Source organism: Dermacentor albipictus, unplaced genomic scaffold, assembly GCF_038994185.2.
Source record: "Dermacentor albipictus isolate Rhodes 1998 colony unplaced genomic scaffold, USDA_Dalb.pri_finalv2 scaffold_15, whole genome shotgun sequence".
In the NCBI taxonomy this organism is placed as follows: domain Eukaryota; kingdom Metazoa; phylum Arthropoda; class Arachnida; order Ixodida; family Ixodidae; genus Dermacentor; species Dermacentor albipictus.
In genome coordinates this window covers 14,755,464-14,899,642 of record NW_027225569.1, presented here as the reverse complement: position 1 = coordinate 14,899,642, position 144,179 = coordinate 14,755,464, and the positions used below count along the sequence as shown (strand labels likewise).

General features: G+C 47.2%; 2 protein-coding genes and 3 non-coding genes across 7 annotated transcripts in view; 4 read left to right on the top strand and 1 right to left on the bottom strand.

Annotated features, from left to right (window-relative positions):
* Positions 1–5,138, bottom strand: part of LOC139051847 (uncharacterized) — a 14,454-nt gene extending 9,316 nt beyond the window's left edge. The window contains exons 1-4 of the mRNA XM_070528865.1: positions 5,121–5,138; positions 4,264–4,312; positions 3,233–3,597; positions 1,958–2,046 (exon numbers count right to left, since the gene is read on the bottom strand). Coding sequence (XP_070384966.1) covers positions 1,958–2,046; positions 3,233–3,597; positions 4,264–4,312; positions 5,121–5,138 — 521 coding nt within the window. The remainder of the gene's footprint in view (positions 1–1,957; positions 2,047–3,232; positions 3,598–4,263; positions 4,313–5,120) is intronic.
* Positions 5,139–31,972: 26,834 nt separating this feature from the next.
* On the top strand, positions 31,973–109,029 carry LOC139051828 (uncharacterized). Of its 3 annotated transcripts, XM_070528847.1 has the most exons (20): positions 31,973–32,128; positions 36,553–36,719; positions 37,369–37,518; positions 40,024–40,320; positions 41,128–41,301; positions 54,688–54,843; positions 60,337–60,463; positions 61,470–63,784; positions 67,609–67,763; positions 69,963–70,168; positions 70,491–70,542; positions 71,743–71,862; positions 73,530–73,649; positions 75,301–75,384; positions 76,847–76,930; positions 88,359–88,419; positions 90,560–90,722; positions 92,223–92,390; positions 105,984–106,118; positions 107,655–109,029. In XM_070528847.1, exons 1-19 carry the CDS (start codon positions 32,095–32,097, stop codon positions 106,088–106,090), a joined length of 4,740 nt encoding a protein of 1,579 aa, XP_070384948.1. In that variant the 5' UTR covers positions 31,973–32,094; the 3' UTR covers positions 106,091–106,118; positions 107,655–109,029. The 3 variants fall into 3 exon arrangements, with proteins under 3 accessions (XP_070384948.1, XP_070384947.1, XP_070384946.1); XM_070528846.1 differs by lacking the exon at positions 88,359–88,419 and having other exon boundaries at positions 73,530–73,628; XM_070528845.1 differs by lacking the exon at positions 88,359–88,419 and having other exon boundaries at positions 107,655–109,028.
* Positions 109,030–120,213: 11,184 nt separating this feature from the next.
* TRNAR-UCG (transfer RNA arginine (anticodon UCG)) lies at positions 120,214–120,286 on the top strand. The gene has a single exon. It is a non-coding gene; the product is annotated as a tRNA-Arg (tRNA).
* A 711-nt stretch (positions 120,287–120,997) lies between these two features.
* TRNAR-UCG (transfer RNA arginine (anticodon UCG)) lies at positions 120,998–121,070 on the top strand. The gene has a single exon. It is a non-coding gene; the product is annotated as a tRNA-Arg (tRNA).
* A 1,838-nt stretch (positions 121,071–122,908) lies between these two features.
* On the top strand, positions 122,909–122,981 carry TRNAR-UCG (transfer RNA arginine (anticodon UCG)). Its single transcript has one exon. It is a non-coding gene; the product is annotated as a tRNA-Arg (tRNA).
* The last annotated feature ends 21,198 nt before the right edge of the window (positions 122,982–144,179 follow it).

The following is a 144,179-nucleotide window of genomic DNA, read 5'->3' as shown; positions in this document are numbered from 1 at the left end:
ATGTGTATTATTTTAAGCAATATCCTTTTTTTTTCACCGTTCCTCAAAGCATCGCAACAACACCGTCGTCCGTTTTACTGTCTAGATGCGGCACACTGCGGCTCCTTCATGAGCGTCACGGTAAAAAGGGACATGGCTCTGACATGGAACACGGTGTGTTTAAAACATTGGAGGCGATCTTGAAGTAGACGTTAAAAGATGGCTTCACTCATGTTAACTATAGCCTTGGTAGAAGTGGCAGTTACGTGTGCATTTAACTTTCTGGGGAACGCACAAAAGGAATAAAAGTGCTCGTGAATAATTTTCAGAAATTAAGGATTCCAAGCTCTGGTATTTATCGAGCAACAATCGTATGTAGGGTACGGAAAAAGACCACGATATTACTGCAACGTCTTCTCTAATTACGGTTTGTTTTCACAAGATGGCCATGCAAATCTCTCTTCACCCCTTTCCTTTGGCGCTGTACTTTAAACGCTAAGGTACATTTTCGAAAAAAATGAAGCTCTCTCTGCGCCACTTTACTGGGGCGCTAGCTGCTGTTTTGCCACGGATACAACCAGCTGGTTGTATCCTTGGCTGTGGCAATGTGCTCAGTGTGTGTACGTAAATGTACAACTTGGTACACTGGGCATATGCAACTGGCCCTGCGTAGCTAGGTACATGCGAACATTCTCGTCCTATCCACAAGCATAGCTATGAAACCCTGAATCAACAGGTGCCCGAATATGCAGGGTGATCCAAATTAATTTAACGTTTTTCTTAAAGGTAGGCGCTGGGTGGTACAGTGGAGCGAGCAAAAGTTTGCAGATCACGGCATCAGCAAAAAATTCAAATGTATTCATGCGCGACTCCGCGGCCTGCAATCTGTTTATTACATTGTATTAGTCAAACACGTGCCCGTGGGCATGCACTCTTGATTTGAGCCGGAATGCTTAGTCTGCGAAAAAGAAAAGAAAATCGGTGCACCTTTGGTCCCCATGCAAGCTTTTGCTCGCGACTGTACGTGAAGCTCACCTATGCAAGTAAGCTATGCGGCCAAGGGAACACAAAGTGAGATGTTAATTATCGCTATCTGCCGGCCAATTAACTAAAATTGAACAATTAACTTTGTACCAACCGCAGTGAGCGGGCATGTTTGTATTGAAAAGTTTGAGGCAGTTGCACACAGTTCCAATTGGCAGAGTTCTTCTCGCATGCCCGTGTTGTGAGGTATCCGGCTGCAAAGTTTAGTTTCCGTTAGCATAATTGTGTATGCAATCGCATAGAATACAGTGAGCATCGGCGCAAAGCCTCTACCTGATGTGACGCGACTGTTGCGTGTGGCGTTTAGTCTGAAAACGGGGCGGAGGCATAGGCCAAGATGATAACTGTTCCCTTTTTACTCGGCTGCGTGGATCTAATACGGGGATCCTAACCCCCAACAAAATGTTACGTGCGGAAAGACATAGGCAAAGGAGACTATTTACACTGTATATATAGGAGCAGCGCAGCCAGAGAGCAAATATGAAAACCTAACTCGTGTCAAACCCAGATGTTCGCCTTCGTCTTGATTTGCGCCATGTCTCTCGAGCGTCTCTTCTATCGACACAATATTAAAATTGGAATTACTACTCTTTATGTAGATAATGAAATTCGCGCATCGCCTTTATCGACCACACTGGCATAAAAGTGCCCGGAAAAGTACACGCGCATATATCTGACAAGTGCACTCGTTGTATGCCTCACTGTGAACACGCCCAGCAGACACTGTGCTTTCAATCGTGACTTGATGAATGGTTGTATACCATCTATAGAGCACTCGTATACAAGAGAAGCATGCCGGAGCTATAGAGCCATGGCACATATATAGCGGTTAACGAGACAGATGGCGACGTCCAAAGATTATAAATGTGGTTCGCAGCTTTGGTAGCTATCCTCATGGGGTTCCACGCTTGACTAGGCACTGATGCACACATACCTTCTTGCACTGACGGAAAGCGGTCGGGCGCCGCTCGTCCAAGCTCTCGAAGCCGACCTCAGCAAGCTCCTCCGTATCGTTGTCTCTTCCTGCACACAAGAAATAAGCACAGTTGGACGATGATACAAACTACAGCGCGGGTAAACGCTGTCCAGAGCGCTGAGAAACAAAGATGGAGCAACATGACAACTCTACGCATGCACTCTCGAAATTCTAACAGCTGCCAAGTCCTTCCACATGTAAAGAAGGGACTGCGACACATTGCGCCAACTATGTGTGCGTCATCGCGACGTAAGAACACATTTCAATCACTTCGACGGGAAGACAGCACGAACACCAGAGAAACCAGCTGCATTTCTTTCACTTCTAACTACACATGCTTTGACAACTCTGCCTTATTATTTGCGTCCGACGGCTCCACGGTGGGCTATGACGCAGGCCGTTGTATATGACTCCGATTTAATATTGGCCCCTTGGTGTTCTTTACCAAACGCCTAAACCTTACTGCACGAGTACAGCATACTAAGAGTATAGGATAGCATCCTATGTAGGTCCTACGTACGGGGTGATGATATTTAAGCTTTGCGGAAACTTTAAAAATTGTCTGTTGCACGCAACAATTCTACTCCATCAGCTGCATTATTCAGAGAGGCGGGCATTACTTGCTAGACAAATAGAAACACATTGTCAGCTAATTAACCAAAATTGGACGAAAAATCGAAATACATATATGATGAACAAACATTCAGTGAGTTTTCGGATTAATTACCTTGCGGCACTTATTAAAATTTACAAATTGTAGCCAGGAAGTTCGCAAGGCGAATCCACTTGGAACGAATCGTCAGGATGGCTCCTGCTTCGATGTATTAATTCCAGAACTATGCTAAAATGACATCGGCGGTCCGTTACTTTTGTGCTTCAATGCATTAAATGGCGTTTCATTCAAAAAGTGCAGTGACCATGCATCTTTACCGCAGGTTTGATGGCGCATCTATATCTCTAAAATGGTGTCATCTACTGAATTCTTTTCAAGTGGATATGACTTGCAGTCACCCCGGCAACGTTTTGTAAATTGCAATATGTGCCCTAATGTACTTATGTGATGTTGTTAGGATCGTCACGTTGCAAAGCGTGTGACGCGAAGAAGATGGAGGAGACGGTGCATGATTAGCAAACACACGACAATTATATTACACGGCACATAATCACGAAGAATACCTTCAACTAGAACCACGCATGTCAGGCTGTTCGTAAACAAGACAAATATAGTCTCACGAGGTTGTGGTTGAAGTCCGGAGTGTGGTGAGACGTTGAGTCCTTGCGGTGGAGCACTCGCTGGTATGATGAGGACCGGCGTGGTAGAGCAGACGCAGCAGCATGGGGCAGGAAAAGGTGGACGGCCCACAGCTCCGCAGACGAGAACAGGCCACTCGGTCGCCCGGTCACCCGAACCTCGCGCGTAGAAGGTAGTTCCAAGATGCTGGCAGGCCGACCTGAGGCCTCGTGCAAGGCAACGACCCGAGGCGCTCCTCGTCTCGGCGGCGGACGCTCGCTCTCCCGAACCTCGCGCGTAGATGCGGGTTCGAGGCTGCAGCAGGCCGTTCCGGGGTCTCGTGCCGTGCAACGACCCGAGGCGTTCCCTGTCCCGAAGACGGACGCTCGGTCAGGTGAACCTCACCGGTAGATGTGGGATCCGGAGGCCCGGCGGCCCTAGTCGTGCCGGCGTTCCAACGATTTCCGTTGCACGAGACCCTTTGTCATGCGCTGCACGAGCCTCCCTCGTCTTTATTTTCCTCTTGTTGAGGACGGCCGCAATGTCGTCTGCTCTTGCGCTCGCTACTTTGTGTGTACTTCTTCACAACTTAGTTAACGAGTGAGTGAATCTACCTAATCAATTGCACCTTTCGAGTTCTTGTTCAAGTAATATCCGCCTCTTCGAGGATACCTGATCAGGGACTAAAATGCAGCCATAGGCGATATTTAAAAATTACTTAATGTGTTCGCAGAAACACCTGATAGATATCATACCAGCATAGCATACACACGAGTAGCATGTCTAAGCCTACCGACTTCACCGGTTTTTTAACTCTGTGTTATTAAGCTTTAGGCTCGTCGTGAGGGTGTCATGTTATCAGGCTCGGAAGGGCTGCAACGACCATATTCGTTCGCTCATTTACCCGCTCAGGCAAGTAAAAGACGTAGTATCCGCGATTTCCTCGCCTTCAAGGGTTTAGAACGGGGGAGCAAAGGAAGGAACAATTGAAGACACCTTACGTTATTGAGGGAAAACCCGTCGTTCAGCTCACCTCGCAGGAGCTCGCAGTTGTCTTCAGCACTGGAGCGTAACCAAGGCTGCTATTTATCGGCGCCAGCCATGGCTTGGTGTTTGTTCTCTGACAGAGCGTGCGTGTTGATGATGGCTTGACAAACTTCCAAATGCACTCTTCCAAGAGGAAGAAGAATGTAGTGGCGGCGGCGGTGGTGGTGGTGGTGATGATGATGATGATGATAATGATGATGATGATGATGATGTGCGTGGCGCAGACCCACTCAAGGGGATCGGCCAAGAGTCGGGCACATCCTACATACGTGTTAAGGTGATAAATTTAAAATCTATAATTTTGATGAATAAATTAAAGCGAGCAAAGTTCAAAACGATTCAGTAAATAGTCATTCAAGAAAAAAGTATATGTATAATATGAATAAGGCAATAAAGGTGGAAGGAAATGAATAATATGGTTAACAATGAAATCGGTTTGATTCAATAATAAAATTTTCTATGGCGATCCGTACATTCCTGAGTGATTTCCCAAGCACAGACACTCCGAAAGACAGCAGTACCGGAGTGTTCAATGGCAGGCCGAGCTGTCACACTGTAATTTCCAATGTCCTTTTCTCAAGGAAAAGAAATTCTGGCATTCCAGTAAATAGTGTTGAATCGTTTCAAATGAGTTCTAAAAATGGCACAAAGGGAAAATTTCCAGACCAGATAAGTGCATGTATAAATTTAGGGGTGGGACTCGACAACGCAGTCTCGTTAATGTCACTTCCCTCTGTCTGGTTTTGCAAAATTTTCTGCTCCAGGAGAATTGGAAGTGGTGTAGTTCCGAGGATGATGTTAGATTTGATTTTGATCTTAAAAGGATGTATTTTCAAACCTGACAGACGTGATGAAACCCATCGTTGGAAGAAGGGTAAGCACAGGGTCGCTGATAGAAGCCTTGGCCAAGCTGTCTGTCACTTCATTCATAAATATGGCTTTGTGCCAAGGTACCCATAATAATCGTAAAGTCCACAAATGACTTGTAGTGAGTGAGTACAAAGTATTAATTATATGCAACTCGCCGGGAGCAGTAAGTGAGTTACACAGCGATGAATAGTCTGTGATTGTTACCGCGGTCATCCTGGAAGCTTGTAGCTTACGCTAAACTAGGACAGCTAAGAATTTGGCTAGGAATATAGTAATGAAGTCGGGAAGCCTAACAGAAAAAGACCAATCCAGTGATTATGAAAAAAATGCAACTACGGCCTTTTCCCCACTCTGCGAAGCACCTGTTGCTATAATTACGTTTGTGTGGAGCTCATTCAAGTTATTTTGGAGTAAGCCGCTAAGAATATGCGAGGGAAGCTGCTTTGATGTGTTTGGGTATATGTCAGCATAAGTAATAACCAATGAATTTAAGATACTGTATAAAGTGACTCCACCATTTACGTGTACATCTAATGGACTCAATAACGGTTGTGTTAAAATCAATTGTGGCGTGGGAAATCGAGGCCATGAGACGCCAAGAAAATGGGGCTGGTTGAGTGATAAAGATTGACTGGGACCTTCTTAGTAGGGATTCATAGAGCCTTATGAATGTTTCAACGGTGAGTATATTAAATGTCATTTCAAGGGAAGGTATTCGTGATTCCTTCTAAAGCACAGAGTTTGCTACAAACAGTGGTAGCGCCAGAAATAAGCGAAGCTCTTGCTGTTCCAGCAAAACTAGTGGACGTAGCTTATAAGCAGAGACGCCGGAGAATAACACACAGCCGAACTCCAGTATAGGTCGAACATGCATGCGGTAAATCCTTATGAGTGTGTCTCTGCGCATGCCCCATCGATTATTGCTTATCCTTCTAATAATCCCCATTGCTCGGGAAGCTTCTGAAGTTATATGTTCAATATGATGACGCCAGTTAAGTTTTCCATCGTATTTCCAAGGTACTTGACTTTTTCCACTTGTGGAATAGTATAATGGCAGTATGAAAGGGATATAACAACTGCGTCTTGTGGAGGAAAGACAAGAACGGCACTGTTGTTTGCATTAAGGAACAAGCGGATACTATCCAGCCATGATTCTAGCTCGCAGAAGTATTCCCGTAAGCACTCGTACAGTGACTGAATATCACTTGCCAAAGCAAATAACGCTACATCAACAGCGTAAACGTCATCTTCATCATCAGCCTGGTTGAGCCCACTGCAGGGCAAAGGCCTCTCCCATACTTCTCCAACAACCCCGGTCATGTACTAATTGTGGCCATGCCGTCCCTGCAAACTTCTTAATCTCATCCGCCCACCTAACTTTCTGCCGCCCCCTGCTACGCTTCCCTTCCCTTGGGATCCAGTCCGTAACCCTTAATGACCATCGGTTATCTTCCCTCCTCATTACATTTCCTGCCCATGCCCATTTCTTTTTCTTGATTTCAACTAAGATGTCATTAACTCGCGTTTGTTCCCCCACCCAATCTGCTCTTTTCTTATCCGTTAACGTTACACCTATCATTCTTCTTTCCATAGCTCGTTGCGTCGTCCTCAATTTGAGTAGAACCCTTTTCGTAAGCCTCCACGTTTCTGCCCCGTAGGTGAGTACTGGTAAGACACAGCTATTATATACTTTTCTCTTGAGCGTAAACGTATGTGCTTATATTTTGATAACAAGGAATGGAGCTGAGTAAGATGTTAAAAACAACAGCTGGGATAAAAGTGCGCCTTGGGGAACCCCGCGCGTTTGTCTGAACTTTCCCGATGAAATTCCACCTTGTGCACAGCAAAACACCTGCCTGATCGTCGTCTTCTTATGTACTGGTGATTATGATGACGATGTCTCATTTAACGGCACAAACCCAATATGTGGGATAGACCACGAACTGGGTGGTGATATAATTTAGAAAAATACAGGAATATAAATGAGTAATCGAAGATGAGAAAGAAAGCGATATTAATGAAATAAAGTGGTGCTAGTACAGTTATTCCAAAATCTTCTTTGTATGTTTTTTTCCTTTTACATTGCGTTTCTCACTTTGAAATAAGACTTTTCTTTAGATACCAACTGCCGCCCGATTCTTGGCTTATGCCTCTTAGTGGGTAAAAGCCATGATAGAGGTTCATTATCATCATCATCATAGTGTATAATAAGTTAGTCCTCCTTGCACAGACAGGAATAGCAACATGAACTTAACATTCAAGATACCGCATGCAGAGGGTACACGTAAAAAATGAGTAAGTTACAGTCTGAATAACTATAATAATAATATTAAAACTGTGACTTTGTTTTATTCCTATTTGAATTTTGCGAATTGATTATTTATTGAAGGAGAAATAAATCAATCACAGAAAATGAGAAATCATTAAGTCAATCTTTTTGTGTCAACGAAGAAATCATAAATGACTCGGCAAACATTCCTTATTACGTCACCGACGCGCATCTGCGTTGTCAGCTATACGCCTTTTATCAGTGACTTGCGAACGTGGAACTTGTCGGCAAAAGTTGAATGTTCATGATACCCGCCCTCCTTATGAAAGCGTGAAACATAAAAAGTGACACATTGACGTATATAATTTTACTTTTTGTTTTGTTCTACGAAACAATGAAATGTGTGTACTAACGCAATTATGAGAGGAAGATGAAAATACGTTCGTGTAGGCAATGAAGAACTCTGCAATCTGCCCTCATGGGTACGTGCGAGAAATTGAAAGAAGAAGAAGAGCCCTGGAATTATTAGCAATTGTCTTAGCTTTACCCGAATTACCACCCTCTCTGTCATCAGCCATAATCTTAACTTGTCTTTCTGTCTGTTCTTCACTAACCACACCCAAATTGTCCGATTAATTAAAACTTTGTATTCTCTCCTCCCAAGACACTTACGTCTCGTTCGTTTAGTGTAGGTGCCAGGTCACAAAGGCCTAGCCTTAAACGAATATGCAGATAAACTCGCAGTAGCGTCCGCACGATGGTCCTATAATCCACATTTTACCTTCGTTAGCTTTCATCACGGCGGCGAGATTTTGAAAATATACTGGTTCAAATAAGTACGCGCAATCATCATTGGCGACATCTGATTTCCCGCATCTCAGTTTTCCTTGGAACAACAAATGGTGCTCCTCTGGAAAAATTGAAGTAACGATAACGAGACTGGAGAGGAAGAAGAAGAAGAGCACGGAGCAGATACGTCTCTCACATCGGCTCCGTCTTTTTCGATGTTCCGCTGGCCAATTTTTCGAGGTACGGCGATTTCAAGCACATCATCAGATTCGTGAAGTTGCCCAGACTCGACTGATACGAAGTTTCGAGGTGGGAACCAATTTTTGACAATTTTATTGGACTTTCTCTGTTCACCCCACTACGTGCGGAGCTAACCCTAGCGAGGAGCAGGGCCCATTAGGCCTTGCCGGCCTACGCGCCAGGAGAACTGTAGTGTTGGCCAGCAGAAGAATGAGACAGATGTCAACCCATATCACACCAGACGCAACACCCTTTATTCATGCGAGCACCCATATATATACCCGGGCAACAGTGGTGCCATCTCTTTATGGATTTCATAGTTATGCAACTGAGGGCACCTAGTGTCGCCCTACGACACTACATCTACCCCTTCCTTAATACAGACATATTCACAAGCCAGTCAATGTTTATATCCAAGCACATAGTCCTGCAACCTTGCCGGTGGTCTTCTGTCTCTTGTGGACCGACGAAACGCTGGCGGCTCGCCAGCAGTTTCGATGACAACGGAAGCACTGTCACCATCTTCTGAAGCAAGGCTTGCACGTACTGGACCCTGTGGCTTTGATTGATCTGAAGATATCGACGGGGATAGCTCCAACTGCCCAGAGGTTCTGGCAGGTGTCCGTGGACTTGGCAGCGAAGAGGCTTGTGCTCCATGTAGCGGCGCAGTTTGGTAGTCGTCATCCCATCGTACCGCACGTTGTGGCGATGCTCCCGTTGGGACTGCAGTCAGCTGTGACGCATTCCAAGTTCGCCCGTCCTCCAGGCAGAAGGACCAACGCCCGATGCGCTTAAGGATCTTCATTGGAGGTCCAAAGCTGGGAGTACCTTTCGGACCAGGAGTTGGTTTCTTAATGCGCACATACTTCCCAACTTGGAACTGCGGTACTCGGGCTGCTCTTCGTCGGTCAGCGTACACTTTGTTCTTGCGCTGGTGCTCTTTCACCCTCTTCCGAAGTGAGGACATCTCCAGAGCGGGGTCCGTGAAGAAGCTAGAGGTGGGATGTCCGATGATGTCCAAGGATGTCCGGATGTGCCGGCCATGCAGAAGCACTGCAGGAGAAAAGCCAGTGGTACTGTGAGGAGTAACTCTGAAGATCCCCAAGTACTCTGTAACGGTGTTCTTCACTGGTCGCTGCTCTAGCAAGGCCAACTGAATATAAGATTTGAGCACACGGTTGAACCTTTCCACCTGTCCATTTGCCTGTGGGTGATACACAGCCGAGAAGCTGTGCTTGATGCCCCTGTCTTGAAGAAAGGACTCGAATTCTCGGGATGTAAATTGTGGTCCATGATCCGAGACCAGTTCGTCGGGGTAGCCTTCTCGTGCAAATATTGACAGGAGGAAGTCCATCACTTTAGTGGTAGACACATCCCTGCAGAAAGCAACTTCTGGCCATTTGGAAAAATAATCAACAACCGATATAACGAAACGGCAGTCGGCTGGTGCACGCTCAAATGGGCCCACAATATCAATAGCTATCTTGCTCCAAGGTTTATCTGGAAGGGCCACTGGCTGTAGTGGAGTGGAATAGCTCTTAGCACTTTTGTCTGCCGACTGACAGACCGTGCAGTTTCGGATGGCAGTCTCTACTTGTTTGTCCAGACCTGGCCACCAGTACTTTTCACGAAGACGTTGCTTGGTCTTCACAATTCCCGGGTGCGATTCATGGGCAAGCTGAATAAACGTAGCAGTGAGCTTGGCTGGAACCACAATACGCTCCGAGCGCATAAGCAGACCATCTGCTATCGACAATTCCTCCCGGACCTCATAGTAAGGAGTCAGTTCAGCAGTCAAATATTTCTTCGCTGGCCATGATGTCTGAACAAAATGAACAACCTCCTGGAGTTTGCAATCCTCGGCTGTAGCAAGTCGAAGGTCATTGACATGAACTGAAGATGTGACCAGAGACACAACTTCCTCTTCAATCTGAAGGCCATCTTCTGTGTCTGGAACAGGCAGCCGGGACAAAGCGTCTGCTACCTTGTTGTATTCTCCACGTCTGTACTGAACTGTGAAATTGTAACGAAGCAAACGAGCGGTCCACCTTGTGATGCGAAGTGGTCGCTGTCCTGTGCTTTGTGTCGAAAGTAGAGATACTAGAGCTTGATGGTCCGTTACCAACGTGAATGGTCGTCCCCAGAGATAAGTGTGCCATTTTTCGCATGCCCACAGACACGCCAGGGCCTCCCGCTCTCCCGCTGAGTACTTCCGCTCCGTTTCTGTCAGAGTTCGGGATGCGAATGCAACAGTCCGAGTGTGTGGGCCATGAGCCTGTTGTAGTACTGCTCCCAGGCCATAAGCAGACGCATCTGTGGCCACAATAACAGGGAGAGTCGGATCGAACATTTGCAGTATCTTGTGCGATGATAGCAGCTTCTTCACCCTGGCAAAGCTCTTTTCGGCAGCGTCATCCCATTCAAAATGTACATCCTTACGAAGCAACCTACGCATAGGTTCTACTTCTTCAGCCAGGTGGGGAATAAACTTAGCATAGTACTCAACCAAGCCCAAAAATGAACGCAGCATGCTTGTGTCTGTGGGGGTGGCAGCGTGAACAATGGCATCAACCTTGGCTTGAAGGGGAGCTATTCCTTCCGAGCTGACGCGATGCCCAAGAAATGGTAACTCCGATGCATTAAACACGCATTTATCATTGAGCTTAAGTCCAGCTTCAGCGATACGTTGAAGAACTTGCTCCAGATTTCTCAAATGCTCTTTTTCAGTCCTGCCAAAGATAATGATGTCGTCTAGGTAGCACAGTACCCCTTTGCAGCCTCGCAGGACCGTTGTCATGAGTTGTTGAAACGCAGCTGGGGCTGATGCCAGTCCGAAACACACCCTTTTGAAACGAAAAAGGCCATCGTGCGTAATGAAAGCAGTGAGGTCTCTGCTATCTGGGTGAAGCAGCACCTGGTAATAGGCAGAAGCTAAATCGAGCTTTGAAAAGTGGCGTGCTCCATTCAGAGAGTGTAGAAGCTCTTCCGTATGGGGCAAGGGAAAGCTGTCGACGACAATCGCTTTGTTAGGCTCTCTTAAGTCAACGCAGAGGCGGATACTGTCGTCCTTCTTGCGGACTACAACGATAGGAGAAACCCACTCGGAAGCGTTAACCCTTTCAATGACATCATCAGAAAGAAGACGCTCAAGCTGGTCGCTAACCGGCTTGCGCAGAGAAAGTGGCAAACGTCTGAGCTTTTGCACGACTGGAGAGGCTGACGACTTTATCTTGACCTTGTGCTGAATGCCCTTGGCAAGTCCAAGGCCTGGTGAGTACAAATGGCAAAATTTTGCCCATAGCAAAGCTGGCATGCCGAACTTTGGTGGACTTAGCGGGCTGTGCTGTTCCTGTGCCGTTTTGGCTGCTCCGTCCAGCATGGCACCTGAAGCTTCTTCGGCAGCCGTGTGCAGGCAACGTAGCTGTGCACCCACAATATGTAGCTCTAGAGCTTGCACAGCGTCCAGACCAAGAAGAGAAGTCCCTCCGGGTGCGACATGAATTGCTATAACGGCTGTTTTTTCCTTGTACGAGATTCCAGCTTTAAATTGTCCCAGCACAGGAATCTTCCGGCGTTGGAAGTCCAACAAAGTAAGCTTAGAGCTGGTCAATTGTATGCTGTCTTCGAACACGCTTCGGAATTCTTGTTCCCGTATAATTGACACAGCGGATCCAGTGTCGACCAAGAACTTCACAACGCGCGGTTGCGATTTGGAGTTGATTGGCGTGAGTGCCACTTCAATGTAGACACCCGTGGGCTTATCTTCGTAAACAGTGAGAATGCTGATGGCGTCTGACGTGTCCTGTTCAGAAACTACTTCGCGGACGCGAGCCGGGCGTCGTCCTCGTGCGCTGCGGCTGCTACGGCAGACTCGCATGAAGTGGCCACGGCGGCCGCATGCGAAGCAGGTCTTACCGCGAGCGGGGCACACAGACGGCTCGCAACCTGCTGTGCCGCAATTACCGCAGACACCTGAATTTCCGCTGTACGGAACAATGGCGGTGGCCGCGTCTGAAGTTGGCGGGAGAGCATGACGAACGCGGGCTTGACTTGGGACGCGCGTGCCATTGTCGCTGAAAGGCCGGTTATCTTGTCTGGCCATTCCAAAAGCATCACGTTGGCGTGGCTGTTGTATGATGCGCTGAATGGGGTTAGCAAAGGCTTCAGACTCGAGCTGAGCTCGCTCACGAAGTAGCGCAATTTCGACGGCACGATCGAAAGTCAGTGCGTCTCCTTCCAATAACAATCGTGAACGTAACTGCGGAGATGCAACGCCAGTGATGAACTGATCGCACATGTTTTCGTTTGCTTGCTCGCCGAAATTGCAAGAGGCAGCCAGTTCTCGAAGCGCGAGGGCGAAGTCAGAGATGCACTCACCGTGTAGCTGACGGCGTTCGCGGAAGTGGTTGCGTTCCAGCCGAACGTTGCGCGTGTCGGCGAAATGTCGAGCCAGCGTCTCGCGGGCCACGTCGTATGTGTCTGGGGAACTAGTCGCTGTGGCGTCTCGCTCGGAGAGCGCGGCTGAAGCAGCTTCGTTCGGCGCAGTTGGCGATGGGAGTGCATCGAAGATGCGTTGTCCTTCCGGCCCCAAGCAGTGTAGCAAAAGAGCTCGGCGGCGGGACGCAGGCAGGTCGGCAGCTCCAGACGCGAGAAGGAAGTTCTCGAAGAGGCGTATCCAGCGGGGCCATGGAATGGCTGGAGTGCCCGGGGTAGCGAGGAATAGCGGCGGCGGCGAAAGTGCAGCGGATCCCATCCTCGTCGCCAAATTGTAGTGTTGGCCAGCAGAAGAATGAGACAGATGTCAACCCATATCACACCAGACGCAAGACCCTTTATTCATGCGAGCACCCATATATATACCCGGGCAACAGTGGTGCCATCTCTTTATGGATTTCATAGTTATGCAACTGAGGGCACCTAGTGTCGCCCTACGACACTACAAGAACATGGCAGACTCCCGTATGGAAGACGAAGAGGACAACAACGAGGAAGATTTCGGTTGGCAAGTGGCTACCGGACGACGATCCCGTGCTGGAAAGAAGAGCAGCAACGCGTCGAACGCGACGCCAAGTACTTCGCAAGCGTCCGGCGACAGCAAGGGACCCGCCACCAACACCGGCTCGATCAAGTACCGTATAGTAAAGGCGTCAAGGATGCCCCAACTGCCCGAGGAGCATCGGAAAATTATAATCAGGCCACGAGGAGGACTAAATTTGAGCAAAGTAAGTACCACCGCTATTGGAACTGCAGTGATCGAGGCTTCAGGCCTAACGGCAGAGCAAGCAAGTGAAGACATGGTGTGCCCCAACTTCACGCAAAATATCGTGGTGGTGAGCACGCCTGACCCAGACCATGCGGCAAGGTACGTGAGAATGAAGTCCTTCAAAATCGTGGCCACGGAGTACGAGGTCAATGCGTACGAGACGGCCCCGCACGCCACGTGCAAAGGGGTGATTAGACAAGTCGACATCAGGGACTCCCAGTCTACTATCACAAGGAATATCTTGCATGAGCGCAACCCGCTCGCTTTGGCCGCCAAGCGCATAAAGACGTCAGGCTCAGTCATCGTCCTCTTCGATGGACTGAAAGTGCCAAACTTTGTGCGCTACGGGCCGACCTTGTTAAGATGTTATCTCTACAGGAAACAATTTGATGTGTGCTTCACTTGTGGTAGGGTAGGACACCGCTCGGACGTGTGCCCCACGAGGGACTCTGTTCAGTGTAGAGGGTGTGGAGCCCCCAACCCACGAGCGGACCACGTTTGCACGCCCAAGTGCAAGTTCTGTGGAGGAGACCATCCCACCGGAGACAAGGTGTGCAAGCAGAGATTTCAAACACCCTATGTGGTACGAGCTCGCCGAAGGGAACGCGCCCGGTCACGATCGGCCACGAGGGAGAAAAGCCGCTCCAAGTCGGGAGGATCGCAGGTGCAAAGGGAACGCGCCCGGTCGCGATCGGCCGCGAGGGAGAGAAGCCGCTCCAAGTCGGGAGGAGCCCAGGCGCTCTTAGAAGATGGAACACCCGGTGCCAAGCCGACAGTTGGGACCGCCTGGGCGGATAAAGTCAAAGGTACGGTGAGAATCGTTGGTGGCGCCACTACGCCGGCGGTGACTGAAAGCAATGATGCCAGAATAGAACAGTTGATTAGGGAGGTAAACTCTTTGCGTAAAGCTAATGCAGAGCTGACCAAACAGGTAGCAGAACTGAAAAAGAAGGCACAGCCGAGCCCTGCCAGCGTAGCAGTAGCCAGACCAGTAGGTCAAAGCAACGAACCAGGCGAGGGAGATAACTCCCCCGCCCCGAAAAAAAGAGCAGTAAGCCCCGAAACTGACTCGGTTTTCGAAGTCCTTAGCGAGCTGAAAGAGGTAATCAAAGAAATTAGAGAAACGACGGAAAGGACTAACTTTAAAGTGGATAAACTATGGAAATGGAGGTTAACGGCCGAACAGCGATTCAAGAAACTCGAATCGAAATGCGACGACGACGAATTCTTGCCGTCAGAATCAGAAAGCGTAAAATCGCTCTCCGGAACGTCAGGGGGCGCTCCAAAGAGATCGATCGCGGGTAACAGCAAAATTAACCCATTCAATAATCATGGATAGCGCCCACAGTTTTAGTGTGTGGCAGTGGAATTGTCGCGGATTCCACAACAAAAAGGCATCGCTGCGCCAATTAATTAGATCGATGGTGGTCAAACCAAAAGTACTTATGCTGCAGGAAACTTTAGCGGACGAAGTAAAGCTAACCGGGTACAAATCGGTATGTAGAGAAAAAGATTCTGGAAGAGGATTGGCCACCCTCATTGACAAAAAGCTACCCTTTATCGAACACGATATCCATCTCGGACTGAGTAAAATCGAGTATATCCTAGTAGAAGTCGTACTCAAAAGGCACAAGGGCAGGGCGCAGAGTATCTTCTGCCTGAACATTTATAGCAGTCCCACCCACAAGAAACAAAGCTTTAGGGCACTTTTCAACAAGGCACTCGCAGTCGCAAAGAGCTCTCCGCTCATCATCGGAGGGGTCTTTAATGCCCCCTACCAAGCGTGGGGATACGCTTGGAATACAAAGAAAGGTGAGGGGTTATGGAACCTTGCCACGGACCTGGGACTGTGCCTGATCACAGATCCGACTTTCCCCACCCGCTGTGGCACGTCCACGTGCAGGGACTCTACGCCCGACCTAACTTTTGTTAACAACTCGAAACAAGCTAGTTGGGAAAACTCGGGCACCGATCTAGGCAGCGACCACTATATCATACATATAGGTATAGGTATGCCGAAACAAGAGACTAGAACCTTTCAGTGCACGGACTGGGACCTTTTTAGGAAAGTTAGAGCGAAGAGACTAGAATCGGAACCGATAGAAGCGGGCAGACAGTCCTTCCAGACCTGGATCAAGCAGCTCGAAGAGGACCTCAGGGAGGCCACTAAAGAAATTAAGACAGAAGAAAACATAGAGAGCATGGACAGTAGGCTCGCGCATCTGATCGAGGCCAAACAATCCATTCTGCAAAGATGGAAAACGCAAAGACTGAACCGAAAGCTCAGGAAAAAGATAGCGTTGCTAAACAGACAGATCGAGGAGCATTCGAGAACGCTCGTGAAACAGCAGTGGGACGAAGTTTGCCACTTGGCAGACGACAGAATCAAACATGGAGGCAGTTGGAACATCCTCAAACATCTATTGAATGAGAGCGACACTAAGTCAAACAAGAGAACAGCAATTACAAAACTGGTACATCAAGTCAGCCAGTGCATGACTCAGGAGGTAGTCATGAGACAGCTCGCGGACAAATATCTCCCGCACGAACAACCGGGCGATAGCGACGAACGCGTGGAGTACATGGGAGGACCGTGCGAGGAAATGGACCGCGATTTCACCGAGGGTGAGGTACGGGCCGCCCTCCATGGTTTATCTAGTAGATCGGCAGCCGGACCCGACGGTATTACTAATAAACTCTTAATGAATCTAGACGATAAGTCGATCACTTTCCTGACGGATCATTTCACCGAGCTGTGGAGAAAGGGAGACTATCCGGAGGAATGGAAGATAGCTAACACCATCCTCATACCGAAACCGGGCAAACCACTCCATCTGGATAACCTACGTCCAATATCGCTTACATCGTGCATAGGTAAAGCTATGGAACACGTTATTCTTAACAGACTCACTAGATATGTCGAGCAAAATGACATACTCCCGTATAACATGATCGGTTTCCGCCCCGGACTATCGACTCAGGACGCCATGCTCCTGATCAAACACCAGCTCATACACGTTAGCCCGGTGCACGCGAGAGCGATTCTGGGACTAGACGTCGAAAAAGCTTTCGATCGCATAGAGCACAAGGCCATCCTCGAGGTCCTGTCCGAGCTGGGGTTGGGCGAGAGGCTATACAGTGTAGTCAAGGCGTTTCTGGGCGGTAGGCAAGCGAGCCTCACGCTAGGTGAACTAAAATCAAAGGTGATGAACCTAGGAAACAGGGGCACCCCGCAAGGACCCGTACTTTCGCCCATGCTATTTAATCTAGCAATGACCAGAGTCGCGAGGAAACTGGAGAGCATAGAAGGTATACACTTTGCAATATACGCCGATGATATAACCATATGGAGCGCCAACGGTAACGTAGGCCAAACGCAGACCAGACTGCAAGAGAGCATACACGCCGTGGAAAGCACGCTAGGCGAGATGGGACTCAACTGTTCGGCGGCAAAGTCGGAGCTTTTGGTCCTAAAACATCGACGCAGGGGTCGAAGACCCAGGGGCTACGTCCCCGGGGAGGAACCCAAGATTATGTTACGCTGTCACGACGGATCCGCGATCAGGCAGGTGGAAAATATTAAAGTTTTAGGCTTCCACATAGCAGCGGGAGGTACAAACCTGAATGCCATTCAGCACATTTCCAACAAGACGGACCAAGTCATCAGATTACTAAGGAGAATCAGCAACAGACACAGAGGCCTGGGTGAGGACAGCGCTCTAAGGCTAGTGCATGCCTTCGCTCTCTGTCACTTCACCTACGTGGCAGGTCTCTTTAAATGGTCGCAGGCCGAGCTGAACAAGCTAAACACTCTGATCAGAAAGTTAGTGAAGGCTACCCTAGGTATACCCATCAGCACCTCGAACGTGAAGCTCATGAACCTAGGCGTGCACAATACGATAGAAGAGATGGCGGAAGCGCAACAGATGGCGCAGCAGGAAAGACTGACGAAAACGCGAGCGGGCAGGCTTATACTCAAAGCGATAGGGACAGACCCAAATAGATCAATGAACCCGAAGGAATCCGAGGTAGAATTGAGCGCGAAACTTAGAGACGCGATCAGAACCACCCCCTCCCGAGAAATATGCACCCGGAACACAATGTTAGCAGGAGAAAAGCGAGAGCGAAAGCTTTGTTGAAAGAAATTGAACAGCTAGGACAACAGGCGGCCCTTGTAGACGCTGCCTGGGTCAAAGGCAAAGAGGCCTACACCGCCGTGGTTGTCGACAGCCGGGGCGAGCTACGGGACGCCATCACCATCTTCACTAAGGATTTCACGGTGGCGGAGCAAGCCGCGATTGCTCTAGCCATCAGGAACCGTAAATGGTCTTTCATCTATAGCGATTCCAAAGCAGCAATTAAGAGCTTTGACAAAGGCTATGTAGCTGGGACTGCGGCTAAAATTATCGACAAGGTCGAAACTATCAAAACTGAAATCCGATGGTTTCCTGCACATATGGGACAAGTGGACGAGACTCGGCCCAACCTCAACGAGGTGACGAACGACCTGGCACGAGGACTTGCTTGCCGTGCCGGTCAGAACCGAACCGACGCCCACTACCATTCCGGGGAACATAAAGATCACTTACTAACCTATAACGACATAACTAAATATTACTACTTGGGGCGTAGGCAATTCCCTCTGCCACACGTAAAATTGAACAGGGCTCAGGCAGTGACGCTACGTTTACTGCAAACCGGGACGTACCCCACTCCGTATTTCATAAATAAAATTCACCCAGAAAGAGAAATTAGGACAGAATGTAACGTGTGCGATGGCATCATTGACATCAGACACATGCTGGCGGGCTGTCCCGCGACTCTCGCCGACCCCGATGAAAAATGGCTTTACTGGCACAAGTTCATAACAAGCTCTTCATATCAAGATCAGCTACGGGCTGTCCAGAGGGTCCACGATGACGCCATAAGGCTCGGCCTGGCGGTGCCGACGTGGACGCTGCCCGCCTCGGTCTGAAAAGACCGGGCTTCAGGACGCTAATAAAGTTTTGTGAATGAATGATAACGAGACTACGGTGCCGAGTCCCCCCCACTGAACTCCGCAGGTCTGGTCTGCCTATATCGCCCTTGCGCCCTTTGTGCAATGAGAGTGAATATCTGGAACATTTCTTTTTGACACGCCACCGCTTCATTATTCACCGGAAAAGATTTTTAGAACCCTTCCAAAAGCTTGGCTTCAATTTGACTCTTCCAATAACCCTTTCCTTTGGGGCTACCGTACTGGGTTACAGCCACAGGGACGTTTGTGAAGCCCTTTCTGCGTGTGAAAAAAACGAAATTCACGTTAAAATTCTTCAAAATTCTTATAATGTTCACATAGTTCACCAAAATATCTAATTAATTGATTGTTGGTACCTGTAACCAGCAGACACTTTAAATCCCAATTTCAAGAGACTTATTTCATTTCGACCTAATTTATTCAAAAAAGAAATGCTAGCAGTTTCTTCACCGCCCGATTCACGGCCGATCCCCCAGAGTGGGTTGCGCCATTTTACTAGGGAACAAGAACAAGCTCGTCTTAGGTACGATATGCAAACGAGTTGCCCAAAAACTGTTTCGTGAAGGGCTGTTTGCAGCCTCTGCCTTGATTGGTGCATTCTGGTGCCGACTCCGGCACCTCGCTTCTGCCACGGCTGACCGAACCGGGTCGGCTCACCGACAGGGCCGTGGCGTCTTACAAGGCGCGTATATGAGCCCGACAAAAGCGCGTCGAGTCGGCTTGTCAGGCTGAAATTGGCCTGTCGGGTTCATGTAAATGCTGGCTGGTCAGGCTCAATGAGCATCGAGTCGGGGTGGGCAAGCCCGAATGCATCGGGTAGGTTGAACCAGCCCGGCCTGTTTTCAGCGCGCATGTAAACGCGGACAGGTCGGACCAGCCAGCGCTGAGTCTTATCGCGGAACCACTGAAACGTAACAGTATACGCGCTGGCAGCGGGATTGGTATGGCAGCGGGAAAAACAAGCACTTGTGCAGAGCAACCTGTTTGCAACAGTAAGACCCATGCAGTGGAACTGTTGCAGACGGACTGCTGGAATGCGTTCATGTCTCGGCTCGACGCTGCGTGCCGCCGTTGTCGAGACTCGTCAGAAGCGAGTTCATATAAACGCGGTCACGTCAGGCTCGGTCAGCCCCATTTCTGACTCGACCCGAACTACAGAGTTGTCACGTCTATGCCCCTTTGCTTCTGCTTCTTCGGCTCGAACCAATGAGTCATCGTATCAAACCTTTGCCGTGCTTCTTATGTAGAACGACAGGTTAGTTAGCCTTAGCGTTAGGTCCCATCTGTTGATTCCACTCACGCGTTCGTACATTGCCACCCACTCATCTTTGTCGGTGCCATCGGTCCAGCAGAAAGTTCCCGGATCCTTGGGATGCACAATGACAACCAAAGATGACAGCGATGTAGCCGGCGACGGTGACGTTGGAGGAGGCAACGACGTTGATCCCCCGTGCTCACCGTCATTCATGGTGCGGACGGTGAAGCGACGTCCACTGCGTAGCTCCGTTTCCAGCCGTGGTACCCCGCATCTCTCACCAATATGTTACGGGGATGTTGCGGGGATATATATACACAAATAAATAAATAAATAAATAAATAAATAAATAAATAAATAAATAAATAAATAAATAAATCTATATATATATATATATATATATATATATATATATATATATATATATATATATATACAGTAAAAGCTCGTTAATTCGAACCGCAAGGGGAAGCCGCTTCAGTTCGAATTAACGAAAGTTCGAACTAACGAAAGTGAAGAAGAGCAAAAGTACACAGCGATTTGGAAGCAGTAGGGCATGTCAGAAATTTGGCATGCCAAAAAGTGACGGCGTGTGCCGCGGGCACACGCCATCTTCAAGTCGAAGCTCTGGGTCCGACTGTGCCACACCACCGATGTCCACCAAAACGAACGTTAGCCGAGGCTTAACACCATCACCACGAATCGCGACGGCCGATACCTCCTAAGCTGAAAACAGGTGCACAACCGATGAAGACTGCCGAGACAAAGACGCTCAACATGTGAAGGTGGCGAAGGCCCTGATTCGTTGGTTCTTGATTGCAAGCGCAGCTGCGACGTACTTGGTTCGCTGTGTTTTGGTGCTTGCCATGCCATCTCCGCACAACATTAGCAGCTGTACAAGATTTGCAAAGCGTCCGAGATTCGCAACGGGCAGGAAGTCTCGGAGGTTACGTAGGACGGAGAGGCGGCAGCCGCCGCTGCCTTGTGGCTGACCCCGCGTCGTTTAGATTTTTTTTCCGATTTTGCCTTCTCTCGCCGTTCTCTCCGTTTCGGAGGCAATACAGCCTTGTGCGTAGGCAGTAGGCGCGTTTCTCTGGCCGTGTGCCAGGCGAGCGTAGTTCGAATTATCCGTGAGGGAACCTTCTCGCGTTCGAATTAACGGACTTTTTTATACATAGACCTCTGTGGGGCTTGGCCGGACCAAATCGTACAGTTCGAATTATCCATAAATTCGAATTATTGAAGTTCGAATTAACGAGCTTTCACTGTATATATATATATAAACACGGAAAGCACTCAACATCGAAGAGTAGCGGTCAACCCTCCTAGGTTGTTTCAGTCTGCCGGAATCCGTGCGTGTAGGCCAGGCGATCTGGTGGTCTTCGCGGTCTGGTAGATCACCTTAGTGAATCTGGGATGTTAGGTGGGCCGGATGTGCCTGCTGGTGGTCGATCCGGTGCGGCCTGCGAAGGTTCAGGCGGCTGCTGCGAGGCTGCGCTCGAAGATGAGTCAGGGGTGTCGTCGCAGTCGTCCGCCTGGTAATGGATGGCTCGATGGAATGCTTCTGATGTTTTGCGAAGGTGCTGTCTATTTCGACGGAAAACTCGGCCATCCTCTGTCAGAACGGTGTACGACCTTAGGGCCACGAATCTTGGACTTGCGCCTTGATTTCCCATCTACCATTTCCGAGGATGCGGACGATGTCTCCCTTCTGTAGTGGAGTTAGTGTTCTTCCTGTGGTCCTTGCTTGGACATGTTTTTGGACGGGACCTGATGATAACGCTGAAAAATCTGGAAGTAGCGTTCTGAGACTTCGTTCCATTAGCAGTTCCGATGGTGATCGGCCATCCTCGAGAGGACACACCCTGTATTTGAGAAGGCCCAAATAGAAGTCCTGTTTCTTGCTCTCACTCTTGCGAAGAACCCTCTTGACCACTTGTACGCCCTTCTCGGCGAGTCCATTGGACCTGGAAAAATAGGGACTGGAAATCGTATCCACAAAGTCATAACGAGCCACAAAATCTTCAAACTCCTTTGACGTGAACTGCGGGCCGCCATAACTGCAAACATCTAGTGGTAATCCATGCCTTGCAAAGATCCGACGTAGTTTATGGATGACAGTCGTTGCAGAGGTATCCTTAAGATGCTCGACTTCTGGAAAATTAGAGTAGGCGTCATAGACAACTAAATAATGCTTTCCGGTGTGCTGAAAAAGATCTGTACCAACCCTCACCCATGGCATGTCTGGAACGGTGCGTTGGCACAGGGGCTCGTCAGGCTGTCGATATGCAAACTTCTTGCAAACGTCACACCTGTCAATGAAGTGGGCAATATCTGTTGACATTCCTGGCCAATACATCAACTTGCGAGCCCTCGATTTGCATTTTCCTAAGCCGAGATGCCCTTGGTGCACTCGTCACAGCATCTCTGTTCGCATGCTTGCAGGTACGACTACTTTAGTTCCCTTGAGGAGTACTTCGTTGACTACAGAAAGTTCTTGTGCGAAGGACTTTAGCTCACCTTCTACAGCTATTGATCACTGCAGGCTGGAAATGACGTCTTGCGCCGTTGCATCACTGGCCGTTGCTGCCTGCAGACGAGATAGGGTGGCTGGTCCAACAACGGCAGTCAGAACGCCCACGGCATGAATTTCAACGTCCGTTGAGCCTTTTTCTGGTTGTTTCTGCGATGGGATTCGTGACAGGGTGTCGGCAACAACCAATTTGCTGCCTGGAACATACTGCAACTCAAACTCGTACTTCAGCAGTCGAAGAAATAGTCGTTGCAGACGGGGTGGCATGTCGCCTATTACTTTCTTTGAAACAGCCAATAATGGGTTGCGGTCGGTTTCGATAACGACATGTCTTGCAATAACATAATCATTACGCTTTTCACAGCCGAATGTTATGCCCAGGCCCTCTTTTTCTATTTGGGCGTGCCTTCGCTCAGTTTCTGTGAGTGCTCGCGATGCGTAGCCTACCGGGCGCCAGTCTTTTCCATGTTGTTGGAAAAGCACTGCTCCGAGTGCAAATGCTGACGCATCCGTCGACAGTTTCGTGGAAAGCTCGGGATTAAAGATAGCCAGGATGGGTGCTTCCGTCAGCATCTTTTTGAGCAGCACCCACTCACGCTCATGAACATGCGTCCACTCGAAAAGTGTGTCGTTTCTAATCAGGCTGCGCAGGGCCTCAGTGTGGGCTGACAACAGTGGCAAGTATTTCCCGAAATAGTTCACGGTGCCAAGCAAGCGTTGAACATCTTTCTTGGTCGTTGGCGGAGGGTGGTTTAAAAGGCACTTTATCAGGTCGGGATTTGGCTCAACACCTTTGGAACTATTCTTATCACCCAAGAAGTTGATTTCAGTACGTCCAAAAATGCATTTTTCTGTATTCAAAGTTAGGCCCTCTGCCTGTGCCCTTTCCAGCGCTTTGTACAGGCGTTCATCGTGCTCCTTTCGCGTAGAACCCCACACTAGCACATCGTCAATGTACACACGTGTTCCCGGGAGGTCGTCGAATATCTGGCTCATTGTACGCTAGAAAACTTCGGGTGAACGGCAAATTGAACGAGTGGTTCTCTTTGTTTGCGACACATATGTTACCTGTTTAGTTGCGTACGCGTCTTCTCATTTGGTCCTTTACCACGGTGTATTTTTGTTTACAGACTCGTATTTCACGCAAAAGGACAAAATTCATCCAGTTCGGTACTATCACTCCATAAGGCGTCGTTGTTTGCAAGCAAGCAAAACGCAAAATAAATTATAACACAAGACAAAGATTAACGTATGTTTAGCAAAAGAGGTGGTCAATGCGACATTTTCCGCAGCTTTTTGTTTTTTCTTCCGAGGTTACCAGAAATGTGTCAATGTGCGAAAGTATGCACAGTTCAGTTTTTCTAATATTTTCTTTCTTCTTGTTTTTCGATATGCATATGTTTACTTCTTGCTCACATATCTATACCTGTGCTTAATGCACTATATTTTTTTTCGTTTTGCTTGTGTCCATTGTGTTTCTTCTTATAATTTCTACGTCAGCTGCTTTAGAGTTACCCGTCCTAATACCAACCAATGCTACATACATAGAAGATCCCCCTGATAGTTTTCACCTTGGGACCTCCTTGTATAGCACTTATATACAAAGAATAAACGGGCTTACTTTTGTCTTAGTATTAACATTGTGCGTCCTAATATCCTGTGACGCGACGTCTTCGTAATCAACAACAATAAGGACAAGTATGCAGTTGACAAAGTGATACTTCACCCTTTCGAAAAAACAGGCAGCCTGTCTGTGACGCTTTACCTTGTTTAACGGGAGTCCTAGAGATTTCCGATTAAAATCTGATAGAGATAAATCTGGCTTTAGAGTCTACGGAAGCTACGAGCACCTGGGTTCAGCCAGTATAGGAAAGATGGTTAGTAGATGCAGTTGCCTCTAACTTCGTTTTTCTGCCTTTAAAAGATTTTATGACTTTGCAAATCGTTCATTCTTGACAAAGTCATCATCATCATCATCATCAGCTTCGTTACGCCCACTGCAGGGCAAAGGCCTCTCCCATACTTCTCCAACAACCCCGGTCATGTACTAATTGTGGCCATGCCATCCCTGCAAACTTCTTTATCTCATCCGCCCACCTAACTTTCTGCCACCCCCAGCTACGCTTCCCTTACCTTGGGATCCAGTCCGTAACCCTTTATGACCATCGGTTATCTTCCCTCCTCATTACATGTCCTGCCCATGCCCATTTCTTTTTCTTGATTTCAACTAAGATGTCATTAACTCGCGTTTGTTCCCTCACCCAATCTGCTCTTTTCTTATCCCTTAACATTACACCTATCATTCTTCTTTCCATAGCTCGTTGCGTCGTCCTCAATTTAAGTAGAACCCTTTTCGTAAGCCTCCAGGTTTCTGTCCCGTAGGTGAGTACTGGTAAGACACAGCTATTATATACTTTTCTCTTGAGGGATTATGGCAACCTGCTGTTCATGATCTGAGAATGCCTGCCAAACGCACCCCAGCCCATTCTTATTCTTCTGATTATTTCAGTCTCATGATCCGGATCCGCGCTCACTACCTGCCCTATGTAGGTGTATTCCCTTACCACTTCCAGCTACCTATCGTAAAGTGCTGTTCTCTTCCGAGACTGTTTAACGTTACTTCAGTTTTCTGCAGAATAATTTTTAGACCCACCCTTCGGCTTTGTCTCTCCAGGTAAGTGAGCTTGCAGTGCAGTTGGTCCCCTGAGTTACTAAGCAAGGCAATATCATCAGCAAATCGCAAGTTACTAAGCTATTCTCCGTTAACTCTGATCCCCAATTCTTCCCAATCTAGGTCTGTGAATACCTCCTGTAAACACGTTGTGAATAGCATTGGAGAGATCGCATCTCCCTGCCTGGCGCAATTCTGCAATGGGATTTTGTTGCTTTCTTTATGGACGACTACGGTGGCTGTGGAGCCGCTATAGACATCTTTCAGTATTTTTACATGCGGCTCGTCTACACCCTGATTCCATAATGCCTCCATGAGTGCTGAGGTTTCGACTGAAGCAAACGCTTTCTCGTAATCAATGAAAGCTATATATAAGGGTTGGTTATATTCCGCACATTCCTCTATCACCTGATTGATAGAGCGAATATAGTCTATTGTTGAGTAGCCTTTACGGAATCCTGCCTGGCCCTTTGGTTGACGGAAGTCTAAGGTGTTCCTGATTGTATTTGCAATTACCTCAATAAATACTTTGTAGGCAACAGACAGTAAGCTGATCGGTCTATAACATTTCACGTCTTTGGCGTCCCCTTTCTTATGGATTAGGATTATGTTGGCGTTCTTCAAGGACTCCGGTACGCTCGAAGTCATGAGGCATTGTGATACAGGCTGGCCAGTTTTTCTAGAACAAACTGCCCACCATCCTTCAACAAATCTGATATTACCTGATCCTCCCCTGCTGCCTTCCCCCTTTGCATAGCTCCCAAGGCTTTCTTTACTTCTTCCAGCGGTATTGTGGGATTTGAAATTCCTCTATACTACTCTCTTCCATTATCGTCGTAGGGGCCACGACGATAATGGAAGAGATCATGGAACAAAGTACACTAAATTAAAGGCTCAGCCACGTTTGAAGCCCAAAGTACGATAATCAGGCAAGTCCTTGTAATAACCATCAAACATCATGCAGGCTGAATGGTTGCAATGACAGAATTCCGTCTAGAAATTTTTCTATGATACTTTATGGCAGCAACATCTCATTATACCATCCTTCATACATACCGCATGGACCAATACATGTTACCCTCGTAGAGCCGTTCAGAGCAAACACACTTAATCCTGCAGCCACCATGTTAACCCCCAGGTCTATCATTACAGGGTTAACCTCGTAATGCCCATTGTATCATATGCGCTACGTTGAGTCGCCAACGACACCCAGAGGCCAGCTGCACGGTGCACCCCACGCTGAGATGCCGATGTGTTGATTGAGCAGCGGACGACAAAGCCACGGAGAGTGAGCGCTGGCGGCAAGCATGCGATAAGAACAGGCTGAGGATTACAGTTCTTTCGATCTCCCTGGAAGTTTCTGCAAATTTTTTGTTTTATTTTGTGTTAGCGATAGACAGTACATGTGTTTTCAAGCATACATTCGATAAGAAGTTCATGCTTGACCCACACCTTCATTGCACTGCTGAAGCGCTTTTTATAAAATAATAAGAATTAAAAATATATTCGAAATAATCTACTTAGGTAGCTTGAGAAACTATGTAGGTTACACAAAGTGGTATCTCATGGCCCTGCCGTAACGGTTGGCTCCAAGTACAAGCCCGCACGTAGACCTCGCCTGAACAGTTCAGTTTAGAATAAATATATGAACGTTCTTCATTGCGAAAAGAAGTATATGAACTCTCCAAGTGAATTTTAGAGCTCAGCCATAGAGAAAGGATTCCACAAAAGCGGACACTCGCATATATTCGAAATAATCTACTTAGGTAGCTTGAGAAACTATGTAGGTTACACAAAGTGGTATCTCATAGCCCTGCCGTAGCGGTTGGCTCCAATTACAAGCCCAAACCTAGACCTCGCCTGAATAGTTCAGTTTAGAATAAATATATGAACGTGCTTCATTGCGAAAAGAAGTATATGAACTCTCCAAGTGAATTTTAGAGCTCAGCCATAGAGAAAGGATTCCACAAGAGCGGACACTCGCATAGAGCCTAGCTGCCGAATTAACTGCAGCGCACCAAGCCGCCGACATTAATGCTTGAACCACACTTCCGATTTCGGTTTTGGGTGCGCGCGTTTTGAACGCTAGCTGGAACGCATTGCACCGGCTGCGCTTATCAGGGCTGCATTTTTTTTTCTGCTTCTAATGCTTAACCGCATGTGGTCATTGTGCGGAATTGTTTTATTGCTAAATAAAAATGATTGCAAAAGATTTTTACAAGCCTCGATTGAATATGTGCCTCGTGCAATCTGACAAGGACGACGCAAGATGTCGTGTGAAATGAGTACATCTTTATTTTACCCCTTTTTGTGCATTTATCCAATTTTCACCAGGCAAGCAGCAGTAGTTCCCGTACGAAGCTCCATCGGAAGAGGGCAGCTCCAAAAAGTTAATTACAAGCATGTGTCATTTTGGTATTAACACGTTATAGGAATAATGCGTGTAGAGTCAAAACGTGCGGAAGTGGTGAATCCGCGGCATTACAAACAAAAGCAATTCGCTTTTCCAGACATAGAGTGTAAACTACCCGACTCATCTAAGACAATACTCTACATACCATACATGCCACGAAAACATGTGATTTCCAAGCAATACCCCGTTTTTAGGCCTTATTTCTTGCAATTTAAGAGCACAGGTACACGGGTGACTACATGTTTGCAAAATAACTGGGTTTCTACCGACGCGGTAGTAGGCTACGTAGGCACAGAGGTGGCCACAACATAGGCCCTCAACCAAATCTTGCTATACTCTCGCAGAATGCCCTCTACTGGGACTCAAGTCAAACCCCTGCTTGGAAAGCCGGTTTTCAGTCATTCAGAAGACAGAATTTTCCATTTCTTGGTTTTGAGTGCTTTAACGAAATTGATTAATTAAATAATGAAATTATTTACAATAATGCTCGGGGTCAAAGAAAATATCAGGAATTTGTCCCAGTAAGGTTCTGTACACGTGCAACTGCGTCACTCAGCCGAGCTGCTTTTCGCTAACTGCGTCACAACACCAGGCGCGGCGCCTGCTCTAATTTGTAAACTTACCCATGCCTGCAATAGTTCCTCTGCTATCGCCTCCTAGCTTTTTTTTTTCATCAATACTCTAAACTTATCTGGCTTATCTTGACCGCTGACTAGTTAATGCTGCCATCTGCTTCGAACGCCAGCGCTTTTGGAAGGCGGACGTTGCGTGCGGTTTCGGCTAATTGGATGAATCGCTTGGTATTCCATTACAATGTGCTGAGCCGTATGTGTATTTTGTCTGCACCAGGCACATCCCTCCCACTGTAGCGAATATTGACTCCCACATGTTTTTTTGTGCTCGGGCAGTTAACATCGACCTCAAAAGGCCGTTTGCTGCACTTTGTGCTGAATAAAAGCTAGAAGCTTTGGCGGCCATCGGGTGGATGAAAATCGAACCACTTCCGCAGAAAAAGTGCAGTATAGGTGCAGCGTCAAAACAGATGGTTAATCTTAGTAATAACTGAACTGTAAAGCGTTGCTACTAAGTAAAATTAGCTTTGCTAATCTGGTTTTACGCTTTAATTTATGCTGTCGTGACGAACGGCACATAGCAAAGGCGAATTGGAATCTTACTTCTTTTAATCCTTCGTTTAGGATGCCACGCCCCATAACGCCGCAATGAAATTATAAACCGTCATGTGGGCCATATAAATCGGAATCGAAACTGGAGACCTGGGCCCCGCCACGTTCTGACATTACCTGCGCATCGCTATGCGAAGATTTCGTTACCAAATACAAAAGGTGGCCTGCAAACATAACCAGGTGCGCAAAATTAAGCCCTATTGCATGGTAACTGATCCATTGGAAGGTCACGCCTTCACCGATTGGCTCAACACACAGAACGGAGTCTAGACAGAGCATACATGCGTTCCGCGCGTGCGTATCATGCGCTGTTCCCCTCTGCCTTTAATTTTTGCCGCAAGGCGTGAAGAGGGAGAGGCCGGGGGATGAGTACGTTGTACACGGCCGTAATGGGCTGTATGCTTCGCCGAAGTTATTCAAAGTTTATTTGACATGACACGCACGCAACATGCACATAACGTGACATAAGAAATATATCATTGAAGAATGGTTGGCCTGCGCACCCAAGAAAAAAAATAAATACATTTGCGCTTACATAGATGATGAATACAAATCTATAAATATTTATTTCCTTCAACAAAGTCAGTATCTGGTTTCTGATTATACAAAGCAAGACACTACAATACGTTGTACAATAGGCGAATGCCGAAAGAAATAAACAATATGTCTCCATGAGATATAATCAAAATACACGTTTGAAAAAAATTTGTACAGGGTACAAACTGCGCAACAAAAGAAGAATTCCGTTTCACAAGTCGAGGACACATTGACCTACGAAGCAATGGCAATGCGTATGTAATTCCGCCCTCGTAGTAGATTGTTTCTAGCCAGTCGACGTCGTGAATCGTTTCGACAGTGCATGCAACTAGTCAGCTTACACTTCTTACTTCTATCAGGGCACATTTCGGAGAGAGAGATATATAGAAAAGGCGGGAAGGCCTAGGTGGGCCCACAACTGGCCTGTGCAATCTACGCAGGGTGAACTGTGGTGGGACAAGTAGGAGCCAAGAAATGTACAACAGCAGGAACTGCGTGCGCTACTAGCACGGATTATGTCGCACTTCAAGTATTTTCATAGCGCTGAAAAGATGGGACACGAGTACTGCGAAGACAGCAACCTGACACCAGGAGAGACGAAAAGCACGCTTGTATTTTTGCAGTGATAAAAGAATCCTTAGGAAAAGAAAGACTCAGCGAGTACGTTTCCGTGTTTCTTCGGTACGTCGAATAGGTTTTGTGGTGGTATCTTCAAAAGAGAACTTTTCATTGCGCCTTCCCCTCGCTTTCCTGGTGCTGCTGTTCTGCCAAGTAAACAACCTCCTGGACAACTGGCAGTGTGTCACGTGGTATGTGGAGGCACGGAAAGCTAGCTGCTGTCTTTCTGAGTAAACAAGGGTCACTGGGTTTGCGTACGGTTGACAGCTTGGGGCATAACCACTGGGTAGGTGTCCAATGCTACGGCTTGAGAAAATGGGCATGTATCACTGGAAATGTGCCAATTCTTAGCCGATTGCGTAGAATGGGTGCGTACCGCTGTGACACAAGACGCACGGAAGCTTTAGAAGTGCGTCGAACTTCTTTGTCGGTACACCACTGATCAACACTTATTCCTGAAATTAAACGAAAAGGATAAAGTAAGGAGTGTTATCGAACAATCACATGCAGATAATATGATCTCCATTTCCCAATTAAGAGAAACTGAAAAACGCAAACAGATATGAATCTACTAAACCGAGACAGGGTAACAACCAAGTGGGAGAACAATAGAGTAACAGTTTAGTCGGTGAAAATTACAAATGAGCTTTTCTATGGAACCGCATACATTCCTGCTCGATAGTCGAATCTTCCAAACGGTGACGTTGCATTAATATTTAAGGACAGTCCAAAGTGGCGCAGAGTAATTTCCAATGCACTCCCTCTCAAGGACGAGAAGCGCCTACAAACCAGCAAAAGATGGTTGTATCGAATTGGTTACAAAGAGACATGACGAAAAGAGTGCCAAACAGCGACATCTGTGAATCTAAAAATTTATTAATGTACTGTGCACAGAAGTATATATACCCTGTGAAAAAGAAGTACAAGATTAGACACAATTTCTTCATTTTAGAGCGCAGCTCTTTGGCGTCCGTTCCTGGGTTTCGCGTCGTCGTCGTCGGCGTTGTCGTCGGCCTCGTAACCAGCTCGCCGACGAATCTGCTGCTCTGCCGCCGCGCATGCGCGCTGTCGGCTCTCCGGGCGAGGGAGGATGATGGAAGGGAGGAGGAGAGACTGTGGAGGAGGGCTGGCTACACAAATGGCTCTTTGGCGTCCGTTCCTGGGTTTCGCGTCGTCGTCGGCGTCGTCGTCGGCGTTGTCGTCGGCCTCGTAACCAGCTCGCCGACGAATCTGCTCCGCCGCCGCGCGTGCGCGCTGTCGGCTCTCCGGGCGAGGGAGGATGATGGAAGGGAGGAGGAGAGACTGTGGAGGAGGGCTGGCTACACAAATGGCTCTTTGGCGTCCGTTCCTGGGTTTCGCGTCGTCGTCGGCGTTATCGTCGGCCTCGTAACCAGCTCCGCCCCCCTTTCATCCCCCCAGCGCTAGCAGCGACCGACTGATACCACTTTCGTGAGTCCGCTACCGCACTCACGAAAGACGTCGTGCACTTCCTGCAACTCGCATTAACCGTCCATCGATCCACACCGATGTTAGTAGTGGGGGACTTTAATGTTGACATAAAGACAAACAGCAATTTCCTAACACTTATGCGGGAGAACATCCCGTTCCTCTCGCTCGTAACGCGTCCCACGGCTGTGACAACCTCGCGAGGCACTTGTATAGATCTCGTCTTTGAGAATCAAGCATTGGTGTACCAAGTCGAACATATATCAGTCTATTTCTCCGACCACAAAGCTTCCTTCATGACTGTCACGAACTGTTAGTGGAGTCTTTGTTAAAGGAATACGTGTGAAAAAAAAAAATTCTGTGATAGCGCATACATGTGTTGCTCCATTTCTTTGCATCAATCTATCGAAAAGGTGAAACAGCTTATTTGCTGCGCTCAAATTTCGCATTAGGAAGTAACGTAATCGTCGGTAATTTTTTTTTGCATTTCTTCATTTTTTTCTTACATTCTCTAAGTTAATCTTCCGATTCCCCAATGTAGGTATGTGCCATTCGTACAGAGGATCATCATCATCGTCTTAATCGTCGTCATCGTCATCCCGTGCACTCGCGGGGTCGTGCGTGACCTTCTACATCTACCTTCAGCGCCTCGTTCTACGGACTCCGTAGTCTTTCTCTCGCGTCTAGTCCTGGACCACGACAACGTGTCTTCATGGACGAAGAAAATCGGCCTCGCAGGGAGGAAGGTAAGCAACTCACTGTGCAAGGCGTTTGGTAGAACGCCTTCAGACACGAATTTCACGATCGACTGTCGATGAATGTGCCTCACTTAAATAATATGCTTTTAAGGCAATGCAGGCTCTCCCAAGTGACGTCAAAGCAGTAGGATAACTTCCGAATAGTGTTTACCTGAGCTCGTTGGTTTCACATAGCACAATTGGTTTCCAGCAGAACATTCTGACACGGAGAGGAAGAGACGACGACACACGCCGACACACGCTGGTCACAACGTTCTGCTCGAAACCAATTGTGCTGTAGGGTAACGCTTTCGGTCAATGGCCATGCACGTTGTGAATTGACCATGCGCTCCATCATAGTACGCCTGGTGTCTTGATAGGCTTGTAGCAGGAGGCATGCACCTTAAGAGGAGCGGTGAATTTTCTTACGCGAAATCGTAGAATGTGCGACTGATAAGTGTTTTCTCCGCACCATATATGATGACGCTGCTTTTGGAATGCGACGTTTAGGCCCTCGTTGCCCCTGTCGATGTCGACGATGGCACTTTTGATCGCGATCGAGGCCAACGAGGATGAAACTTCTGACCGCAACTTAATCCTTTCCTGAAGCTCGCACAAGGGAGCTCACGGGGCTCACAAACTTCACTCGCTTTCGGTTTGAACGATATTTAAATGTGTGCGCGTGACGGGGGTTTTGTTATTGGCTGCTGTAGCCTTACGGGACACGTCCATTGGTATCGCATTGAGCGATGCGGCGTGCTGTTGAAAATGGGCGTCGCCTTGTTTCCTCACGGTGAACCGTTACATCATGTGGTTCTAATTAACCGCCGGCTCGTGTTACCACCACCGACCAAAAGACAAAACAGAATATAGCTAGGTCTAACGCACTCGCGGTTCAAGATTATCCGCACTTCGTGAGTCCGTTTTGCCTCACGGTGAGCCGTTCTGACATCCATCTGCCGGTAGCAGCTGCATCCGCCTCCGACTAAGAGGCATACGGATTATAGCCGGTTTTCTACACAAATTGCTATAGTGGGACCTCTGGCTCGGCATTCAGTCAGTCAGCAATATAAATGACGTTTAGTGCATATATACTTGTCCAATATTCGTGCTTAGGACTTCAGAAGCTCTTGTGCCTTTGTTTGCTATGCGTGATCTGCCGTATCATATACTGGCACAAATCATGAAGCAACCCATTGTTTTTCGAAACGCATATGCCACATGCATAATCACATGAGATTATGGCATTTGAAAGGGAAAATTTCTTTCCAAATGATCACTATGCGAACTGACAACGCCGTTCGAAGCCACATAAAGTCGATAGGGAAATGCACGCCGATGAATCTCGTGCTATCTGAGCCTCCTTGCTTGCAGCTCTCCTACACACCATATCGCTAGATTTCCTTCTAGTGTTTCTTTAGAGCGCAGCCCTTAGGCGCCCGTTCCTGCGGCGAGCGTCGGCGTTGTTCCTCGTCCCGGAGCGAACGAGTGCAGCGAAGAGTGAAAGCGAACGCGGAGCGCAGCGGCAGATGAAAGACGCCGATAGCGAGGAGAGCGCGAGCCGGAAATCGGAGGAGGCGGGTATGGTGAAAGCGTGAGAAGAAAAGGATAGTCCTGCGCAAGGCGGATTTTGCGGAGACGAAGGCTACGAGATGGCGCCAGGGTAGCGCGCTTCGTCTGTATGGAAACAAAGCGCTGCTCGAGCGGAGGTCTGCTTTCGGTGGTTGCCGTGTATCACGCCCACGCTAAAGGCTAAACCCCATGAGCGTCATTCTGCGCGCGACAGCGACGAGCGATGGCTTCAAGCGACGAATCAGGCCGTCGCTTGAACAGATCGCTCGGTCTTGTCGCGCGATCGCTCGGTTCTCCAAACCTAGTATTCGTCGCTCGCCGCCCGGAAGTGCTATTAGCGACTTGCCAATAGTAGGCCACCGGAACGGGATGTATATCAGTGATGTACTACTAGTTTGCGCACATACGCGCTTCACAGCATACAAACGGAACGAGCAGAACAAGCGAACTACCGAATTTTTATATGTAAACGAAAACGGAACCTACTGCTGGACCCTAAGAAATACTTTATGTTGCTTTGTGCAGCCAAACAAATCAACTTAGATTAATGCAGCGAGTGCAACGCCAGGTTTGGCGCTAACTCAATCCCCTCATACCGGTAACACTGGAGAGCCATCGCGCGAAGCGGTGGCTTCCTTGGAGCTTGACTTCTGGGCGACGAGCGAACGCGACAGCCATCTCCATCGCGTCGCTTGTCACTGTCGCGCAAAAAATCACTTGCATGGAGTTTATACTTATAGCTCCCTGATGATTCGAAAGTAGTGGCACCCTCCTCCCCACGGCACTTTCCTCCGTTATTCTCCTCGCCCGCCAGTCTCGCGCGCTGCGCACGGCACGTTTTTTCTCCTGAGCTCCTGCGGACGGACCGCAGCATTCTATGGAGGCGTGTTATTTTGGGCCAGTTGCGCGCCCCACTGGTGCTGAAAATTTGGAGATATGCTGATAACAGTATCGATAATGCTGAAGGCAACATTTATTAGGAGATTGGTTTTTTTCGTAAAGGCGTATGAACGGGGCATGCTGATGTAAAAGGACGTTTGTGAGTTCTATACTCCAGAGATTTTTTCTGCCACATGTTGAGATGATTTACTTTGTGCGTCTGATCTAGCATTGCTTGTGAGACATCCCTCTGGGTGTGGCTTATTAAGCGAAAGCCTTATATCTGTTTCAAGGTCGTCTTGTGAGGTATAGAAAATACCACGTGACAAAAGAAAGGCCGGAAGAGAAATCAGAGTGTCCTGCAGTATATATGAGATGATTACTCAGTAGCAAAGGTAATAAAGATCGATTAGTGATTATATTAAGATAGAGTAACATGTATTAGGGAGGATTATTGTGTATTAAGGTGGATTAAGGTGCTTGCATAAGGAGGGTCAATGTAGGTAAAGGAGGATGAAGGTGGATTAAGGTGAAATACGTCACAATGCTCAGGGTTCTTGCCTGCATAATATTATCTGCATTACTACATAATGACCACAATCATTATTGATTGCTCAACATGCGTAATCAAAGCGCATTGATGCATTGATTTCGGCTCGTGTTAAACCAATGGCAAAAGTTTCCCGACCGAAAAAAACAGCAGAAAGTTGTTTTAAAACATTCGCTAATAAAGCGAAGATTCCTTCCCTCCACCTAGATGTCACTATCAACAGCAAGCGTGCGCGATCATGTGAATACCCCGTGCACATTGCTTGTAACCGTGAGAAAACCAGATAAGTAAAATAAGTTATCGCCTAAGAGACGCCAATGCGAAAGCCTAGTAAAGCGTACTGTAATTCACCTTAAGTCACCTCCATCAACTCTAATTCAGCTAAATATTCTCTAATCCATCTTAATCCACATTAATCCACTTTAATCCTCCTTCATCAATCCGAATTCACCTTAATTCACACTAATCGATCTTAATCCTCCTTTACCGCATTAATCCTCCCTAATCCTCCTTAATGCGCCTTTTTACTTGTTCATGCCACCTTAAAACTCCCTTATACACTGTAATCATCATTAATTCTCTTAGACCACCCTAAATCCCCCTAATCCACCTTAATCCAGCCTAACACTTCTTTCTCCACGGCCCTCACTTCCTAAGGGGCGTGGAGAAACCGAGGAGGTTGCGCGGCGGTTGCAGAATTCATAGAGTGGCGGTACTTTCAAATTATCAAGGGACTTTAGCCCATCCGTCACCGGCGCACTGCCTCGCGCGATCTCCCAATCCCCGAGGCTGTCGGGCCATACTTCACTCGGTTTATAACGCGTGGCACCAGATTCTCCGCGCCGGCAAATATATCGCGAAATGAAGACACGTCTTTAGCTGCGCTGCAATTTCGCATAAGGGAGTACCGTAATCATCTATGAATATGTCATCCGATGAATACCTAAAATGTGGGCAAATTAATAAAAGAATCAAATAAGCACTTCATACGAGTCTAATGCAAAAATGAAATCGTTACGGATCGGCGGCGGATGCTGGTAGCGACTGGCTGGCCTTTATTTTATTTTCTATTAGCGATAGACGGTAGATGTCTATTTTTTTTTCGTTTCTTTTTTTTTCTCACGCGGAAGTTAGAGAAACAGTTTATGCAAGGTATACAAGTGCATCGCGCCACATATACCCATTCTAAAGAAAAATTAAGATACAGCTGATATTTTAAAACAATCAGCGTAAGAGCCTAGAGAAACTGTTTAGGTTATAAAAAATCCTATCTTGTAGACCTGCCGTAACGGCTGCCTCCAAGGACCCTGCAGCAATGGAAATTTTGTCTCACCTGCACTCAAATTTCGCGTTAAGAAGTACCTAAGTCAGGGATGAATGTTCTGTTCACAACTCCGTTTAATGCCAACTACTTCGCTGGCTGTACGCGCAGGCTATCCCCGTGGCCCGGAGTCGGAAGTGCTTCGTCATCAATCCACGTACTCGCTGCGGGCACCATCCGTGGCGGCGGGTGGAGAGCGCCTGCGCTGTCGACGACTGTGGCCTCTTGGCGTCTTCATGCCGCTCTTCCTGCTGCCGCTGTTCTTCTTTGGAGCGAAAGTGAGTCACCAAGCCGCTGGTTGGAGAGCGTTTGCCCCGCTCGGTTTTCCTTGCGCGCGTCGTGCTAGGCAGCTGAATGTGTATTTGACGTCAAAATCGGCAGCAGGGCATCGAAGCAGAGGGACGTATACAAGTGCACTGTACTGGGCCGAGTCCAGACGGGCTTTTCTTTCGTGAAGATGCAGATAACATTGACCTGCTGTTTCCAATAGTAATATATTCGCTATCACGATTAGACAGAACCTGATCATAAACGATGCTTGAGCTATATGATCTCCTCTATGAATACAAACGCAGCGCCCATCTTCACGAAGAGCATTTAACATTTGGCAACAGCAGATCTAGCACCCTGTCGTAATGGTGTATACGTATTATTACCGAAGGCAGCCAACCAATTTCAAATTACACTTGGAGACAATAACGTGTGCGATTTCGGGTCCTGTTTCTCGGACTATTAGAAACAAGTTTTGTTCTTTTTTTTGTAAACTCCAATAAAATTAGTACCCTCTACATCCTCAATACCGAACACCAAATGAATGAAAATAAGCGAGAGGAAGAGAGGAAAAGATATTGAGATTATCCGGCATCCTGCAACGGCTAGTTGTCCTGTGATGGGGTAAGGCAGTCGAAAATCTTCGAAAACTTGCAGTACGGTGGCTGCCTGTACTGCCTGCTGCTCCCGCTGATTCTGTGCGCCTTCAGCGTGGTGCCCAAGCCAGCTACCGCGCTCGTACACCTGGTCACCGTACCGCTTCTGGGACTGCTGGAACCGGAGCTCATCGCCGGCCAGTACCTAGGCGTACGTATATACTTACATGCTCTCTCTTCAAGCACGCGAGCGCGCGTGTTTGCGTTGGTATGCCAGCTAGCAAGTGTATGTGCGGGGTGGCAGAGGTGTTGGAATCCTGAATCTCTACCAAATGCGGATGTACAATTTGCCAGGACGACATGGTACACGAATAAAAAGCTACATGTGGTTTCGACCAATCAGGAACGCGGTCACGCCAACACGGGCGCGCCCGAGCACCCCGTGTGTACCCTTTACATAAGAGCACCACCTCCTCAAACTCTTGCTATCTCGCGCACCTTGCCGAGGACACCTGCTTTGTTCGGCGCTAAACGCGGGAAACGTGTATATCGCCAGCCTGTGAGCACCCCCTTACAATGCTGACCACTTTACTGAGAACTGCCACCTGTCGCCCATAGTGGAGTCTATTAGGCCACACTCTCCCTCATTTCTCTATAATCTTGCACTTCCCACTCCCTCTCCCCTGACAACTCTTCACCATACTCCCTCGCACCTGCAGAGTAAAGCGCCTTTCCTTTCTTGAGATCACTATCATCACTATCACCGGGTAAAAAAAAGCGCGTTGTCAGCGCTGCCAAACACTCAGTGCTGTTCTTTGTTTCTCCTGCAGCAAATTTTGTTTCCGTAAAATCCCTGCGTACATCCTGTCGCCGATGTCCGCCCAGAGGTGATCGGTATCTATCTGCTCCCTTATCTCAGAGCGACGCGATCACAGGCATCAGTTGTCAGCAAAATCAAACCAGGTCTCAACTCGCCACGTTAGGTTTATTTATAGTGAAGCTAACCTTGCCTGCGGTGGAGGGAGTGCCTGTGAACATCGTCGATACGCCCGCGCCGGTGGGCCAAAGACCATTGAACATTATTGCTCGCTTTATTTTTTTTCTTTCATTGGAGACCCAATCCATTCTTTGTAGAAAATGCATGCGGTTTGTCACAATAACGTTACCTGCTGAAGCAGAGCCGGCTATGTTAACGCCACACAGATAAGGAGACAGCTTCTTCGAGTATCCCAGATGATACGTTCAACCAGACTCACCAAATAGGACCCATTATGCACAAACACACCTTTGACACAGCATAGGGAGTGGTCCTACAGGGGGTATTATAGCAATTTGCCGTCGCCCCTCATTTGTAGCAACCCATAGCAGCCCGTGTGAACAGTGGCGAGAAAGAGAAAAAGTTGGAGAAAGCGGTCAGAGTTGGCAAACAAGTACAGGACCTTATGAAGTGGAACTGCCTAAAGGAACAACAACAACCACAACCATGAAGGCTTAGAAAAAAGAAAAGCAAGAATCCACGATAGGATATTTGAACGATAGCACAAACGTAATATATCGATATCTGAGGCTCGAGCTAGACAACTACCTGAGAACAAATACATAGATAATGAAGACAGGATTTGCCGCTAATATGCTGCATCAAAAGTCCGAAGACGACTCGACACATCTTAATGAAACTACAAGCTACTCAGCCAACCAGGAACATAGGGAACTTCCACATCTGGCACAAGAGCTGGGTTCGAAGCTAACGGGGGCGTTAAGCGCGATGTAAATAAGATGCTCTTGGAGTATATTGGTGAAATAACGCAGGGAAGAGATGGGGCCACAGTCGTTGTAGATGTATCGCTAACTTTACAATATAGAGATACATGTTTTAATTAACAGATATAGTAGAAAGTAGATGGGCAATAAGCTAGACCACAATATATTTGTTGTAACATGAATGTACTCCATTTCAGACATCACATGCAACGCTGTGGAGACTAGAGATAATTTTTGTAGTTGCTGCGTTCGCGCTTGGAAGTAACTCCATGTTTTCAGACCGCAATTCTGCGAACATCTTTACAAAGAGGCTCAGTATTGAGCGAAAAATGTTGTAATCCTTAGAAACAGAGCAACTGTTGTATACGACGGCTAATGCGTTGTTATAGATAAGTTTGGTTTGCATTGCTTTTCTTTTCGGGCTTTTTACTTGAAGCCCGCCGCGGCAGCGTCACGAGCACGCTCGCGCGAACAAAGGCCGTTTTGGTCCACAGCGAAGCGTTGACGGAAAGTGCGGAGTGACACATTTTCCTGGCCGAACTTCTTGCGCAGCTTCCACGGCGTTACACCTGATCTCTCAAACGGAGTGCAGCTCAAGAAGGCTAGGTGACTATTTGTCAGCGCCCTGTTTCGAAAAGGACGCCCATAGAAACCATCGTCCGAATGGGAATCGGGAACGAGGTGCTAAAACTCGCTTTAATAACGTAAGCTCCGAAAAGCGACGCTGCAAAAAATTCAGTGCCCTGCCACTCTGTGTAGACGGATGATTAGCGAAGCTGTGTATGTGGGCCCCTTGATGGCGAACTGCACCTCCGCCGCGGGTCGGCCCGCAATTGCCATATCTCCGGGATCGTCCGACGCATGGGGTGTTCTATGCTTACGACACGAAAATTTCATTGGACGGTAGAGGTAGACAGCTTCGCTTTAAAACTGAGGCGGCCATCGCGCTCTTCAGCTGGAGGTCCTGACCGTGGCCGTGCTGCTGTTCGTGGTCGCGGTGCTGGACGCCTGGAGCGAGCTGGTGCGCAACACGGCCCAGCTGCTGTGCGCGCGCTGGGGCCTTCGCCGTGGTCCGCTGTTCGCCGCCGCGTGCGCCTGCTCGTTCGTGATCGCGTGGCTCCTCTCGGGCGCCGTGGCCTCGGTGATCGTGCTGTACTTCGTGGACCGCGTGCTGTACGCCATCCGCATGGAGAAGATGGACCAGCCATCGGACGGCTTACTGACCGCCATCCACCAGTTCACCTCGCAGCAGGTCGAAGATTAGATAGATAGATAGATAGATAGATAGATAGATAGATAGATAGATAGATAGATAGATAGATAGATAGATAGATAGATAGATAGATAGATAGATAGATAGATAGATAGATAGATAGATAGATAGATAGATAGATAGATAGATAGATAGATAGATAGATAGATAGATAGATAGATAGATAGATAGATAGATAGATAGATAGATAGATAGATAGATAGATAGATAGATATCATTATTTGCTCCTGAGTAGAACGGTTTATGTCGCAAGCTACCAGTCCTTATTTTAAGCAAAGAACCCCACGAAACGTATTTCTTTCAGCGCGTTCATTAAGAGCTGCATAAGATGAACGCGCTCTATGCGCGCCTAAGTATCTTCCTCGACACATTCGCCCTTGGTGCATATTAGGGTATTTTGCGAATGCTACGCAACTCTCAGACAGCGAAAACGCGTGTCTAACTTGGCTAGTTGGTTCATTCTTCGCATATTGTAGCAGAAGAAATTAAGGGACATGGAGAGAGAAGGAACGACTAGAGCATGCAGCTGTGATCTCAGACGGCGATGCTGAATAAAATGAATGCTTCGGGGTTATTAGTGCATTGCTAAAAAAATAGACTTGACACTCCAACTTTTAGTCGGCAATCTAACTTTTTATTTATGTAATACGTCGACTATTTCCGCGAAAGTCATTTGGTCAGCCGCTTGTGCGTCTTTTTGCGCTCTCTGTAGCGCTTCCCTACCGATTCTCGAGCCTGTCCGAGAATTGGAACCCTCTTCTTCGTTCTCGTCGCGTGCTCCGGCAGGATTCGAGCGGTTCCTTGCGGTCGGCCCCCGTGGGGGAGGACAAGGCACTCTTCGACCGGCTCGCGCAAGTCGTGCTCACCATGAAGAAGCCCGAGCGCCGGAAGGCACGTGTGAGGAAGCTCGGCGCAGCGAAGAGCATTCCCGTGACCCCTGCAACCCTGGCCGCTCCACAGGTTCTCACTTATTTATTTATTTATTTATTTATTTATTTATTTATTGAGTGAGTGAGTGAGTGAGTGAGTGAGTGAGTGAGTGAGTGAGTGAGTGAGTGAGTGAGTGAGTGAGTGAGTGAGTGAGTGAGTGAGTGAGTGAGTGAGTGAGTATGAGTTCAACTGGATTCTGTACCATTTCATACGTAGCAGACAACAGTACGAATACGAGAGAGAGTTCTTTCACACTGCTTGCCATCGCGATCAAAAATAGGGCGTCATTTATGAAATAAAAATATATAAATGTGCGTCACGCAGTACAGCATACGATTTGGTGCCATGGTTTTTTTTATGCCACAAGGTCTCACGTTATGATTACATGGGATGCGTCCGAGCTCTGCACTTGTTTACCGACCAACCAGCGGAGGGATATGTTTCTGCGACCAGCGGCCACAGCGCACTGCTCATGCTCGTGATAAATATGTAGTACGTGGCATACTGTAAGCGCAGAGGGGCACAAATAGTACCTGATTCGGCGTAAACTTACGTCCACAACATGTAGATTCGATATATGCAGTAATTATTCCGTGGGCATGTATGTATGTATGTATGTATGTATGTATGTATGTATGTATGTATGTATGTATGTATGTATGTATGTATGTATGTATGTATGTATGTATGTATGTACGAGGGCCGTTTTTTTTCAACCTCCGATAGGCTATAAATAAAAGACAAGTTCATCTAAAACAATAATTTTATTACCAAAAGATTAGTACAGTTACGCTTACTTTTCGACATAATCACCGAAGAGATTGAGACATTTGTCATATCCGTGGACAAGCTTTGCAATACCCTCTTCAAAAAAAGTTGCCGCCAGTGAATTCAAGTAGTCCTTGACGTTGGTTTGAAGGTCACCATTGGTTTGAAAGCGCTTCCCACCAAGCCACGTCTTCAGTCCAGGAAAAAGATGAAAGTCACAGGGTGCTAAGTCTGGACTGTATGGCGGATGATCGATAATGTCACATCCAAAATGTTCGAGAAGCCGTTGAGTTGCTCCAGCAGTCTGTGGAAGGGCATTGTCATGGATCAGAACAACTCCAGCGGTCAGCTTTCCTCTTCGTTTGTTCTGAATGGCTCTACGCAAACGTCGTAATGTTTCACAATAAACAGCTGCAGTGATTGTGGTTCCGGGCTCCATAAACTCCACAAGCAACACACCTTGTTGATCCCAATACACAGTAGCCATGGTCTTTCTGTTGTTGAAGGTTTTTTTTGAATTTCTTTGGTTTGTTTGGTGAGTTTGAATGCATCCATTGTTGTGATTGTCGTTTTTTTTTTCCGGTGTGTCGTATGAATCCAGGTTTCATTCCCAGTCACGATTGATTTCAAAAGGTTGTCTCCTTCATCCTGATAACGCTCAAGGAACTCAAAAGCTGACGCCATTCGTCGAGTTTTGTGGCCGTCCGTCAACATTTTTGGGACCCAACGTGCACAAAGTTTTTTGTAGCGTAACCGTTCAGTAACAATAGAGTACAAAACAGACCTTGAAACTTCTGGAAATTCCGTAGATAAAGCAGTAATGGTGAATCTGCGGTTTTCTTTAACCATTCTGTCAACTCGTTGAACCAGGTCATCTGAAACGACAGATTTGCGTCCTTGGCCCCATTCATCATGCACATCATTACGTCCATCTTTAAAATTTCGACACCATTCACACACAACACCATCACACCATCAAGTTTTCCCTATACACTCGACTCATTCTCCGATGGATTTCTGCAGCATCATGGCGTTCAGCCTGTAGAAAACGAATAACACCTCGCAATTCACACTTGGCGGGAGCAACAATAATGGCAGCCATGTTTACGTGGCTGTAGCACAATGCCGACTGACACCTGAATGTCAACAATGGCGGAGTGTGTAGTGCGAGAGCTGCGCAGTCGCCTAACGCGCATGTCCGCCTTCTGCTGCCCGCGTAGCGTCTGCACGGAGCGATCGGAGGTTGAAAAAAAAACAGCCCTCGTATGTATGTATGTATGTATGCATGCATGCATGTATATATGTATGTGGACATGTAAAAACGTCCGCATGTATGTGCGTGTGTCTAAGTATGTATGCATGTATGTATGTATGTATGTATGTCCAGCAGTCCCCAGTCTGCAGCAGCTGTGGAGCAACTGACCACGGCGGCGCTCAGACCTGTGACGCAGCAGAGGGTGCTAAGAATCCCTGGGTCCGGACAGGCTGCCATTGGAACCTGAAGGGTGTGCAGAACAGAATAATATGCAGATAATCAATACCTTCTTCAGCAAGCGGGATAGACTAAATTGGACGTCGAGGAACCCGAATGGCGAGACTAGAAATATAATAGACCTTATACTCTGCGCTAACCCTCGCATCATACCATATTTGGACGTGCTCGGCAAGGTGCGCTGCAGTGACCATAGGATGGTCCGAATTCCAATTAGCGTAGACTTGATGAGGGAACGGATGAAACTGGTACATAAGAAGCCGATCAATTAGTTAGCGGTAAGAGGGATAATTGAGGAATTCCGGATCAAGCTACAGAACAGGTATTCGGCTTTAACTCAGTAAGATGACCTTAGTGTTGAAGCAATAAACGACAATCGAATAGGCATCATTGAGGAGTGTGCAATAGAAGTCGGTGGTAACTCCATCGGACAGGCTATCAGTAAGCTATCGCAGGAGAAGAAAGATCTGATCAAGAAACGCCAATGTATGACAGCCTCTAACCCTACAGCTAGAATATAACTGGCATAACTTTCCAAGTTAATCAACAAGTGTAATACAACTGACATAAAGGAAATATAATATGGATAGAATCGAACATGCTCTCAGGAACGGAGGAAGCCTAAAAGCAGTGAAGAAGATACTAGGAATAGGCAAAATCAGATGTATGCTTTAAGAGACAAAGCCGACAATATTATTACTAATATGAATGAGGTAGTTCAAGTAGCTGAGGACTTATATAGCGATTTATACAGTACAAGTGGCACCCACGACGATAATGGAAGAGAAAATAGTCCAGAGTAATTTGAAATCCCACACGTAACGGCGGAAGAAGTAAACAAGGCCTTGGGGAGCTATGCAAAGGGAGAAAGCAGCTGGAGAGGATCAGGTCACAGCAGATTTATTGAAGCATGGTGGGCATATTGTTCTAGAAATACTGGCCACCCTGTATGCGCAATTCCTCATGACCTCGAGCTTACCGAAATCTTGGAAGAACGCTAACATAATCCTAATCCATAAGAAAGGGGGCGTCAAGGACTTGAAAAATTAGAGACCGATCAGCTTACTGTCCGTTGCCTACAAAGTATTTGCTAAGGAAATCTTAACAGAATGAGGAACACCTTAGACTTCTGCCAACCAAAGGACCAGGCAGGATTCCGTAAAGGGTGCTCAACAATATACCATATTCACACTATCAATCAGGTGATAGAGAAATGTGCCGAATATAACCAACCCTTATATATTGCTTCCATTGACTGCGAGAAAGCATTTGATTCAGTCGAAACCTCAGCAGTCCTAGAGGCATTATGGAATAAGGGTGTGGACGAGCCGTATGTATAAATACTGAAAGATATCTATAGCGGCTCCACAGCCACCGTAGTCCTCCATAAAGCAAGCAACATAATCCCAATAAAGAAAGGCGTCAGGCAGGTAGATAAGATCTCTCCAATGCTATTCAGAGTGTGTTTACAGGAGGCACTAAGAGACCTAAATTGGGAAGAATTGTGGATAAGAGTTAGCGGAGAATACATTATTAACTTGCGATTCGTTGATGATATTGCCTTGCTAAGCAACTCAGGGGACCAATTTCAATGCATGCTCACTGACCTGGAGAGACAAAGCGGAAAAGTGGGTCTAAAAATTCATCTGCAGAAAACTAAAGTAATGTTAAACAGTCTCGGAAGAGAACAGCAGTTTACGATAGGTAGTGAGGCACTGGAAGTGGTAAGAGAATACATCTACATAGGGCAGGTAGGGACCGCGGATCCGGATCATGAGACTGAAATAATCGGAAGAATAAGAATGGGCTGGGGTTTGTTTGGAAGGTATTCTCAGATCATGAACAGCACGTTGTCATTATCCCTCAAGAGAAAAGTGTATAACAGCTGTGTCTTACCAGATCTCACGTACGGGGCAGAAACCTGGAGGCTTACGAAAAGGGTTCTATTTAAATTGCGGACGACGCAAGGAGCTATGGAAAGAAGAATGATGGGTGTAACGTTAAGTGATAAGAAAAGAGCAGATTTGGTGACGGAAAAACGCGAGGTAATGACATCTTAGTTGAAATCAAGAAAAGAAATGGGCACGGGTTGGACATGTGATGAGGAGGGAAGATAACCAATGGCCATTAAGGGTTACGGACTGGATTCCAAGAGAAGGGAAGCCTAGCCGGGGGCGGCAGAAAGTTACGTTGGCGCATGAGATTAAGAAATTTGCAGGGACAACAGGGCCACCATTAGTACATGACTGGGGCTCTTGGAAAAGTATAGGAGAGGCCTTTGCTCAGCAGTGGACGTAACCAGGCTGATGATGATGATGTATGTATGTATGTATGGATGTATGTATGTATGTATGTATGTATGTATGTATGTATGTATGTATGTATGTATGTATGTGTGGGTGTGTATGTATGTATGTATGTATGTATGTATGTATGTATGTACGCTCAGTACGGAGAAACAAGTGAGACTTCTACGATCGGACTACTTGGCTAGCTTCTAGACCATCTCCAGCTGTGCACGATAGGACCGTGAAGATCAACACTAAACCAATTTAAAGGGATCAAGTATTCTTTCGGAAAGGCGCACTAAGTTGCCAGTTTACTAGAAAGGATTTCTAGAACACTAGAATACTAGAACATCTTTTTTCTCATTCGTGTTGGAATTCTAGCACCAGTATACGCTATTGCAACATGCATCTTGGATATGAGAGTATTTTCGAGTTTTTGGGCTGGTAGTGGCGCAATAAGAAATAATCGGAGCTCCTAAGTTCATTTATTTTCCCCTTAGATGTCGACACTGTAGCCTCATGCAGGTGACATCAACATTCATGACATCAGGGCTGTCGGGTGTATGGGGAACTTCAAAGCGACCTCACCACTTTTCTTTTTGCATCCTTTCTGCCTTAACCGAAGCCTGGATCCTGTCATTAGAGTCACTTCTATGATATCACAAAAATTAAGTATCGCCATACAACTCACTTTTCTCCTTTAATGTCCCTTTAACTTGTGAGAAGCAAAAGAATCGGGGTATTCTAGGGGCTCGATTTTTCGTTAGTAAAAACACATATCAAGCCGATAGCACAGAAAGTCATCAAGTAACACGGGGTCTGTGGGAGACACCGTAGCGGATGATAAAGGACTAAATAGATTCAGAAGTATAGCGTACTCAAGCACGTTTACCTGCCCAGAACCCGGCGGCCCGCTTGCGGTCCTTTGTAGACCTTTTGCGTTGTTTTCATGTACCCTAAGCATGTACCTATGTTTCCATGTTTTCATCCATGTGCCCTAAAGGCCCATTCGGGCGTTACATAGGAGGGGGAAGAGTTACAATTGCAAACGTGTAAAAAAGAACATCCTTAAAAGGAAGAGGTCTGGACACCGACCAAAAATGGTTTAAAAGAGTTATTTACGTTTCGGCTCCCCCACGGAAGCCTTGTTCACAATGAAAGAAGCGGCAGAGCTGGCGCCCCTTTTTATGTGCGTCTCAAAACATGATTAAGGCACCTGGCATACATGGGCGGCAGATTGCCTTCGTTGCGATTAAGAGTGTGCGCCGTGGTTTGCATGATTAGGGACTCAAGATAAAGACGCGAAGAATGATTTCGCTCCTTCGCAATCACACGAGATTTCTCCCAGTTAATCTTATGTGATGTGGCTGCGCAGTGTTCGGCCAAGGCATTTGATGCAACGTGTCGTTTCTGGACGTCATTCATGTGTTGCTTAAATCTTGTTTTGAAGTTGCCGGTTTCACCGACGTAGACATATCGACAGTCCGCATACGGAATGACATACACCACGCCTGGGAACTTGTCCTTTTCCAATGGGTCTTTCACATGCACGAGCTCGTGTCTAAGTTTCCGGGATGGCACATGCGCAGCCTGCACGTCATATGACCGCAGGACGCGTGCAAGAGTTTCGCTTATGCCGGGGACGTACGGAATCGCAGCCCGTCTTTTGGGGGGTCCAGACTGGGTGGGTACTGTGCGAGCCAGCTGACGCCCTACCGAGTCAATGACGTACTCAGGGTATCCACAAGCCATTAATTCCCTCCGCACAAGTGCATTGTCCGCCATGTGGTCTACCGCTGTTGTGCACACGTTTTTTGCCCGACGAAGAAGAGAGCCGACAACAGACCTCTTTTGCGAAGCAGGGTGCACCGATCTGTAGTTTAGGTAGCGGCCCGTGTGAGTGTGCTTCCTAAGCACCTTGAATAACAGGTTTGGCCAATCTCGATGCACAAGGGTGTCAAGGAACGGCAGTTGCCCTTCGGATTCCACTTCAACGGTGAACTTGATTGCTGCTTGTATATTGTTTAGGTGAGCCGTGAAAGGGTCAAGGTTTTTCCTTTGCAAAATGCTGAAACAGTCGTCGACATATCTGAGGAAGACTTTTGGTGCCGGTGTAAATGAGGACAACGCTTGAGCTTCGATAGCCTCCATTGTCAGGTTGGCTACTGGGACCGAAATCGACGCACCCATTGCTGCTCCATGTACTTGCCGATAAAATTTCTTCTGGAACGTGAAATACGTATTTGATAGGCAAAATTTTAGTAGCCTACCTAGGTCATGCACATCGATGGGGGATCTGTCAGGCAACGTCGGGTTCTCGTCAAGGGCGGCGACGCAAACTTCCACGGCCATGTCTATTGGTACACTTGTAAACAGCGAGACCACGTCAAAAGAAACTAAGACTTTGTCGGGGTGAACGCTTGTCCCTTTAACCTTTTCAATGAAGTCGTACGTGTTGCGTATGTGCGTGGCACGTTTTCCAACCAGTGGCGAAATGAGTCTGTGGAGAAAATTTGTCAGCTTGTGGAGTGGCGAACGTGTGAAGTCCACATTGGGGCGCAGGGGAACATCGGGCTTGTGCACTTTCGGTAGGCCGTATATTGCTAGAGCAGATCCATTGTGGCAAATCAGTCTGTAGTACAACTGCTTGTGCTGTGGCGGCACCATACGGAAGACGTCGGCGAGCAGTTTCTGCAGATCCCTCTGAAGCTTGGGTGTCGGGTCTCTTGCGACGCTGGCGTACGTGTGAACGTCACTCAATAGCAAGCACATTTTTTCGATGTATTTGCTCCTGTCTAGAAGGACGGTAGCGTTCCCCTTGTCGGCGGGAAGTACGACTATATCACGATTCTCCTGCAGCCTCTTGATGGCATCACGTTCTTGCTTGCACAAGGTGTCCACTGTGGGTTGGGCGTGCAACTTCGACAATACGCTTACAACGCGTGTGCGAGCCTCGTCATGGCGGGATTGGTCGACCAAGGTCACAGCGCGCTCAGCGGCGCAAATTACTTTCTTCGTGTCCGTTGCAGGTCCCGTGTTGAAGTTCAGACCGAGACTTAGGACTGCCATTTCGTAGCCGTCAGGCTGGTATGTGGACAGGTTGTACACAGAGTTTTTGAGGGCACTTGGCGGACGTGCTGTGCGGCACTGCTGCAGCCTTTAGAACTTCCTGTCATTGCATTGCTCATTTTCCGAGCGCGAAGATTGGCTTGAAAATTTGCATGCAGTTGTATGCGCGCCATCTCTTCTGGGCAGTGATCCTCGAGACGCCGCCTAGAAAAGAAAGCATCATTCCTAAGTCTTCGTACTTGGTCTCTGCAGTCCATGATCTTCGCTTGCAACAGATGCCGTTCTGCGTTGGAAACCACGCTTAGTGCAAATCTCGTCGACACGGGTCTGTGAAGACGTAACGAGCGCGGGATCACACCCTGGGACTTGCAGGCAAGGTTGAACGTCAGATGCCCGTTGAATGCCAGAATGCGCGTAGTCAGTGAGACGAACCGGCGAATTTCAGTGATCACTTGCTGGCCGTACGCCTGTCGCAAATGGATGAAGTTGAGAGTATGACGGAAGCCCGTCTGGTCGGGATGATGCATACCTAAAAGGAAGAGGTCTGGACACCAACCGAAAATGGTTTAAAAGAGTTATTTACGTTTTGGCTCCCCCACGGGAGCCTTGTTCACAATGAAAGAAGCGGCAGAGCTGGCGCCCCTTTTTATGTGCGTCTCAAAACATGATTAAGGCACCTGGCATACATGGGCGGCAGATTGCCTTCGTTGCGACTAAGAGTGTGCGCCGTGGTTTGGATGATTAGGGACTCAAGATAAAGACGCGAAGAATTATTTCGCTCTTTCGCAATCACACGAGATTTCTCCCAGTTAATCTTATGTGATGTGGCTGCGCAGTGTTCGGCCAAGGCATTTGATGCAACGTGTCGTTTCTGGACGTCATTCATGTGTTGCTTAACTCTTGTTTTGAAGTTGCCGGTTTCTCCGACGTAGACATATCGACAGTCCACACACGGAATGACATACATTCCCGGCCGTACGTGCATCGTACGTGCAACTTAGACACGAGCTCGTGCATGTGAAGGACCCATTGGAAAAGGACAAGTTCCCAGGCGTGGTGTATGTCATTCCGTGTGCGGACTGTCGATATGTCTACGTCGGTGAAACCGGCAACTTCAAAAGAAGACTTAAGCAACACATGAATGACGTCCAGAAACGACACGTTGCATCAAATGCCTCGGCCGAACACTGCGCAGCCACATCACGTAAGATTAACTGGGAGAAATCTCGTGTGATTGCGAAGGAGCGAAATCATTCTTCGCGTCTTTATCTTGAGTCCCTAATCATCCAAACCACGGCGCACACTCTTAATCGCAACGAAGGCAATCTGCCGCCCATGTATGCCAGGTGCCTTAACCATGTTTTGAGACGCACATAAAAAGGGGCGCCAGCTCTGCCGCTTCTTTCATTGTGAACAAGGCTCCCGTGGGGGAGCCGAAACGTAAATAACTCTTTTAAACCATTTTTGGTCGGTGTCCAGACCTCTTCCTTTTAACTATGCATCATCCCGACCACAGGGGCTTCCGTCATACTCTCAACTTCATAAAAAAGAACATCGGTAAGATACACTGACATAATTATATACACAAACAATAACATAAGCAAGTAAGCACTCAACACAGAAATAATCACACATTTAGGAAAATATTCAACTTGTTAACAAAAACGTCATGGTTAATGGCAGATATAATGTCCCTCGGTAGTTTATTCCGAATATATATTGCAAAAGTAATGGTGAATGACGGTACAGATTAGTGGGAGCAAAAAGGGGTGGCACTTTAAATGGGTGATCAAAACGCTGAAACATACTATGAACTGCATTGAGCTAATATTCGCGGAACAGGGTTCTATTATGATAAAGCACGTGAAAATGTGATACCAATGTTATTAGTTGGCGGTTTTGAAGACAGTGCAATGAAAGTGATTCCTTGGTAACCGTAGCACTGTTGTTTCGCGAGTTTTCTTTTGTGATATATCTTCCTGCTTTTTTTTGTATTGCATCGAGCTGATCGATCAGATAGGTTTGATGCGGATTCCAAATAATGGATGCGTACTCCACCTTTGAACTAACAAGCGTAGTGTATGCTAATAACTTAGTAGCAGAGTTCGCCAATTATTAGTTACATTTAATGAAGCCGAGTGGTTTGGATGCCTTACTGGTTATGGTATTAAAGTGCTCGTTCCAAGATAAATCAGAGGATAAATGAACTCCGAGACACTTAAACGTGGATACTTTCTCAACAGGGATTCCCTGAATCGTATAGTAGTTAAATTCCGGATTAGGTGTTCTCGTGAACGTCATGGCCTTAGTTTTAGAAATGTTAATTTCCATTTGCCACTGGCAACACCAAAATGCGAGTTTGTCGAGGATGCGTAAAAGTAGAAATTCCAAGAACCATACGCGAGCAACTATACGTACCCCCATTGCCTCGCATCATGCACCCCCAACACCACACGGGGAGGCGTAAAGCCAGAGCAAAACACATGAACAACAGTTACTCTAACAAGGAGGCGGTCTTCACCGACGCAGCCCGCTATCGAGACAGAAAGAGTTTCGTGGCGGCAGTTTCGGCGGCACCGAGGCAACCACCTCACGGGCGTCACCATGAACACGGCACATGCCGAAACGGCAGAGGCAGTGGCCATAACACTGTCCCTCACACAAACCAAAGCTACATACCTGATCTGCGACTCGCAAACGGCAATTCGATATTTTGCCAATGGCGCATCTCGCAAGAGGCGTATCAGATACTCCAGCGACATCCCATACACCAGGGAGAGGCCGACGTTGATAACCGAAGGCATTTGCTATGGATCCCGGCACACACTGGAATGAGCACCCCTAACGAAGTGGCTCTCGGCGTTGCTCGAGGCCTGACTCACCGAGCAGCATCGGAGGAAGAGCCCCCGCGGGCTACTGCAAACGTCTGGGCATGGGAGGAGCGTATAGCCATTTTTCACGACATCACGGCGCACTAACAATTACAAAGACGCATATACCCATTTCCTCACGCTAAGTTAGACAGGACGCAAGCAGTACACTTCAGACAATTACAAACTGACTCTTCCAGAAACCCCAGACTCAGGCACGCCATGTATCCAGACATGTACACTGCAAACAGATGCACAGGATGCGGCGAGGCTGCCACACTGAATCACATGTTATGGGAGTGTCGGGACTTAACAAACAAGCCGGGCAGTGTCGACCCTTTCGTCTCTTCCACCGCCAGCCTTCGGTCAAGCTAGATGACCGCACTGCTCAGCTCTAAACTGAGAACACAACTCTGGACCGTCCAGCGAGTCAAGGAAGCTGCTTCGAGACAAGGTCTCGGAACCGCGTCCGCGGCGGGTTTCCCAGACCCACTAAAAAGACGCCGGACTCAAATCTTGTTGATTTGAAAAAAATAAACGTTTACGCTCTCTCTCGAGGTCTACCTGTAATGAGTTCTTGTCTTCGGCGTTACTAATTCGCCTGTAGATGATACAGTCGTCTGCGAATAACCTTATGGTAGAAGAAAAAGTGTTTCCTAAGTAGTTAATATAGATCAGAAATAATATTAGACCCAGGAGCGAACCCTGCGGTACACCCGATTTTACATGCGAAAGTGAAGATGAGTACCCATTCACGTAGTCTGATTGACTTCGGTTGGTTACAAAATTAGCTATCCAATTTGTAATCCTACTGTTTATGTTAAGATTCGTTAGCTTCATGAATAAGCGGATGTGCGGAACTTTGTCAAATGCTTTTGCAAAATCAATAAATATAGCATCTATTTTTGTCCACCATGAACGGCTTCGCGGAGGTCAGTTACCAATTCGAACAGTTGGGTATCACATGAGCGACCACGAAGGAAACGACGCTGATTGCTAGAGGAGAAATTGTGATCTGATAGAAATTTCATGACGGTGGATGATACGACGTGCTCTAGTAATTTACAACACACGCTTGTTAATGAGGTGGGGCTGTAGCTCGAGACTAAGGAGGGATCACCAGATTTAAATATGGGAATCAAACGTGCGCACCTCCAGGCGTTAGGCACGCATCTCTGTATCAACTGACTTGAAAAATAGCAACCAAGATACGTGATACAGCTGGTTTTGTAAGTTTTAGCAATTTTGCGCAAATGTCATCTGGTCCGGGTGCCGAATTGACTGGCAGACGACCTATAGCGGCTTCTACACCTTCGCGAGTGACTATAAGGTCATTCATTGAAATATTTAAGCTGATAAAGCTCAGATCTCGTGGCACGGGGTTCTTCTGATGTGGAAACCGAACAGATAAATGTGCTCAATTCTTCCGCAACATTGGACTGCAGAAGAGGCTCATCATGTTTCGTTATCGACACAAGGGATGATGACGATGGTTTCGGATTTACTAGTTCCCAAAATCTTTCACAGTTGCTTTTTAAGATTTGTGATAAGTCGTAGTTGTAAAACTTTTCCTTCGATGCTTCAATTTCTGCTTTGCAAAGCCTTGCCTGTTCGAGATAGCATTCCCAGTCGTCGGCAGAGGTCGAATGCTTTGCCTTTGAATACATTCTTTTCTTCTTATTAAAGCACCGCTCAACATGTGTTGTAAACCACGTGTTTTTATTTGAAGATGTGATAGTATTTCTTGTAACATATCTCTCCTTAATAAGTTCATTGAGCTTCCTTTGAAAGATCTGCCAATTTTCGTTTATATCACGCTCGGAAAAGGTCAATAAAAACTGCGCAGGAAATGTTAGTAGATCAATATTTAGTCCGCGTACATCCCCTCTGTTGTAATCGTATACGGTTCTCTTTGCATTATGAGGTTTTTAATATTTTATGGCGTACTCGCAGTGGATAACATTGTGGTCACTCATGCAGTCAAGGACGCGTACATACATACTTTGTGTATCTGTAGTCAGTACAAGATCTGGAATGAATCACCACGTGTGGGACATGATACCATTTTGCTGAAACTAAACAAAGAAAGAACATCCAGAAACTGCCTACAAACATGCCTTCTTGCACCTTCGAGGGGTTTGCATGTCGGCCAGTCAATTCCGGGATAGTTAAAGTCGCCTGCAAGTATCATTTCCGATGACGGATACTTGCTTTGAATAATGCTTAAAGAATCATGAAGGCATTCAACAAAGTCGGCTGAAGAACTGGGTGGCCGATAGCAAACCCAGATAACGCAAGTTACAGACGGCGATAAACGGAGTGCGATCCACAATATTTCCAAGATGGGAAAAGTGTCAACAAGATGCGCACTCAACTTCTTATTTACAGCAATTATGACGCCACCACCTCGAGATGTGCTTCTGTCTTTTCTAAACAAGGAAACACTATTCGAAAGCCATAGTTCACTGTCAGCTACATCAGAGCACAGCCAAGTTTCGCTACCAAGGACTATGTCCGCGGAACAGCATCCAATAAAGGCTTGCAGATGATCTTGTTTGTTTAACAGACTTCGGAAAGTTGATACTATATGATTGACAAGGTGTTGTCCCCCTATTATACGACTTCTTAAAATCTTTCAGCTCGCCGGGTTCTCTAGTTAATCGGGTACTGCGTCATGCGACGTGCTCCTCAGAGCGCGCTAGTTCTAATTTAATTTAACAACATTTCTATACGAGTCAGTTAAGGTTTCGTTTACGAGGAGGAGTCATATGACACCCCAGATTAGACGCGAAACGCGCTCATTCAACTTTGGTTATCACTTGTGAACAAAAAGCATGCAGTCCCGGCTGCTAAATTATGCTGCTTGTATGGCTGGGAGGTGTTGTAAAGCGCTCGAAGCCGTCAATATATCGCTGTCGCCGTGGTGCAGGCGTCCGGAAGCATCATTCCCGCCGAGCCCGCAGGGCCGGAGTGCGCGGACGGTGGCTCGCCAGACAAGGACGACCGAACGGAGGACAGCAAGGTCGGCCGTTTCTTCTCGTGGCGCCTGAAGTGGTTCAAGAAGCAGGGCGCCACCGACGCGCAGGTGAGCCATCATCGTGAGTCCAGCTGCTGCGGAGCGGCCGCCGGGTAGATCGCTTTCGAGGACGTCATTTTCCGAACGCATTCCTTGGATAAACCCTCGGGCAGGATGGCCGCGTCGCTCCAACGATACGCCACGCTCGACGTCGCGTCACGTAGAGTTGAAATTTCCTCCCGCACGTGATCGACAGAGAACCGCGGTTTCTTTATGTAGGGACTCAAGCTTTCTGTGCCCGGACTTCAGCGCATGACTATAGATAACCTGGCGAGCGGAGAAAGCATATCTCGTAAGGGACGTTACTTGGAAACTTACACGTGCGAATTTGCTGTTCCCCCTAGAGCCGCCGTTTATCCCAAGGCAAAAATCGCCACTTTCTGCTAGCGTGCTTTCTGCTTTCGCAACCGTGCATGCCGTGCGTGACTATATATAGATTTGGTGACGAAGCAGCCGCAGTTCTAACGACGCTGGTGGTAGGGCCAAGCTACGCCTATCAAGTTCAAGCATGCCAAGCAGTCGCGCGTGATTTACTGTTCACGTGCTGTTCTCATATCGCACCTGGCGTCGGCAGCACTTGTAGGAAGCTCAAACAGCCGCAACGTCATCTGGCCAATCCGTGGTGCCCGTTAGGGTAACAAATGGCTCGAAGCAGTTTACGGGAGGGAAAGCCGGTTTGAAAGACGCACTGCAACCGACTGCCCTTGTTGCGAGAGGGTTGAAGCGTCTGACTATCGCCGATTCAAGTACTCCTTCCGGACAGTAATGTTCGCTTGCCGGCTGCTTCGGGATGCATTCTTTGTAGCAGTGTGACAGCGCACTCGTGGCCCACGAAAACCCAAGAATTCGGATTCGTCCGTTCTTGTTTTCCTTGCACTTTGTGCGTGCTGTAACACTGTTCAGTGGCAGGACATTTCGGCACTCCCCTTTAACAATCACACTTCTCTTGTCGTATTTCCTTCAATGATTCGAACGCCTATCCTCACCATCACGCCTACATACAGACAATCTGGGTGTATGTAAACAGCGAATTGAAATAGAAAACTACTCCCTTATGCTTGCCTACCATGATTGTTTATGCCAGGAGTATTCTTTCATATTTATTTTGCTTCTGCAGACTGCTTTTGATTGTTTGCACTACGGTGTTGTTGCCGTTCCTTTGTCCCAAGAGCACGTTGGACACGCAGCACATTTTACATTAAAAAAAGGAAACGAAAAGGTAAATAATAAACATGGATGAGTCAAGCGCTCATCCCACCCGGCAAATCTTGCTTTTCTTTTCTTTCTTTCTTTCGTCCCGAGTTCGTCTGCTCCTTCGCGCAGAGTCCAACGCTCCTAGCCAAGGCACCCCGAGGCGACCAACGCTACATTCTCACGAAATCTTGTACTCGAGCGCAACCTTATTACTTGAATGAATAAATGTGTGTTGTTTAGTTGAGCAAGGGCCAGGTATGGCCAAAGTGCCCCAAGACAGAACCTTATGACTTAACAGGAAGCCTTAGCTCCGACCCAACTCCGACGCGGCCTATTCAAATATATGTAAAAAGGAAGGAAGGTGCAGCGGTGGCGTAGAGGTAGAACACCCGCCTCGCGTGCAAGAGGTCCGTGGTTCGAATCCCGGTGCCGGCAATTTTCCACCGGATTAAAAAAAAAATTCCGCGTGTTGATAAAATTGCACAAACAGGCCTGGAGTGTGGCCTGATCCCGGTGACCAGAACCGATAAAGCACTCCCTCACCAGAGCAGGATTGGCCACCCTGGTGCAGTACTTGGCCACAACCTCCTATGAACACAACAATCAAACCCCGGCCCTCAGTCCCCAGCAGCTGCGAAGCAACTGACCACGGCGGCGGTCAGTCCTGCGACGCAGCAGAGGGTGCTAAGAATCACTGGCTCCGGACAGGCCGCCATTGGAATATGAACCTGGCAACGTTTAACGCTAGAACGTTATCTAGTGAGGCGAGTCTGGCAGTGCTATTAGAGGGCAGTAGAGGGGATGTAATAGGGCTCAGTGAAGTTAGGAGGCCAAAAGAAGCATATACGGTGCTAAATAGCGGGCACGTCCTGTGCTACCGGGGCTTAGCGGAGAGAAGAGAACTAGGAGTCGGATTCCTGGTTAATAAGAATATAGCTGGTAACATACAGGAACTCTATAGCATTAACGAGAAGGTGGCAGGGCTGGTTGTGAAACCTAATAAGAGGTACAAAATGAAGATTGTACAGGTCTACGCCCCTACATCAAGTCGTGATGACCAGGAAGTCGAAAGCTTCTATGAAGACGTGGAATCGGCGATGGGTAGAGTGAAAACTAAATACACTATACTAATGGGCGACTTTAATGCCAAGGTAGGCAAGAAGCAGGCTGGAGACAAGGCAGTGGGGGAATATGGCATAGGCACTAGGAATAGCAGGGGAGAGTTATTAGTAGAGTTTGCTGAACAAAATAATATGAGGATAACGAATACCTTCTTCCGCAAGCGGGATAGCCGAAAGTGGACGTGGAGGAGCCCTAACGGCGAGACTAGAAATGAAATAGACCTCATACTCTGCGCTAACCCTGGCATCATAGAAGATGTGGACGTGCTCGGCAAGGTGCGCTGCAGTGACCACAGGATGGTAAGAACTCGAATTAGCCTAGACCTGAGGAGGGAACGGAGGAAACTGGTACATAAGAAGCCGATCAATGAGTTAGCGGTAAGAGGGAAAATAGAGGAATTCCAGATCAAGATACAGAACCGGTATTCAGCTTTAACTCAGGAAGAGGACCTTAGTGTTGAAGCAATGAACGAAAATCTTGTGGACATCATTAAGGAGTGTGCAATGGAAGTCGGTGGTAACTCCGTTAGGCAGGATACCAGCAAACTAACGCAGGAGACGAAAGATCTGCTCAAGAAACGCCAATGTATGAAAGCATCTAACACTACAGCTAGAATAGAACTGGCAGAACTTTCGAAGTTAATCAACAAGCGTAAGACAGCTGACATAAGGAAGTATAATATGGATAGAATTGAACTAGCTCTCAGGAACGGAGGAAGCCTAAAAACAGTGAAGAAGAAACTAGGAATTGGCAAGAATCAGATGTATGCGTTAAGAGACAAAGCCGGCAATATCATTATTAATATGGATGAGATACTTCAAGTGGCTGAGGAGTTCTATAGAGATTTATACAGTACCAGTGGCACCCACGACGATAATGGAAGAGAAAATAGTCGAGAGGAATTCGAAATCCCGAAGGTAACGCCGCAAGAAGTAAAGAAAGCCTTAGTAGATATGCAAAGGGGAAGGCAGCTGGGGAGGATCAGGTAACAGCAGATTTGTTGAAGGATGGTGGACAGATTGTTCTAGAGAAGCTGGCCACCCTGTATACGCAATGCCTCATGACCTCGAGCGTACCGGAATCTCGGAAGAACGCTAACATAATCCTAATCCATAAGAAAGGGGACGCCAAAGACTTGAAAAATTATAGACCGATCAGCTTACTGTCCGTTGCCTACAAAGTATTTACTAAGGTAATTGCAAATAGAATCAGGAACACCTTAGACTTCTGTCAACCAAAGGACCAGGCAGGATTCCGTAAAGGCTACTCAACAATAGACCATATTCACACTATCAATCAAGTGATAGAGAAATGTGCAGAATATAACCAACCCTTATATATAGCTTTCATTGATTACGAGAAAGCGTTTGATTCAGTCGAAACCTCAGCAGTCATGGAGGCATTACGGAATCAGGGTGTAGATGAGCCATATGTAAAAATATTGGAAGATATCTATAGCGGCTCCACAGCCACCGTAGTCCTCCATTAAGCAAGCAACAAAATCTCAATAAAGAAAGGCGTCAGGCAGGGAGATACGATATCTCCAATGCTATTCACAGCGTGTTTACAGGAGGTATTCAGAGACCTGGATTGGGAAGAATTGGGGATAAAATTTGATGGAGAATACCTTAGTAACATGCGATTCGCTGATGATATTGCCTTGTTTAGTAACTCAGGGGACCAATTGCAATGCATCCTCACTGACCTGGAGAGGCAAAGCAGAAGAGTGGGTCTAAAAATTAATCGGCAGAAAACTAAAGTAATGCTTAACAGCCTCGGGAGAGAACAGCAATTTACAATAGGCAGCGAGACACTGGAAGTCGTAAGGGAATACATCTACTTAGGACAGGTATTGACGACGGATCCGGATCATGAGACGGAAATAATCAGAAGAATAAGATTGGGCTGGGGTGCGTTTGGCAGGCATTCCCAAATCATGAACAACAGGCTGCCATTATCCCTCAAGAGAAAAGTATATAATAGCTGTGTCTTACCAGTACTCACTTACGGGGCAGAAACCTGTAGGCTTACGAAAAGGGTACTAATCAAATTAAGGACGACGCAACGAGCTATGGAAAGAAGAATGATAGGTGTAACGTTAAGGGATAAGAAAAGAGCAGATTGGGTGAGGGAACAAACGCGAGTTAATGACATCTTAGTTGAAATCAAGAAAAAGAAATGGGCATGGGCAGGACATGTAATGAGGAGGAAAGATAACCGATGGTCATTAAGGGTTACGGACTGGATCCCAAGGGAAGGGAAGCGTAGCAGGGGGCGGCAGAAAGTTAGGTGGGCGGATGAGATTAAGAAGTTTGCAGGGACGGCATGGCCACAATTAGTACATGACCGGGGTTGTTGGAAAAGTATGGGAGAGGCCTTTGCCCTGCAGTGGGCGTAACCAGGCTGATGATGATGATGATGATGATGATGATGATGTAAAAAGGAAAACAATTTTCTGAGACAATCCCTGGACCGATTATCCTGAAATTTGGTGCATTTGAGAAAGTTAAATTCTAGTGACTATTGGAAGCGGAATTGCGATTTAGGCTAGAATTTTGTTAGAAAACTTTTCTACAATTCGAAAGCTTGAAAAAAGTAGAAGCACGAAGTTTACGAATTATTAGCGCTTCGCCAAGAACCGATATCGCGGTTTTGTATATGCTATCCATTGGATCATTGAAAGCGGACAAATTTGATGCGTCAGTTTGATGTCTTGCATGAAAATATTACGTCGTATACAAGAATTCTGCAAAAGTTGTATTTCCATATTGCTCAATTTTTTTGAGATTCAGGTTTAACATATCAGTTTTGTCTAGCTTAGATGTACTATCACATGCAATTCACAGAATTATGGTACCGTTTTTCATTTCTAAGTTAATGGGTTGTAAACTTGATAGTTCTGTGTTCAGAAAATTTTCGGTTTTTGGCAATTTTTAATAAAAAATTCACAACTGAAATTAAAAAAATTCATCAGCAACAGTCGCTACATTTTATACATTTCTTTTAAATGAAAGATACCCCGTCAACTTTGGTTCTGTGGTTGACGAGAAAAGCATATTCTCAGTTTACATGAATCTACATAGGAGCCCGCGAGCTAAAGCTTCCTTTTAACAACGGCAGTCGGGGCGAAAGAAAGCTACAGGGGGGAAAATTGTAAATGTGTTGTTTGATTCTCACTTGCCGTAGGAAAACTTGCAAGAAGTGACGCCTCACATTCCCGTAAGCGAGGCCATGGACAAGCCAACCAATGAGCAGGACGATACGTGCGAGGCGAGGCCGACGCAAGCTCGGTCGTTGCCACCCCAGTCCGACGGTGAGGCACCTCAAGCGCCTCCTCGGGACTCGAAGTTCATTCGACTTGTGCTGGGTGGCGCCGAAAGTAACGCGACAGGTTGCCTTCGCGGAGCTTGAGTGCATGTTTCCGCCGCAATGTTTCGGTGTGTGGCATCGAAGTAAATATTTTCGAAAAATTCGAGGAGCTTCGATTGCGAAAACTTCCATTCCAGTGATCGTAAATCTGTAAACGACCGGTTTCAACTTGCGCCTCCTTAAGTTCCTTGATCGTGTTAGCGGAAAATAAAGAATAAATAAAGTGGCACATACTGCTTATCGTCGTCATGTAGACAAAGCCAACCCCAACAAATTCAAGAAGACCATCAACTACCTCAACCACTATTTCGTTCGCTCAACCCCTCTCCCCGCATCCCTAGCCGTTTGCAGGAGGTGGCATTTCAGCTATAAGTAAAGTTTAGGCATAAAACATGCTTTCAAGTGGACGTGACGGATGTCTGCAAAGTACTAGTGAACGAAGAACGTGAAAGATAAACTTAATCGGCCGAAAGCACCTCGATCACGTGACGTACGTACTTTTTTTTTTCAGATAAGATTGTACTTGCTGTGAAAACAGTATATTATCAAACCTTCATGCTCACATTTATTCAGAACCAACTTCGCTGGAATGTAAGTTTACGCATGTCGGATTAGTTGATTGACTCAAGCAGTGTTTGACTTTCCATGCCGCAGTGGTTTGCCGGTATCGTCACTACTGCCGCCTAAATAACTTATTCGTCTGCGACCTCAATATCGCTAAATAACTTACGTTTCAGTCTTTGACGTGTTGCGAGCGCAGTTTGCTCACTCACTCCTTTCACGTTTAAAACTAATAACCACGATAGGACACACCAGACACAGAAGATAAAGAGTAAGTCGTTCTTTTCCGGCGTGACCTAATGTGGTTATAAGCTTCACCTAGTTGTACTCGGTGCATTACAAGATGAATGAGCACAACGTAGTGCAATTCCTCGATTCATTCCACGCAGGCACCTTGAACCGCATATTGAGAAAGGTGCTACGGATGCAGGAGCCCGAACGCGAGGAAAAGGGGCACGACCTGCTGCAGCGGAGTCCCGAGGCATCGGCCGTGTCTCAGTTCGGCCTCTCCCAGCCATTCGCGCCAGGTAGCAGCAAAGCGGGCGGGCCCGGGCACTCCGTCATGGACACAAGCGCGATAAGGCAAGCGTCGCGAAAGAAAAACCGCGCCTTCAGCGTCTTCTTCTGGCGCGAAAACCAGCAACCTCATAACACCCCGAACACCAAGGAAACCGAAGGCACGAGTACTTCACCCACGGAGGGCAAGGCGCGTCCCGCTTGGTACCGAAGGATGAGCGTCTTCGCCGGCAAGCTCATCGGTAGGCGCTCCTCTTTAGCGCCGTCCAAGTTCGCCCAAAACGCGATGGACGCGCCCACGAATCACGGCTCGGGACCTGTCGCGAGTGCCGAGGAACAGACGGAAGCGAGGGGCAACGGGCTCGCCGGGGGCACGGTTTCAGAGTCGCCCAGCAGGCTACCACGGGGTCACCGCAGCGAGAACTTCGGGAATTCGGAAAGCGATTTCTTTGGTCACTCGACACCGCCGCTACCTCCAGCCGCTAAAGACAATGCCGCGACTGTCGCCACTGCCACTGTGGATGCAGCGTCGCCGTCCGACCTGTCGTTTCAGAGCAGTATGTCGGCCACATCGACCGAGACGCCTACTCCGCTGGTTCCGGTAGTGGAGTCGTCTGAACTCGAGGTTGCTCCAGCGAAAAAAGGACACGTTTCTAGCTCGAGCACGATGACTTTCGACAGTCGCTATTCAGATCAAAAACCCGTTACGACCAAGCTTGTGAAGGTCACGTCGACTAGGGTTTGCACTGCGACTCCTCGCGAGCCCGAACTCTCATGTCAGACCCACACCCCTGCCGCTGTTACGCACACTGAGGCGCTCGTTACTCCATCTATAGAGGATTTTCGGCCTAGGATGCAAGCAAAGCCGGCTTCTTCTGCTGCTGCTTACCTGACCCCAGCAATCACCGACACTCGCACGTCCGACAGCAAGCCGGTTCCGCCCGAGCCTGACCGCGTCGGCGGTCCGAACCTTGAACGCAACGCCGAAGGACCAACTTCGGATCAGGTGACCACCGTCGACGAAAAACCACACAGTTACGTCGTGAAGGACGCTCACGGTCAAGTCTGCAATAATTTTGGTCAGAGGATTGTCGAAGGCAATTGCTTAAGGCCTACTCCGGGGCATAGCGAGGTTTCAACGTCTAAGAAGGCAGGTAAAGATGCCAAACGTAGCAAGAAAGGGCGTCAAAAGACGCACTCGGTGAAGGACAAGATCACAGGCACGAAAAAAGGAAAGCGGTCTGCTAAGAGGAGAGCGGATAACACTAGCTCGAAGTCGTCCTGCGGCGAAACGACGCGTTCTAAAGGTGGCACGCCTGTCATCGATCAGCCGTCAGAAGCAGCCAAGGGCTCTCCAAACGAGAAGACCGAGTTAGTGCACGTGACAGAAGACTTGAACGCGACTTGCCGTTCCGCGTTAGAAGGAGTTCGACATCAGGAGACCATAGCGTTCGAAGCTATTCGGTTCCTAAAAGAAGGCCTAGAGAGCAGCGCTGCAATGAGCCACCCGGCTGTGCCTCTTAATGCGGGGCAACTGACTGGCGCCAAAGGAGCCCACGATACGCGTCGTACTCCTGCGGACGACGAGCATGCGAGGACAACGTCATCGTCTGGGCAACCGCTATCAAGCGAGCCGGAGGTGAATGCGACGGTAGCGCCGTCGGAATCCGAGCGCGAGCGCGAACAAGACGACGGCGCGAATGTGAAGGAGCCCTCCAAGAAATCCCGTACGTCGAAGCCATCCACTAAACGCGCTCGCCGCAGCTCCGACCGTAGTAAGGCAGGCAAGGACCGCGCAGACGGGGAAACCAAGACGGCCACGGAGCTCGGGTCCGGCCAGGTGGTTTGTCTGGAGAGTGTGGCGAACGGAAAAGACGTGCAACTTGCCCCGAACCCCGTAGATGCTCTCAAGACGTCTGTGACATCAATCGCCCCTGCGACACAGACGGGGCTCCTAGCAGCGTCCGGGTTCGCTTCCGAGGTGCCGACGCAAGACGTAGTTACACCGGTGGAGCAAACGAAGGCGTCCACTGCGAGTGACATTCGTGCCCCGACGCCGCGCTTCATTTCCGGCAAGTCTCACGACAGGTTTAAATTGGGGGTGAAGCGAAAGATATCCGTCGTGTCCTTTGAAGCCGGTGTCAAGGAACCGCAAACGAACGACAAGGTGCCCTTCGTGAAACGAGAGGTGAGCCTTCGTAGCACAGAGTTGAGCATCTTGGTATGCAACTGCCTACGCGTCTTCGTAATAACCAGTGTCAGTTTTAGCCTTTCCGTAGGATAATATTGCAGTTTTCAGAATGCCGACGTCTTCGTATAGCAACCAAAGATAGGCAGCCTACATCAGAGTTTTAGAAACGAAAACCTGCGCAGTAGTTCATGGAAGCAGCAGCCTTGGTAGCGCCTTGGTTCTGAAAGCTTCTTTAACTGCAGTGCATTAGAAATGTTCTTGCCCCGCATTACTGAACTCGCAAATGTGGGAGGGGAGGGGGCAGGGGGGAAGGGAAGACGGCAGACTTGTACGATCTTGCAAAATCACAGCCTAATCCCCAGCAAAGTGTTTCACTTTCGAGCAGTTACATTAAGAACTTCACTTACCTGTAAATAGACGCGGCATTTTTAAACCGTTGCCCGCATATATCGCACACCCATTTGAAACATTACCCGCATAACGCGCTTTCGTGGTCAAGGAATATTCAGCGAAGGCTTCACTTCAGCCAGATGCATTTAACTTGGCATGCACGCAACCATAATGTTAGTCCTATATTCAGCAAATTCGATCATGGTGGATGTTATAGGTAATTCTTAGGTGAGTAATTGTACACCATTCTTAAAATGCACTGATAACGCTCTGAAGCACTTGCATAAGCAACTTAGGACGAAAGCCTTAGTTAAGCAATACACATTTCACTTTGTCTACACACGACACATAAACTCCTCCTCATTTGCATGAAATCATTATAACAAAATGAGCCGTTTTGTGCACTGGGGATACCGCTGACGCCTAGCATAAACCATGAATGTAAAAAAGAAGTGGCGAGTTGAGTAAATATGCGCAACAGTCGTAAGTTATTAACGCTAAAGTGTCTCCGAACATCACCCTTAGCATTGCTCACTCTACCAAATATCGAGCCGGTGTCATACAGTAGTTCTCTTTGGACATCATGAGCTTGAAGATAGCAGAGTGGGCTGAATTATTCGCCGTTCGCGAAACACAGTTACGATGTTCTGGAGCGCTTACACAGGTATTTCACTGCAAAGATTGTAATTGCCCCTCACAGTTTGAACTTTGACTACGCATTACACATAACATGCCCGGTATTGTCAGCAAGCACAAACCAAGTGCTTGTTTAGTGCAACCAGGAGACTGCAGAAACTACGTGCTTCGTTTAAAGAATGAAGATATCTAGATAATGAAAGGTGACTAATTTTTTTGAGGCCTATATTTAAGCCACGAAGTATCGCCACACATTTCACTTCATATTCCCCCCACTTTCACGACATATGAGCTTGATGGGTCATGCAGAATTATCTGAGGGTACTGGGAAGCATAGTTGATAGTGGCAGTTGATAAGAGCCCAATTTTCGCGTTAACTGGTGCTCCTGAAATTTTGCCCACGCATTACTCATATGATGTCCCCTATGTGATATGTCCTCAATACATCAATAGGTCATTTTGTAGCCTGTTGAGTTCTTTCACGACATTGAGCTGTGCGGCTCCTAAAGTACACTTGTAAAACTGCGGGACGCTTTTTCAAGCATGAGGTTGGGTCAAATGTAAACGAAAACATTATTTTTTGTTGAGTTCGTTTTATGGGTTGGTTCGCGCCGTCTACTGAGGGTGTGTTAGGTGCATGAGTCAGTAGTCCCGTCAGCAGCCGCCCGATCTCGCCGCTTTGCTTCAGTAATCTGTCATCCGATGTCCATGAAAAGGATGCACCGGTCGTAAAGTCTTTGACTCGTCCGGCCGTAAAACCGATTGAAATAATGCACAAATTGACGGCACTGCTCGGGGATCAAACCTTGTAAAGGTCGCGTGTGTTTCCCTGCCATCAGAAACTTGCGAAAGACCGTGAAGAGGTTGAAAAGGAAGGACGCGGAGCAAGGCGAAGCGTTGTGAGGGGAGAGAGAGTCCGGGCAACGACTCCCCTCGCACCGGTCCTTCCACAGCTCCAATGCGCGCGTGGCGCGCCATCTGTCGAGGCGGCGCCCTACATGGAGAGGAGGGTGTCTTCTGTGTTTGCCGCAAGATGGCTCTGCGTGTGCGGAAAGCACAGAAGAAATGCAGCGGAAACGCACTTCGCTAATCGTGTAATTGCGACTTCTGTAAGTTACATGTTCATAATTACCTGTATACACTGCAGTATAACTTTCCACGGCTCGTTTCGAAGGCAACACCGCATTCACTAGAGGCGCGTTTGTACCGCTTGGAAGCATCAAACTCGTGGCTGAGTGGTAGCGTCTCCGTCTCACACTCCGGAGACCCTGGTTCGAATCCCACCCAGCCCATCTTGGAAGTTCCTTTTTATTTATGAAGTGCCTGCCGTTATTTATCGCTCACGGTCAACGCCTCGCACGCCGACGCCGACACCCCACGCCGACGACACCGGCTTTTCTGCGACACGAGCTCCTTAACGCTATCGCGTTAAAACGATAATCACGATCGTCCACCACGGGCGTGTAGGGCTCGGCTGCAAGCTGATAAGCATGCAGCCGAGCGTGCGTCCAACTTTTTATTTATTTTTGTTCCCTGACAGCATTTTGCAGATAGATTTCTTGGTCGATCGTAAGTTCTTGCAGGAGTTTGAAGCTAGCCTCGTCAGTGAGGTTGACTTGCTTTTCACCGTAAACGGCACGACCAACCAATACGTGAAGTGATTATTCTCCATGACCCCACCCGACGGCACACTGCAGCTGTAACACGTGCAGAATTATGCGAAATAGCTCGTACATCGCGACAACACACTACTTACGGCCCTGAATTACTGCCCTACGACTTTCATGCAGCTTTGGGAGACCAACGCCTCGACGATGATGACGACGCAGGGGATGAATATGTGCGCAACTGGCTGCTGACCCAACCCAATTGTTTTTGTGATGACGGGATAAAAAAAACTAAAAATTCCCAGATGGAAAGGCGTTCATAAATTAGGAGAATATATAGAAAAATAATATACCCGTACTTAGCTTGTTGCTTCCTGCAAATAAGAAAAGTATGAAATGATAATCTCCTTTATATTTTATCCATCCTAGTAATTTTCTGCAAAACTTCAATTACATGTCACCAATGGCATGACATTAATTTCTGGCAAATTTAAAGTTTTGACCACTTTTTTGTTTATTTTCTCAGCGCAGCGGAGAACGCTTGTAGGTGCTTTGTATAGCGCCTCAAATCAGGCAATTAATAAATAGATAGGTGAATAAATAAATAAATAAATCACGATTGATTAGCAATTTGTCTTTAGCACGTCATCCCCAGAATACTCCCCCCTGCCCCCCTCCCACCTATTGCCTCCAAATATTAACTTTGGGAATTATTTAGTTCTCTCAGGATACATTTAATATGTATGCATATAATCGCTTTCGATCGATTATAGTCCAAGGTAATAGTATCGCTGTAAAAAAACATTTACCGTGCACTTTCGTGCTTGAACTGTTTATCTCCTCGCATACGATCAACCCTTGATATTTACCATATAAATTTAAGGGAAGCGGGTGGATTCAACGGATTAGTGATCGATTAGTGGTTTTTTTACAGAACTGTGCGCCCATTATTGTTGCTGCAGACGCGGTTGCACCGATAGGTTGAGCATAGTCATTGCAAATATAATCGAACGAATGACAGTGTTCAGTGAACAGTACCGAGGACACAAAGAGCCGGTATACTGTGTCTTTTTTTCTCTCTTTTTTTTTCTAATGCGATCAGGATTTATGCCGCGGCTGTGTATCTTGTCCCAATGGCGATGTCGTTCGAGCTGTCCGCGATGTTTAACGCGTTCGATTGCGTCGCAGTCCACGGCCTTGGCCCACTTGGAAGAACTGGGCCCGGGACTCGCGCACGGGAGGAGGAGCTTGTCGACGATTCTCAAGACATCGGCCACACCAACACGCCTCGCCCGGCGGGCCTCCTCGGTCGACTTCGGTCCCGGAAAATACACCCTCATCAGGTGAGCACGCCTCGCCAGGCGTCTTGCATCCTCGTACTAAATCCTTGTTCGTTATTACCTGTACACAATCGCCTCGAATATTTTTGAAGATTGCCTGAGAAGCGACTACCTAATATATTAATCCCAAATATCAATTCGATGACTGTCGGGTATTGCGTGGGTAGTTTAAGCGTATTCCTGAGAAAACCTGAATGCGACGAGTTCTGCGCGAAATTGTTTATCGTTGCGGCCAATGAGGCATAGGTGCAGGGTTTCCTGTAAATGACTGTCACGTATAGCGACGTTAGTTTGTTTAGAAATCGATCGTTCGCGGCCCATTAAGCCCCTGAAATGTACCCCCATGACTGCCAAACGTGTACACAAGGTAGGATGGCCCAGCTATCGCATGCGGAGCCTTTGAAAAACCGTAACGTTGTACCCGAAAAAGACCAAACAAACGTTGCTTAGAGTCGGGTAGAAATATCGTCCGCAGTTTTTAATCGGCTACCTTCAATTCGTTCATTTTATATAATTATCTTACTTTTAATTTTTTTTTTTGCACTTGTCAAGATGCCAATTAGATGGTTGTGGCGAATCGTAAGACTTGTCAAAATGAGGTGTTTCGGGCAAGATGCCCATATATATATATATATATATATATATATATATATATATATCGCGAAAGCAAGTAGCATAGCCACCGGGACTTTTCCTAGCGGCGTGTCCCAGGTTGAGCCTGAGCTCTCGCTGCGACGTGCTACAGGCGCCCCCTGACTGTATTTTCCGCCCCTGATGCGGGACCCCTGTGGTTTCCCGGCGCCCCGGGACCGGGCGTTTGCGCAGTATCGGGTGCCGTCGGATATAATAAACGGTTTCCGTCAACTCAGGAGTGTCTTCTTGCATGCGTCGCTCGGTAGCCCCTTGTGGCCTGAGCTAGCAAGCAGTGGTGCGGGAGCTGACGGCTCACGCAGCCCTGTGGCTCGCTAAGCTTGAACCCGCGGTGGTTGGTACTCGTGTGAGACCTCTAGAACCTACAAACACCATGAAAATACAGTGCAACAATGTAGTTAATGCTACATTGTAGGCAATGCGACAAGGCAGTGAAACACGCAATGCTATTCACAGCGTGCTTACAGGAGGTATTCAGAGACCTGGATTGGGACGAATTGGGGATAAGAGTTAATGGAGAATAACTTAGTAACTTGCGATTCGCTGATGATATAGGCTTGCTTAGTAACTCAGGTGACGAACTGCAATGCATGCTCACTGACCTCGATAGGCAAAGCCGAAGGGTGAGTCTAAAAATTAATCTGCAGAAAACTAAAGTCATGTTTAACAGTCTCGGAAGAGAACAGCAGGTTACGATAGGTGGTCAGGCACTGGAAGTGGTAAGGGAATACATATACTTAGGGCAGGTAGTTACTGCAGATCCGGATCATGAGCATGAAATAATCAGAAAAATAAGAATGGGCTGGGGTGCGTTTGGCAGGCATTCTCAGATCATGAACAGCAGATTGCCATTATCCCTCAAGAGAAAAGTTTACAACAGCTGTGTCTTACCAGTACTCACGTACGGGGCAGAAACCTGGAGGCTTACGAAAAGGGTTCTACTTAAATTGAGGATGACGCAACGAGCTATGGAATGAGGAATGATAGGTGTAATGTTAAGGGATAAGAAAAGAGCAGATTGGGTGAGGGAACAAACTCGAGTTAATGATATGTTAGTTGAAATCAAGAAAAAGAAATGGGAATGGGCAGAACACGTAATGAGGAGGGAAGATAACCGATGGTCATTAGGAGTTACGGAATGGTTTCCAAGGGAAGGGAAGCGTAGCAGAGGGCGGCAGAAAGTTAGGTGCGCGGATGAGATTAAGAAGTTTGCAGGGACAACATGGCCGCAATTAGTACATGACCGTGGTAGTTGGAGAAGTATGGGAGAGGCCTTTGCCTTGCAGTGGGCGTAACCAGGCTGATGATGATGATGTTGAATTTGACACAAGAAAAGGAACTAAATGAATGCGGCAAGCAATCAAGTATACAAAGTAGTAAAATTGTTACACTTTATACATAATAGATCATCAGTAATGCACGAGAACAACAAAATATTTAAACAAGAAAATAATAATGATCAGTGTTACAAAACATTATATAGCAAATCGAAGAAAAAAATGTCGCATTCGCATTAAACGCAGCTGGTATAATGTGTGAATGCGTTCGCAGCCCCTTGCATACGACGACTGGTAGCCGGGGGCCCAGCGGGCCGTCCAAGCTCTCCGTGGCAAGCATGTCGTCGTGCGGCGAGAGCAGCGGCTGGCACCGGGGCCGCCGACCCACCGCGCCGCGCCGCGCGATGGGCTCCCGAAGCCACTGGTTCGACGACACGCTCTACACGCGAAGCGGCGTCAGTTCCCGACAGTCCATGACCGGTCAGGGCGCCGTGCCTCCTCTATTAAATATTACTCATTCATTTTAAAGCAGTACTGACATTCCGTTTAGGATTTTCCCCTTTTTCATTGCGTCAAGTAGAAGCTGTGTGCGCTAACAAGTCCCCACGTAATCGGGGGAAAATCCGCAACGTCGTTGTTTTGGGCCAATCAGAGAGGCCGTCCCAGCCGGGTGACCCAATCGGAGCGGAAGCGATGAGGAATTTTGCCAATGAGGCGGTTTTTGACGTGTATCCAGATTTGTACCCCAACTTTATAGCACGGACACGAAGATATCTCAGCATGCCTTCCCTCTCCCTTGCAGCAAGCCACATAGGGAGCCAGTTTGGAACCGCAACCAAGAAGAAGACCAGAAGGCGAGTACAGTGCATGCCCTGTGCAGGCGGCGCTGTTTTTTTTTTCTTTCTAACTTATAATGTGACTGACACGTCGAACAGGTTGAGTAGCAAACCTGCAGGCTAGAAAGTCAACTGCTAACTAAAGATACATTAATGAGAAAATTAGGTTGAGGTGATTCACAATGCAGCTAATATTACGCTATTGCAATATATAAAAAAACATTCCCCTCCTACCCTGAGAGATGGAGGCGATAGGCAAGCCAGAAAAGACGCATACACGAAGGACACGTGGGGACGCCGCCTTGAAGTTGCTGCACCATGTTACCTTGAAGTCGTGAAATTTGGCGTCATCTTCGCGGCCCTTGTTATGTTTTTAATCGTTAAAGACGGACTACATCACATCGCAAGTTAGCCAAGTAGTGGGTACTTAAGAGTGCTCCGGACAGCTTCCACAGCGCAGCAGCTGCAGACCAAAGACGAGAAATTGCTTTGAAATCCGTGACGCCGAACTGGTGCAGTGGCTCACTGGAGGTTTAATTCGTCTTGAGGTTCAAGAAAATACAAGTTTGAGATTCTTATTTCTGGCAATCGAGCTCTATCTCCGCATCGCGTGCATCCGAGGACGTCCAACGCTCCTGTTCCCGTTGGTTACGCCGGCGCAGCGGACTGCATATACAGGGCCTCATTAACGCCGACACAGCGTTGTCGCGGCACCTGCACACACTTAAGCGCGTTACCGTTGTGGCAGAGTATAACGCAGAATTAGAAGTACAGTGCACACCATTGTTAATAAGGACGGTCCAATGAGCGGTTGTCAGTTTGCTTGCGCTCGAGCTGCAAGTGCTGGCATGAAGGCGGGCTAATGCAATGAAAATGTGTGTAAAAAGTTGCCAGGGCCACCCGCCACAAGTAATCTGCCCCGAAGCCGGGCTATTCCACGCTTGCCAAAGGGGAAAAGTCAACACGTGATCCAATTGCTCAACGTTCAAGTTAACAGTGGACAACGCTGTGGGCCGTACGGGGCGCCAAAGAAAATCTACTCCGGAATTTTGTCTCCTTCTTCGTAGTAGTGCGGAACCAAGGAACGTTTAAAAGTACCATGTAACCCCATCTACAGACTAGCTAGCCAACGAAGAGATTCTTTTCTCACTTGTAGGTGACCACACTATGGTCATCATTCTGTTCGTAATAACGTGGTGCGGGGCCCTGGTTTTGCAGTAGTCGCATGGACGTGCACAATGCCTTCGTTCTGGGTCCGTCGCTGATGAGTGTGCTGGGAAACATCTGCAGCTTCCATACGGGCGGCAACAAGCAGGCGCTGAGAGGCGTCTCCCTCTCGTGAGTGAGAATGTCCCGCTATGGCTGCATTCCCCATGGCCGTGCTAGACTGCTGTTCGGGTAGTGCACAGATAGGGGACGTATCCGTGTCGCCGTCTTCACTCTTTGCCCACCCAGCATTTCATGTTGTAGATGCGTGTGCTGGCTAAATCTTTGTTTGGAAGGAAATTCTTCGTAACACCAAGTGCAGATCACTCGAGGGTTCCTTTCTGCGAGTAATAATTCAGGTGTCCACGTTTGGCGAGAGACTTGCCGTATTCGCCGCAGAAGGTACCGCTCGAGTTAACGGAATTGACCAAAGCAGTAATTTGGGGATAATTGTTCTGTCATACTGGGAAACAGCACCGTTAAAAAAGGACATAATTTAGAACCACAATGTCAGAAGATAACTTTCAACTTCTTTATTTAGGTGCACATTCTTATGTGGACTTCACTGCGCATGGCAACCACAGCATGACATCATGTGAAGGGGGAGCGATGGTAATAAGACAGAGCACGTCTTTTGTCCAAGAAGCCTTTCCTAGATGTCTGACATTTGAAACTTTAATGAACATGTTTATGGAAGAATTACATAGTTGCATATGGCTATCGATTTCCAAGATCCTATCAGCCTAGCCAGCAAGTACTTACAGTGAAAACCAATAGCCGATTGGTTTGTTGATAATCAACAGTGCAGTCAAATAAGAGACTGTGATTTTCATTTGGAGACCACTCGGCTTCCTCAACACAATTTAGCACAACTGGCAGCTATTAGCCCAACGAATGTTTCAGAACCAATTTGAGAAGCTTGCGTATACGCATGCACGTACACACGGTCAATTCAAGTGCTCACCCACAATTTCACTACCTGCAATATCTCACATGTTTACGTATATTCAAGCACGATTTGGCTCACGAAGTGGTGCTGGTGGGTCTCGACAAATTGTTCACTATTATGACGAATATCCCACAGAAAACTTTTAATTCTCCTTTCCACTGATCGTGCCAAAACACAACGATGTATTTATTGCCTGAATTATTATTATTATTATTATTATTATTATTATTTACAAAAGACGAGTACTACTACTACCACTTTACTAATACTACTTTGCTAACGCACGGCATTACTCATGCAGTGGCTTCCTGTTGTAATTAAGTGACATATCCATATCAAGCCCGATCAAAATAAGTTGGCCTTAGTTAAAATTACAATACAAATTCCGACATAAATAAGCACAATCTTCGTCTACGACTTTGGTTTCCAAGATTAAAATGAAATCTTTGTAATAATCCGAACTGGCAGTGCATTTTATACGTACTTTTATTTGCCAATTTGCAAGCACTATTGCATTCTATATGCGCAAATAGAAATTACGTACAGAATTATATTCACCCGGTGCGAAGGTCTAATGGGCAGACAAGAAATCACTTAGTAATTGTACTAATCTTATGCGGTGTATAATACTCCTAAAAAGATATATATCTATATATATATGTATATATATATATATATATATAGAGAGAGAGAGAGAGCGCATATAAAATGCGATTGCGATGCTATTTATTCTAATACGAATAATATGATATGGAAACTTTCGCTAAGCCTGCGACTAATGAGTTGGGACTTTCGTGAAACAGCACGTGACCGACCAAGCGTTGCAGTGACGAAGGAACTCGCGTCGCAGGTCGCGCGTGGCACAGCGCTCCGTCTCCGGCGTCACGTGGGCGATCCTGACGCTGCCCGGGGTGCTGCTGGCGCTGGTCACCTGCAGCGCGGTCATCTGGTTGGTCTACGTCAGGCCACAGTGAGGCAGTCATTGCACGCGGCATTTCGTAAACGGGCTCTCGCAGATTTCTGCAAGTGTTGCGGCGAAGCTGTTCAAAGACCGAAGGGAAACAGATTTAACTTTGGCTGAAACGCTGATGCCTCAGCAGTAAACACTATTGCAACAATCTTGCCAATGTTGCAGGGCTGATAATTGCCTGGCTTTTATTCTTGTTACTACTATTATTATTAGCCGGCCTTTAGGACCTGCCAAGCCGACTACGCGTGCCCCTAGTGGTTAGCGGCTATAATGCTAGTCTCACGGCGCCTCTGAGATTCTTACGCGCCCCGCGGATGGCCGGAGGCGGTGGCCAATCTCGGAGGTCACGCCGAGGAGTCGCGCAATGCGGGTTGTGCGTCACCTCTGGCGAGCTTATAATGGCGGACATTTTTTTTCCGGTTCTGCTGTCATGAACGCCGAGTTTTCCGAGCCTTTCGCGGCGCATTCACTCATTCTTCATTTGTGTAATTTTGCACCTAGACCCTAGACTGTTCTGAATCTACATTATCTGAACCTAGGCTTTCTTACACGACCCAAAATTTCGTCGCTGTTGGCCTCATGAGCGGAGTTCCGCAACGAGCTGCGGCGGCATGTCGTGATGCGGTCGCCATAAAATGTCGACGTAGAACAGCCAGCAGCGCACACTACGAGAACACACGTCGGATGTAGCTTACAGTAAAGTACTAAGCTCTGATACTGTGAAGCGCCCGCCTAAAGCATTAGGTTATAACGAAGGAAATTCTGCCGAATGATGTGAGACGTTTGCAATGTTTTGGGCAAGTGCAAGCTTGGATAGGAAAACTTCCAAAGGGCACGAGAGCTTCTTTACACAGCTTCGCTCCCATTGATATGTCAATGGCTTGCACTTGCATATATCTGCGATTTGTTTCTTTTTACATTGACCAATATTGCTGTGCATCGTACTGACACAGCTGCATCAGTTATAGATGTTAGTAACAGGAATTGTCTTGCGACTGGTGTTACAATTGGCAGTCATAGCCCGATTCAATCTCAGCTTATGAGCCACTATGGCTAAATTTTCAATGAATAATTTTCATAGAAACGTAGCCTGAACTCAGTACAGCAGCATATGCAGTATTAGATTGCACAACCGCACAGGTAACTGAAAAGCGATTCGCAAAAAAATTCCGGTTACGACTAGCAGTTAAAAATCTCTCACTCTCGAATTAGGATCGTTGCTAAACCATCAATCAATACGTAATTTTCATGGGATTATAGTGAGAACGTTGCGGTAAAACAAAATGAAGTTCATAAACATGAATCATTTGACCGTGTGTAGGTGCTTAGTAGGTGGAGTTTCCGAGATTTCTAGTTTTATTCAAAGAAATTGCTCACTCATCTGAACGTTTGGCAAACCATGAAACATGTCCATTACACATGTGCTTGAATAAAAAGAAACAAAGAAATCGGCGAAGCCCTAAAGTTACACTAGAGTATCGGGAAACGGAAGCCATATAAGTACCTCGGAAAAGTTGACAGCGAAGTTCAGCGGGTTTTCTAGAGAGGTTTTTATAAAAGGTTAGAGATAGTTAACGTGAATTTTATGGAATGTCCACAATGCTCGTGAGAGTCGGGCGCCAGCAATGTGCCGCCGTCTCCCGTGGCCCAGTGATCCGGAGCCGTACTCGTCGGAGAACCTGGCCGTCAAGAGAGCTGCTCGCGAGAAGCGCGCATACCGGCAGCGGCAGCAGAGGTGAGCCTCAGATTATGTGAATTGATAACGCGACTGACATAACATGCCGAGTTTTTGGTGTGGCTATACATTTTTCTCATTGACACTTTTCATCTAATGATATAATATATGAGAAATTCAATAAATAATTAACACTAATTATGTAATTAGGCTGAATGCAAATACTCATCTAAATATCTCCAATCGACGGCAAACAACATTGTCTTGGTTCTGTCCAGCAACCCGGTATTTGCAAATATTTAAATCGTGGTGCATGATACTTGGGACACCATGTATATTAATAATTAGATAAGCAATAAACGGTCCCTGCCCGTTCGCTAAGTTTAACTAAACTTGATAAATTGGCTTTCCAATGCTTGTTTGTAAGAAAGCAGTTACGTATATTAGGACCTTCAGATCATACGGGTGATGGGGTTCGACTGATTTCAGTATTTACAGCCGTTAACCAGGGCAGTGGCATTTTTCGCCCTCCAAGCGCGGCGGCCTTCATTATTACAATATAGCCCACGCCATTATGCAAAGTGGGGCATCAATAACGCTACTCACCCTTGAGTTAGCGTGCCCAAAGGTCCACATTGTCAAACAACAGAATTTTAAACAGCGTGACACCGGACAGATAAGAGAGGCATATAGGACCAAAGGCTTACTACCAAATAACAGAGGCATAGACCAACAAATAAATGCTTTATTTAGTGAAGTGGCGTGTAAATGCTCGAGGAAGGTAACACGTCACGGAGGGACAGAAACCAGCAGGACATATCTTCTATTTCATTTGTCACTGTACGAAAAGGGACAGAGAGTTGATCCACACCTCCCGCATGTCCGAAATGCTAGAGGTCTCCAAAATCTCGCATGCCCGTTATTCGCGCTATACATTATAACTACCTCGCGCTTTTCAAAGATCCGGATGCAATCCGAGCTCTGACAACGGGTAGCAAGATGACTGCGCGGAGAGTCATTAGGCGAAACCGCATGGTCACGTGGGTGGTCGCTGGTACACCTTCGCGTTTGTCCTATTTAACAGTAGATGCACGAAAGGGGGGATTTCATATACAACCCGCGTACCGCACCCTTATCGACGAGCATGCCTCTTAGAGCAGGGCTGTGTTATGCTTTGTTCTTGAATAACTCTACGGCATAACCAACTAAATTATTTATAAGGAGCAGCAAGAACTACCCGAACTTGAGGTTTAACAGCGATTTTCATTGTGCCGTGGCACCTTATCATTTAATGAGTTTATGGTTTATCAAACAAGCGGTTACGCACATTAGAAGCAGTAGGCCACAGTCGTGAAATTTGTAAACGCCTAGTTAAATGTACAGCAATTTCAGTCCTTGTCAAACGTTATCACATTAACGCTGGCGCAACTTGGCTAACACCACAGTTATTCTTCATTGGCGCCAATTATATGAGTGAAGGTTCACATAATGACTGCACATTACACTTTTTTGATGTTCGCAGAGGCGTGCAATTTGCCTGCGCTGCTTACGTGGCAGTATTTGTGGTGACGTACGTGCCTTCATATCTCCTCAACATGGACCACCGGTGAGACACAAGGCGCGTGTTTAGCCCGACGTAGCGTGAGTGCGCGCACGTGCTCACGCTACGTCACGTTGGCGCGTACAATAGCGTCTATAGTTCGACGCACTGGCAAAGCCAAAATATCCAGACGCGCCAACACGCTCCGACGTGCGCGACGTCGAGATGGCTCTTCCTTGATCGGCGAGCAGGGTTGCCAGATGGCCCCCCAGTATAACAGCCAAACGATCTCGAAATGTAGGCCAAGAATAACCAAACTCAAATTTTTCAAAAGTGAAGAGTAGCCAAATACGTATCCTAGACATTTGATGATGTTCTACAGGTGTCTTATATGTGGTGTAACTGGCGTCGAAATCTCGCCGCGCATTTTCGGCGCCAAAATTATTTCTGCCGCATGCAACCAGCACAGCACTGGCCCGAGATCTACGAAAATAATTCTCTTGAGCGCTGCCGCTCAGACGTGGATTTGTACACCACTTATTGTTACAACGAGCGCAACTCTTTCTTTTTCGATTTGCTCATGACGTTATTTGTATTTACCACGATCATAGTTACCTTTATTTCATGCCTCGCTGTACCCGAGGCATTTTTTTATACGAGTCAAGCAAACAATTGCCAGCTCCAACCTCGAGGATCAGCCTGGATGTTCCCGATCGCGTCCCCAAGAGGCAGCCCGAGCTTAAGGAATTAAGAGGGATGTATTCCCGAAACTTGAGTCATAAAATAAACATTTATCTCCCACTCTCTCTTCTTCAGTTTACTCGAAAGCAGCGCGGCGCTGAGTTAGAAAATGCTGCGGCTTAGAAGCACAATCGACTCTGCAGAAAACTCGTGCGAAGAAGCGGCAGTTGTGGGTGAAATAGCCTTTGAATGGGAACAAACATAACGACTCATAACATTAGAGGTGAATTAAAGTTTATAGTTTTAATTGTCACCTAAATTACGGCGCAGGAAATTATCCAGGTAATATTCATATCGAAAAGAGTTTAACGCACCTTACTTTCTGTCTGACTTAAAAATGAGATAAAGAAATGTAATTCCGCTAGGGAACACACAAAATCGATTTATATGGGTCGCGCATTGCTGTCATGAAGTACGAATTCCCCGCAGGGGCGTCTGCGTCAGCAGGCGTTTGGTGTGTTGCGACACGACGTACCCGAGCACGCGAGGGTCGGAACCTCCCGCGTGTAGCCGTGCGCGGCTTAGCCGTGTCCGGGGAAAGGGGGATCCTGGAGGTTGAGCCGATGCCGGGTGTTCCGACCTTTAAGGCCCCCCGGCGGAGGCAACACACCTCTTTGGCCTCTGCTTCACGTAGACGGCACCCCCGGACTAACCCACCCGGGGGAAATCGGTAGCTGCCTTTTGCTATCCTCCTCTCTAATCTTCGTCTTTCTCTTGCTTTCGGTCTTTCCTCTCTCCTCCTAGCTTCCTTTTTATTTCCACTTTTCCCAGGCAGCAAGGGTTAATCTTGTGTGGTACAGCCAACCTTGGTTATAACAGATTTGGTTACATAGTGTCGTACAGTTGGCGCGTGCAGGCCATGTCTTTTCACGGTCCTGCAGCGTCCCCTTGTTGGGCTCCATGGTGGGTGGCTGGCGGTGCTGCCGAATTTCCGCATATATCTATGGCAAGTTCTTTTCCACCCCTTCCTGATCGCTCTCCTAAACGAGGGCGCACCGAAGAAGTATTTAAGTCCTATGGTCATCATAATGAAAACTTTCCCAAATTTGATGTCATCCACTCGGACAAAACCGCAATGTCAGCGAGAATGATCTCTCCTTTTCTAGTGTCTAAATCAATAACCGATATTCTTGGCCAAGGCTTTAAAGTAACCAAACTTGCAAAAGGAAACCTCCTTCTGGAACTCCGAGATAAAGATCAGTTTGAAAAGCTGCCGAATCTTAACTCTTTTGGGGACGTTCCAGTGGATGTGACACCGTATCGTACCATGAACACCAGCCGTGGTGTTGTATCAGATAGTGACCTGATTGATCTGACAGAGGCTGAACTACTTGAAGGCTGGCGTGACCAGAATGTGATCAGTGTAAAACGAATCAAAATGAGGCGCGATGGTAAAGAAATTCAGACTAAGCATCTCATTCTAACATTTGGTTCAAGTGCCCTGCCCGAAACAATCGAGGCGGGCTATGTGAAGATCAGGGTGAGGCCGTATATCCCAAATCCCCTCCGATGTTTTAAGTGTCAAAAGTTTGGCCACAGTTCCCAGAACTGCCGTGGCCGACTAACCTGTGCCAAATGTAGCGACCATGAACATCCGTCCGAGTCATGCCAGAACACTCCACACTGTGTAAATTGTGAAGGGGAGCACCCCGCGTACTCGTGGTCCTGCCCACATTGGAAAAAAGAAAATTAAATTAAAAAATTCTAGGGTTTTACGTGCCAAAACCACTTTCTGATTATGAGGTAGGCCGTAGTGGAGGACTCCCGAAATTTCGACCACCTGGGGTTCTTTAACGTGCACCTAAATCTAAGTACACGGGTGTTTTCGCATTTTGCCCCCATCGAAATGCGGCCGCCGTGGCCGGGATTCGATCCCGCGACCTCATGCTCAGCAGCTCAACACCATAGCCACTGAGCAACCACGGCGGGTAGAAAATGAAATAGTGGCACCCAAAACCAAAGAGAACATTTCGTTTAAGGACGCACGCAGGCGCGTATTCTTCTTACCGAAGAATAGCTTTTGCCGAAGTGGCGCGTCAGGGGGCAGCGTCACAACGGCCTCCGGCGGCTGTCCGGCCCACACCTAGTGAGCCGGCAGTGACGTCACCTGCCCCCTCGGTGGTTGCGGCTAGCGCTGCTCCGTTAACCGAGAAGGGGCCGTCGACCTCCGGGCTGGTGGCCTCAAGGGCCTCCTCCTTTGAGAAGAGGCTTTCTCAACAAACAAATCGCTCACAAGAGCGGGTGTCCAGCGCTTCGCAGGAGGCGATGGACACGACACCAAGTCAAAGGGCGCCACTAGCACCTAAGTAGCGGCAAGAATCACTCGACCGTTCCAAAAAAGAGAAACATCGCATTACAGGACCGGAAAAGAGTCCTGTAACCTAAATTCTCTTTCTAGACACAGCACTAACCTCGTTCCCGTTATGGATACCAAAATAATACAGTGGAAGGTGAGAGGACTTCTTCACAATTTTGATGATGTTAAAGAACTCCTTCGCAAATGCACTCCAAAGGGGCTGTGTGTCCAAGAAACACACCTAAAAGTAACACAGACCAACCTTCTAAGGCAATATGCTACTTTCCGCAAAGACCGCAAAGATGCACTCGTCTCCTCAGGGGGGGGGGGGAGCCGTAATAGTCGATAAGGGCGTTGCATGTCAGCAAATCAAACTCCGAACTCTCCTTGAGGCAGTTGCAGTCCGAGCTGTGCTGTTTGGTAAGTTAATCACAGTTTGTTCGATATACCTCTCCCCCTCCTGTCAATTTTCTAAAGCAGAGTTTCAAAGCCTTATCGATGAACTTCCTCCACCATACATAGTCGTTGGTGATTTAAGCGCACATAGCCACCTGTGGGGCGACTCGCGTTCCGATGCGCGTGGGCGCCTCATAGAAATGATATTTTTTCTTCAGGTGCATGTTTATATAACAAAAGTGAACCAACGTATTACAATGTTACACATAACACATACTCGGACATAGACTTGCATCGTTTCGAGTTCACTATTTCCTTACCTGGGGTGGTCTGTTCTCAAGAACCCCTATGGGAGTGACCACTTCCCAATTACATTAAACCTAACCAAACCAGATGCATGCTCGCCGAATTTCCCTCGATGGAACCTCGAATCAGCAAACTGGGAACTGTTTCGAGAAGTCACGTGTTTAGGATGGGACGACATTTCTGATTTTAATATAGACGATGCTGTGGCATACCTAACTGGTTTTATTATTGACGCTGCAACAAAATGCATTAAACAATTTAACGGACTGACAAAGAACCGTCGCATCCCATGGTGGAATCACGAATGTCGAAATGCACGCAAAAATCAAAACAAAGCTTGGGGATTGCTTCGTAATTCTCCAACAGCTGAAAACCTTATTAATTTCAAGCAAGTCAAATCTCAATGCAGGAGAATACGTCGACGTGTGAAGAGAGAGAGCTGGGAGCGGTAATTATCTAGAATAAATACTTACAAAGATGAGGCAGAAGTGTGGAATAGGGTGAATAAACCAAAAGGCCGAGAGACGAACCCCCTGCCCTTAGTTCGTACCCATGGAGATGGCCTGGAAGACCAGGCAGACTGTCTGAGGCAACACCTTGAGTATATCTCCAGTGCATCGCATTGCTAGCAGTCATTCCTGAAATTCAAAGAACGCGCAGAGTGACAGCGCCTTGATCGGTAACGTGCCCAAAGTGAGGATTACAACCGCCCGTTCAGTTCAGCTGAGCTCAAAACTTCTCTTGCTAGTTGCAACAGCTCAGCACCAGGTGGTGACCGTATCATTTATGAAATGATAAATACCTGCATCCTGAAACACAGAAAACACTCCTCTCAATTTTTAATGTCATGTGGGCCGCTGGGTATATTCCGTCTTCTTGGAAAGAAGCTGTAATAATACCCATACTCAAACAGGGTAAGGACCCGTCCTTACCTAATAGTTACAGGCCTATCGCTTTGACAAGCTGTTTCTGCAAGCTTTTTGAAAACATGATAAACCGGAGCCTAATCTATATCCTTGAGAGCAATAGACTACTAGATCCTTACCAGTGTGGTTACAGAGAAGGCAGGTCGACCGCAGACCACCTTGTCCGCATTGAGTCAAATATAAGGGATGCCTTCATACACAAACAGTTTTTAGAGCGCAGCTCTTTGGCGTCCGTTCCTGGGTTTCGCGTCGTCGTCGGCCTCGTAACCAGCTCCGCCCCCCTTTCATCCCCCCAGCGCTAGCAGCGACCGACTGATACCGCTGGATGCCGCTGACGCCGCTAGAGAGTCAAGATAACGTGACTGCATAGAACACCGTCGCCGCCATGCAGAAAGAGGAGGAAAGGGTCCCCCCCCCCTGGTTCTTAGCGCTGCGGAAGCGAGGGTATCATATTGTTTGTGCCGGCATCGGCGGCGTTGTCCCTGAAACCAACTCCGCAGCTGGGGTTGACTCACTATCGGCGTCAGCGGCATCAGTCAGTCGCTGCTATCTCTTCCCTCCTCCCTTTATCGTGTTGTCCGCTTGCTGCACGCGCTTCTGCCCCCATCGTTTGCCGCTGGGTGTACACGCCGCCCACCTCCCACCTCTTCCTGCGAATCTCCGGTTGTCAAAGCGCCGGCTCGAACTTTGAAGTTGGCGAACTGTGCGCCGCAAAGTTGCCCAACGGCTTGCTGGTAGTAGCTGCCTACTTCGCCCCTACCGCACTCACGAAAGACGTCGTGCACTTCCTGTAACTCGCATTAACCGTCCATCGATCCACACCGATGTTAGTAGTGGGGGACTTTAATGTTGACATAAAGACAAACAGCAATTTCCTAACACTTATGCGGGAGAACATCCCGTTCCTCTCGCTCGTAACGCGTCCCACGGCTGTGACAACCTAGCGAGGCACTTGTATAGATCTCGTCTTTGAGAATCAAGCATTGGTGTACCAAGTCGAACATATATCAGTCTATTTCTCCGACCACAAAGCTTCCTTTTTCTCTGCGTATTTCTTGATTTGGAGAAAGCTTACGACACCACATGGCACTTCGGTATTATTCGAGACCTTTCCGCTATGGGTATCCGCGGGAGTATGCTAAGTATCATTGAAAGTGACCTTTCTAACCGCACATTTCGTGTTAGGGTGGACCATGCCTTGTCAAGGTCTTTCACTCAGGAAACTGGTGTTCCACAAGGTGGTGTGCTAAGCTGCACACTCTTTATTGTGAAAATGAATTCTTTGGGCATGGCAGTCCCACGAGCGATCTCACACTCTGTATATGTAGATGACGTTCAGCTTGGTTTTAAATCATGCAACTTAACTATCTGCGAACGACATGTCCAGCATGCCTTAAATAAAGTGGCAAAATGGGCTGACGAAAATGGTTTCAGGTTGACCCCACAGAAAAGTACCTGCGTTGTTTTCACGAGAAAGAGAGGAATAGTACCACCTCCTGCTATTGAGCTCTCTGGTAACAGATTACCTGTAAGCGCCGAGCACAAGTTTCTCAGCATCATACTGGATTCGAAACTGATATTCATCCCGCATATTAAATACTTGAAAGCTAAATCTTTTGAACTTGTATAGGTGTCTTATCGGCTCACGTCTTGACTATGGCACTGTAATATATCAGTCCGCTACACCAAGTGCTTTAAAGATCTTGGATCCTGTCCATCATTTAGGAATCCGCCTCGCGACTGGAGCCTTCAGGACAAGCCCCGTACAAAGCCTTTATGAAGAAGCAAATGTATGGCCACTCCATTTTCAGAGAGCATATAGCACTTTTACATGTTTCCTCAAAGTAAATTCTAACCGCGAACACCCCTCTTATTCATGCATAAACGATATTCTTCAATACCCGACCTGCAGTGAGAAAACCGTTGTCTTTGCGCGCAAGGAACCTCAGTGAGGAAATGGGTGTTCCAGGTGCTTGAACATTGTCTTATGGCTCCAGCGAAACTGTTAGCGCCATGGCAGTGGCAGCTGATAGAGTGTGACACATCATTTGTAGAGGTCACTAAACATGCGCCAGATACACATATCAAAATGCATTTCTTGGAGCTCCAGTAAAAGTACTCGTGTACAGAGTTCTACACAGACGCTTCTAAGGCGCATGCCGGGGTGTCCTGCGCAGCCCTAGGTCCATCCTTCTCGGAATCCGGTGTGCTGCACCCTGAAAGAAGTATATTTATGGCTGAGGTCCATGCACTGTTGTCGGCTGTGAAACATATCAGAAAATCAAATCTTCAAAAATAAATTATATTTACAGACTCCTTAAGCATCGTAAAAGCCTTGAAGTCACTCTGTAAACACAAAAACCCTGTACTTACTGAGCTCTGTTCCAGTCTCTGTAGAACGTATATATCTAACCAGCATGTCATTATGTGCTGGGTACCTGGCCATAGAGGCATCGAGGGGAATGTACTAGCTGACGAAATGGCTACATCAGTCACCTCGCAAGCTATTGTTCCTACGGCTGCTGTCCCTGTCACAGATCTGAAGCCTTTCTTACGGACGAATCTGCAACGCTTGTGGGACATGGAAGCTACGAATAAGCTTCACTTGATTAAGCCAAAGTTAGGTTTCTGGCCCCCGAAAACGAAATCACGACGAACTGATGCCCTCTTCTGTCGACTCAGGATAGGACACACCTATGACACCCACAGTCTTTTACTGAATGGAAATGAACCTCCAACGTATGGTAGATGTGGTGAGAGGCTGACCGTTCTCCACGTCCTCGTGGAGTGTCGGGAAGCCAAAGCTGAGAGAAAGAGTCATTTTCCCCTTGTATATCGTCAGCACACCCCTATTCATCCAGCAATGTTTCTTGGTGAAGAACCGTTCTTTGACACCAAATCAGTTTTAATTTCTTGTACGATCTCAACTTGCCGGTTTTTAGCCCCAGATATTCATAGCACATCCTCTTTCTAGAGGATGCCGCTGTGATGGTAGTCTAGCATAGCATATGCCTACAGGCCCTTGCATCCCAAGGACTCTGTAAGGCAGTAGTGCTCATTGGAAAAAGCATATCTGTGAGATATGTCACTAAATCATCATTACTTCACAATGTGTATTTCGTGTTCATTGTACAGCCCATTAACCATCGGCATAATTTTATCTTGTATAGGTTTTATGCATTTTAGACCGACTGTTTTTAGGCCCCTTTACAGCCACCGTAAGATATGCCCTTCGTTATTCATACCTCCACTGCGAACGCATTACCACCGGCCTGGCGCTCTTTGGCCACATTTGGCCCTTGCGCCACAAAACACCACATTCATCAAGTACGAATTACAGCCCTTTATCTAAGAAATTGAAGCACTATACATCAAAATAAGAAGTCAGCAGAACTATATATGTACCTTTGCAAACTGACAAGAACTCTTTGCCCAACCACCTCTGCGATGGGTGCAAAAATAATAATATACGAAAGTAACAGTACCGCAAGCATTTATTATGTATCAGACGCGATTTTTTTCCTCATCAGAGCTGGAAAATACGCATGAACAATGTACAATGTAATGACTTGTAAGACAACAAAATAGAAATTACAATGATAATAAAGTGCGCTCATATAAAAAGTAAGCCATAATTGCAATTACTCGTGCGCACAAAGTTTATAGGGAAGAAAGTTCTGGCAGGAGCATGGTATGAAAACCGACGAGTTATCATCCTGACGCTGGCCAGGCAATCACAGGCCGACCTTTGGTGAGAAATTGCCTGGGCATCTTCACTATGGACGAACATCGTTTTTCATATACTTATAGAGCGTATCATTGTAATAATATGCAAAGTTCAAGAAGTACCATGAAAGAATCGCAACTGTCTCGTAATATGTAGCTGCTTGACTAAAACAAAGAACGGGGAAAAAAGACATTGTGTAGAGTACCGGTTGATTTTTCTCACACTGGGGATTTACGCATATGGATCAAATATGCAATATGGCCCGATTCGAATTAAGTTCCATTGTTACATGGACTCTATTGATATGCCGAGTTGAAACACGACAGGTATATTCATCTGGCTGAAAATCTTTCCAGCACTCCCCACCCTCTACCAGACCAAGCTTCAGGTGGAGGAGAGCTTGCAGTGTCTCATTCGACATATCGTTTCTCAAATCATTCTTTGTCAACGAAACCTGGCTGAACACGCGTTGGGCGGGTGCGTTCGAAACAAGCCGTGCAAGTAGGCCTAAATGTGCATGCGGAGGATGTGCAATCATGGACCAGACGCACGATACAGTCATGACTCTGCATAAATTTCATATTTGGGGATTTTTAACTATTTTCTTCGTGAAAATTGCAACAACACATTTCTTTCTTTTTCTTATTTTTCATGCACAACCGTTAACCAGCTTGTCAATATAGGTCGTACTATAGCAAGCGACTAATTTCGCCTCGCTTAACCCGAGATATCAATAAGGCTAATATATGTCAATTCTGACGCGAAACTTTCGAAACCTGTCAATCAATAATCAAATTTCCTAGTAGATGGGCGAGTTGTTTGTGCATGTTCATGTCTAAGAAACCGAGCACGAATGGAACACGAAGGCAAGTGAGAAGAAACAAGAAAAAAGCTCTCCAGTATTACATTGGCCCCGTTTTATGCCTCAGCATTCTTTGGCAAACACCCCAGGGCCCGTCACGCGAAAAGTGTAATGGCTTGCGTCTGCACAAAAATGCGCAATTTGCGAATTTAAGGCGTTCAGTAGTTATAATAGTGTAAACGTAGATTATTGGTAGCTTGATAAGCGATCAGGGACAATTCAAAGCAAAGAAATTCATCTGAAAGAAGACCCATAGGGTTACATAGGGCTCCACAGAAAATACATAGTTGTGCTTTTGGTAGGGGTGGGCAAACTGTAGTTTCCGGGCCGGAAAACTTGAAATTTGGAGGGGGGCCAACTTGAAATTTTGAGGAGGGCCTTCTTAAATTTGGAGATGGGCCAACTTGAAATTTGCAGTGGAATAAGTGAAACTTTGGGTAGACCAACTTAAACTTGGAGGTGGGTCAACCTGAAATGTGGGGGTGGGTCAAAATAATATTTGGGGTGGATCAACTTGAAATGTGTGGGTGGGCCAACGTAAATTCGGGAGTGAGCCAACTTATATTTCACGGTGGGCCAACTTACATTTCAGGGCGGGCCAACTAGAAATTTGAGGGTGTGCAAACTTAAATTTGGAGGAGGGGCCAAGGTAAGTTTGAAGGTGGGCCAACTTAAGATTTTCGGGTGCGCCAACTGAAATTTGGGGTTGGGCTAAATTCAAATTTTGGTTTCGGCCAACTCGAAATTAAGTGGTGGCCCAACTGGAATTTCGAGTTGGGTCAACCTAAATATGGGTGGTTTGCTACTTGAAATTTGGTGGTGGCCAACCTGAAATTTGGTGGTCGGCCAACTGAAATTTGCAGATAAGCTGATGCATACTTAGACAACTCCAGAGCAGTTTCCGCAATTTTTTTTCAATTTATGCACGATAGACAGTGCATGTGCTTTTAAGCATTCATTGGTTAAGAAGTTCATGCTAGGTGTAAATTGCGTTGCACTGCTGAAGTATTTTCTTTAGTTATCATTATTTTCATAAACAGTGAAAAATAGTCTACCTAGATAACTTGAGAAATTATGTGGGTTAAATAAAGTGGTATGTCGTGACCCTGCCGTCATGGTTGGCTCCAAGCACAATGCGCACGACCACAATGTGTTATCTGAACTGTTCAGCGTAAAATAAATCAACGTGCTTCAGTGCGATAAGAAACATAATGACACTCCAAGGGAATTTTACAGCGCTGCCATAGAGAAAGGATTTAACAAGAGCGGACACTGCCATAGAGCCTAGCGGCCGAATTGACTGCAGCGCACCAAGCCGGCGACATTATTACCTGAACCAACCTTCGGTTTCGGTTCTGGGTGAGCGCGTTTTCAACGCTAGCGGGAACCCGTTGAACCGGCTGCGCTGATAAGCGCTGCATTTCTTTGTTGTTGTTGTTGTTGTTGTTGTTGTTGTTGTTGTTGTTGTTGATGCTTCTAATGCTCACCCGCGCGCGGTCTTAGTGCGCAATAGTTGCACTGTCAAGTAGAAATGATTGCAACGATCTCTACAAACCTCCTTTGAATATGTGCCTTGTGCAATTTCACGAAGATGCATAACGCCTTGTGAAATGAAGAAATGTTTATTTTACCCTATATAAATGCTCGTTCCGGGCTTTTTGTTCATTCATCCAACGTTGTGGAACGACGTAAGCAGAAGCAGTTCGCGTACGAAGCTCCACCGGGCGACGTCAGTTGAAAAAAAAAATTGAATTACAAGCATATGCCATTTTGGTTTTACCACCTTTTAGGAATAATGTGTGCAAAGGCGAAACGCGCGAAAGTGGTGAATGGGCGGCATTACAAACAAGAGCAATTTGCTTTTACACACATGGCATAGAAAATATCCGACTCATTACAAACAGTGCTGTACATACCACGAAAACATGCGATCTGCAAGCATTCCCCCATTCACGGGCCTTGTATGCTGTACTTTAAGAACACAATGAAATGGGCGACTGCGCGTTTCAAAAAGAACATGGCTTCAACCCACGCGATAGTACGCTACGTATACACAGAGAAATCCACAACCCAGGCTCTCAAACAGGCGATGTCGGACGCTCGCAAAATTCCTTCTACTCGCAGTCAAGACAGATTCTTTGGTGAAAAGCCTGTTTTCAGTCGCTCGGAAGACAGAATTTTTGTGTTACAAATCCCTGGCGTTTGAGCTCTGTGGGGTTATCTTTTGCATGTTCTGGCAGCGCAAGCAACACACCCCCGTGTTGTCACTCTTGGCAATCGTTCATCGCATTTTCGACAAGCGTGAGTACCGAAAGAACGCATATTTTGTGGCGGTGCCATAAAAAAGTGTCGCAAACTTGTCCCACTGAGACTCGGTACATGCCAAACTAATTTCATAACCACGGCTGAGCTGGTTAGCGTTGCCTCACGACAGGCGCTGCGAGTGTGCCTCAAAATTATTCCAAATGATAAAGAAATTAATTGCCATTACGTTGAGGGTCAAAGAAAGCGTCATGAACTTGTCAAAGTAAGATTCAGTACACGCGAAAAAAACAGCCTCACGTAGCCGAGCTATTTTCCTCTGCGTCGCAACACCAGGCGCAGCGACCGCAAGCAAAAACTACCGAAATTAGTAACAACAATATGGGATTTACAGAAAGCGTCGCAAACATCTCCCAGTACTGAGACATTAACTCAAATCAACAGCGCCAGGACGGTTGAGCTGTTTTTCGCTAACTGTGTCACAAGTGCAGAAGGAACGCAGGAATATGCCGGGAGCCTACGAAACCAGGCTAAATCCAAAAAAAGAGAAACAGGAAGACGGGTCGCGAACGCTCACATGAGCAGCCGGCCTCGCTCGCTTCGGCGGCGTGTCTGACGCATGACGCATGCATCTGGTGCGTCATTGGCCTGCCTCTAGGTATGGCAAGACAAGTAAGTTGTAAAGTATGACTTAACTTATACGCACATATTTTTAGTTTTGCCGGAAAAGAATAGAAATCTGTTAACTTCACTTCAAATAACTTCTTTTCGACTCTCGCTGCAACAAACGGCTGTCATTATTACTAGCGTGACGTACTTCCGGTTGCCAGTTTTCGCCGAGTGTCCCCTCTTGTTGAAATCCATTCTCTATGCTGCAGCTTTTAGGCGCCCGTTCCTGCGTTGAGCGTCGGCGCAACCGAGTGAACGAGCATAGCGAAGGATGACGAAGCGAACGCTGAGCGCAGCGCGGAATGAAAGACGGTGATAGCGAAAAGAACGCGAGGAGGAAAGCGCAGGAGGAGGGTGCAGCGGTGTCATGAGGCGGAATGTGTAGATCCACGCAAAGGGGGCTCTGCGACGACTACCGCTAGGAGATCGTGCCAGAGTAGCGTGCCGACGTCTGTTCACCGATGTCATGCGGCGAGCGCGTCCACCGATACCATATGTGGAAACAAAGCACTGCATGGGCGAAAGTCTGTCTGCGGCGGCTGCTGTAAATCGCGCCCACGCGTCACCCACGCTCTGCCTCTCGCGATCTCCCGCTATTAGCGGGGCCGTCGCGCTACACTTCGCCTCGTTTGCATTGTGCCGCACGACACGGGCACACGCATAGAGCTGCGCTCAAATTTCGCATTAAGGAGCATGTAATCGTCGGCGAGATTTTTATTATGGGATTGGTTTCTTTATTGGTATAATCCAATTTTCGATCGATCGAAGGAAACGCATTCTCTGCGATTCATCCGTAACCAATTTCAATGTATTGGCGGCAAGGATCTATAATACAGGAAAGCCGAGAGCAGTTTCCTTGAGTAAGTGAGCCCGTGACGCTTAGCAACACACGCGTGCAGTTTTCCCCATCACATACGACGCCGCAGCGATGGAGCCATGCGCACGGGGAGAGATCTAGCAAGCAAGTGTTCGCACGCGGAATTTCACGCAACGCCAAACCCCATCTGCGTCAGCTCGAGTCCATTCCACGCAATAATGTCCAGGAGGCAGCTGATATGCAGTGCCGAGGCATCCGCTTAAAAGGCGGATGTTGGCGGGAACAGATGAAGCGGGGGAGAGTTGATGATGTTGAGAAAGGTGAACCGTGGGCAGATGCGTCGTCGACGATTGCCCGAGTGTTTTGTCAAGTAAGTCGGTTTGGAATCGATGTGATGTAGGGGAAGATACAAAGAGACAGACAGACAGACATACAAAGGGCCGCGACCACTTGGTACTAGGCAGTGCGTAGTGCACAGATGAACATGGGCAGCCCAAGGAGTATGTTTAAGATGAGACATCGAAAGGTCAGTTGCTTGGCGTAGCGCTTGACTCGCGGTTGCCATGAGCCGCTCGCGCTTCCACGTCTCCATAGTATTTGTGCTGTAACGCACTGGCATTTTCCCCGCTCAGTAACACTAACTGTAAACAGCAAACGCAATAATAGGTGCTCAAATGCATGGACCACGTGCAGGGTGGCTCTACTAAGTGCGCTGACGTCGATGATGGTCGCCACGAGCTTGGTTACGTCATGCCTGGAAGCTGCATTCGACTTCGTGCGGCAGATCTGGCAAGTGGTGCCGTGGAGCATCCTCTTGTTCATCGGGGCCACCCAAGTCTCGTCGAAGCTACTGCAGGTATACGCACGCACGCGCCCACGCACGCACGCACGCACACACGCACACACACACACACGCGCACACACACACACGCACGCACAACACACACACGCACACACACATGCGCGCGCGCGCACAGACAGACAGACAGATGCCACGCATTCCCCTTAAGTATTTTTGTTCATTAATGTGGTTTGTTGAAACCAATTTTTCCTTCGTGTATAGCTGGGTGCTGATCTCTTGGAACTGTATTGCTGATAGTTAACCGCTGGCATAGCGCTAGCAACACACAGGGAGAAGTACTGCAAACAATGCAGGATGCCACAATCTCGGCCGTAAGGTTCCCACCACTTGCACTCTTTGTCCCGTAATTGCGCCACCGAGCCACAAGCCGCGGCGGCCACTACGCCGGTGTCGGCGACCCATTACGACGCATTCTTCTATCTGGTAGAAGCGCCGCCGTGTCGTCGCTTTGTGGCTCTTTCTGGTCTTTCTGACGCTTTTTCTCACAATTTATAGCACGAGCAGTCTCGCGGTTACAACTTCGACGCCCCCAAGGTGTGAATTAAAGAGTACTCCTTACAAGTAGATAACCGTGCTAATTGTTAAGGGGCATCTGGTTGCTGCTTAGCGTGATCACAATCAAGGGCGTAAAGAACCGACGAAGTTTACGCAAGGATTCGTTAAGTCCATGCCAGTTAAGCTGCCGAACCTCTCCACCGATCTTGTGCTCTGCTTTTAAAGGTGAAGATTTTTCTTTGCAAGCCTTTCCTGGTTTTTGTGAACAAGAATGCTGCTGCGTAGCTGTCCTCTAGCCGAGTAGGCCAACCAATCACAGAGCAGGAAGCGCGCCGCTTCACCAGTCGGTGGCGCAGACCGTGCGCAGCACAAAAAAAAAAGAACCAGAAGGCTTGCCTTCGTACGTCCGCTGCAGCGTGAATAAAGCCTTACGTGTCAATTTTTACGGACATTCGATACACACAAACTCGTGTTTCAGCTCTTTATGCACGCACATTAAGCTGTACTGTATATAGGTGCCAACTCGTTGCATTTGCTGCATTTTTTAACATCTTTTGAGTGATAATGCCAACATTGTAAGCTGCGCGCTAACCTCGCCGTGGAACCGCGGTTGTATGGCGCTGCACCATTTTGCACCTTGTCTAGGTGCGGAAGTTAACCTGCAGAACATCTCTTAAGTTTACTGTCGGCTTTAGTCCATCACTCACACGCTCGTCCGCAATCTTCAGTAATAATAACTGTAATACTAAATAATAATACATTGCACTTGTAGCAGGTAGCCCACTTCCGGCATGCTGCGCGAGGGCTGGAAGCTATAAATAAGATGGCCTTTTATTTCCTTTTAGGGAGCCTGCGAAAAAGAAGAAAGCCTTTGAGCTAATGGTAAAAGTAATGGAGGCTCATTCTCATCTCTGATTGTCGGACGTGTAAGGAATTTCAATGGAATTCCAATTTCAATGGTGTAGGGAATTTCAACGTAAGGAATTTCAACCTCTTCAGGTCTACGATATCCCACACGAGCTCTTCAAGCTGGTGTCCACTTCCTTCTGGGAGGAGTGCACCGCGGTCGAGGCGCAAGTCATGCTGGCCATCGCCAGCTCGGTGATGGCCGAAACCGCGGGCAAGCGGGCGCTCGTCCAAGTCATGGCGCCAGTCGTGGTGAACATCGTGAGTAGAATGCAGCGATCACGAGACCATCATCTACACGTCTGGGCACACCCGGCGACGAGCACGGGTTAAGCGGAGTCTGCCTCAGGGGTCATGCGGCAGCGCACGATTTGTGAAATCAGGGCTGAATTATAGCTGCATGCATCGTTAAACCTGATATAGATTGATCTAGCCACAGATTTCCCTACGCCACCGCGGTCGCAAGGGATGCCGGTGTAGTAGCAGTCCCAGCGGACTGAAGGGCAACTATAGGAGTATATTGTTCGACTATGGAGGCTAGCTGATTGTGTCGTCTAGACTTGTTATTTCTGGCGTCAAAAGGCTTTTTGACTTTCCAATATGATTATCCAAAATAAATTTTGCCTTAAAAACGACATGATTTGCAGTGATCATGCCTCCGGTCTCAGGTACTGTTCGCATCATTTGTGCGTTGAGAAAAATAGCATTGCTTTAAAATTTAGGCCAATCGAGAAAAATGAAGTGTAACGTGAACAAAGCCACAAAAAAGTCTGAAGGCATAAGCATGAAAAGCAGACAAATTTTCGTGTAGGATCTATCATTTCCATACAAGCTGAATGATCTCAGCTCTAAAGTTCCCTCTAGTAATTTTACACAATGAGCAAAACGTGAACAAGGTGAATGCAGGAGCCAACGTTTCGACAAGTGGACTTGTCTTCTTCAAGGTGACATATGCTTTCCTGGCAACAGTATATATTGGTGAGGTTCTTCTAAAGGGGAGATAGCTGCCTTGGCGTGTTTTCTACACCATGAACCAAGAGCGCCAAGCGACCAGCTCTTGCGAGGCCCATGTTCTAAACGGGCGTGCAAACGGCCTTCGGCCAATTCACCACTCTGTTTTGATAGATCATCTACCTACCGCAACGTCATTTTCCAACGACCAGAAGACGCAATCGGTGACGTAGAACGCCGCAGCGCGTTCCTCAACAACAACGAAGACGCCCGAGGTGGATACCGCGGGAGTGGCCGCCGATCCCATCGTCGCCGATTTTCCCTCCCAACAGCGAGAGGTGGACACTCCGACCGGGGAAAGGATGGAGGAAGATGCTGCCCCGAACATATACGACGACAAAACTGACGAAGACACAGGTGGCTGTTGGAAGACAGTCATACATAAGCGACGCATCCGTCAAACACGCGCTAAGACGCAACCCTCCGAGAAGATCTTGGGCATTCCGGACACCTCGCAGCCTACTGTACGCAAGCGCATTCGGAATCTGAACCTGCATCAACTTCCTTTGCACGATGAAAAGATAATTCTGCGGCCTCACTGAGGACTTTGTTTCGATAAGTGGACGCGCCCAGAACTCGCCAGTGCTCTATGGAGTGCTGCCGGCTTGACCACCGAGGATCGTCAGGACATCATATTCCGACTGCGACCTCAGCAGAACTTGGCAATCATCAGCACACCCCAGTCACACGTAGCCGACGCATTGTATAAGGTGAGGGAGCTGAACCTTGGCCAGCGGGTCTATCCCATTACGACATATTTTGCGGCCCCAGACAACTCATGCAAGGGAATTGCTCCAGGCCTTTTGCCCGGTACACCACCTTCCAAGCTAGTGGATGAGCTTGTGGCTCCTGGAACTCAAATACTTCAAGCACGAATGATAGGTCAAACCATCGTTGCGTTGGTAACATTTGAAGGACTTAATGTGCCTCGCTACGTGCGTTTCTATGGTGCAGAACTCCGCTGCTACCCTCATCGACCCCGCCAACTGGTTTGCAAGATATGTCACAAGCTCGGCCATTGGGCTGATTACTGTCCTACGCCGCACGTGGTCATTTGCGCGACGTGCGGAACTGACAACCACACCCCGTCACATCCGTGCACCCCACACTGCAGATCCTGTGACGGGACCCACCCTACAGCGGATCCAAACTGCCCGCAGCGTGCTGGGCAGACATTGAACAAAGCTTGTGTGCGGAAAGCTCTCGCGAAAGAGCAGCGTGAACTCCAACCCTCCAGTTACCCGACCACTACCACAGATACGGCGGAGACCCGAACGTCGCACGCCCCAACGAAGGAGACCAGAAAAGTCCGGTCGGAGACCCGTTCGAGATCCCGTCGCAAGTTCAAGTCTCGGTCCCGATCCCGCGAGGCATCGATGCGCCTCCCAGAGAAGTGCCCTCCTTCCCCATCTTCCCAACAACCCTACAAGAAGGCCCTGCGGGCGAACGACCCAGCCAAGGTGACCCTGGTCCCTTCAGGGCTGCAGTGGACCCCGGAGAAGAAAACAGCAATGGAGGCGCCTCGGGAGATAGGCCGGGCGGAGGGTCCCCCACAGCTTGCTCCGTCCCGGAAATCCCTCCCTACCCCTTACCCTATTACCAATTCGTTACCAAATCCCGATCCTGTAATAAAAATAGCCCCCCTACGTCGTGACAGGAGGCGCGCTGATGGAGGCGCGCTGTGAGCGCCTTCAAAAACAAATGGACGCGCAGGTGGCAGACATGAGCACTAGTATGCAGGCGGCTCTGGACAGGATAGAACGCCAAATGGAGGCCCTTCAAATAGGGATCACGGAGCAAGTGAAATCATGTATAGAGTGCACTTTCGCACACTTGCAAGTTCCTGAGCTTAGCGGTAACAATGAAAGCGCGCTTTCCGACCAAGGGTCTCGGCCGCAACCTTCAAATGTGGGCACCCGGCGCCCGCATCCCTATGCACGACCGCCTGCTTCCTCTCGCGATGATGATGGCGCCGCGTAACGCGGAGCAACTAGTGGTGTGGCAGTGGAATTGCAAGGGATTCCGCTGAAAACGAGGTTCCCTAAAGCAGTATATCGGCACATCCACGAACCCTCCCGATGTCATCCTCTTACAGGAAGTCAATTGCACCCCTTCTTTATCCGGCTACAGCGCGCTATCGGCTGTCTCTCCTCTTGTGGGAGCCTTAGTTTCAAAGCATGTTACATGTCGCATGCATACCACTAACATTGACATTCCGCACCAAATACTGGAAATAGTTACGCAAGGTAAACGCAGCGAGAGTCTGTTTATACTCAATGCATACAGTTCCCCCCGTTCGCGAACGCACTGTTTTCAGCACCTACTAACAGAATTTGGTAGGTTTGGACGGGTTTGTGTGGTGGCCGGCGATTTAACGCTCCGCATACTGTATGGGGTTACGTTAAATCGCAGGCTAAAGGGACCCGCTGATGGAATGCCATCTGTAACATGAGATACACACTGCTTACCGACCCAGTGCACCCCACTCGGATGGGCAACAGCGTATCTCGTGACACCTGCCCTGACCTTACCTTCGTGCGCAATACTGGCCCAGTAGTTGCTCACGGGCCTTTAGAGGAGCACCTTGGTAGTGACCACTACATTGTAGCGGCCACCTTGTCATTACGGGGTGCGCGCAGGCCCGAGCGAAATGTGCGTATAATGGATTGGGCGAAATTCAGGGAACGTCGCCAGGACTCACCTGAGCGCCAAGGGTACGAACGCTGGCTTGACTCTCTCGTACAAGATCTAGAGGCCACCACGAGCACACTGCGCACCACAGCCGAAACACCAGACATAGACCTGCATCTACTTCACCTTTGGAACGCCCGCAGAGGGTTGACACGACGATGGAAACGACAACGCCTCAAACGCAAACTTAGGAAACGTATAGATGAAATTACACGGGAATCTCAGGAGTATGCAGAGATCCTTACGAGGAATAACTGGCGAGGATTTTGCGATCGCCTCTCAGGCAGATTGAGCACAGCAAAAACGTGCTCGATTCTTCGCTCACTCACAGATCCCACCACAACAAAAGGAAAAACATTTAAACAGCTGCATATCCTAATGCTCGAGTACAGGGACGACGTCTCGACACTCCTCAGAGAGCTAGAGAAGCATTTCATACCCACAGGCCCGCCGCCGCAGTACCTGACTATCCTTATGTAGGTGAGGCGAACGAATTGCTCGATGCAGACATCACATCTGACGAGGTGCGGGTGGTCCTACAAGACCTACGCCGCAACACAGCACCGGGAGCCAACCACATCCGATTCGCCACCCTTCGTAACCTCAGTGACGCGGATATTAACAACCTCACCCATATCTTCAATGATTGCTGGCGCAAGGGCATGCTTCCCCAAGCATGGCGACACGCCGACATCACACTGATCCCCAAACCGGGCAAGCCTGTTGAGGTTGAAAACTTACGACCCATCTCCCTAACATCCTGCATTGGTAAGCTCATGGAGCATGTACTCTTGCGGCGTCTGCAGCCCTTCCTCGAAGAAAAATCATTCTTTTCTAACTCTCAGTTCGGATATCGGGCTCATCGGACTGCCAAAGATGTGCTTTTACAATTGCGGGAGGAAGTCATAGAACCTCCGTCGTCCGCCCAAACGAGAGCACTCATTGCCTTAAACCTAAAAGGGGCATTCGATAATGTTGAACATGACCTCATCGTTCGCAATGTTGCACATTCACACTGTGGAATTCGTATGTACAACTATTTCCGCGCATTTCTTCGAAATCGCACAGCCACCGTAGGAATGGGACCGCATGGTTCCGGTACGATTCGCCTTGTAAATATCGCACTCGCAGGGTTCCCCCGGCTACTCGACCAGATCCCTGATGTCGCCCACGCCATTTCTGCGGACGACATTACTATCTGGTCGACACGAGGTTCCGACGGCACATCCAGGACCGACTGCAGCAAACAGTCGATACAGTTTCCGAGTACGCGAGAAAATGCGGCTTAAGATGTGCTCCGGAAAAGTCGGAGCTCATAATCATTCGCCCCAGGAGTCGTTCCTGTACACCCCCTATCACTGTGCACGTGGAAGGCACACCGATACCACAGGTTAATCGTGCTCGTATTCTCGGCCTACACGTCCAAGCGGATGGCAGATCAAACTATACTGTTTCCTTTCTATCCAGACAGATTGAGCGAATTCTGGTCGTGATCCGGAGGGTCTCCAACAGGCGCCCGGGCCTTCGAGAAGAGGACCTGCTGCGCTTGGTGGAGGCATGCGTGATCAGCCGCCTTACATACCATCTCCCATTTCAGCGGTTGACCCAAGTGCAACAACTTCGCATAGACGCAATGATTCGCTTAGCGACGAAGGTGGCCCATGGCCTCCCGAACTATACTTCCACCCACCGTCTCCTTAACTTAGGGACACATAACACACTAGGCGAGCTCCTAGAGGCACATTGGGTCAGCCATCGCCAGCGCCTCCTACTCACTCCTACTGGCCGCCATCTTCTCATACGGCTAGGATACTCTGTCCCACCCCTTGAGTCTGAAACCCGTCCAACGATCTTGTCGTCAGCGACACACCAAGCACTGAGTATTCATCCATTGCCACGAAATATGCACCCAGAGCATGACAAAGGGCGGCGCAAAGCCCGTGTACGATAGATTGGCCGCATGCTTGCAAACATCCTGGAAACACATACTTTATGCACGGACACATCACGCACTCAGGAGGGCTATACCTCGGTAGTTTTGGATGGCACCGAATCCTTGAGAGACTCTGCTGCAATGCGCGGAACAAATGCCGCTTACGGAGAAATTCTCGGTGTTGCTCTTGCAATTCGATACGCCATCTGTGTTCCTGAGGAAGTGTATATATTGACGGACTCGCAACAGGCATGCCGGACGTTCCTATCAGGACATGGCTTCCCGAGGGCGGCGCACCAAATTCTCAAACAGATCCCGCGAAATACACCAACCACACCTCCCCGCATCCACTTACTCTGGACTCCTGGTCATACCTCGCTGCAGGGTAACGAACGCGCACATGCGGTTGGCCGAAAGATTTCCCTCCGGGCGACTCGGCGTAGTGAGGCGACTAGTACAGAGTGGGGGGATCCCTTGCTCCATTACAAATACTCCGTCATTATATACGCATTCGTCGCACCCACGCCGCACCACCGCCGTCCTTCTCGCGGGAGGAAGCAGTGGCATTACGCCAGTTACAAACCGCGACTTTTCCAAATCTTGTCTCTCTCAATAAACTCTACCCACACTGTTATGCAGATCGTTGCCCTGGCTGTGGCAGCTCGCCCACAATCTTCCACGTCACAATTTAGTGCACTGCAAACCTCTTTCTTCCCTTGCCAACTCTCCTTTAGCCCCTACGCAACAAAGAGCTGTTGGACGATGCCCTCCTCGACGGACCTCCCGAGGTCCTCTGAGCTGTGATACAATGGGCTCGAAACATCGCTGGAGTCATCTTAGGGGCCCTGGACTGAGGGTTCCTCCCACACTGCTCTCGCCATTCAAATATTATTAATAAAGATGTTTTACTCTCTCTCTAAAGGGGAGAGGGTTTGAGGCGGGAGGACGCGGAAACGAGGGAAAATCTGTTAGCGTGTCGAATTGAGAGTAAAGCAACGCTGTGTACAAGGTCAAAGCCAGGGCACCCCCACACCCCGCTCTCTCAACACACGAGAGTGAGCCGGCGTGTCAAGGGCATCTGACACGCCGGATTACTAAAAAGAAAAAAAGAAAGCAAAGGGAAAAAAGGGGGGGGGGGAGGATACGCCAAGAAACCAAACTAAGTGTTGTTGCCTATAGCTTGAAGTTTAGCATAGCGAATAGATTGGCCTGGATTGGAATAAAAGGCCTGCGGTCTGTCAGATTCTAATGTGCGCTGTCTCTTCGCCAATTCCGACTGCCTCTCCAATCATAAGCTCTGCATCTTACACTCTACATCTTAAACTTAAACTCCACATCTTACAGTCAAATTTCCGTTCTGAACGAGAAAGAAAATACGTAGAATCATACCTTATCCATAAGTTCAAGACATTGCAACCAATAGGCATAAACGTTTCAAAGGGAGCTTTCGAATCTATTCGCTATGCTAAACTTCAAGCTATAGGCAACAGCACTTTGATTTCTTGGCGTATCCTCCCCCCCCCCTTTTCCCTTTTGCTTTCTTTTTTTTAGTAATACGGCGTGTCAGACGCCCTTGACACGCTGGCTAACGCGCATGTGTTGACAGACCGGGGGGGGGGGGGGTGCCCTGGCTTTGACCTTGTACACAGCGTTCCTTTGCTCTCAATTCGACAGGCTAACAGATTTTCCCTCGTTTCCGCGTTCTCTCCCCTTTAGAAGAACCCCACCTATATATACTGTGGCGAGAAAAGCATATGTCGCCTTGAAGAAGACAAGTCCACTTCTCGAGGCGTTGGCTCCTGCATTCACCTTGGTCACGTTTTAACGCGACAGCGTTAAGGAGCTCGTGTCGCAGAAAAGCCGGTGTCATCGGTGTCGTCGGCGACATTGGCCGTGAGCGATAAATCCCAGCAGGCACTTCATGAATAAAAAACAACTTGCAAGATGGGCTGGGTGGGAATCGAACCAGGGTCTCCGGAGTGTGAGACGGAGACGCTACCACTGAGCCACGAGTTTTTTTTCTTTATTGCCAATTTGCACAATACAGTGAAAAACAACATCATAACATCACATTAAAAATGCTAGCTTGTGTCTGGCTAGCATAAGCGGGTAAAAAACGCTTTACGATCAGGAGTTTGTCAAGATAAACACACCAATCTGGCTTCTCTTCCTTCTGTTTGTACACATCTCGTAAATAAGCGATGCTTTCGTTGAAGTTGTCCCGGGCTGACCTCGCGTTGACGTCCGCATTACGCACTGGCATTCTCGTTTTCCAAACAGTGTGCATTACTAGAATCATTAGCATATCGTACGGCACACCGTCACTTTCGACGGGAAGAAATCGAATGCCGTAGGGTGTAAGCGGCAGTTCCTTTTTCAGGGTTCTTTGCAAGATGTCCCATAAGAATACGGCATCGCAACAATCGAGAAACACGTGCTCGATCGTTTCAGGCCTTTTGCATATTACACAGTCTACCGACCATGGTACCAACAACCCTTTTTCCCTTAGCCACGGTATTGTAGAAAGTGTGCCACTATGGAGCATGAAAAAGAAAGTTTTGACTGACGATCGGATAGTCATACTTTTAACCCTTTTTAACACATTGCTGCCTGGCCCAGGATTGTACATCCTTCGATACAAGGGAACAGGCATCATCACATCAATTAGGTCATTGTAGAGGCTTTTTCTCTTGACCTCGCAGAGATATTCCTTTGAAAATCTTACTTTTAGAAACTGGACAGCCGCAACAATTTCATGCATGTATCCGCGGACATTGCGTTGCATATGGGCGCATGATGAAACAATGACATCTGGCAATGCGTTCGCCAATCTCACTTGCATAACACTTCTTAAAAAAGGATATCTTTGATTGCGATAATATACGAAGCTAGAGACAATTTGTCTCACGAACAAATGAATCAAACCCAGTCCTCCCGATCGCACTGGAAGGAACAAATCTGTGCGGCTCACCCTTTCCCATGATGAGTTCCATACAAAAACAGCAAACAGTCGTGGAATGCAGTCGTGGAATACTCATGCGCGACATGTGCAGCGCTTTCAAAACATACCATACCCGAGCAATAATAAAAATGTTACACACTGTGGCACGGGAAAAAATTGATAGGTCTCGTCCTCCCCATTTTTGTGTTTTCTCTCGAGCCTGGTCTGTCTGTTCTTTCCAGTATTCTTGTGTATCCTTGTTGTAGTGGTACGCCAAGGTATTTACTTGGAGTAGTCGTCCACTGAATGTTGTCGTACGTGACTGGGACACCATCCCATTTCACCATGCCAGAAACCCTGACATTTATTCTAGTTTATTCTGCTCCCTGTGTATTGAGAGAAAGCTGTGGCATCTTTTATCGCATTTGTTACACTTTCTCTATCGGTACAGAAAACAGCTATGTCGTCGGCGTAAGATAATATTTTGACTTCACAAGCCTAATACGAAGGCCTCTTATTTCCTCATTTTGAATAATCTTTAAACAAAATGGCTCTAAATAAATGCTAAAAAGTAGTGACGACATAGGACACCCTTGTTTCACCGAAGAGACGACATGGATGCTTTTGCTGACTTGTTTGTTAATTATAATTGAGGCAGAGCATCCAGTGTACGACATTTTTACACCTTCCAGTATTATTTTCCCTACATTTACATATTCCCTAATGGCAAGCAATATTTCGTGCGTAACAAGGTCAAAAGCTTTTTCGTGATCTATTTGGAGCATTGCCACGTGGTTGGAAAAAAACATCACAACACTCTAAAATATTTCTTGCTATATGAACGTTCGTCTTTATGCTCCTACCTTTAATTCCGCACGTCTGGTGCGGTCCGACTATATCTTTAATAAAACCTTGCAATCTTCTTGCCAAGACCTTCATGAATGTCTTGTAATCTACGTTAGAGAGGGTAATTGGCCGGTAAGAACCTACCAATAATTGCTTAAGTCGGTCGTCCGTTTTAGGAATGAGAATGATATGTGATTGACGGAAGGAAAGGGGAAGCTCTTCTACGTCATATGTCTCTTGTGTTACCGCATGCAATGCCTTAGCTATAGGAGTTTTAAATTTCTTATAAAACGCTGAACCCAGTCCATCGGGACCGGGTGACTTTCCCGTGTTCAAATCATCGATTGATTTTTCAATTTCCTTTAATGTAATTGAGGCTTCTAGGACTGATTTTGCATTTTCATCTAGTTGCGGCATAAGTGGAAGAAAAGCGTTTACAAATCCCTTGTTTACTTCTTTCCTTTCACCAAACAATTTCCGAAAGTGCTTTACGAAAGCATCTTCTATATCACTTTTCTTATCTGTGACTGCACCTCAGTACCTTATTTCTTTGATTTCTTTTTTGGTCGCCTATCTTTTTTCGTCACTAAGGGCGCGTTTGGTGGGCGTTTCTCCCATCCACAAATGCTCTGCACGAGCCCGTATCACTGCTCCTCTATAATTTTCGACATCGATAAGCTCAAGTAGTCGCTTGGCGTCTCGACTTTCTTTACTGCGCAGGCCGGGGGTAACACTTTCTTGGCTGATCAAGACGTCTAACTGGGCTTGCAGTTCTTTTTCGTGTTTTATTTTACTGTGCTTAAGTGCAGAAGCCCGCTCTATCGCCTTAACCTTTATTTTTTCTTTGAAACGCTCCCATCTGCCAATTATGTTCTGGTGATCTTCAAGTAAATCATTAGGGTTTCCATTGCGTAATCTACGAAAGGTTTGTCATCCAATAGATTGTCATTAAGTTTCCAGAGCTGCCAATTAAATGTACTTTTTCTTTTTTCTGCTCCAAGCGAGAAAGACACTAAGCTGTGGTCGCTGAAAGAAACATGATTGACTTTGTAATTACTGCACAGTAGGTACAAGAGCTGTCCATATATAAGCTCTATCTACTCATGCGTGGCTATTTCCTTGAAAATGAGTGAACTGGGGAAAGTTACATGAAAACAAAGACCCCACGTCATCTAAATTGTGTTCATCCACTATTGCGCTTAAAAATATTGCACTTTCATCTCGAATAGGTCGTTTGTTCACTCTATCTTCTGGTTCACAAACACAGTTGAAATCACCCAGTAATATGACCAGCTTATCGCATAGCAGGTGTTTTTCCATTTCCTGAAAGAACACTCGCAGGTCATGTACCTTGTTTGGTGCGTACACGTTAATCACCCTCCAATTTTTCATTGCGAAGGTGAAATCACAAACAATATAACGACCACATTGACTGACACTTAAAAATTCCTCAACAATCTCAATAGAATTTCGAAGAAATAGAGCACAACCTGCTGACAAACCTACTGCATGATTTATGGCAACATTGTACCGATTTCTAAAAGGTGCTCCATGCGATCACTTTGTTCCTGCGTTTCTACCTTTGTCTCTTGAAATGCTACGATATCCAGCTCATTTTCTAACAGCAGGCGACTAAGCTGGTACTGACGTCTCCTAGACGCCAGACCTCTGACATTTATCGTCGGTATGCGTAGTGCTGTGCCTGATTTTAACGCCATTTCTTTTTATATATTCTGCAAAATGATCGCATTACACTACCCCTTTACAATCTGAAAAATTAGTTAGCATAGTATAACACTTAGAGCGAAGATGAACCTTGTAGACACATCACGTATGCAGCACAATGTGCGCTATAGGCATCTTCTGGCCGGAAGGCTTCACGACACTTGCAAATGAGTTCGCTCAGAGTCCCCACGTCTTCCCGAAGACCCCAAAAGGTTGCGCTGCGCGGAGAGTCGGCGTCAAGACGGAGGTTTTCCCGCTGGCCGCCGCTCAGCGGAAAAATTCGGCCTCTGCTTCAATAAAGACCGTCTTATGCCGAGTCCGTTCGGCGGTGGTTCTGTCTCTTCAACTCCTTTGTCTGCTTCCTCGACGCTCTCCTCCAATGGCCTCTTGGTGGGCTGTCCACTGAGGCTTTCGACGACGTTCATGGAGGTCTCTTGGGTTTCTTCCACTTTTGTATCCTCGCTGATAGCTGGACAGGCGTCCTTCGAGGGGGTGGCTTTTTCCACGGCCTGGTCTTTGGTATCCCGTTCGCGCTCTGCTGGTTGACGCCTTTCCTCCAAAAAGGGTTTGTTGGCTGCCAGCGTTACCATTTTGCGGACTGTGGTGTCCTTTGATGGCTTCGAAGCTTCTTCAGCGTCGTTTTCATCCATGAGAAGTTCGGATGAATCCTTGTCACTCGTAGGCCCAGCGACGCTGGCGTACGTCTTAGGGCATTGACCTTCTTCATGTCCGAATCTACGGCCGGCACTGCATTTTGGAACCCGGCAGTCGCGGCGAATGTGCCCCGTTGCATGACAGCGCAGGCGCATCGGCGGACGGCCTGATACGACCACCAAAGCTTGTTCACCTGCGACGTTGAGCTGGTGTGGTAGATCTTCCAGCTTAACGCCTGCCTTGAGACGCATGGACACCAACCTGGTTGTGGACCCCTTGTCAGTGATTCCGTGTACTCGCCACCACTCTCTGCTAATTTCTGTCACTTTTCCATAAGGAAGGAAGGCCACCCGCACGTCATCATCTGGAATGTTGTGCAACAGCCAGTGCACTTTCATCCTTACATCTTGGTTTCCAGGATCAATGACGGCGCAGCGCCGGCCCTTGACCTTCAATTCACTCGCGGCGAGTAACTTCTTCACGGCTTCGGCATTACTGAAAGTTACGGCCCACACGTGGCTGATCCGATACGCCCCTAAGGCGATCACTTAAGGAAGCAGCGACAAACCAGACAACGCGTCGCGAAAATCTTCTACTCGGTAAGGCCGCGCTTGAACAGCTCCGTGAAGAAAAACTGTATTAACAACAAAACGACCTGTTGGTAAATTCGGCAAAATCAACTCGTAGCCTTCTTCAGATGAAAAGTTCCTGTTGCCGCGGCTGGCAATAGCCGCTGTAGCCGCCCCCTACGGAGCTCGCCATCGCACAACCGTTCGCTTCGGCTACTGAGCCACGAGTTCGATGCTTCAAAGCGGTACAAAAGCGCCTCTAGTGAATGCGGTGTTGCCTTTGAAACGAGCTGTTTCTAAGGCTCAGGCGTGCGTCGCTTGCTCAGGCGCACATTTCGTTGCCGCGCCGAACGCTGCGTTGCTCGACGCTCACCGCGTCCGATGCGGGCCGCATAGCCGCTGCGCCGTAGCCCATTGTCTTACACCCCTTGGCGGGTCGACGGGAACGCTATCGCGTTCCACTCTTGAAGGCGAAGCTTAAGCGTCTTCCAATTTTCGCTCATCGTCTTGAATTTCCAACTCCCGCATTCCCCGTCTTTTCCCTAGTAATTTGAGTAATACACGCTATGAGTTAGACCACGTGTTAGTTAAACCATGGTCTCCGAGATTTGCGGCACGCGTTGAGGAAAGCGTGCTCCTTGCAAAAACAAAACAAGTAGGAGGGGGCGAGAGAGAGACAGTGATAGCCCACCATGCCTCCCACTGCTCTTCGTGAAGTAATTCATTTACGAAGGGACCATCGGTATGTGAAAGCACTGCGACAGGTGATCAGCAAGATCGCGAGCAGTGCAGTCACCCACCACGCGCACCAAAAAAGCCGCGATGTCGAGTAATTCGGACGAAGGAGCCACCTCATGGCATAACTAGACGGACCGTATCTCCTCGTCCTGTAGCCTCCTTTCGGATCCTTTGTATCCATGTCCTTGCCTTCGTCTTGCTCAGGCACAACCATATCTCGGAAACTCGTCAGCCATGTCGGTGCAGCTTTTGTTCCTCGAGTGGATGTGATACCAATTGTAAAAGGATCGAGCGAATTGACGGAGGACGTGTGAACATGCCGTTCTCGACGGAATTAGCTCAGGTCAGCCACACATCTCTCTTGATAGCCCGCATTTTTTATATGTTTGTGGAAAATAAAATAAGCAAACGATAAACATGTTGACGGGATCATACTAGCGGCTCCGAAAGGCGACGCGGCAATGCATCAGTGCGAAAAATAAAGAGACAAAAACAATAAAAGATGGTTAGAAACTCGGAGTAACAGCAAACGACGACGCATGACAACGACGCCAGTTTGACTGATGGCGTCCACTTTTTTGTGCCGTTGGTTCATTGGCTGTTCACATCAACAAAAGCAAAAGCAAACACATGTATAGAGAGGTAAAAAGAAAGCAGGTGGACGCTTAATGCTTTCCGATCAAGAATGTATGTGCCTCTGTGTGATCCTGCCGTTGACGCAGACTCTTTTCTCGGCCTCTCCGCAGGCAGAGGTACAGCGTGTGCACCCGACGTATTACGCGATTCCGGTGATCGTGGGCGCCTCGTCCAACGTTATCATGCCGGCGTCGGCCCCGCTCGCCCTGCTGCATGAATTGGCGCGGGTGTCCTTCTGGAAGCTGGTACGTGTCCCACTTCCCACAAGGTTCGCCGCAATTAGCTTTAACAGGTACTGGGCGTTACCAAAAAAAAAATGTGTTTTGTTTTGGTATCTTCGTGGCATGGATAGCCGTGTACATCCGGTAAATTACACTATTAAGAGTGCAACGAATAACTGCGTTATTTTTCAAAGTTCGATCAAACTGCGTGCAAATTGCGGCGCGATCTCCCAGTAAATGAGTGTACGGGGGAGATCCTCACAGTAGGCGAGGTATTCTTTTCCAGTTGCTTATCTCTTAAATTACGCCTGTGATGGTTTCAAAGGTACAGTATAATCTCCATCTGTAATGGTCACAGAGATCATCATCTCTACAACAGTGTACACTATATTACAATTCCCGAGTGGGCTACGAAACACAAGAATGGCCGTAAGCAAAAATTTGCTGGGTAGATCGTCGCTGTGTGCGTCGCATACTTTGCAGTTGCTTATCCCTTGAAGTGCGGCAGCCTTGGTTTCAAGGATACAGTAAAGGCTTCATAATTCATTATTACAAAGAATGTTACGCACTATGTCAGAATCCCGCAGCCTAGAGTTCCCGCCCCAATTCTTTTTTACAGTGAAGCTGTTAATGGCTACTTTCCCCACTGTCGTGTCCGCGTGTAGAAAAAAAAAACAAGAGAGTGCAATACGGGGCCGACCCACGGCGGAGGTGCAGTTCACCATTAAGGGGTCCACATACACGTCTTCGCTGGCCATCCTACTTCACAGAGTGGAAGGGCACTCAGTATTTTTAAGTTAACGATATTCGGCAGTCATAGTAAAGAAAAGGCAGCATATCCAACGAGTTAGAATCTCTATACAGCGAAGCTTTGTTTTAGTACATAAAGGTTCGATACAGAGTCTGTTGTCCCCACAAAGTGGCAAGTAAAGGTGTCCCCACAAGGTGACAAGGAAAGGTTTACTCAGGCGCTGTGTAGAGGCTAATGCAATGATCCCTCCACCGGTGTCACGGGCGCGCGCAGGCAAGATTTCTGGTTCCTCATTTTTATCGGCATGGCCGGCGCCGCCACTCTCACGGATGTGCGGAGGCGAGTGCCATCTGGTGGTGGTGAAAGGGATCCAGAGGCGGTGATGTCGCGCGCGTCCACCGCTGTGATCGGTCTTGCCTATTCGGCCAGGTAACAGCCACGCCGCAGCCCCCAGGGTCGCGAAAACCCGGCGAGTTTTGCAAATAAAAGCTTCGCTTTTAACACTATATGACACCCTAAATCGAAATTATGCTGCCTAGAGTCGGCAAAAACCAGCTTTCGCCATAGTGCAGCAAATTTCATTCACGTTCAAACCGTGCGTCTTTCGACCGTGGAGAGCATGTTTGCCTGTCACATGCATTTGAATAGGAAAATCGGGAGTTAGCGCCGGGTAATTCTTCCTCCTAACTGGTCATACATATATGCATATATATATATATATATATATATATATATATATATATATATATATATATATATATATATATACACACACTCTGATCAATCCTCCTCCTCCTCTTCTTTTTCAGCTTCTGTTGGGCTTGCTCGCGAAGACCATCGTCCTGAGCATGGTCATCGTGATGGTCAACGTTGCGGACAAGTGCGGCATTCTCAGCGCCCAAACGACTCCGGAATGAGCCGCTACCTTTTACGGAGTCATATATTTCGTTTTCGCACTCAACTGCCATTTGCTACATCGTATTGAGGAACGCAGATTTCAGCGCATGAACTGTACACAACTTTAACTTTGTTTTCTTTGTTACTGTGGCAACTTCGCAACTAGCCTTTTTGGGACACTCGCTGATAATGCATAAGCGCCCACACCCCTCCTCAATCCGCTCGTTTATATGCGTTTTATATAATTCTTTCCCCCAGTGCTGTTAACCAGTCTGTTTCTGTCCCCTTGGCATTCTCTCCTTTTCTTCTTTCTTTCTTTATTTATTTTGGTTCAGTTGGACCTTTGGTATCTTTTGAATGCGAATCGATGTTTTCTGGACCTCGTTTATTATTTATACTTTGTTACTGCACATAGTGAATATAGCCATCCGCTCATCATGGGTACTCCGCGCATCACCACACCCTGCGCACCGGGACTGTCGACCCGGACCACCTTGCTGCGAGTCTGCTCAGCGAGGGAGTCGGATGTTGCAAGCCAACTTGCTCTATCGCTTTAACGAAGCGAATCATGCGACTTCCTGCGATGCAACAGCGGTGAAGACAATGTTACCAGGTGCAAGAGGCCTCGTCACCGCATCATGGTAGCTATATATTGCTACGAGAGACACCTATGCGACTAGCATGGACTACCGATGTGTGGGATTGCAGCTGGGGTAAACTGTGTATTACGGCAAAGTCCACGTTAAAGTACAGAGTGCGAGTGAGAACTGGATCTTTAGCGCGCGCATATATATTTCATGATGACAATACGTGCGATTCAATTTTTTTTTTTTTGTCGGCGAAGGGACTTGCAGAACTTATCCTACGTGATGGTGAGGCATGGAAGTACATAACCGGGACTTGGACTTGAAGCTGGAATGTCATGCGCACGTGTTATGCCCCAGATGCTTTCCCTGCAGAGGAGCATATGTCTTTAGCGCCTCAAGAACCGTTCTCGAAATGAAAAAATAATACGCATTTCAGGCCGCACAAAGTGGTGGCAGGGTCATTTCACTTAATAAAATATTCTAGCTTGCGTTGTCCCCAGGGGAAGTGGGGTGCGAGTGTCTTGTCTGAAGGGCTTCTTGTGTGTGCGGGTCGAACACTCGCTGCCAGCGACCGCATGTTTTAACGTTACAAGGGAATGCGAAGCCAAGGTCTCTACACAAGTGACAATGGCACACACAAATGGTCTGCGGCAAGTTCTCGAAACGCCGCCAGACTGTCGCACAACTTTGGCACGCAGTAATATCGAGTACAAATGAATTGTGGCGGCTCTAAAACTAGGTTGTTTACTACTTCGTTTTTGTAATAATGCCATCACAAGCTTTATATTGAAGTGAACTCAAGCTTTTCGGGATGGCGGCCCTTAAGGGATAACCCCCAGTTTGTTTTATTTCATAATAAAAAAAGGCAGAAAAGAAGCGAGAAATTCCGTAAGTGTGCGCTTCCACGGATCTCGTTCGACCCAATCATGACGCCGGACCTCGGAATAAAGAGGCGCTCTCCGTTCGTCGAACGATCCAAACTTTCGGAGCACGTATCTCGATTTCGATAGAATTAAAGGCCGCAGGTCGGCCATCTTGGTTGAGGATAAGTGGCGCGAGGGAATGCAAAGACTGTACTCATATGGATAATTGAAGGGTCATCAGCGTAGGGAGTAATAATCGAAAGTATCCGGTATATAGGCGAAGGCACGTAAAGGCAGTGGAGAAGGAGGACGTGTCCCGAAGTAGGAAGAGTGTAGAGCTGGACGCACTTAAGGCTACCGCTCGCTGTCGGGCTAGACTAGGCTGGGTTTGAGGCGGAAAATAAGACACTAAGCGTAGTTGTGATCGTAACTGATTTAGTTAACCGACGCTTCAGTTCATATAAGCTGCAGATATGCGCATATTATAAGAAACCAACAGACAGACACAAAGGACAACCCGGGAAATCATTTGTACTTACTAATTGAATTAAAGAAATTCTAAATAATTCAATTCAAAGTGGATGAAAAAACTTGCCGAAGGTGGGGAACGATGCGACGTCTTTGTATTACGCGTGCGATGCCCTACCAATTTATCTACTACGGGCGCCGTCTTCCCATCCACTTTCTGGGATATTTATGTGTTACTACTAGAGCTAACTCTGGGAGTGTTCGCCAGCGCCACCACTCACAAACCATAACGGCGGATGTGGAACATCCTTTTCTGCCACAGACGTCACGAGTACGTGACCTTCTTGGGTGAAGGCAGCTGATGAATAAACCTACACGTACTACCTGAAGGCATCAGTGTTGCCGGATTCGAGGCCCTCGTTATGTAATGAACGAGAAGAGCGTTAGCCAAGGGGCCCGATTTTATTAATCATATCATAAGAAGCCAACAAACAAAGACACCAAGGACAATACAGGGGGAATCACTCGTACTTGCCAATTGAAATAAAGAAATTTTAAATTAATGGAATTCAAAGTTTATGCAAATGACAACTTGCCGCAGGTGGGGAACAATCCCACGTCTTCGCATTACGCGTGCGATGCTGTGCTAATTGAGCTACTGGGGCACCGTCTTCCACTCAACATCTCATCACGCAGTGCTATGCGTGACCTCGTGTCAATGCAGATATTCGTGCGTGGTCATGTTCCTGTATTGAGTGTCAAACAACCAAGGTGACCCCTCACACTATTTCGCCACACCACGTTCCTACCTTCCGACCAGCGCTTGGACCATATAAACATAGTTGGTCCATTTCCTCATCCTCGCGGCTGCTCATAGATTTTGGCTATAGCGGACTGTTTTACACGGTGCCCCGAGGCGGTCCCCGTCGTTGTCATCACCGCAGAGACAGTGGCACGCGATTTCTTTCTCTATTGATTTCACGTTTCGGATGGCCAGCCATTGTAACGACAGACTGGGGGGGGGGGGCAGTTTTATTCTTCACTATTTGCTGCACTTGACCATATTCCGGATGTGGAGCATTGCCACACTGCTGCTTAAAATCCGTCCGCCAAGGGCATGCTCGACGGTCTTCATCGGCAGCTCAAGATGGCCCTTGCAGCATGCCGGGATCGTGAGCACTGGACCGACCACTTCTCGTTCCTAATGCTTGGACTTCGGGCTGTCCTCCACCACGACATTTGGTGCACTAAGACAGAACTGGTTCATGGCGCCCCTCTACGTCATCACCGCGACCTTTCCACCACTACCTACAACGCAGAGAGTATAGCACGCCACACCGCACGCTCACTCGAGTTCAAGCGGTTACACTCAGAATGCTACAAACAGACACACCCCACGCAAAACAGAGTACACCATTACATGCCTGAGCTCTACGACAAGTATTATTGCACAAATTGCAATACATACCTTAACGTCTATCATTTACTCTGGCCGTGCTCGCTAGCTCAGACAAACTCCGAACCGGACAAGCGCAAGCTTTGAAAAGAAATCCGGAGCGAAGAACTCGCTCCCCAACCCTGGGTCGTCCAGCACGTCCACGACGCCACCAGGAAACTCAACATTCCGGTTCCGTCGTGGGAGACGCCCACTCCATGAGAGCCCAAAGCTCTCGTGGCCTGCAGGACCTTGCATAAAGTTGATTTCCTTCCTCCCTTCATCACAGAGAAGACAACTCCTCAACAAGAACCTTATTTTCAACGCATCCGCGACTACTTCCGCGACCTCCAGCCCGTCCAGCCTAGGTAAGCCAGGCAACACGTATTCGAGCACCCGGACCTCGCGACCACCACATATGTTTTTCTTAGGCGAAATGGTATCCAGGCACCTATAACGCCGGCCTATGACGGGACCTTTCCTGTTCTGCGCCGTTCCACCAACACTTTCGTCATTGCGCTACAGGGACATGAAGAGACACTCTCTGTGGACTGCATCAATCAGGCCTGCGAGGATATACCAATCACCCATCTACACCTCCAGAACACGAATTCCTCAGAGCTTTACCTTCCCTTACAACCTCAGAAACGTGAGCGTCGCGTCCGTTTCACGCTTGCGGTCTAGCCGGGGGGCCCTGTAGCTCCCGCATCTGCTACAATGCCAAGAGACGCTCACAGCAAGAACGACAAAGGAAATGATGGTGGTAGTGGGGCGTAGGCTTCAGTGTCGCCTGGGGCCTGTAGCTTACGTGTCGCTGGTTATTTATTCCTTTCGCGCTCTACAAGCTCATTCACAAAGGCAACAAAGGTTACCCCTTAGATGAAATTCCAAACGTGTTAAAAAGCTTTCCACCTGAATCTCCACCGGCTGTTAAGTCATTCGTTGTGCACTTACGCACATGTTTTCGGCTGAGATGTAGTGACGCTTCGCAAAAAATAAATACTTCAGGCTCTCCTAAGATCTCTCTTAAGAGGTGAACTTCGAAAGCCTACTCTTCCTCATCTTATCATTCGCCTCTTTCTCTTTGCCTCTTCACTTTCTCTGCTTTCTTGTAGTCAACTGCTCACTACTAAGCGTTTTTAGTCATTTGTAACCAATTGGGGTCATTACAAACCGTCGTTAGCCATGTTGGTCATATCATAGTCATTAGTAGTCATTACGAGTCATTTCAGTCATCGTTAGTCATTACTGGTCATTTCTAAGCATATTTAGTCATTTCTAATTAATTGCAGTCGTTACAAGTTGTCGTTCGACATATTGGTCATGTCGTAGGCATTACTGGTCATTACAAGTCATTTCAGTCATTATTAGTGATTACTGCTCACTACTAAGCATTTTTCGCCATTTATAATCAATTGTCGTCATTACAAGCTGTCGTTAGATATGTTGTTCATACTTTAGTCATTACAAGTCATTTCAGTCATTATTAGTTATTACCGGTCATTACCGCGCATTTTTAGCCAATTCTAATCAATTATAGCCGTTACAATTGGTTGTTAGACATATTAGTCACTGCGTAGTCATTAGTAATTACAAGCAATTTCAGTCATTATTAGTCATTACTAGTAATTACAAGTCATTTCAGTCATTACTAGTCATTACTGCTCACAAGTAATCATTTCTGGTCATTGGTAATCGATTTTGGTCACTACAAGACGTTAGACATTTTAGTTCATTCGTAGTCATTAGTAGTCATCACAAGTCATTAGTAGTCATTTTATTAATTACTACTCATCACTAGACATTCCTTATCAGTTGTGGTCATTTCAAGCCGTCGTTAGACATATTGGTCATTTCGAAGTCGTTAGTAGTCATCACACGTCATTAGTTGTTATTTATCATTACTACCATTATTAATCTCTACTAATCTCTATTGTAACGTTATCATTCACTAACTGTGACGATCACTCATTTTTTTCATTCTTTAAGCTGTCTTTAATCTGTCTTCATATGGCGTGATGACGCTTCAGCGGACACTCCAGCGGTCAGGTCTGCTGACACAACTTCACCATGACCCTAGAAAGGCTTTCGTCCTGAAAATCAGTTGCGATTGTGCGCTTGTTAGTATCTATTCCTAGTAGTGTCTTATGCTGCGCTTAAAGCACTTCTATCTAATGGCTACGCTCAGAATACATCGCCACCATCTTGTTTCACTTTAATAAGAGGTACAAATTGAAGGTCGTACAGGTCTACGCGCCTACATCCAGTCATGATGACAAGCAAGTCGAAAGCTTCTATAAAGGCGTGGAATCGGCGACTGGTAAGGCCAAAACAAAATATACTATACTGATGGACGACCTCAATACCAGGGCAGGCAAGAAGCAGGCTGGAGACAAGTCAGTGGGGCAATATGCCATAGGTTATAGGAATAGCCGGGGAGAGATACTAGTAGAGTTTGCAGAACGGAATAACTTGCGGATAATAAATACCTTCTTCCGCAAGCGGGATAACCGAAAGTGGACGCGGAGGAGCCCGGATGGCGAGACTAGAAATGAAATAGACCTTATACTCTGCGCTAACCCTGGCATCATGCAAGATATGCACATGCTCGGGAAGGGTCGCTGCAGTGACCATAGGATGGTAAGATCTCGAATTAGCCGAGATTTGGGGAGGGAACGGAAGAACCTGGCACGTAAGACGCCGATCTTTGAGCTAGCGGTAAGAGGGAAAGTAGAGGAATTCCGGATCAAGCTACAGAACAGGTATACGGCTTTAACTCAGGAAGAAGACTTTATTGTTGAAGCAATGAACGACACTCTTCAGGGCGTCATTAAGCAGTGTGCAATAGAAGTTGGTGGTAATTTCGTTACACAGGATACCGGTAAGCTTTCGCAGGAGACGAAGTATCTGATTAAGAAACGCGAATGTATGAAAGCCTCTAACGCTACAACCAGAATGGAACTGGCAGAACTTTCCAAGTTAATCAACAAGCGTAAGATAGCTGACATAAGGAAGTATAATATGGAAAGAATTGAGCATGCTCTCAGAAACAGAGAAAGCTTAAAAGCAGCGAAGAATAAACTAGGAATAGAAAAGAATCCGATGTATGCGCTAAGAGACAAAGCCGGCAATATCGTTACTAATATGGATAAGGTAGTCCAATTAGCTGAGGAGTTCTATACAGATTTGTAGAGTAGCAGTGGCACCCACGATGATAATGGAAGAGTGAACAGTCTAGGCGAATTTAACATCCCACAAGTAACGCCGGGAGAAGTAAAGAAAGCCTTCAGGGCTATGCAAAGGTGGAAGGTAGTTGGGGAGGATCAGGTAACAACAGATTTGTTGAAAGATGGTGGGAACATTGTTCTAGAAAGACTGGCCAGCCTATATACACAATGCCTCATAACCTCGAGCGTGCCGGAATCTTGGAAGAACGCTAACATAATCTTAATCCATAAGAAAGGGGTCGCCAATGACTTTAAAATTATAGACCGATCAGCTTACTGTCGGTTGCATACAAAGTATTTACTACGGTAATCGAAAATAGAATCAGGAACACCTTAGATTTCTGTCAACCAAGGGACTAGGCAGGATTCCGTAAAGGCTACTCAAAAACAGACCATATTCATACTATGAATTAGGTGATAGAGAAATGTGCGGAATATAACAAACCTGCATATATTACATTCATTGAATACGAGAAAGCGTTTGATTCAGTCGAAACGTCAGCAGTCATGCAGGCATTACGGAATCATGGTGTAGACGAGCCGTATGCAAAAATACTGAAATATATATATATATATATATAGCGGCCCCAAAGTCGCCATAGTCCTCCATAAAGAAGCAACAAAATCCCAATAAATAACGCCGTCAGGCAGGTAGATACGATCTCTCCAATGCTATTCACAGCGTGTTTACAGGAACTATTGAGACACCTGGATTTCGGAGAATTGAGGATAAAAGTTAATGGAGAATACCTTAATAACTTGTGATTCGCTGATGATATTGCCTTGCTTAGTGGCTCAGGGGACCAATTCCAATGCATGCTCACTGACCTGGACAGGCAAAGAAGAACGGTTGGTCTAAAATTAATCTGCGGAAAACGAAACAATCTCGGAAGAGAACAGCTGTTTACGATAGGTAGCGAGGCACTGGAAGTGGTAAGGGAATACATCTACTTATGGCAGATAGTGACCGCGGATCGGGATCATGAGACTGAAATAATCAGACGAATAAAAATGGGCTGGGATGCGTTTGGCAGGCATTCTCAGATCATGAACAGCAGGTTGCCATTATCCCTTAAGATAAACGTATATAACAACTGTGTCTTACCAGTACTCACCTACGGGGCAGAAACCTGGATACTTACGAAAACGGTTCTACTTAAGTTGAGGACGACGCAAGGAGTTATGAAATTAAGAATGATTGGTGTAACATTAAGGGATAAGAGGAGAGCAAATTGGGTGAGGGAACAAACGTGAGCTAATGACATCTTAGTTGAAATCACGAAAGAGAAATGGGCATGAGCATGTAATGAGGAGGGACGATAACCAATGGTCATTAAGGTTTACGGACTGAATTCCAACAGAAGGGCAGCGTAACAGGGGGCGGCAGAAAGTTAGGTGGGTGGATGAGATTAAAAAGTTTGCAGGGACAACGTGGCCACAATTAGCACATGACCGGGGTAGTCAGAGTTGAATGGGAGAGGCCTTTGCCCTGCAGTGGGCGTAGCCAGGCTGATGATGATGACGTTGATATATGGGTTTATTAATTACTTTATTAAGCGTGGTGTCGCTAGCGCACAGGCAAGCAAGAACTCGCCACCAGAATGCTGTCATGATGTCGAGCGCACGCAGAGACGCACTCCAATTTAGTAACCAGGTGTGTCTCTGTCGCCTCGTTACGGCCGCCGTTCCGGTGGCGTGTTTGTATTTACGCCCAAGCCCAGTGCTACACCGCTGCGCCGCCATGCGCTGCCCGCACGTACCACATTTCTAGGTAATTTTTCGCCATAGTGCCACTGCATGCGTCCTAGATCCGGCTAGGTATTTATTTTCGGGTCCATGATTGTGCCTGGGCGCGCAGTCTGCTGAGGCCAGCCCGCATAAGCAGAGTTTAGGCGGTGTAGGTAAGTTTCAATTTTCAATGCGTTAGCATTCGCACGCTTACCCAACGAGAAAACCGCCCCTTCGTCGGTCCCGTAATAAGACGACTGCTTTCGAGATAGCGCCCGCAGCAGCGAGCGAATTTGCCTTTGTGCTGCCTCCCGCTTCAACGCCAACGAAGTGAAGAAAACACAGTGCTGAAGGTGCTCTCGGCAAATGCCCCCACTCTGTCCCTTTCGCAGATCGCTTTCAAGTTACGGGCACGCGCGCCTCTTCAACACGTAAGCGGCGAGAACAGAGCGCGCGAAGCTATGAGCAGTCGGCACTCTGTGTGGACAGCGCAGATCACTTTCAAGCTGCGACCCGCGCGCAGTGCCATAAAAAGCCGCCGCATAGTACGTTTACGGTTCAATAATTGTTCGACGCGGATGATGAGGCGCTAAAGAGTGATAACGGCTTATAATTATGGGAACGTCATCAGCGCACCTGGCGCGTCTACGTGGAGTACTTTGCTTGCGTCGTCTCAATGCTCCTTCCGCCGCCGTCGGCACCAGTGCGTGTCACCACTGAGCTATCGTTAGTACGTGCCTATATAATCAAGTTTCATAACATTAGTAATGACACCGGGCGGCGTGGAGATGGGCAAGTGCCACAATATTTACGCATGCATACTTTGTCTAACTGCCATAGGAGTTACTGCGTGGCAATTTATTTATTTATTTGTTTCTGGACGTCGGGCGATAGTTTGTTTAATATGGGTCGTGTGTGGCTGCAGCTGCTTGCTATTTCGGCTGTAAGAGAGATAGTGATGTCAACAAGGAGAGGACGCATGAGCGTAGCCAAGATGTGGCTCGTGGTGCGAGAAACCCTCCATCTCCCACGATTATCCCAGCTTTTATTGGTCGAAGCGCCTCGCACACCACGACCAACTTCTTATCACGTCCCATTATCCTCTTATCAAGTGTGAAAAAATTTCGTCCAGTGTTACTTCATCTTCCGCACGCTACCTACACACAGGACAGAAACGACAAGAAAAGCAAAGTCTCAACGGTGATCAACTCGGACCTAAAAGAAATCACCAGCGCATCAATTCGGAACTGCACGGTAGTTGAGGCCGAAGAGGCAGCCGTGGCTCTAGCGGCAGCGGCGGGTTACCGATCCAACAGGTCCTTAACCATACTCACAGACTGACAAGCAGCATGCCGCAACTACCTAAACGGCAGAATCAGCCACAGCGTGCTCCGCATCCTCCGCTCAAGTGGCAAAACCGTCAACAACCAGGCCAAACACACGATAGTTTGGGTGCCGGGACATACCGACATTACTGGAAATCAGGAGGCCGATAGGTTAGCTCGAGGGCACGCAACAAACCGAGCATCCAACAATCGCGACCCCGCTGAGGAACCCGAGCCGGTAGCCCAAAGCTATTCAGAGATACTAAACTACTACAGAGGCATCAGACGAAAATACCCGCCCCCTCACAAACAACAAAATAGAGAAGACGCCATAGCATGGCGACAGCTACAAACGGGAGCATTCCCGTGCCTAAACATGCTAAGCAAGATCTACCCCACGCAGTACGAGAGCAAGTGGCCATGGTGTGGAGACAAACCAACCCTATACCATACCACATGGGCTTCCCAGAAAACAGAAGGGCTAGCCATAATAAATAACCCAAGTGCGGAACAGTGGGAGAGCATGGTATCCAGTGACATCCTGAAAGTCCAACAAGGACTAGTAAGGCGTGCACGCAGGGCAGCTACCCTCAGCGGAGCCCAGGACTAGGGGAACCGACCCTGGAGAGAAGACGGAAGACTCCATCTGAAGCCGCAAAAATCACTGGAAAATAGAGCAAATAAAGGTTTTTCATCATCATCATCATCATCATCATCATCATCATCATCATCATCATCACCATCATCATCCTCACGCTAGTCTTATTTCGATATAGCCCACGCGGCGTGTTTTTGAAAAACCTATTTTCTCTTAGCGACAGCTGGGTGAGCAGATTGTGCGTCCAGGCATGACATCTCCCTAGTCCCACCAAGTACCTGCAAGGATCTAGAGCGCTCGCCGTGGCGCTTCGGGGAAGAAGTACCTGGAAACGTGGTACACGCGAGCGGCGCATGGTGGCTAAGCGGTCGAGCACTGGGCTTGGAGTAAATAGGAATACGTGACCCGGTGCGCCTTCCTTCCTTTGTCTCGTCGTCGACATCCAGGCGGCAGCGCCGACACCACAGCAGAGTGTCGGACGCTGCCATAAGAACCCAACAACGATCCTCAGACGCATTTTACAGAGTAACGACGTAGTGAGCCCGAGAACGGGGTCTGACTGGGCTTCGCACGTGCTGGGTCGTGCCGCCTGTCGAGCTGTTAGCTATGGCCGCAGCTACCTCATCGGGAAACACATAGGGCTACTTACCGAAATTGGGCACCCTCGCGCTCGGCCGCGAAATGGCTCGAATGGCCACTTTTATTGTTTACTATGCTACTCTATGTTTACACAGAAACGTCAACGTAGTACATGGTGTTGAGACTCAGGGGTAGCGTTTAGGCAAAGGATCGTTCGTGTCATACAGATGGGTACGTCCGGGAATAGGAGCGAAAGAAAAAAGGCTTGTTTTATGTATTGAAACAAGTAGTCATATTCTAGTCAGATCTCACACATGTCTGCAGACGTTAGGACACCTCAGCACACCCTCTCTGCACCAACGGTCCCCCTCTAAAACGTTCCTCTGCCCTAGTTCCCAACACAAGGGAATTCTATGACCTTTTTGCGGCCAATTAGAGTTTTCGTATAATTCACAGAACTCCGTCTCTGATGTCCAACCTTCGAACCAAGCACGACGCAATGCGGAAACAGATATCGTTCGCGCTCCTTCCGCGAAACAGTTCACGCTCGTTACCGCCTCCACGGCGGTAGGTAGAGGCGGTCGCTTCTAGGACAGCCGCTGGTTTGCCCGTCGCGATCAGTGTCGGACACTGCTGTCGCCGTCTGGGCCATGCGGCTGCCCCGGGGGAAGCACCCAAATAATGCGCATGACCTATATGGGGCGCAACAATCGCAAGACCAATATATAAAGATTGTTAACATCAACAAAGCTATGACTGCAGCAACAGTAAAAATTCAACATCATTGTGCATCAAAACTGACAGCAATACTTGAACAGAAGAAGGCGTTTACTTCTCCCTATCAAAAACTGTATTTAGAAACATGTAAGGCGAACATGACTAAACTTTCACATGCAATGTTGTCAGCGTTAGCAATTTAAAAATGCAATTATTAATAGAAAATCTCATAACTCAGCAAAATACAGCCAAAGTTACTTTCTCTTTGCTTTCGTAACGTACCGCAAACATGACAATTTGCCTGGGAAACTTGAATGGAGGAACTGAACCTAACGTTCTTTATTAAAGTTTTATTTATCGGGTTTTACGGGCAAGAACAACGATCTGATTACGAGGCATGCCGTAGTGGGGGACCCAGCAAATTTGGACCATCTGGGGTTCTTTAGTTGCACCTAAATCTAAGTACAACGGCATTTCCGCATTTCACCCCCACAAAAATGTGACTGCCGTTGCCGGGATTCGATCCCGTGACCTCGTGCTTAGTGGCCCAACAATTTAGAAAAATGTTTCGAATGTATGGTGGTGTGAGAAATTACACAAAAGGGCCTACAGCTTAATTTAGAAGGATATCCTTCTATATTTAGAAGAAATTTAGAAGGAATTTATACCCCGAATGACTTTTATGTTTCTTTTTTTGTGTGTGTGCAAGGAATGGCATTTATTTACTACAAGACTTTCAGCTCGTGTACCGCTCTTCCACACGCGACGTGCATGTACTAATCCTACGCACATTGAAGAGGACCAGCAATAAAGATGAGTTAGCTGCTTACGAATTTTAAATACGGCGGAAGTGTAGTTACGTACGCAAATGGTATAAAAATCCGCAATGCCGACGAGCAAGGCACTTAACAGCTTGGTGACACTTGTTCCATCCCGCAGCCGTCGTCCGCGTGGCCTAATGGATAAGGCGTCTGACTTCGGATCAGAAGATTGCAGGTTCGAGTCCTGTCGCGGACGTCGCGCTTTCTTTTATTACTAATCGGGCGAAGTAGATTTTTTTTCTTGTATGCTCTTGTCTGTTTTTCTAAAGCTGTATCACAGCTGCACAATGAAGAAAGTAGCTAATGTCAGTATTCATTTCACAGTATCTATATTTAGGCCGTTCGATGCAGAAGCGGCAATAATGAATGAAGCTTGTCACACAATGCAACACGGCGAGATGTGTTATAACAGGCCACCAGCTCAATGAGCGGCCTCATCGTACTGCTTCTTTTTTCTCTTTTCTTTTTGTTCTGCATATAATAACCTAGATAATAACCTAGGCGGTAAATGTCTGACAAATGGGCTAATTTACAAAAAAATGTTTGGAATGGATGGCGGCGTGAGGAATAACGCAAAAGCGTCTACAGCTAAATTTAGAATTATATCAGGGTCACCAATATAAGCCCCAAGGACTTGTATGTTCCTTGTCTTTTTGTTTTGTGAAGGCAATGATGTTTAAATCAACACAAGACTTTCAGCGCGTGTGCCGCTCTTCCACAAGCAACGTGCATGTACTAATGTTATGCACGTTGAAGAGGATCGGTAATCAAGTGAAGTGAGCGTGCTGCTTACGAATTTTCTGTACGACGGAAATGTAGAAACATACGCAAATTTTACAAGAATCCAAAATGCCGAGGAGAGAGCGACTCAAACGCTTGGTGATACTTGTTCCACTCCGCAGCCGTGGTCCGCGTGGCCTAATGGATAAGGCGTCTGACTTCGGATCAGAAGATTGCAGGTTCGAATCCTGTCGCGGACGTGACACTTTCTTTTATTGCTCTAATTGTTCGAAGTAGATTTTTCCCTTTCTTGTCTGCTTTTCTACAGATGTATTAGAGTTGCACAATGAAGAATTTAATGTGAGTATGCATTTAAAGGGATCTCAATTTAAGCCGAGCGATGCGAAGCAACAATGACGCATGAAGCTTGTCACACTATGCAACAGGAGATGTGTTATAATAGGCCGCCAGATCAATCAGCGGCCGCATTGTATTGCTTCTTTTTTTCTGTTTTCTTTTTGTCCTGCATGTAATAACCTAGACTGACACCGGACGCTTGAAGTCCCGCGTCGACAAAAAAATAGGCGATGAAGATTATTAATATGCATTTGTGCCGCAGTTATCTCTCACATAGTTTTGTACCGCATATTCCTTTCCCATATCGTTTTGTCCCACATAATTTCGTCCGGCATAGTTTTGACCTGCATGCCACGCCTGTTAGGTTTTCGTTTGGCACATATTTATTGCGTGACATTTGTTCCGCATATTATTATCGCTCGTACTTTCATCCCGCGCACTTTTGACCCACATAAGTTCGTTCTGCATAACCTGACTATATACTTATTTTCGTCCTTGTGCCGCACCGTTCTGTCTCGTGTAGTTTGTCCCGCGTAATTTTGTGCACCATGAAATTTATGCACCATGTATGCATTTTTCGGACGTTAAGATTTTCAAATTTATTGCAGTAATGTTGTACTTGCGCAAGTACAGAAGTAGCACGATGCCGCGTCCCGAAGATAACTGTGAGGAGGACACCACAATAAGATGTATTAATAATGTTAGGTTTCAACATGCAGCAGTGAGTCGCTTACATAGTATATAATTTAAACAAAACGTCTTATACGAGGTTTGGGAAGTTAACTAAATTCTTTCTCAATGCCCATTCTTTTTATTTCTTTTTTTTGTGTGTGTGTTTGTGTGAGCACCTCGCAATTAAACGTCTCAGGGGTCGCCACTTTCTCGGAAAGGCCGACCCAGATAGTGCCGACAGGGGTCCGGGGATGAGAAGCGGTAACTTTCTTTGTACAAAAATAAACACCTTTTAACGTTCTCCTTTGTCACAGTGAGTGATTCGGTTGCCTATGCTATGCAGCCCTGAACATGCCCCCACCCTCCCCTTCCATGGAGAAGGTCAGGGAAGGAGGAAGGTGGGGGCATCCATGCGCCGTTCTAATTCACGCTTGTAATTTTTTTCTATATATCTCTTCGTCTTAGTCGTTCAGGCATTTTGTCGACATTAAACACTGTATATCTGCATAGAACACTGAGCGCCACGGAGTTGTCACATTTTGTTATGGGTATTGTCATCTTTATCGGTATTACGCTTGTTGTCATGTAAACATATTTTTAAACATAATTCTAAACGTATCCGAAAGGGTCTCTAAACGTATTTATTGATGAGCAAGGGCGGCCGGACCTTTTGCTAGCACGTTGAATGTCTGACAAATGGGCTAATTTAGAAAAATGTTTGTGATGGATGGCGGCATGAGGAATAACACAAGGGTCTACAGCTAAATTTAGAATTAAATCGGTGTCACCAATATAAGCCCCAAACGACTTTTATGTCTATTTTGTGCAGGCAATGGCATTTAATTACCAGAAGACTTTCAGTGCGGGTACCGCTCTTCCACAAACGACGTGCATGTACTAATCCTACGCGCGTTGAAGAGGATCAGCAATCAAGGGAAGTGAGCATGCAGCTTACGAATTTTCTGTACGACGGAAAGGTAGCAACGTACGCAGCTATTACTATAATCTAAAAAGCCGAGGAGCAAGCCTATCAACGGCTTGGCGATACTTGTTCCATTCCGCGGCCGTGGTCCGCGTGGCCTAATGGATAAGGCGTCTGACTTCGGATCAGAAGATTGCAGGTTCGAGTCCTGTCGCGGACGTCACACTATCTTTATTGCTACTTGTTCGAAGTAGCTTTGTCTTTTTCTTTCTTTCTTATATGCTCTTGCCTGTTTTTCTACAGCTGTATCAGAGTTGCACAATGAAGAAAGTATTTAATGTGAGTATTAATTTCAGTCTTTGTATTTAAGCCGATCGATGCAGAAGCGACAATAATGAATGAAGCTTGTCATTCAATGCAACAGGACGAGATGTGTTATAGAAGGCCGCCAACTCAATCAGCCGCCACTATCTATTGCTTTTTTGTTTCTGTTTATTTTTTCTGCATGTAATAAAATAGAGTGACGCTTGAATTTTCGCGTCGAAAAAAATAACGATGAAGGTTGTTAATATGTATTTGTGCCGCGGTTATCTCTCGCATAGTTTTGTACCAATGCGGAATAATTTGTACAACCTGGGGTTCTTTAACGTGCACCTAAATCTAAGTACACGGGTGTTTACGCACTTCGCCTCCATCGAAATACTACCGCCGTGACCGCGATTCGATCCCGCGACCTCGTGCTCAGCAACTCGACAGCATAGCCACGAAGTAACCACGGCGTGTGCCGACGGTCACCGACTATAGAGCCAGTATTGCCACTACCACTACCCAATTTTTTGCTTTTTTGACCCAATAAACAGCTTCATTCTCTCCAGTTCATCGCTTGGTCTTCCATCGTGATATTTTCTCGAATAACCTCGAGCACGGTGGTCAACTTCTACTCCCTCTTCTTCGGCGATCTTCGTGTGCGTCATTCCTCCTCCGATGACGCTCCTTCCGTCGTTGAACCAGCAACAGTCCTGGATTCTTATGGCTATTCTTTGTTTCACCTGGTGTGCCATGTTGTCTTAAAAAAAAAATGACGAAAATTACTTTCGGAAAGTCTCTCGCACGTAAAGAGATGAAAATTTAAAAAAGAGAAATTAGGGAAAAGGCTGGTAATTGCCTTATTTCGGTTATGGTTCCCCGACTACGAAACCCGTGCCTTTTGTGAAAAATCTCTGGTATAACCGCTTCCGGCCGAACAAAAGAAAAACACAGGGAAGAAAGGAAGGTTTGGCCTGGCTCGGGTTGTACATTTAGCCATAAACGGGTAATTCCAGTAAATAGAGAGAGAGTAACAAGGAAACCTTTACGATAATATACATGGCTGTTACCAATAATTCATGGCAAGCAAACATAGTCTTTCTTATGCTGTGAACGTTATGGCAACGTTTGTAATGTGCAACCGTTCTTCCAAGTAATACATTTGGTTGGGGTCAGAGATGAGAATGCTTTAAATTATTAGGCGAATATGCACCGTCGTTGAATGCGTGCCACCATCGACCATTTTAGGCTTGTAGCGCAGCTCGGAAGAGCAATGAAGGAAGGAGGTAGGGGTAATCAAAGGGAACGGAACTGTTGGAAATTGGCGCTCACTCTGTTTTCCGTTCCCTTTGATTGCCCCTACCTCCTTCCTTTTTTGCTCTTCCGAGCTGCCCTACAAGCCTAAAACAGTAGTTGGAAGTTAGCGCTCACTCTGTTTTCCGTTCCCTTTGATTACCCCTACCTCCCTCCTTTTTTGCTCTTCCGAGCTGCGCTACAAGCCTAAAACAGTCATGACATACCAACTCGCCCAAACTGCCACGCTTTTTACCGCCATCGACCCTTCCTTCGTCCAAAAGTCCATTCCCAACTCCAGCAGTGACTCTAACATATAGTGAATCCGACATTAGCAGTATAGCATTATACGTTGGGCTCATTCTGCGATGTCTCGCGCGGTATAATCTTTGCACATCGCATCTTTTTCGCTGCTCCGAGATTGAGCAATTAGCAGTAAACGCGTGACCGCGTCGTCGTCACTGCATGCGCTGTGCGATTCTCTTTCGCGCACCGTCAGGCGATCTCGAAGCTTCTGTCCATCACTGATACTACGGCTCTGGAAACACCGATGCTTGCCACCTTCTATAGACGGCTTGTTTAGCACATTGTGTGCAAGGCGTAGAAGGAATGTGGGTCCTTGTAAGCAGCCAAACAGTATAAAGTCGCCTTTGTATTGCACGCATGAGAAAAAAAAAACACGAGGAAAATGCTAAAATAAAAAGCTACCATGCAACTATGAAGAAAGAATAGATGTAATGACAAACGCATCGAGATTTGTCGCTCGACATGCCAAATGAATCGTCAAAATTACGCGGTTCACATGTTCATGAGGGAACTTTCTGGGACGTTTGCTCAAATGGGAGAGCATATCTTACCGAAACGTAAGGCTGACGGAGGAAATGTCTTGTACAAGACGTGTACAGCTGGAACGCAACGACAAGCACTTCCTCTGTAGCCGACGTCATCACTCGTCTATTGCCGACGTCTTCTTCACTCGCTCCTCGCTCAGTGACTGCTCTCATACCCTTCTATTCGCCTGGTTCTCCGTGCTTCTTCTTCACTTCTCTGTGACCGATCATTTTGCCTTTATTTGCTTGCTGTCTCTCGTGTCCGCAGGTATGCTCTCTGGAGAGAGAGCACTGTCCCGGGAACCTGAGCGTGGCGCTGTTCGACGTCGAGTGCGACGACTGGCGCGGAAAGTGCGCACGGCCTAGCACGTCACACATGAAGGGTTCCGACAGGACGCGCAGCCTGCGCGCCTACATGCGCCGGCTGTCCCGACGAGGCAGCGGAAGCGCCAGTCGCGACTGTCAGTAGACGACGTAACCCGCGATAGCGCTTATTCAGCCATAGTGGGCATAACATACTCTACTTTCTGTCACCGTCGGAGAAACTGTGCTTGTCAGCAGAACCGAGCACGCACCGATATGGGTCTCCGCTCGATCGCGAGGTAGTTCAATAAACCTGCGGAAGAATGTAGACTACGGGAATCTTTATTATCACGCGTATGGGGTGAAATAAGCTGGTGATAACGGTGATAACATGGGTGCAAAAGGCGACGATGGTGGCGAGTCAGGTGAATACGTCTTGACGTGCATCGCAGTTGTGTAACGGTATTACAAGACAAAAAATTTAATTTTCCAGAAACACTAGAAAAAGTTTGCTTTACACAATAGACGCCATAGTTGAGACCGAGGTTTGAAAGGGAATAGCACGGTATGCTATGATAAAGGAACAATACCGCCTGCCCCCCCCCCCCCCCATCCCCCCGTTTTCAAAAAATAAACGCAAAAAAAGGTAAAGAAGACAAGCTCAAGGTACGTGCTGGTTAAGATAATTCGACGATTAAATAATGGTTTTAACTCTCAATTTTCTCTTTGTCTCTTTCTCATGCTCATTATTCTCTGATGACATTACGTTTACCTTGTTTTCCTTAGTGTATACACATGGCTGATATTTTCTTTTCCTGTGTGAGCCGATCCCGGAGATATAGCTCAATGTGGTTCTTCTTCGATTATATTGGCTCTAATAATTTTACCTTCTCTGCGACAAATTTTCTCTCCTGGACACCGCCGAAACCGCCTTGCTCCATTTCTCAAAAGGCTGCTGCAGGATGCCTTTGCCTCAAACAAGTCCTAATCTATAGCGCTGCATCCTTTGCAGGAATACAGTTCGATGTGATTAATGTTCGACTATATCAGCGCTGATTATGGCTGTGCCGCTGGTTTTGTGTACTCTGCGACTACTACTCGCTTCTTCTAGACGCTGCCGAAGGCACCTTGCTCCATTTCGCAAAAGCGCCCTCTCTCCATTTTCCCAATGTATCCTGCACGGTGGCTTTGCCTCAGTATGTCTTTATTAACGGCGGTGCATTTTTTACAGGAGTAGAGTTCCATCTGGTTAATATTCTACTATATTATAGCAAGTTATGCCCGTACCGCTAATTTTACATACTGCGTGACTACTTCTAGCTTCTTGTAAACGTCGCCGAAGCCGCCTAGCTCTATTTCCCAAAAGTGTGCTTCACGATAGCTTCGCCTCAACATGTCTAAATAAACGGTGGTGCATTCTTTACAGGAGTACACTTCGATGTGGTTAATTTTCGACTATGTTGGCGCTAATTTGGCCCGTACCACTGATTTTACATACTATGCGATTACTACTCACTTCTTGTGTACGCCGCTGCAGCCACCTTGCCCCATTTCCCGAAAGCGTGCTGCAAGGTGCCTCTGCCTCAACCCGACTAAATCTACAGCGGTGCATCCTTTACAGGAGTATAGTACGATGTGGTTAATTTTCGGCTATATTGGCGGTAATTATGCCCGTATCGCTGATTTTACATACTCTGCGACTACTACTCGTTTCTTGCGGAGACCACCGAAGCCATCTTGCTCCATTTTCCAAAAACAAACTCGCTACATTTCCCAAAAGTGTTCTGCGCGGCGGGTTTGCCTCAACATCTGTGTATTTAGGGCGGTGCATCCTTCACAGGAGCGCATTTCGATGTAGGTAATTTTCGACTATATTGGCGCTAATTGCTCCCCATACCGCTGATTTTACATACTCCGTGACTACTACTCGCTTCTTGTGGACGTCGACGAAGATGCCTTGCTCCCCCAAAAGTGTGCTGCAGGGTGCCTCTGCCTCAACACGCGTAAATCTACAGCGGTGCATCCTTTACAGGAGTATAGTACGATGTGGTTAATTTTCGGCTAAATTGGCGGTAATTATGCCCGTATCGCTGATTTTACATGCTCTGCCACTACTACTCGCTTCTTGTGGACGCCACTGAAGCCGCATCGCTCCGTTTCCGAAAAGCGACCTCGCTCCATTTCCCAAGAAGTGTGCTGCACGGCGGCTTTGCCTCAAATATCTATATCTATGGCGGTGCACTCTTTCTGGAATTATAGTTCGATGTGGTTAATTTTCGACGATATTCGCGCTAATTACGTCCGTACCGCTATTTTTACCTTCCCTGCGACTCACTTTGTGCCTCCTTGAGACCTGCATTTTGATGCATATGGCGAGTCGCTACGTCGCTCTGGAAAAGGGGATGTTTCTTTCTGGAACAGGTTACAAGGTACTCATATAAGACAAATGCCCGTGAAGTCAGGTAAAAAGAATTTGTATTCAAAGCTCGCAGAGCGGTTACGAGTGTGTTGAACCGTTAGCTGTGGTGGAGGCTGGGCGTTTTCGCTCCCACCCTCGGGCTAGCCGAATCACTTAGGGGTCTGAAAGTCCTGCCTTTTTCACGGCATTTCAGTGTAAATGTTGATTTATAGCTCCACTTCGATGCTGGAGTGTTCGCAGGCTTTCTAATCATACACAAGCTCTGGGCTCGTAGCAATGGGTCGAGCGGTGCACCACCCGCAGCGCTAGAAATTAATCTTGTTATCGCTACACGGCGGCAGACGCTCCTGCCACTACCGATTCATAATGGGAAAATGCAAGGTATGAACACAACGCGTCAATGCTTCCACCTGACCGCGGGCGGAATCGGTGATGGCTCCAACGACGTGAGACTGAGAAACGAGCGAAGAAAAAAACAAAAGCTGTCTGAAACGCCAGGTATATTGAAGAAATACGGCTAACAAAAAAAAAAACTCGCAGTTTCGCCCGAAAAATGAAGTACCGCTTGTGATAGCAAATTGGTAGATAGCTAGCTATACGAAGTAATGATATTGTTTTTACCAGCCGTGTAACCTCGTAAGCATTCACTTACTAACCTAAGAATGATATAATGTGTGAGCGCACGTGAACGAGGACAGAGAAAGTAACACACACAGAGACAGCTGTGTGTGTTTTCTTCAACGTCCTCGTTCAGTGCGACTTACACATTCTATCTTGGATTTAACCCAACTAGTCCGCTAACATGTTTTACCTATATTAACAAGCACGATGTCACGAGCGCCCAGGTAAACATGAACACATAAAACTCCATGAGACCGGAAACCCGCTACTACTACTACTACTACTACTACTACTACTACTACTACTACTACTACTACTACTACTACTACTACTACTACTAGTAGTAGTAGTAGTAGTAGTACTGCTACTACCACTACTACTACTACTACTACCATCACATAATACCTCCAACTTGCCTGCTACTTTCTACTCCTCATGAGCAGGCGAGTGGCACGTAGAGCTAGACATTCGGGTGCCCCAGTACGCGCATTCCGATCAGCCGACGGAAGCGCCCATGTCGGTAGTCGAGCAGATGCGCAAGGACAGCCGCAGCATCTTCCACCTGAGGATCTTCATGCCACTCTTCCTTCTGCCGCTGCTGTACCTGTGCCCCAAGGTACAGCGAACGAGTGATCATGTCTGCAGCAGTTTCGTTGGTTCGCTCTCTGCTTACAACACTGGAAACATTCGAACGGAAGTTAACCGCACTATTCTAGCACGTTCATGGACTTGTCGCTCCATCTCGACCCAATGACCTAGAGTGGGTGCATGAATATTTGGATGAACGGAATGGTCAATGGATGTTGGGATCACAGAGAAAGGTCACAGAGATCACAGAGAGATTAGGAGAAAGCATTATATGACGTAACCGACCTCGGCAAGCGAACACTGCGAAAGGTAATTCCCTTCGACTTTTTCCCTCACAGTGTCGGCCCAACACGCAGCCTTTTAGACTCAGCGTATTGCGGGGTGTACACGACTGCCATTCACGCTGTTGTAGTTCGCGTCACGGGCGCTCACGTCGGTGCAAAAATTCAACTATAACTTTTCTTCAAGTCAACGAGGAGTACTTGTTTAAAAAACTATCATGCCCAAATTGAATGAGCTTCTGGTTATAGAGCCTTTCCATTTTTTTTATATGATGCGCCATGTTTCCTTCACCAATGATTTTGCTTCAGCTTACTCTTGATCGTACATCAGCTTATCCCTATCGATGTCATGGTTTCGTTTGCCAATTCAAGTTACATGGTGGTAGAACGGCGCAACGGTTGCGGCTCCTTCGCGCAGTCTTACATAATATTGCGCTAGTTTCGTTTCGCTGGGAATGTCTCAGCCACCTTAGGCACTGCCCTTTCCGTAGCCGCTGCCATTGAGGGACTACGTTGTAACCCATCCACGTTGACTATCCGTTGTGACAGCGCAGTCACCTCGCTTCAGCGGAACGAAGCTACAATCGAAAACCTACCGCCGATGATCAGACCGGTTTGCAGGCTGAATATGGCCGCCCCTGTGAGTAAAAACGCACAGCTTGTGCTTGTTACCATTGATTTTCTTTTCATGCTACACTGAAACGGTGCGTAACAATACACAAGTTTTGAACACGCCAACCTATGTCAACCATCCCTAAAACCTTAAATTTTATTCCGCGACGCGGTTTCGCTTGAGAGTGGTTGTTGATTCAGTAGACGAATATTCTCGAAAGTTATTGCCTGTTAAAGCAATTGGCAATAACGCCGAACAAACCAAGCCATTGTGCTAAAAGGGGTGCGCACGCATCTAACATTTCGCATGCATGTTCATTGCACATATATCTGTGCAAAGTACATATCAACTGCATAGTTAGTAAATGTCGCATTTGAAAAGCAAGGTAAGGAATATTTTTTCCCTGGTGAGTGTAAGCTCAGGTAACTTTTTTATCAACACTCCTATTGTTTGACAACATTTAGTGTAACGTCATCTTGACATCATTTTAATGATAATGTTAGTGGTTTAGTGCAACAAAGAAGTGTTGTGAAAACTATGCGTATTTCTTTTTTCGACGCAGCCTTCTTGCCTCTACTGTGAAAAGCTGTTACCCATACTCCCTTTGGAGGTATCCCAACGCAGTGGGTAAAGCAGCTGCTGCGCGCCATGACTTCCCAGAGGAGGTACCTGAAGTCGCGCATTCCGTAAGAGGCATGTTACTGTCATCATCATCATCAGCAGCAGCAGCAGCAGCAGCCTGGTTACGCCCACTGCAGGGCAAAGGCCTCTGCCATAGCTCTCCAACTGCAGCGGTCATGCACTAATTGTGGCCATGTTATCCCTGCAAACTTCTTAATCTCATCCGCCCACCTAACTTCCTGCCGCCCCCTGCTACGCTTCCCTTCCCTTGGAATCCAGTCCGTAACCCTTAATGACCATCTGTTATCTTCCCTCCTCATTACATGTCCTGCCCATGCCCATTTATTTTTCTTGATTTCAACTAAGATGTCATTAACTCGCGTTTGTTCCCTCACCCATTCTGCACTTTTCTTATGCCTTAACGTTACAACCATCATTCTTATTTCCATAGCTCGTTGCGTCGTCCTCAATTTAAGTAAAGCCCTTTTCGTAAGCCTCCAGATTTCTGCCCCGTACGTGAGTACAGGTAAGACACAGCTGCTATACACTTTTCTCTTGAGGGATAATGGTAACCTGCTGTTCATGATTTGAGAATGCCTGCCAAACGCACCCCAGCCCATTCTTATTCTTCTGATTATTTCAGACTCATGATCCGGACCCGCAGTCACTAACTGTCCTAAGTGGATGTATTCCCTTACCACTTCCAGTGCCTCGCTATCTATCGTAAACTGCTGTTCTCTTCCGAGACTGTCAAACATTACTTTAGTTTCCTGCAGATCAATCGTTAGACCCACCCTTCTACTTTGCCTATCCAGGTCAGTGAGCATGCATTGCAATTGGTCGCCTTAATTACTAAAAAGAGCAATATCATCAGTGAATCGCAATTTACTAAGGTATTCTCCATTACCTCTTATCCCCAATTCTTACCAATTTAGGTCTCTGAATACCTCATGTAAACACGCTGTGAATAGCATTGGAGAGATCGTAGCTCCCTGCCTGGCGCCTTTCCTTATTGCAATTTTGATGCTTTCTTTATGGAAGACTACGGTAGCTGTGGAGCCGCTATAGATATCTTTCAGTATTTTTACATACGCCTGGTCTACACCCGGGTCCCGTAATGCCTCCATGACTGCTGAGCTTTCGATTGAATGAAACGCTTTCTCGTAATCAATGAAAGCTATATATAAGGTTTGGTTATATTCCGCACATTTCTTTATCACCTGATTGATAGTGTGAATATGGCACATTCTATAGTAGCCATTACAGAATCCTGCCTGGTCCTTTAGTTGACGGAAGTCTAAGGTGTTGCTGATTATATTTGCCATTACCTTAGTAAATACTTTGTAGGCAACGGACGGTAAGCGTATCAGTCTATAATTTTTCAATTTTTTGGCGTCCCCTTTCTTATGGATTAAGAGTATGTTATATGGATTAAGATTATGTTACCATACTTCGGAGATTCCGGTACGCTCAATATCATGAGGCATTGCGTATACAGGGTGGCCAGTTTTACTAGAACAATCTTCCCACCATCCTTCAAGAAATCTGCTGTTACCTGATCCTCTCCAGCTTGCTTCCCCCTTTGCATAGCTCCTAAGGCTTTCTTTACTTCTTCCGGCGTTACTTGTGGGATTTCAAAATTTTCTAGACTATTCTCTTTTCCATTATCGTCATGGGTGCCACTGGTACTGTATAAATCTCTACAGAACTCATCAGCCACTTCAACAATCTCATCCATATTAGTAAAGATATCGCCGGCTTTGTCTCCTAACGCATAGATCTTGTTCTTGCCTATTCATAGTTTCTTGTTTTCTGCTTTTAGGCTTCCTACGTTGCTGAGAGCATTCTCAATTCTATCCATAATATACTTCCTTATGTCAGCTGTCTTACGCTTGTTGATTAACTTGGAAAGTTCTGCCAGTTCTATTCTAGCTGTAGGGTTAGAGGCTTTCATACATAGGCGTTTCTTGATCAGATCTTTCGTCTCCTGCGATAGCTTACTGGCACACTGTCTAACGGAGTTATCATGGACTTCTATTGCACATTCCTTAAAGATGCCCATAAAATTGTCGTTCCTATCATCAACACTAAAGTCCTCTTCCTGAGTTAAAGCCGAATACATGTTCTGTAGCTTGATCCGGAATTGCTCTATTTTCCCTCTTACCGCTAACTCATTGCTCGGCTTCTTATGTACAAGTTTCCTCCATTCCCTCCTCAAGTCTAGGCTAATTCGAGTTCTTAATATCGTATGGTCACTGCTGTGCACCTAACCGAGCACGTCCACATCTTGTATGAGGCCAGTGTTAGCGCAGACTATAAAGTCTAGCTCATTTCTAGTCTCGCCATTCGGGCTCCTACACGTCCACATTCGACTATCCCGCTTGCGGAAGAAGGTATTCCTTATCTGCATATTATTCTGTTCTGCAAACTCTGCTAATAAATCTCCCCTGCCATTCCTAGAGCCTATGCCATATTCCCCCACTGACATATCTCCAGCCTGATTCTTCCATACCCTGGCACTGAAGTCGCCCATCAGTATGTTGTATTTAGTTTTGACTATTCATCGCCGACTCCACGTCTTCATAGAAGCTTTCGACTTCCTGGTCATCATGACTGGATGTAGGGGTGTAGACCTCTACGACCTTCAATATGTACCTCTTATTAAGTTTCACAAGACGTGCCACCCTCTCGTTAATGTTATAGAATTCCTGTATGTTACCAGCTATATCTTTATTAATAAGGAATCCGACTCCTAGTTCTCGTCTCTCCGCTAAGCCCCGATAGCACACGACGTGCCCGCTTTTCAGCACTGTATATGCCTCTTTCGTCCTCCTAAGTTAACTGAACCCTATTATATCCTAATTACTGCCTGCTAATTTCCCCAATAGCACTGCTAGACTCGCCTCACTAGATAACGCTCTAGCGTTAAACGTTGCCAAGTTCAGATTCCAATGGCGGCCTGTCCGGAATGTTTCTGTGTAAGCAATTAAACACCAGTTTATTGATTTGCTACGTTACTTTTGAGAGAATTCTGTCTTTGTACTTCGTGCTTCTACATATGTGATGGTTTCGCCATTTCTAGCTTTCGAGAACTTCAACACAACGACAGGATGACTGGTCTTGAACATACACTCCACCAGCACTTCGAAACTGCTCGACGTCTACTAGTATAAAAAAGGTCGTCCTGAACCTTGCCATGTTGTCATGTTGCCTTGCCATGTTTTGTACTCAGGGACGGTTTTTAAAAGATCTCATGGAGGAATATTGGTGGCGATTCAAGAACATCAGTTGCATGAAGTCATGTCCGCGTAAAATTATGTTTGCATCCTGCGATAGGAATCTTGCAAGTTCAGAGGGGAAAGAAAAACCGGAGAATACAGGCAAGGGGTTAGCAACAGCCAAAATTTACTGAGTATCAAGGCAGTGAAGGGGTGTGCGAGTCCTTCGACACTAAGCTGCGCCATAAGAGATGATTAATAAAGCGATTGCCGGAAACATTCTTTGTTGCTTTAACTGGTACCTGCACTTAGGGCGTAGGCGTTAACAAATAATACGAGTCAGGTTGAATTAGTCTTAGCGTGTGTGCGTGCGTGCAACACGATTTGTTATTATTTGCATCTTTAACGGAACTAATTGTGTATGTGGCGAACGCTAACTGCAGGAATTTTCAAGCCTGCTTATAACACGCGTTGTTTCACTAGCAGTGTAAACCAGTTTACGTTCATGGGATGCATTGGTGGTTTTTGGTATGGCGGAGAAAAGACATAATTTATGTGTTTGAGGATCACTGTTCCTGCTGCTGCTGAGAGAGCGAATATTTGGCCATCATGTTGGCTGCCGCTATTAGGCTGAACAGGCTGTGAAGGCAGAATCAGTACTGTTCTGTAACAAATGCTATGAAATTGAAGAGGTAGTGAGAACACATATATCGCTCTTGCCAAGCCGTACACTGGGCAATTGTACGTATTTGAAGCTGCAGCTTGCTAAAGTGTCTGCCTAAAATTAACACTGAGATCACGCTTTACAATTTCTGAAAACAACATAATGACAACAAACTCATGTTTGAAGCGCGTGACCTTCATTGCTTCCACATTGGCAGAGCCTTATAGCATGCCTGAGATGTTCGTTTTGTGTGTACGGAGTGTTTTCAAAAAGAAAGAAAAGTTTTTCTATGAAAGCTTTATTGCTTATTGTGCCACAGCTGAAGCACTGTCCATTTCAAAGTGGCAATACACTGTTCCCATCGTTTCTTCCATTTTCGGAAAGCCTCCTGGAACGCACATTCCGGGCTGGCGCGCAGGTCTTTTGTCGCATTGTCCTGAATCTTCTCTATGGTTTGGAAACGACGTTTTTTCAACGTGGTCTTAAGTTTGAGAAGCAGGAAAATGTCTGCTCGGGCTAGATCTCGTGATTTCGGTGGATGGGGCACAACGGGAGTGTGATGTTCTGCTTGATACCTGCGGACAAAGAGCAACAAGTGAGCTGGCGCATTGTCGTGATGCAACGTCCAAATCTGTTTTTCCGACCCCTCAGGCTTCTTGCTGCGTACGGCAGCCCTCAAACGTGCTAGAGTTCCCCGGTAGACTTCGTTGTTTACCCTTTGACCGCGTGATACAAATTCCTGATGATCGGTGCCTTTGCAGTCAAAAATTGCAACCAACACGCCCTTGATCTTTGGGACTCATGAATGAGTGAGAAAACTTTATTTCGAATCAGAACGATTCGCGTCCGGCGAGTTAGTGGGCCGGGACACCCGCCGAGGTTAAGGCCAAGAGTTCTTGCCTTTCGACGGCTCCCTTGGGCCGCTGGACTATAGAGATTGGTCTTCCAGGTTCGAGCTGAGCAGCGCGGCCTGCCATTGCGCGCTGATGCTGTCGACGGAGGCTTCGCTCTCATTGTCATGTATTAGCCTCCGGCATTGCCACAGCATGTGTTATAGCGTGGCTCTGGTGCCACACACTTTGCATCAATCTGTTGTGTACAAGTTTGGATAAATAGCCTACATTAGTATCGGACTCATATGATTTCCTTTGTAGTCACTGGACAGCTTTCGATCTGCTGAGTTGTGGATGGGTTGGTGGATAAGTACATCTCTGCATCTTGCAATGGTTGGTGATGTTGTTAAAACTGGTCATTCTGTCTTCCCATTCCCACACTTCAGAGGACCCTGTCGAGGGGTCTATGTTCTTCGCAGCTCGGAAAGTGAGTCCTCGAGCTACGTTGTGTGCCGCTGCGTTAGGGTTGTCCTCTCCCGTTGAGTCGGTGGTGTGCGCTGGTATCCATAGGATTTGGACGCATGTGTCTTCCCTTGTTGTTTTGCCTTTTCTGAGCGTGTTTAGCGCCTCCGCTGAGATCCGGTCGTTCGCGAAGTGGCGGTCTGCCATCTGGGAATCGCTGATTACATAGTATGCGTTGGTTTGTGCTATGGCTAAAGCTATAGCCGCTGCCTCCGCTGCTTCAATGCCTGTCGTGTTTATAGTCAAACTTGTGCAGCATTGTCTGTTGCGGTTAAATACTGCTGCGACAAAGACTCATGCGTGCTTTTTTGTACGTACGAAGAGACCCTTTGCCCACCCATTGCGATGACTGCACCTTCCTTTCAATATGAGAGCCACCCGCCATGGTTGCTCAGTGGCTGTGGTGTGGGGCTGCTGAGCATGAGGTCGCGGAATCGAATACCGCCCACGGCGGCCGCATTACGATGGTCGCTAAATGCTAGAACGTCCCGATACTTCAAATTAGGTGCACGTTAAAGAACCCCAGGTGGTCGAACTTTCCAGCGTCCTCCACTGCGGCGTGCCTCATGATCAGAAAGTGGTAGTGATATGTAAGACCCCCTAATTTGTTTTTAGAAATGACAGCCACAAAACCACGGCTAATCGCCTGTTATGACATTCTTAAGAAAGTTTTCAGCCCGAATGGGAAGAAGCCCTCAAAAGCCCGGACATCAAACTCCAGATGCAGGCCGTCCAGAGGGCCCACGTACTGGCGGAGCGTCACCACGTTTCCGTCCCGACCTGGGCGTCGCCTACGGTTTCGGCCCGAGGAGCTCCTCGCATTGGATCTCCAATGGCTTAAAACTTCTCAGGAGCTCAATGAAGCTCTTGACTGCCTGACAGTAAGTGACAGCGGGAAGCAGTTCCTGGTTGATTTTCAGACGGGTCTCTTTCTTATCGTTAGTCAACAAACGCGCCACGAATTTCGCAGGGACACAACTGATCTCAAATCTGTAGGTTAGCCTTCTTCCTTCTCGCTGACGTCAAGTTTGTCACTCAAAACATTATTACGTGATCCTACGCTGATTCTCACTTCGTCAGCAACTTGAACAGTTAAAAGACGATTTCCACTATCTACAAATCGCAGCATGAGCTCTCTCGACATGGTCATCATCTGTTGCTGTGGAAGGACGTCCAGGCTTGGGATCCTCACCGACCGACAATATGCCGTGTTAACAACGCCTAAAGTACTCCTACTACTCCGTGCCACTTCTACTGCTTGCTAAGCAAACGAAATGTCTCTGTCAAAGCCATGCCAAGTTTGTAGCAATATTTCACACACACACGCGCTGTTATTCAAGCTGTTTCATTGTCACTTTTGCACTAATCCGAAGAACAGCTTGTGTACGAGCTCACATCAGCGGTTGTAGCTCACCAACTAACGGTCAGAGCAAAACGCGATAAACGTCAGTTTGTTGTCTAAGCCTGCGGCTACATGCACTCACTAGTCGCTGCGCGCTGGCTCTGTCGGTTGGCGCGCTACTTCAAAAGTTCGGTTTCTTTTTGAGCGCACCTCGAGCATGTTTATTCAAGAGTGCATAATTTGTGTTGACACGTTCGCCTATTGCTGCGATTGTGGCTGAGTGATTCTTTACAAATGCTTCTGCGCGGACGCAACGAGGCATATTTAGATTGCATGCCTAAAACCTATTCTTTTTCATGAATTGCGAAATATGAGACTGCCAACACTGTGCTTGCTTCTGCGATTTTCTTTTGCAATTTTGTTGTGTTTACACTTTGCGGAAATACAACCATCGATCACACTGCCTTCACAACATTAATTGTCTTATAGCAGCGAACCGTGTATGCGCCGTGAGTGCTACTTGTGCCACGAAACTCCAGAGCTGTGTCAATGTACCAAGCTGAGCTATGATGAACAAAACGAGCGTAAACAATTATTTGCAAACTTAAATCCTGACCACTTTAAGCATGAGATCGCAGTTGAACAATAAAATTTGACCCTATCCTTTTGACACAACGTCTGAAACGATTATTTTCGTGCGATCCTGTCTCTTTGTGACGCAATCAGACTGAAAGAATTGAACTATAAGGAAATAGCACAAAGTATGGGAAGCAGCACTGTACGCTACGGAGTTGCTTTAGGCAGGATTAATTCAGCATAGCAGAACGAAGTACAGTGTTCTTACCGCGAGAACTATAACTACCAGCTATGCGTACCAATCCCAATTCCAACCCGCGCGGTGCGCACACCTAACTAGAGCAGGACGACCTGGCAAACACTCGCAAAGCTGATAGGAGAGTGCAAAGATATGATGAAACGCCCGTTGTCTAAAGCTCCGCTGCTAGAATCAAACGAGGTAATACAACGCTCTCACTTTATGTTCTCGCAGGACCGGTAAAATCAGGTAAGCTTCTTTGACAAGACTGCGGTCACCAAAAATTTTCAGATGGTCGACTATTGCATTCTTTCCGCTTAGCAAACTGACTCAACAGAAAAGTGCAGGCAAATTCTGTTTTAGGAAGCATTATCATGCACTTTTCGTACTCTTTCCAAAGTTTAATCTCCTCGCTTGTATGCACTTGTGCCGATTTCGCTAGCGTTTTTCATTGTATTTTCTAATACCGTTTGAGCCAATTCCCTCCTTTTCTTCCCTTGGTCAATATAAACACGCCACTTTACAAATTGTTCCGTGTGGGTGTTCACAAGTTAGTAACTATGTTGCTCTTGGGTCCTTTGGCGTGGTACCCCACGACAACGCGAGATAATACACACACCACGGTAGCGACACTCGCATAGTGCCTCGGGAGCCTTGGGTTCCTTGCAAGTCACATTTTCAGGTCATAGGAGGGCACAGCTACAACCAGGTACGACGCGCAAAACCAGGCACGACGATATATAAAAAAAACACATTTGCACTTCCCGATTGAACAGTGTCATCAGCGCCATTCGCCGGTGCGCTATTGTAGCAGAGCGTAGTTTACGCCGACGTCGCTACAGTTAATTCCAGTCTTCATCAGAAGGTGCAGTCTCCCTTCTCTAAAATGTTTATGTGTATTCTGTGGTCAAGCCGGGAGGGCGGCCATAATGATGATATGGGGCGCAGCTAATCATAGCAGGTTACTGAGATGAAGAACGATTTTATTGGTGGGCTCGACGAATTTCATAGACTGGGCCGGTCATGTGACTAGTTACCGCGGCGCCCGGAGGGGGCACGAGTAAACCTGGGTCCGAAACCGAAACCGCGCCAAACCAACTGTATCACAGTGTGTGCCTCCGAGCCTAGCAATTTGCCACTCGGCTTGCGTGTTAAACTAAATCGCCAACGACTCACGACTGTAGTCGCCTTCCTTTTCCCAGTTCTTGGTAAACGCGCACTTGTCGGTGTTTGGCATCGAATTAACGTAGAAACAGCAATCCACACTCGCGTGCGTTCGCGTGCCATGCAGCAAGGCGCAGAAGAAGAGGATTCTGGTGCCGCGTTCGGGTGTCATCGTCATCATCAGGAAGAAGAAGCGAGAGATGTCGGTCGCCATGTCGTGTAGATAAAAAGAAGAGAAAAAGAACGTGCCGAAGAACGAACTCGATCGGATCGCAATGGTGAGCTTTCGGGGTTTGGGCTAAGTGTCGTGCGGATTTAGTTCAGCTTTGTAGATACCAAGCAGGGTTTTAAGATAAATTTACATTGTCGGCTACGGAGATAGTGCCACAAATGTCTAAATGTTCTCCAGGGGACGGCACAGGGCCATCTCCCCCTGGTCGGCCTCGCTACTACCTGATCAAATGCATCTTGAAGCTTTCTTTCACAGTGGGGTGAGCAGCATTCTTGTGGCGCTGGTGCCTCTGCATGGAGGAGCCATCCGGCTCAACAACCCGAAGGCAGTGCAGGCGGAACTTCAGGCGGCAACGCATCACTACTTGCACATCACTGATGTGCGACAGTTTGGCAGAGGTGGGATTGTTTGCCGTTCGCCAGACCAGGCATGTGTGTACGACTTACGTAAGTGCTCATCATTTGGATCGATGCAAGTGAGTGCCTTCATTCCCCCGCATCTTGCCTGCACTAAGGGAATAGTTTGTGGTGTAGACTCCTCCTTAAGTCCGACAGAGACCCTAGAAAAGCTCTCCGCGGCTGGAGTAATCGCTGTTTACCGGTGCAACAGAATGGTGGACAATACACGCCTCCCTACTGAGTCAGTAATTGCCACGTTTGCAGGTACGTCTTGCCCTACAGAGATAAACGTCTGGCCTCTAATATTCAGAGTGGACCAGCTTGCCTCGCGTCCATTACAATGTCGAAATTGTTGGCGCTATGGTCACAGCATGGGTGCTTGCAAATCCAGCCTTCGTTGTTGCGTCTGCGGCGGGAGCCATTCCGCTAGTAATTGCGCGGCCGAGTCGGACTCTTGCGGCTTCTGCGGTGGAGCCCACAAAGCTGATAGCTCAAACTGCCCTGCTAGAACTCAAGAAGTCCAAATAATGGAGGTTATGGACAAAGGGCGCTGCTCACGCCAAGAGGCAAATACGGCCGTAAAAGAAAGAGCCCATGGTTATGCGAGTGTGAAAGCACGAACCCAAGCTGTCGTTGAAGGAAGCCTGTCAGAGGTAATCGCACAGTCTATAGCTAAAATTATGGAGCGCATAGTAGAAAGCGTCACGGAAGGCTTCAATGGACTGGTTTCCTCAAAGTTAGAAAAATTATTACCGAGTGTTGCTGCCCTGCCATCATGCTCTGACGTGAATGCTGGTTTAACCCACTCTCAGGAAAATGGAGCAATTGCATCCGCAACCCATATAGAGCACGTCAGGTCTGTCCCAGGTGCCTCAACCAAGGCAACTAATAGCCCAGATAGCCCTGATTATCCAGATACCTCAAACATGGAAATTGACGTGAGGGCACATAAAAGGAGGTGTTCTCCCCTTGAGGCTACCACTTCACACTCAGTAAATCGAAGAAAATCCTCCCTGAAGTCAACCCGAAAGGTAACATATTGCAGGAGGCTGTGGCCTCTGCGGTGCTCTCATCACTGGAAGGTAGATGAGGGTATTGCAGTGGAACTGCAGATCAGTATTCGCTGCTTCTACAGATTTAAACGTTCTATCGTCTCAAATTTCTCCAGATGTAATTTTACCGCAAGAAACCAGGTTATCCCCTGAAAAACAATTTTCTCTGCGCAATTTTAGGTCCTTTCGCCTAGATCGCCCATGTAGAGGTGGGGGACTGTTAATTATGGTCTCAAGCAAGTTTTGCCACAGGGCAAATATATCATTCCAGCTGATGTCTCCAGAATGTGAAATTCTAGCAGTAGAAATTACTCTTCCTGGCAGTAGGCCTTTCTCGTTAGTCAATATATACTTTCCCTCGGGTGTGCAGGATACACATCCACTAGACCCGGTTATGGCAAAATGCGGTAAAGATATAATTTCGGCAGGTGACTTCAACTCTCATCATGTATCATAGGGATCCAGGATATACCTGTGCGGAAAGCGTCTATGGGACTGGGCAAACACAAGTAACTTTTCGTGTCAAAATTTGGGATCAGTTACGCTTCTTCGCGGACACTTCAAATTTGTGCTGGATCTCACGTTTTCAGGTCCAGGTATTCCCACATCCGCATGAGAAACGGTGAATGTCGGGACGACCAGCGATCATTTGCCTGTTGTGTTTGAAGTGGTAGGTCCGCATTCCACCGTGCAGGCTTGAATCAACTCCTTTGTGGATTAACGTACATTAAAAAATTGCTTGCGGACTACATTCAAATCAATAGAAATTTCTCCATTTAAAGCCGAGGATATTTGCTCAATCATTGATACTTCGCGCAAAAGATCAGAGTTCCAGTTAAAGGCAGGTAAAAACACTGCTTCTACAAATTGGTGGAATGACGATTGCTCGCGGGACTACAAGTGACGCAAGGCTGCATGGAAACAACTCATGCATAACCAATCTCCGAAAAACTGGAAAAACCTATAAATTTATTGCAGGAACATTTAAAAGAACGATAGGTAAGGCAAAAGACGATTACAATGTCCGACATTTCGAATTCCTTTCGAAAGCAAATAATAAGCGTGCATTATTTCGGTATTTAAGATCCCAAAAAATGATTCCACGGCCCTTGAACTGGGAGTCGGTAGTTTTAACCACAAGTGAAAAAGCTGACTCTCTAAATGTAATCGCGCAAGAGTTAGAGACCAGCTTCGCTACCTCTTTTCCCTTCTCTCCTCACGCGCAGGGCACTTCAGAAGATTTCGAAGAGTTTTCCATGGCAGAATTGTCCCAAGCCGTTTCCTGTTTAACAGCTGGAGCCCCAGGTCCCCCATGGAGTCACTACCAAGATGATTAAACTTCTCTTTGAAGTCGCTCCTAAGGGCTTGTGAGATACCATAAATTACTCAGTACAATATGCATGGTTCCCTCCTGTGTGGAGAATTGCGAAGGTGATTCCTCTGCTGAAAGACCAAACCAAAGGGTATGTCCTAGACAATATTCGGCCTATTTCTCTAACATCAAATTTCGTAAAATTAATAGAAAGATTATTAAACGCACGTATGGTTCAGTTTGTGACCAGAAGAGAATTATTGGGTCCCTGCCAAATTGTATTTAGACCAGGGATGTCCATTTGGTGCGCACATATCGACCTAGAAAGCCGAAATCAGTTGGCTCGTTACCAAAAACTATATGCTGCCCCAGACACATTAGACATTTCTAAAGCATACGATAGTGTGGAATACCCTTTATTAATATTGAGGATGCAGGATATTGGATTACCAGACTACTTCGTGACGTGGACTGCAGAGTTCTTGCAGGGCAGGGAGTTTTACTGCGCACAAAGCGGAATTTCATCGGGAAAATTCAGACAAACACGCGGGGTTCCTCAAGGGGCAGTTTTGTCCCCGCTGCTGTTTAACCGCCTACTCAGCTCCATTCCTCATCATTGAAATGAAAGCACGTACGTTTAGGCTGATGATATAACGTTTTTTGCATCAGCAAGCGATATTCAGTCACTGTACGAATGCTTACGGGAATACTTATGCGAGCTAGAAGCATGGCTGGACAGTATTCACTTGTCCCTTAATGTAAATAAGAGTGCCGTTCTTGTTTTTCCCCTACAAGACCCAGTTACTATATCCCTTTCATACCGTCATTCCACTATCCCACAAGTGGAAAAGGTCAAGTACCTTGGAATTATTTATGATGGTAATCTTGATTGGCGTCAGCATATTGAACATATAACTTCAAAAGCTTCTCGTGCAATGGAGATATTACGAAGGATAAGTAATTATCGATGAGGCATGCGCAGAGACACACTCATAATGATTTACCGCATGTATATTCGACCTATACTAGAGTTCGGTTGTGTGTTATTCTCAGGCGCCGCGGCTTACAAGCTACGCCCACTTGTTTTGCTGGAACGGGCAGCGCTTCGCTTATGTGTGGGGCTACCAAAGTTTGTAGCCAACGCTGTGCTCTACAAGGAAGCACGATTACCTTTCCTTGAAATGAGATTTAAAATACTTACCGTTCAAACATTTATAAGGCTCTATGAATCCCCACTAAGAAGATCCCAGTCCATCTTCATCAAACAACGAGTCCAATTTTTTGGAGTCAGATGGCCACGATTTCACACGCCAGAAGTCATTGTATCGCAATGGTTATTGAATCCGTTAGACGTAAATGTAAATGATATAATCACGGAAAACAGCCTCTCAAATTCACTAGTTATTACTTATGATGACCTATACACAAATAATGCAAAGCAGCTTACCTCGCATATTCTTAACGGCTTACTCCAGGATCACTCCAATCAACTCCACACTAACGTAATTTTATCAACGGATGCTTCGCAGAGTGAAGAAAAAGCAGGAGTTGGAATCTTCTCATCATCATTGGACTGGTTTTTCTATTCGGCTTCCCGACTTCACTCCAATATACCTATCAGAATTCCTAGCTGTTGTCCTAGCTTTACGAAAGCTACAATCGTCTAGGACAACGGCGGTAATAATCACAGATTCTTTGTCGTTGTGCACCTCACTTACTGCTCCCGGCGAGTCACACATATTGAAAACTTTGTCCTCACTGGCTCCAAGTCATTCGAGAAGTTTACGATTAATATGGGTGCCTGGGCAGAAAGGCATATTTATAAATGAGGTGGCAGACAGCTTGGCCAAGGCTTCTGTCAGTGGCCCAGTGCTTCCCCTTCTTCCAACGGTGGGTTCTATCACGTCCGCCAGGTTCAGAAGATACATCCTGTTAGCATCACAATCGAACCCTAAATCATCCTTGGAACTACGCCACTTATAATTCCCTTGG

Bases quoted from the DNA above. Each gene is read 5' to 3' on its own strand.
- LOC139051828 (XM_070528845.1), top strand. From the start codon at position 32,095: ATGGACGAAGAAAATCGGCCTCGCAGGGAGGAAG. The intron at 54,844-60,336 runs GTGAGCCATCAT...CACTTGCCGTAG, and splicing joins AGGGCGCCACCGACGCGCAG to GAAAACTTGCAAGAAGTGAC. The intron at 70,543-71,742 runs GCGAGTACAGTG...CTGGTTTTGCAG, and splicing joins ACCAAGAAGAAGACCAGAAG to TAGTCGCATGGACGTGCACA.